This window comes from Mytilus edulis, chromosome 12, assembly GCF_963676685.1.
Source record: "Mytilus edulis chromosome 12, xbMytEdul2.2, whole genome shotgun sequence".
In the NCBI taxonomy this organism is placed as follows: Eukaryota; Metazoa; Mollusca; class Bivalvia; order Mytilida; family Mytilidae; genus Mytilus; species Mytilus edulis.
Window position 1 is genome coordinate 7,102,644 of NC_092355.1, and position 108,932 is coordinate 7,211,575.

General features: G+C 32.4%; 2 protein-coding genes across 2 annotated transcripts; both read right to left on the reverse strand.

The window, feature by feature from the left end:
• Positions 1-366: 366 nt before the first annotated feature.
• LOC139497384 (scavenger receptor cysteine-rich domain-containing protein DMBT1-like) lies at positions 367-69,635 on the reverse strand. The gene is made up of 22 exons (XM_071285596.1): positions 69,611-69,635; positions 68,819-68,969; positions 68,258-68,421; positions 65,825-65,972; positions 64,692-64,855; positions 62,000-62,147; positions 59,118-59,281; positions 50,811-50,958; positions 47,514-47,773; positions 45,084-45,231; positions 44,030-44,193; positions 40,300-40,447; positions 35,740-35,903; positions 35,261-35,408; positions 33,778-33,929; positions 12,248-12,395; positions 10,082-10,245; positions 7,854-8,001; positions 4,029-4,195; positions 3,165-3,318; positions 1,329-1,492; positions 367-521 (listed from the first exon to the last, which is right to left on the reverse strand). Exons 1-22 carry the CDS (start codon positions 69,633-69,635, stop codon positions 367-369), a joined length of 3,396 nt encoding a protein of 1,131 aa, XP_071141697.1.
• Positions 69,636-83,406: 13,771 nt separating this feature from the next.
• LOC139499603 (uncharacterized) lies at positions 83,407-101,067 on the reverse strand. The gene is made up of 6 exons (XM_071288355.1): positions 100,934-101,067; positions 97,905-98,219; positions 91,796-97,155; positions 89,983-90,116; positions 85,893-86,080; positions 83,407-84,794 (listed from the first exon to the last, which is right to left on the reverse strand). The coding sequence occupies exons 2-6, from the start codon at positions 98,104-98,106 to the stop codon at positions 84,307-84,309; spliced, it is 6,372 nt and encodes a 2,123-aa protein (XP_071144456.1). The 5' UTR covers positions 98,107-98,219; positions 100,934-101,067; the 3' UTR covers positions 83,407-84,306.
• Positions 101,068-108,932: the final 7,865 nt, after the last annotated feature.

Genomic DNA, 108,932 nt, shown 5'->3' on the forward strand with positions numbered 1-108,932 from the left:
CTAAAATAGCTCTAAAAGTAAGAGGAAGGGGAAATGAAACAGAACGACAAAAGAATTCAAATATTAAGAGTGTTTTTTCAAACATGTGAAATACTAAATTCTTTTAAGAACATTTTTAATTGATAAATATAAGGAGATTGTGTACATTTCCAACAAAACAAATATCCGCCAAGGACAAAATCACAAGTAGGTGATAAATAAATTATATATTGATGTATAGCATGCAACGATGAGTACAAATTCTCACCATCGTTTTTAGATTATTTTCGCTTTAAACACCTCAAAATAATGCTTTCTATGTTTTCATTTGAAGAAACGTTACAATTGATCTTTTCTACTTTAACAGTAAATAACTTATTATAATTCTTACTCAGGTGGAAATCCTAACATGCGACAGATCACTCTTGCATCTCTCTCGTCAAATGAATGACGGCAAATAGACCCCCATTTTCCCTTACGGGAGACTTCAACTCTGCCTACTGACGGCGATAAATCATAAATAAGACGCAATTCTGTTCTCGCTGCCAACAAAAAAATACACATGTGTATCTATAAAAAACTTCAAACTGATTTTTGTTTTATTTGTTTGTTGCCTACAAAACTTAAAAAAACACACATCGAACTAATACTCTTGAAAGATGGCTCATATGCAATTTAAAAATGTATGATTGTAATGCAGACTACGTGTTCATAGAAAATTACGAACGAACAGCTTTTGTAACCTTAAGAATTGAAAAAAAATATTCGTTCAATCCGAAACAGACAACACAAAAGTGAAAAACTCAGAATGTTAAATAATATGTTAGTCTCTTTGGTATCATTTTTTTCTTTGATTGCTGGCTTCTTGTGATAAACACCACAATATATTCTATTTAGCAATTGGTTTAGATGTTTGTAACCTCGGGTTATCTTCATCATTTTATATCTATAACGGATACGCTTTAAGTTATATCTGCACTGTACCAATGTTCTGTTTAACTTTCAATTATTTCTTTCGTCCAATTAATCGATCATTCCTGACATTGTTTCAGATAAAGGCGTCATAGCAAGAAATTTGAAAACTGGACCTAGTGACAAACTGGACAAACTGTATAAGTTAACTCATCATACAATTGTAATTTTGACAAAAGTAGGAATATTTAAGGTAATAATCATTATCTAGTGGAGTAGTTTTTTTTTGGTCAATCCAGCCAAAACTATTGTTGATACTAATCAACATTTATAGTATGTACCTCTGATTTGCAATTAATTGTCAAATAACCTGTCTTGGTATATTTCCCGTTACCGTACTTATCCCTGAAATATATACACAATTAAAGGACACTTACGGCATCGTACAGCAACATACTCGTTATTTGGGCAATGGCGTTGAAAAGTGACATTACACAGAGCTACATCCAGCTCCCCACCTGTGCACTGAACCTGGTATGCATGTGACGTAATGTTATATTCTCCAAATTCGTTTAATTCCATCACAGTTGGATCAACTTCGCTAGTACATTAATAAACAAAATCAGTTTCTCATAAATTTGCAAAATGAAATCATGCGGATGTCATATGTAGAGCATGATCTAACTACCCTGTCAGAGAACCTTAGATATTCCTGGTTCAATAGTGTTTGTTTTTCCTAGTGCTTAGTATTTAGAATATTTTTTTTAGACCGTTGTTTTTTTGCAATGGATTTCTTGGTTTTAGTTTAAATTATTCATTTTGTTTGTCCTTCAAGTATTTACGCCTCATTTTGTAATGAATAATGCACACTTCAAGTTCGAGACAAATGAAATAAATCATATGCTTGTATACTGTTCATATTGTGGAATTGCACAAGTTCGTGTGTTTCTTGGACTGTTTATGTCTTTACACTAAAACCGTTGTGTATAGTGCACATTGATATTTTAGTCAGGGAGAGCATGATTTATTGATTAGTTGTAATTGGCTTTGAACTGCCTTTCAGTAACTATGAATACTATATATCAGTGATTTGTGTCTATTTTATTTTAATTGTTTTTGAGCGTCGTACCAATCTTTTAAGTTGAGTAAATTGCAACTAATATTTTTTGTTCGTTCTTATGTTGTACTATTTCACCACTGTCCCAGATAAGGGGGATGGTTGAGCTCCGAAAAAATATAACGCTTTCCAAATTCGTTATGTTTCAGTCCAAAGTCAGAATTCTGTAGTTCATAAGTTGTCGATGGTTCATGTCTGTCATTTTTGTTTTGTTATAAATTAGGCCGTTAATATTCTCGTTTGAATATTTTCACATTGTGTCATGTCAAAACCTTTTATAGCCAACAATACGGCATGACTTTTTTCATTGTTGAAGGCCAAAGAGTGGCCTATAAATGCTTCTATCAACTTTTGTGAACTCTGGTGAATATATATTTCATTAGAAATCATACGTCATTTCCTTATTTTTTTATATTAGAATTAAAATCTAGGGTAAGGGCGTTCACCTTTGCAGACAAGAATAGAATTCAAATATATCTGACCAGATTTGTTCTTAGCGCTTTTGTTTTAGAGATATAAGCCAAAAACTGCCTCCCCAATGTTTTATTTTCAGTCATGGCGACCATATTGTTTGATGAGCGGGGTCGTTGGGTACATTTTTTTTTTAAACTAGATACACTAAGAATGATTTTTTTTATTGTTTTTTTTTGGCCTATCAGTTTTCAGAGAAGCAGATTTTTGTAAAAGTTAACGGACGACCACGACGGATGACGGACACCAAGTGATGAGAAAAGCTTAGCCATTTTGACTCAGGTGAGCTAAAAAGCTGCAGCAAAACTGTAGATATCTGTGTTTTCTGGCTTTGTTAAATCAGACTTCTTGTGGCTATAATTTGTCCTTTTCTCTCTCTCTCTCTTATAGATACTTTTCCACAGATTCACTTGAAGGTTAATTATTAGCTTTTGTAAGTTCTTTTGTCCTATACAATAAATAAAATAGCGTTTGTTCGCTGTGGAAATTATTCACTGGGACCTTTAAATTTCTTCTAAAAGAAATCCATTACTCACTGATTTTGCATTCATCAGTTAACGAAACAGTAAGTAGCACGACAATTTCACTTCTTTGCTCTTATGTTTTATCTTTTCAGATTCTATAAGTAATATGGGTCCGCACAAACTTTGCTAGATAAACTTACTATAAAACCAATATAGTTTACCTCGCAGGATACCCAAAATGCAGACAAACAACCTTTGCTGTGCTCATTGTAAAATCTTTTTTACATACTGGAAACCAGTCAGTGTCATTTGTTATTTCTATTTCTCCTTCAAAATCGCCTTTTCCTCCATTGATTGTAACCTTAATATCTGCTCCTAAATTACAAAAATAATTTTTGGTGTTTTAATAATTATAGATTAAATCGTAACGAACAATAGACGTTAGACTTGAAAATAAAATTTCATGAAAAACGGTAAGTATATTTTATAAAGTAATTGCAAAAGAAATATTTATGTGATATATGAAAGTCCTATAAATTTAGAGATACGCTAAATGAATGAAACATCATTTGATAAAAAACAAGAATGTGTCCATAGTACACGAATGCCCCACTCGCACTATCATTTTCTATGTTCAGTGGACCGTGAAATTGGGGTCAAAATTTTAATTTGGAATTAAAATTAGAAAGATCATATCATAAGGGAACATGTGTACTAAGTGTCAAGTTGATGTAACTTTAACTTCATCAAAAACTACCTTGACCAAAACTTTAACCTGAACTTCACACTATTATTTTCTATGTTCAGTGGACCATGAAATTGGCGGTCAAAACTATAATTTGGCATGTAAATTAGAAAGATCATATCATAGGGAACATGTGTACTAAGTTTCAAGCTGATTGGACTTCAACTTCTTCAAAAACTACCTTGACCAAAAACTTTAACCTGAAGCGGACGGACGAACGAACGGAGGCACAGACGGACGGACGAACGGAGGCACAGACCAGAAAACATAATGCCCCTCTACTATCGTAGGGGGGGGGCATAAAAACTTCAGAATTTAATTGAGATTATATAGTTAGTACCGCATGTTAAAGCAACGTCCTCTGTATGATTACATTGACCAACTTGTCCCCATCCTCTGAATTTGCACAAAGCTATATCAACCTCTTTTCCAGTACACATTAAGTTTTCCATCCAGATTGGTCCAAATCCTGATTTGAAGTTTGATATCGGTAAAACCGTAGGTATACTGGAACAAAAGTAAAGTTAAATATAAATCAATTGCTTTAAAAAAGCAATTTTAGGGGGTCTTTCCCCCTGTAAAATTAATTGAATTGGGGGGGGGGTGTTTGTTTGTTTGTTTGTTTGTTTGTTTGTTTCTGTATGGGGTCTATATTATTGTTACCGGAGAAGTTTCATGTTTAGTTTGGAAAGTTTTTCTTTTATTTTAGGTACAGCGCGCGCGCCACATCACGTGACACGGGTTTATAATAACGAAAAGATAGTCTTTTTATTTCTTTTTAGGTGGGGACGTTAAACAGACAACATCTATAGAGATGGAATGTACACAATGTAATTTCTTTTGTCATTGTAGGAAATTGACATTTTGATGACAGTTCACAAGTAGTGCATGTTTTGGATTTAATTGATCCGGTGTAACTTTAAAACACATTTATTGATTATTTTCTGATAATGTACATTTTTCAGCACCTGTTTGTAACACAGATTAGTATTTCAAACTCGGAGCGGACATTTTATTGTAGGTTTTTACTGAGATTTACGGACCTAGCAAGCTATTTTTACGGCATTGCCATTTCTTTTCTCTAGGAAAAGCTTTGAGAGATATCTGCACCAAGTTTTTTTATAAACGTTTAGTACATGTATGCCCTGCTGACTGCAAATTTTGAGGTCGATTGTACTTGTAGTTTCAGAGAACATGTGGATTTTTTTTCAGAAGTGACGTAAGAACAATATTAAATTTCAATTTTTCTTGAATAATTGAGAGTTTGTTCCTTCAATAAACTGTCATGATTAAACAGTCATACAGATTGATTGATTGATTGATTGATTGATTGATACGTTGGTTAGTTGGTTGGTTGGTTGGTTGGTTGGTTAAACACGTTGGATAGGGTCAATTGAAACACGGAAAAAGAAACAAAGAAGATCTTGGACCCTATATTAAACACATGAGACGGAAACATGATTGATTGATCATGATTGATTGATTGGTTGATTGATTGATTGATTAGTTGGTTGGTTGGTTGGTTGGTTGGTTGGTTAAACACGTTGGATAGGGTCAACACGGAAAAAGAAACAGAAGATCTTGGACCCTATATTAAACACATGAGACGGAAACATGATTGGTTGATCATGATCATGATTGATTGATTGATTGATTGATTGATTGGTTGGTTGGTTGGTTGGTTGAACCCTATAAGAAACACATGAGACGGAAACATGATTGATTGATCATGATCATGATTGATTGATTGGTTGATTGATTGATTGATTAGTTGGTTGGTTGGTTGGTTGGTTGGTTGGTTGGTTGGTTGGTTAAACACGTTGGATAGGGTCAATTGAAACACGGAAAAAGAAACAGAAGATCTTGGACCCTATATTAAACACATGAGACGGAAACATGATTGATTGATCATGATCATGATTGATTGATTGATTGATTGATTGATTGATTGATTGATTGATTGATTGATTGATTGATTGATTGATTGATCGATTGATTAGTTGGTTGGTTGGTTGGTTGGTTGGTTAAACACATTGGATAGGGTCAATTGAAACACGGAAAAAGACACAAAGAAGATCTTGGACCCTATATTAAACACATGAGACGGAAACATGATTGGTTGATCATGATCATGATTGATTGATTGATTGATTGATTGATTGATTGATTGGTTGGTTGGTTGGTTGGTTGGTTGAACCCTATAAGAAACACATGAGACGGAAACATGATTGATTGATTGATCAAGATCATTATTGGTTGATTGATCATGATCATGATTGATTGATTGATTGATTGATTGATTGATTGATTGATTGATTGATTGGTTGGTTGGTTGGTTGGTTGGTATGTTGGTTGGTTGGTTGAAATTCAAACACACATAAAACTGTTTAAATAGTGCCAAAACCACATAATTTGATGACCTTGACCTTTGACCTTGTAACCTTCGTCAAGGTCATTGCTCCACAAGGTCATTGCAAAAGACCCTATGGGTCAAGGACCTTTTGTTTAAGAGTTTTGCCTAAAAATGGCCTTTTAAAAACCATCGATGGGAGTTATGTCCCTTACATGATGGTAAAATCAATATAGTCATAATGTAAAAAAAGTTTGCCCTTGAAGTACCAAGCATTTTTCACTGCTTAATTCTTTTGTATCTATAACCGTTCAAGAGTTATAGGGAAATCAAAGACATATGAAAATCTAAAATATGAACTTGACCTTTGACCTTGACCTAATTTTCTAAGTTAGGAATCAGGGGACTCAAATAAAAACATTCCAGGGTTATACGGTTAACGGTTTATGAGTTAAAAAAACATACCGACAAATTTATTCCGAAAAGATAGATAACTCCTATAAAAATTTTTCGAATCGCTTCGATCCAAATACGCCAAAAATTACTGAGGATGTAACGAACAATTATGTAAAATAAATTTGTCATAATCTTTAACGGTTGCGAAGGAGATGCCATAACAAGGAAAACAGTGTTTGGGGAGATAACTCCTACAAAGAAAAGTATTCGTTTACGCAGGGTAAATTTCAAAAGCGCATAAACTGTTCGATATCATATACAAAATATCTAAGCGACATATTGCGAAACAAATGTTTATCGCAAGAACAAAATTAGGCGGAAGAAAAAAAAAAATAATCAGAAGAAAAACAATAGGTCTTTCCACAGAAAAGTGGAAAGACCTAATTATTGATTACAACAATTCCCCTATTTATTATTTTGCTTACCCATCCAGTTCAGAGAGTAAAAGAAGAGTCCGTTTTTTTCCCATCCCAATCAACTGGAATCTTAAATCAATTTACATGACGTTAAGGATGAAATGTAGCACTGTACAGCATATCAAGGTTTTATTGAAGTTGGCTGTTAAAATGATGACGGAAATCATTTATATTTCAGGAAAAGTATGTATCTTCCTCGTGCATTTTTCTGATTTACCGACAACTTTGTGCTGTACATGTGTTATGTTATAGAAGATGTTCTGTTAATAACCCATATTTCAATTACATTTCATATATTTCAGTGAACGTGCGATGTAGTGTATCTGCTGTACACATTGTCATTTTATCATCAAATACAATACAAGTGCAAATTTGATTAAGATAGGGAAGACAGATAGAATATAATAGATATTAAACAGGTGAAAGATCTGAAATTTCATAATCCATTATCACGTTTAAAAACCCCAAATTCACAACTTAGTGATCATACTTTTTTGGCAAAACATTTATATCAGGAGTTTTAATGAAATTGGTGATCTTTTTATCCAGATTAATGAATTCTTTATTGAGTTTCATTTAAGTTGGTTAATATCTAATCAAAAACCTGATTCTAACTGTAGATAATGAACACTATAACAGAACATACGAATAAACAATGGATTTACACATTATTGTCAATATAATTGAATTTCATCATGAAATGTTGTGTGACTGTCATGCAAGTGAGAAGTTCAGCTAGCTATAAAACAGGTTTAATCCACCAACTTTTAAATTCTGACATGTACCAAGTCAGGAATATGACAGTTGTTTCCACTCGATTTATGTGTTTGAGCTTTTGATTTTGCCATTGCATTTGGCACTTTCCGTTTTGAATTTTCATTAGAGTTCGGTATTTTACTTATTTCACTTTTAGTTTGTGTTTTATAATGTAAACACAAAATACCTCTCCTTGTATCCTAAAGCTTTACAAATAACCGTAGCACCATTTACATTGAATCCATGTTTACAAATTGTTCCCCAATTTCCATCATGGTAAACCTCTACTAAGCCTTCGAATGGACCATCTCCACCGGTTAATCGTATATTGGTTGCTGATATAACACGAAAAGGAGAAGGTATGAAAAACTAATAAAGATCTACAAGGTTATCCGTCAGATTTTCATAAAATATACATCTTTTCGACATCAGTATTTATGTTGTGGAGTTTTGTCTTACATATTGGCACAAGGGTTACAATATTGCATAAGATTTATTCGGACGTATAGCATCCGTAACGCATCCGATAGCAGAGTGTTGGGCAGAAGTTTTATGTCAAAATAAGTACTTTAACCAACGGTTAAGTTACATTTTTGCTACGGCATAATGAACAGTTAATGAATTTCCAAAGTCTGACATACCATTAAATAAAAATGAGTTATTAAGTACGTCCTGCACTATTTTCGGTATTTTCTTTCAAGAAACGCTGTAATCAAAATAATTGACATTAACAGGTTCAGTATATTTTCACAACCTTGCAAGCGTTCTATAGAAATAATAATTATAAGCATTCGAGCCTGATTAGCTAAGAGTCCAGAGATGGGGTAATTGAAAATGTAATGGTAATTAAGTGTAATGCATTACAATTTTCCATGTAATTGAATGTAATGTGTAATTGAGCATTTTTTTCATTACATGTAATGGTAATTTAATTAATTACATTGAAAAAAGCATGTAATGCTCAATTACTTTTGAATTACATTTCAATTACATGTACTTTTATTGTGTTAAAGATAAGGATTTCAATGTGTTTAATAACATAAATTGTTAAATTATATTTATTTTTAAAATATTGATATCACATACTTCTTTAATATATGAAGTCTATAATTTATTCTGAAGTTTTTATATTATTCATTTGACCTACAGAATTTTTTTTCTGAATAGTCTTATAATTAAAAAAAAATGTGAGGATATTTATATTTGTGTTGTTCAGTTTTATAGAAAGATCTTTGTTAACTAAATAGATTGATAAGTTATAATTAACCACCTTGTTAAACAAAACCAAAAAAAAATGTGTCACAGTGAATTTTTTTTCTTATACAGGTAATTAAAATTCAAAATCACTGCACACAATCATATTGTCAAATTAGTATACACAAAAGGATTATAGAAATAAAAATTAATAGCGGTAAAAACAAACAGCAATTAACCAGATTAAAATGTCAAGGGACAATGCCACTTTTACATGTATTTTTATCTAATTAGTGAAATTCATGTATTGCTAATACTTAGAAATTATATCATGTACATTGTTTGTACTAAAAAATATTTTCAATATTTTGATATGCACACTATTTAATATTTTTAAAGTAAAAAAAAACAAACTTGTAATTTATTTATAATTTCTTTATTTATATTATGTTTTATTTAAATGATTTTATTTCTGGGATGTCAAAATACCCCTTAATGTATTGGCAAGTAATTATGAACAAATTCCCTCTCCTATCAACACATCTTCTAATCATGGAACTTCCATGTTCTGATCAAGCAATATCTGCCACATAAGCTCCTGTCGAAATCTTTAGAATTGCTGTCAAAGTGTTCAGACCAGAGATATGCAGACTAAATGACAAAACATTAAAATTACTAATGATTATCAAATGCAACGCTTAAACTATGCTTATCGGTACGTCATGCATATTTTACACATGGATTCTATATACATGTACAATGTATAATATTGTTAAAATAATATTATGATAAAATGTAATGTGTAATTTAATTAATTACTTTAGTAAAGTAATTGTAATTTAATTAATTACATTTCAAAAACTGTGTAATTAGTGTAATTGATCATTTTTGCAATGTAATGTGTAATTTAATTAATTACATTCCAATGTAATTGACCCCAAGTCTGTAAGAGTCGACATATATTTAATAAATTCAGCTATGCATTGTGATGACAGATATATGTGTCTGGAATGTGTTTGATAGCATCTGAAGATAACAATTACAGAAAAAAACAGTTTAAATTATATTTCGAATAAACGCAGAGGTGTAAAATACTAAGGTACTAATATTTTTGTATTCGTTAAACCCTTGATATCACTTGTAAGAATTGATTGTATTAAATATGTTAAAAGAAAAGTGATCTAACCATGTTAACGTAATAGAAAAAGCAAACAAACTTACAACAATCAATAGCAACGTCCTCGGAATGTACACATCCACTAATTCCCCATCCCTTGTAATTACAGTCTGTTATGTCATGTTCTTTTCCTTTACATTCTACATCCTTCAGGAAAATATCTCCACTCCCACTCCCAAATTCAGGTGCGGACAGAATATTTGGGTGCCTGAAATATAAGCGTTTTATCAGAAGTAACCAGAGATCACAACGATATTTTAATTATGCCTTACTGTTCGTTTGTTAAGAAACATACAGTACAAACAAACATATTAATTTTGAGTGATCATATCAGGAGAATCAAACACACAGAACGGACAAATAAGCAACTAAAGCAACTAAAGTAAACCTTTCAATTAGTCATTACACATTATCTTGCAATGCGTTATATCCGCAGCCTTTTATGTGAAAAACAGTTATTGCTGGAACGGGTCGTCATAGGTTATATGGATTTTATATACGTAGAAAATATTTGCAAAAAATGAGAATGAAAATGAAGAACGTGTCAAATAGACAACAACACGATCAAAGAGCAGTAGGAATCCGTACAAAAGTATAGGACATTGAAAATGTTGACATTTCTACGAGTATGGAAACTTGTCTCTAAAATACAAATGATAATACTTATTAGCTTCATGTTTAACTTTTGTGCTCAGTCTTTGGTTTTCTATATCGTGTTTTGTGTGCTGTTGTTTGTCTGTTTTTTTTTTCTTTTTTAGCTATGGTTTTGTTAGTTTATTTTCGACTTATGAGTTTAAATGTCCCATCGGTATCTTTCGCCTCTCTTTAAGAAATGCGTTTTATTTATGACTTCAGTAAACAAAGAAACGAGATTTAGACTGTTTGATAATTAGTCTGATTCGTATGTTTCGGGAAAAATTTTAATCTGTATCACACAATTAAATAATAATTATTTTAAATGGACTCGGAGAGGAAGGACACGACGGCATATGCATTATATTATCTCCATTAATTCGAGATGAGTGTTTAATTGTTTCATATCTTCTAACATCTTCTGCTGAAACACCATTTACGACTTCTTTTAATTGAACTTAACCATAATATTCGACTTCTTTCATAGGAAACCCCTTCCTCATATTTAGTAAATAATCCGGTGTACCAAACCTCTTTTTGGTGTTGTAAACAAAGTTCCGAGAGGAATGCTACCGGAAAGAAGTCATGCACTCATGTGTGAGGCTGGAAAAAACCCAACGATTTTGGATTCATTATCACATATGTATTGAGTTTTATTCTGTTACCTCATTCCTCAATTCATATAGTTCGTTGGATTATATTCTTAATTTGTTTATGTGTTCCTGACCTAGGATTATTATTCATCTTTAAACCGTATAAGAACTTCAAAATATCGTTATCGTCGTTACCTCTTCCTTTTTCTTACACGTATTGCGAGTTGAACTGCAAGGTCATAACAGAACTGGAGAACATTTAAGGACAAAAGTCATCTTGAACACAATTTGTGGCTAACCGCAGAGTGAGTTACATTAACTTTGTAGTTGGTGCATTCAATCAGTTCATCACATAATTGAACTCTTTATCCTTGATATACTGGAAATTTTACCTATATAATTGCAGCTTATTCCGCGTTCAATGGACTGTGCTATTATCTATATTTATCATTTCATACATTATAACAATTAATTCAACACATTGTAAAATGGTATTTCGTTTTGCATTTTCAGCTTGTTCACATTGTTAGATTGAATCTTGATAAAAGCATCAGTACTTGGAAGTCATTTCTGCTTGAGCCCAATCGTCGGTTATACGTAATGGTCAGGCCATTACAAGTTTTGTTTTTATCGATTTTTGTTTTTGAATGTTATATTGACTTTTATTGAATTTCGTTTTTATTGATGTTTGTACTGTAAGTAAGAACTGTGCCAAATGCTTTTTTTCAAACATACTTAGTTCAGATATGTCAGTTCAGACGTTATAGGGTAATTTAGTTATTTCGATGCTTGAATAAGGCACAAAAACTGCGATATTAGTCATTTAGATTGCCGGAAACACCACATACAGAGACGCGTATCAGATATCTGAATGCAAGTTCTTATCATTGCAATACTAACATTATCGCATTCTTCGCATTAAATAATCATGATAATTTCTTAATTTACAGTATACAATACATTTTGAGGGGAAAAAAGACATACGAATTATTAAACCCAAGCATCGTGCAAATGACTGCAGCATCATCTATATCAAATCCGTCATTACAAATTGTTCCCCAGTTGCCTTTGTGAAACAATTCTACTCGTCCTTTAGATTCGTCTTTGCCACCAACCAGTCTCACCATAGTACCTGAACAATGAAGTAAGCTTATTAATTTATTACATTTTGAATATTAAGAAACATGATCTTATAGTTAGATCATAGTTTTTCTATATTCCTTTTTAATTCAATGAAAATCTTTCAATACCCTTATATGAAATAATAATCGCTTGATAAGGAAGGATGGTACAGCTGTTAAATATTGTCAATATTTGATAAAATAACTCATCATAGATACCAGGATCTCATAAAAAGAATAGTATGTTGAAACAGAAAATGCTGTGTGATGCTTTCGGTGTAAAGTCTTATAGAAAATTGTGTATAGTGTGGTTAGAATTGTTAATGTTACAGATAAGAATTGTGTATCGCGACATTTTATACAGTAAACAATGAGATTGGGACACATGAATATACTTTAAATCTTCGTTTTGTATTCCATTTGTTTTAGTTTAACAAATATTGTAATCTATAAGTGTGAGCTTTTCTTTTGAAAATAAGTATACGTAATTGCACGCCTCTGGTGGAATTAGGGATAAAAAAATATTCGTCGTCAGTACCGCGATTTATCTCTACTATATGTCCCGTTTTGATGCAATTGAAAATGAATGATTTATATATTTATGTGAAAAGTATAAAAAAAAAACCAATGCTGCATAACTGAGGAGTATCGACCACTGCGCAACATTTGTCGAAGAACAAGACCAACAGCAAAAAAACAACAACATTACACAGAAACTTAGAGTTGAGCACTCTAACAATTATCTCAGAATAAGTAAAATCTATGTAATCCTAATCTCAGTTCTCAATGTGTAGATAAATAACGATGTGTCTTCTATTCCGTTCGCAATTGTTGGGGAAATCTAAATTAAACACCGTGGTTGAAACTAAAACTACACTGGTATGATACAAATAGAACAAGTCATGTTGTTTTTCTATATCAAATTCCAATTTCGAACGGATAACGAAAATCGTATTCTTTTGTTGTGGTTTTGTATATCATTAGAAGTAGTGTATACTATTTTGAAGTAAATTGTGTCTTCTCAAGTTTCAATTGAAGACTATGATATGATAGAGTATAAGAGTATAAGGTAGGGAAAGAAGGGAAAGTAAGAAAAAAATGATAAAATGTCGGGGCCTTGTATTACCGAGTATACGGTATTGATTTATCTCATTGTTGAAGGCCGCATTGTTTGCATTTAATAATTGCTTACACCCAATTCATTTTGTAAGGTAGCTTGGGTATCTAAATGTTTGACGATAAATCATATTTGTAAACTTCTTAAAAGACTTCTGGGTCAATGTAGTTAAAAATGTCAACATAAAAACTTGATAACACGGACCTGGTTTTTTTCGAAATAATACTTTGAAACTAACGAAATGTTGGGTATTCTATTTTGTTTATATGGGGGAAGCTTAAGTTTTCCTAATTGAGGAAATATTAAACAATAAAATTGGTTAATACTCGACGAGAGAATTGCTTTTCATTAATACTTCTAAACTGTACAAATTAATAGGGGTCACAGGTCTTAATTTCTCTTAGAAAATCACACAACATTTTAAATATACTTTACGACACTTAATTTGTTGATAGTTCAATCTTCAAAGTTTATAATTTAGGTATTTTTTTGTTTATCAAACGATACCAGGTAAACAAAATTTAAATAATTTTTGTTGGGAAAAGTGACCTAATAATAAAACCCTACCTCAAACTGTGGCAGATAATTGTCTCATTTGCAATCATACCACCAGTACATTTGTAGCATAATACTATATACACGAAAGTTTTAAAATTACACTATACAATGCTATAATCTTTTAATTTACACAATGCTAAGGCATAACATTGGGAATGATATGTGCGAAGGTATAGAACAAAATCCGGTCTATTTTATATTGCTGAAATTCATATGCGGATTCTTTCTTTGACCTTATTACAGCCATACAATTCTTAAGATAATATGCAGATGCATATCTTGTTTTATTTTGGGAGTCGTACATGTGAATATTTAACAAATAATGGTACAAGACATTATTTCCTTTGATACTGAAATTCAAGTAAAGCTTATATCATGATTTCTCGTGTAGTTAAAAAAAAGGTTAAGCGATCGAGACAGGAAATTTCAAAAGTGAGTGGTGCCACGTTCATGTGTATGAACCTGTCAAATATAATTGGTTCGTTCGCAATACAACGAATAGTGCCGAAAATGGTTAGGATGAAAAGATGCAGAAAATTATATTTCCTTATTTTAAATACAGACACACAGAAATAAGATTAAAAAAAGACATGCAAACCCGATCCCAATATTAATTCTGAAAATATGGAGTTAAGTCTATAGATTAACTCTCTTTTACTTGCAGTATATTACTATATGTATTTGCCAATAACCATTTTTTGGCAGCAGAAATATCCTTAAAGATAAGTCAGTTTATTTTCTTATCAATCAAGTACGCTTGATCATTTGCTGTTATCAGATAAATGGGTTATACACACTCACGATTTTTGTTACGACATTGTATGGTATAATACGGTTATAGAGTAGTATTTGGGGTGACGTTACTGTAGACATTAAAAATATGAACAACAATAAAAAATATAATTATTTGTGTAACAGTCTTTTATAAATTTTCGGATTAAAATGATAATTTCCGATCCAAATTGATTCACTAGTACAAGAACAGTAGATAAACTAATCGTAGATACCAGGCTTTAAATTGTTAGCACCGGACGTGCGGTTTGTCTTTAAAAGACTTAACACGAAAGACTAATCGGTGGTGTTCCTACCAAAGTTACAAACGCCAAATATTTGTTTTGAAGTTGAAGAGCATTGAGGACCAACAATTCGACAAGGTTAATATATTTGGGTTGACTATCAGCAGAGTCTTCTTTTCTCATTGAAGTATTCTCAGTCAGAATATTGTATTGCATATAATGACAGTATACTTTCCTTGTATGAATGTGACATACCGATTTAGACTTATCACCTGGTGTGTGCTTACATGATCAACATTAGGTGCCCTTGTTGAGCTTACCCTTTAAGAGCACAAACGATCTTACCCAAATTTAATTTAGTTTGTCATCTTCAGTGACATCACATAATTTGACTTATAACCGACATTTTCTACAAGTGGCTTTGGTTAAGCAGGATCTGTTTGTACTTCCGTGGCGGTTGAATTTTACCGCTGATTTTAGTTTGGTCAGTATATTCAGTTTTTATTTTTTTAGTATTGTTGTATAGACTTTTTTGTCTTGTCGCTGTTTTTTTCCGGTTTTCAATGGCGTTGGTAGTTTTTCATTGACTTATAATATATATATATGAATTTTGAATGACCACCGAAAATGAGATAAAATTAATGATGAAATAATTTGCCCTACAAAAAAACAATTGAATACGAACCACATAATACAGAAACATCGTGATCATGAGTACAATCTGAATGTCCCCAACCATACGATTTACAGGTAGCAATGCCACTTTCCGTACCGTTGCAATCTACATTGTCCAACATGACCATTCCATTTGACCGCCCAAAATATGCATTTGGTACTGCATATGGAAACCTTTTGATAAATAATATGAATCAGAAGAAAACGTTTGGAATGGTGTGAGTATATTTTAACGGTAGACAATTACCTTCATGTTTTACAAAATACAAATGCAAAACAAGTGCCCTCGGGTGTAATAATTTTCAAAATATATCAATTTAAGTGCCAGTCTGTCCATGGATCATGGAAGTGACTAAAAACATGAAAATCTTAAACTATGATGAAAACTTAAATCATCTGAATAACAAGTTATAAAAATACTTTTCAGACCATAAAGATTTAGTTGCTATTAAAACAAGACTATTTGAGTTTTCAAAGGAAACAAGAAACAGAGGTCAACACCGTTTGTCTCTATTTCAGTCTTATGAAATCTGCTGTTTATATATTAAAATCTAGTACCTCTCTATTGTAAATTTTCAACTATCAAATATTCTTTACAAACCGAAATATTCGGGTACAATGAGTCTAATGGGACCACACTATACAACGAAAGCAAATGTGGCTTCAAATCAAGTTCAAATAGTTTTTATTACCTGAAAAGCACAAAAAAGGACAAAAGGATTGTCACAAATTTGATCAATTAAAAAAGCCAAATGGTTTTCATATTTTGAGTACAATGTTCAATGGATGAATAAGTTTTTTCCTCTGTAAAGAATGGGGAATAACCACACTCGAGCCTAGGTCTCTCAAAATAAAGTAGCAGGTTATGCCAGTGTTAATTATACTCTTACTCGTTTGACGCATTGATGTTTTGGTTGGAATATATACGAGTTTCGAAAAAGGAAAACACTATATATAAACTTGCTTAATAGTAGCCTTTTAAGCTGCCAATATTATCACAATGTCAAAACAAAAAACACTGAAAGAAGATTACAGATACATTTCACAGATTGAAGACGTTTTAACATATATATAATTTATATCGTACAGATTGATAATAGCAATAAATGACCATAAGAAGATCCAGGAAAAAACTTTTCACAGACAAATCGTAAGACAAAAAAAGGTGAAAATGTGGCAGAGTTTTAGACGACAGTGCGACCTATTGATACAATGTGCAAATTATTCACTTTAAAATAATTTTATCTTATTTATATTAAGTCATTATCAATTACATGCAACTTATTTACTCATACTTCGTTTTCAAACCAAGACTTCTGCATACTACTTCGGCGTCATTCTGGTCGAAATTCCTATCACAAACACTACCCCAAATATTGTTATGATACACTTCTAATCTTCCCAATGTCTTGCGAGTGCCATTAACGAGTCGTACAGGAGTTTTACCTACAAAAAAGGGATGCTTAAGGACGTCACATTTTTGCAAAATGGAATTTGATTTTAAACATATTTTATTCATAAAGATATGGAAAGGATAAAGCAACAGGCACAGCCTATAAAAGCTCTCTCCATATTACATGTACAAAGAATAAATAAAATTGTAACATCGGTATTTTAAATAATATAATACACTCTAGTGGAGAAAGCATGCACAAGCAAATATATATTTTCAGTTTTAATTACTTAATTTAGAGTATTTAAGATAACCTCATCATAGATAGATTATATCTAAGTATTCAGGCAATTAATCAACTATTTTTGCAAGTACCTTGAGGCATGTAAATATCTAGTATAATTCATTAGAAATATATATATATATATATATTTATTAAAACTGACGTGGAAAGGTAACAAACGGCCACCGAAAGCTTCATTTTTTTGAAGCGCAGGTGGTCGTGTGGTCTAGTGGGACGGCTACAGTGCAGGCGCTTTGGTGTCACGATATCTCAGTAGCCTGGGTTCGAATCCCGGCGAGGGAAGAACAAAAAAATTGCGAAAGCAAATTTACAGATCTAACATTGTTGGGTTGATGTTTAGACGAGTTGTATAAACATAATGTACACAGCCATGTATCACCATCACTGTTAGTGATCCGATGGATAAATCTGTTGTAGAGTTGTCACTGGCTCAGACGTACTTACAAATATAATTATTTTCTGTGACTGTATCTTACATTAATTTGTAGGATCCTTCACTATAGATAATTTAGCCGATCTGTAAGAATAACATCTTCATGCCCTATATAATATGTACTGTAATACGACGTTAGATTGAAACTGACATAGAAAGGTAACACCCGGCTACCAAAAACTTCATTTTTATGAAGCCCAGGTGGTTGTGTGGTCTAGCGGGACGGCTACAGTACAGGCGATTTGGTGTCACGATATCTCAGTAGCATGGGTTCGAATCCCGGCGAGGGAAGAACAAAACATTTGCGAAAGCAAATTTACAGATCTAACATAGTTGGGTTGATGTTTAGACGAGTTGTATATACATAATGTACATCGCCATGTATCACCATCACTGCTGTTGTTCCGATGGATAAATCTTAGGAGAGTTGTCACTGGCTCAGACGTACTTATAAATATAATTATTTTCTGTGACTGTATCTTACAATAATTTGTAGGATCCTTTACTATAGATAATTTAGCTGATCTGTAAGAATAACATCTTCATGCCTTATATATCATGTACTGTAGTACGACGCTAGATTAAAACTGACGTAAGGTAACACTAAGCCACAGAAAGCTTCATTTTATGAAGCCCAGGTGGTCGTGTGGTCTAGCGGGACGGCTACAGTGCAGGCGATTCTGTGTCACGATATCTCATTTGCCTGGGTTCGAATCCCGGCGACGGAAGAACAAAACATTTGCGAAAGCAAATTTACAGATCTAACATTGTTGGGTTGATGTTTAGACTAATTATATATATATATATATATATATATATATATATATATATATATATATATATATATATATATATATATAAGGTTTGGAAGAGACGCTAAGCTTATACTTAGTGGGATAAATTAATTAATGTAGATTCATATCTATAATAATCCGTTTCTAAAAAGAAATAAGTTGATATTTTATGTCAACATTATCAACAATTGATGAAATAGAATCAATTAAAATCTGTCATACATCATTGTACGTAGGACAAATAAAAAATGAAATTTTGGTAATCCTCAACAGGATGATTACAGTTTGCACAAATAGTGTTCACTGATAAGAATTGATTTAACAAATGAGATTTTAGGTTGCTATCATTATTTCTGAGTTGACAATGACGTACATTATGTTTCCTTATCCCACAATTGAAGGTGTAAACATTTCATCAGTTCTATAAAACTTGTTCAGTCCATCTCTAAATATACACAAACTTGGGTATTTTTGTACACCCAGAGAAAGACCATTCAACAGTCTTATAGTGGAAGGAATGAAACTATCAAAGTAAGAGGTAGTTCTAGCAAGAAGAGGGTGAAAAGTATTATTTTCATTTCTCAAAGTATAAGAAGTTTGTCTAGGAAAATATGGCTGGACTAACTTATATTTACACCACTGGGTTGATGCCACTGCTGGTGGACGTTTCTTCCGTTATGGTATCACCAGTCCAGTAGTCAGCATTTCGGTGTTGACATGCATATCAATCATATGGTCATTTTTAATAAATTTCCTGTTTACAAAACTTTATATTTTTTGAAAAACTTAGGATTTTCTAATCCAAGGAATAGATTACCTTAGCCGTATTTGGCACAACTTTTTGGAATTTCGGGGTCCTCAATGCTCTTCAACTTCGTACTTGTTTGGCTTTATAACTATTTTGATTTGAACGTCACTGATGATTCTTAGACGAAGCACACGTCTTGCGTATTAAATTATAATCCTGGTACCTTTGATAACTATAATCATATGAATATGCAGGTGTCAATCCTTTTAATATTTTATAAAACAGAATAAGTTTAGGTTTATTCCGTCTATTCTCCAGAGTTTCAAATACTAATTTGATATAAAATTTTAGTCTTGAGGAATTACGCCGTAGTCCAGTAATAATTCTAGCAGCTTCTATTTGAATATTTTTAAGAGGCTTTGTGCTGAGACCAATTTCCCCCAAATAACAGCACCATACTCTAGCATAGGCACAATAAAAGCATAATAAATACGTAAAAGTGAATTCTTGTCTAATAAACTTGTCGAAGGACAGATAAACGAGAGCGTGCTTTTTTATAAATATTATCAGTATGTGTGTTCCATGGAAATGTTTTCCAATTATGAAAGTGATTATTCCTTTTACCAACCTCTTCACCATTCATTCTAAAAAAAAAATACAGTTGGATGCACCCTTTCCATTCTCGTAAATACAATTTTTTTCTTTCAGTTAAATTAAACAGCCCATGATTTTGCCCAATTTGAGATTACATCTAAGTCATCAGTCAAAGAAGCAACTGCAAAAGCATGATGATCGTTTACTATTACAAATAAAGAGGTGTCATCTACAACAAGTCTTTTATCACTAACAATGTCATTTACTATATCATTAATATAATTGAGAAACAGAAAGGGTCCCAAAACTGATCCCTGAAGGACACATGCACTCGTTTTTTTTTTTATATAGATTAGACCTTTGGTTTCCCCGTTTGAATGGTTTTGCACTAGTAATTATGGAGCCCTTTATAGCTTGTTGTTCGGTGTGAGCCAATGCTCCGTGTTGAAGGCCGTACATTGACATATAATGGTTTACTTTTATAAATTATTATTTGGATGGAGAGTTGTCTCATTGGCACTCATACCACATCTTCATTTATCTATGTATACTTCATAAAATTGACGAAAAGCCTTCTGAGACAACATTTTTTGATGATCTGAAAGATAACTTTCTTTCCAAGATAAGAGCTGATAATTTAAACCAGATTGTTTAAGTTGAAATAAAAGTTATTTATGCCAACCTTTATCAAAAGCTCTGGATATAACGCAAAATGCAAACATTGCATCCCTCCCACTATCCATTTAACTAAAAGGTTTATGGTATATTTCAACTAACTGAACAGTAGATTCACCAGGCTGGAATCCAGATTGAAATTTGACAAAATAGATATAAGAAGAAGTGGTATGAGTGCCAATGAGTCAACTCTTTATCTAAGTCACAATTTGTCAAAGTACTTTAACACGAAGCCTTAGCTCAGACAGAACAGCAAGATATAAAGGGCCCCAAAAATGACTAGTGTAAAACCATTAAAATGGGAAAACCAACGGTCTAATCTATATAAAGACGAGAAACGAGACACACTTATGAACCACATCAACAAACGACAACTACTGAACATCAGATAAACGGTTATACATGTAACTCCTCATATAGTTATAAAAGTGAAGAAATTTCCCATAGTCTTACAAACAATACTAGAAATTGGACGATAGTTAAGAGCTGAATGTGGAGTCTTTTTCCTTTGAAAATAGGATGCACATGTGCAATTTCTCATAACAATGGCACCTTCTTAACTGAAAGAGACATACAAAATAATTGTGTTAATGGTTTAGAAATAAGGCTAGCAATCTTTATTTAAATTCAAGGACTGATTTATATTCCAAATTTCTAACTGATCTCACATTTCTTTCTCAGTGATTACAAATTTGTTTAAATGACATGGAGCAGGCTTGTTATTATCAGGTATTTCTGCTTCCGTATCAATATAAGCTATATTTGCGAAATAATTGTCAAATGGATGAATACAATTTTACTATCATCTTCTAAAAAAAGGGGGTGATTCGCCGAGTTTTTTTTAAATTTGACATGGACTTGGGACTGCACCACCATTTTCCAGGAGTACTATTATTCGGATGTCAGTTTGTACTTATAGTCATCTTTTGCCTTTCTAAATAAACTGATAGTTTCATTACGAATTTCTGGAAAAAAAATTCCAGTGATCTAGACTATTTGAAGTTTTTGAATTGTGGTGAATTCTTTTGCGATTTCTTATTTTGAATTTCTCATAAAGTTGTTCATAAATGGTTTAGCACAGTAAATTCTTCATTTTGGCAAAGTATAAGACAATTTTATCTCGGGGAAACTTATACCTATTATCAACCTTAACAAAACTGAATCCGAGGGGCATTTCTACAAATAATATTCATTCTGTGGATGCTTAAAGTCTGTTTTCTTAAAACTAAAAAAAAAAAAAAAAATGCAAACATGTAGGTGCTTATACAACTGAAAGGAACCTAGTAAGCACTGCAACAAACACACCGCTTGTGGTCAATTAAAATCTGTTCAGCATATTCTGAAAGTGTTCAATGGGCAATCGTTGTCTGCCTGTAAAGATTGACAAGTTTAATACCAGTCTGAAAAAGCCTTTTCAGGTTCGTACTTTAGGATGGTGTTAAGATCAAACTTGCCTTTCATATTAATCATATTAATTTACTGGAGATAGCTACGGACGCATTAAATCTATAAGTGTTTTTTTTTCATTATTGAACCCATTTAAATATTTTCAAATTTTGATAAAATCTGTTTAGCCATAAAACACAATGTATCTTGCAATTGAAAGGTTGGTCATCTGAAGTGTTGTTCGATTAAATGGTTCGATCGTCATCGATGAGTCTTTTTGTAGACAAAACGCACGTCTGACGTAAATACAGAATTTCAATCCTGGTATCTCTATTATGAGTTTATTTAGTATAGGTGTTGACATATTCAAAATATGTCGTTGCCTTGTTTAAGGATTTAAAAAAAAATAAAATTATCAAAAGTAAAAAGATAACAAATAGATGTATATCTAATTCAGAAACACAGGAGTGATTACATTTAATGAGGAATTCAAAGCATGGCCTTTTTTAAAATAATCAAATTAACAATACGTGTTTCTATTGAAAAGTACTTTTTCAAGTGTAGAGTCAAATAAATGAAAGGAAAACAATTACACTTACCACATGAAATACTAACATCCTGATTGTGCTGACAAACATAATTCTCCCATCCGCTAAATTTGCATGATGCAATATGACGTTCAGTACCCAGACATCGAAGGTTTTCCATCAAAATGGTAGCCGAACCACTACCAAACACAGGACTTTCATGAACAGTAATTTGTCTGAAAATAAAGCTATACTTGTCGAAAAGATCTTTAACTGAACTGAACATCGACAAATGTAAATGATTGCCTTATATATTCATGATTATGCATTTAATAAATAATCTTGTTGCAACAATTAAATGGAAAATGGAAATGGGGAATGTGTCAAAGCGACAACGACCCGACCATAGAGCAAACAACAGCCGAAGGCCACCAATGGGTCTTCAATGTAGCGAGAAACTCCCGCACCCGGAGGCGTCCTTCAACTGGCCCCTAAACAAATCTGTATACTAGTTCAGTGATAATGGACGTCATACTTAACTCCGAATTATACACAAGAAACTAAAATTAAAAAGCATACAAGACTAACAAAGGCCAGAGGCTCCTGACTTGGGACAGGCGCAAAATTGCGGTGGGGTTAAACAAACGCACAACAATACGCACAGTAAAACTCAGTTCAAAAGAAGTCCGAGTCCGATGTCAGAATATGAAACAAAAGAAAATAAACAAAATGACAATAATACATAAATAACGACAGACTATTAGCAGTTACTGACATGCCAGCTCCAGACCTCAATTAAACTGATTGAAAGATTATGTCTCCATCATATGAATATCAGGCACAATCCCTCCTGTTAGGGGTTTAGTATTATACCATCATGAAATATATGAGAATAACATAACCCGTGTCATGCCAACAACTGGTTTTAGAATAAATGTGTTCAACTCCGATGCAAAGACCATATAGTACGTGAATTAATATTTAAGCCAAAATATGCAATCTTTAATGACCTGACAACAGTATCGTAACTATATCCCTTCTTAATAAGTCTGTTAACAAGTTTTATTAGCTTTTGAGGTGAATACTGACATTTTTGTGCTTTGTAAAGAATAATACCATAAAAGATTGGATGTGAAGTACCTGAACGTATAAGATGTCTGCATGTTGAGTTATATTTACGAATGATTTCCTTATACCGATGATAAAATTTAGTAAATGTTTTGACTAGTTTGTGATATCGAAAACCCTGGTGTAATAATTTTTCAGTAATACATAAATTTCTCTCTCTAAAATCTAATACGTTGTAACATACACTAGCGAATCGTACAAATTGAGATATATAAACACCATAAGATGAATGCTCAGTTTTGAGTCAAATTGGATACATATCCATTCTTGATAAACTTATAATTGAATATAACATTTTAAGCTTAGAAAAACTTATACCTGGTTACAAAATAACAGATGAAAAGTATTATGAAATAATTGTTTTATAACAATAGTTTTATAAGGTATAATTAAAGCAAACTATCAAATTAAAAAGACAAAGAATAAATTTCTGTATAGAGTAAACCACCACAAAGCAAAAAAAAAAGGAAAATTTGTCGAGATTCAGGTTAAAGGTCACTGGGCGTTGGCTTCACCTTCTTGATCTTCATAAAATTAAGTACAGAATAAGCTAACATTTAGCATCACAGGATATCAATAGGCATTTTATGAGTATTGAAACATCAGGCTCCCGAAACTTTTTTTTTCTGATAGTAATGCGCACTTTAAGGCTTCTAAACATATAAAAAAGGGAAATTTTCAGAAACATCCTTTTAATGATACTCATATCTATGCCTAACCTTATAATAAACCTGAATTTAAAGATATGAATAGAAGGTTCAATGTCATTTTAAAAAAATCATCGTCAGTGTTCTGCAATTGATGCCAATTTGAATATCCCACTAGCACTTTGAGCCCAGCGTACATATTGAAGACAAACAGTTTTTTCAGTTTCTCTAAATATCATTTGAATTCACATATCAAATTAAGCATGACCATTGAAAAAACCTGGAGGTCCTTGTAGTACATCCGGACCTTTTTAGTTGGTTTTCGTTGATTATTTATAGAAATGTGACACTTGAAATTCCTCTTGCATATCGAAACTACAATGTTTTAGAAATATCCCTTTGAATTTAAAAAAGCTTTGAATGTTGACAATTATGGTCTTCCATAGTAAAAAGTTAGATATTTTGTACGCGTTATGTATTGTCAATGTTGTCACCTTTCATACGATACTGATTGGTTGCATTGATCAGCAAAGCTCCTAATTTTTGTAAAAATCATAAACGGAAAACAAAGATAACACACAATGAACAACGAAAACAAATCACCTACAATATCCTTACTTTGAAAAATTACATAAAGAATGTGGCATGGTTACGGGTAAACGTGTTTGTGGACACTCTACCCCGTACCCTTTGACAATGGTGTTACCTCACAACAAAAAAAACAACTGAAATCACTTGACATCAGATTGTGACGAAGCTCAAAAATATTAACTAAGACAAAGACAAAAGACACACAATTCCCATCTAAATAAACTCACAGTTTCTTCAAGCTAAGTTAAAATCAAGCATTGAATATTCCATTTTTTTCAACATTGATTATCACTCTGTACAAATTCAACGAATGTTATGTAAAAAAGCCCATTTAAGGTGCGATTGTGTTGCAAATTTAGCCATACTAATATACATACTGCGTTTCATAACCTAGCATCCTGCAAATTACATGTGCATCGTTTAAAGTAAATCCAAAACCACATAGTGTGCCCCATTGACCTTCATGATAAACTTCAACTCTTCCTTCGTATGGCTGTTTACCATTTACTAGACGTACACCAGTTTCTATAAAATCAATAAATTACATCTGCACTTTAAATTGCATATATTACTGTGACAACACTAGAGGGTCTATATGCATATGTATAAAAAGCTGAAGAATGTGTGGCACTGGAACAAATATCAACTTTGAACACAGGAAAAATATGCAAACAGCAATGATGAAGTTAAATCCAGAAAAGTGCAGCAAGCGCTCCAATAGAGGCGGTATGTTAAGAGCCATTATTTGGTCCTTACACAAGTATCAAATATGCAAGACTTGCATTGAAGACCTGTTGGTGACCTTCTGCTGTTGTCCTTTCTATTGTCGGGTTGTTGTCTTTTTGGCACATTCCCCATTTCCATTCTCAATTTTATTTCAAATGTTATTTTGTTGATAAATGAAAAGGTCAATATAATTTGGTACCTTCTTGTGCTGAAATTTCACTTGCGGTGTGACTATTGTCCGGCAATTTGCAATGTTGACCTTAGATTGATTTCGCTATTTACTTTTGGATCTTTTGATCATATAGGTCCTTACATTTGTAGGTATTTTTTTTTATATTAGACTCACATATATTGTGTCCCCGACACCGCGGTAAAGTAATGGTTTATGTCAATTCGGCCGAAACACATCAATAAGCGGCGACAGGAGGGTTGGTCATCCCGAATATCCTCAAAAATTAATCATTCTTTCTCTGACCCCGAAAAATCAATCATTCATTCTCGAGTCCAAATAAGTCCATACCCTGTCTTTCCGCAAAACAAAGTCAAAATAAGGGTACTTCAACTCTTTCAGTCTTGTTAGAACCATTATATTTGACAATAGAAAATCCAAGATATGCGATATCGAACAATGACACAAAATCAGTACATACACAGCCAAAAACAAACAAAAAGCAAATAAACAGCGCTTTTATTGCTGTTCTTCAACTCAAAGTCACAGTGAATATAGTGAGAGTAATGTGACTTTGACCATTTAGACAGGCGTTATAGGAGTTGATCATCTTTTATTATATATAAGTATTGAGACAATAAAATGTTTAATTCATGTGACAAAATGCCTCTTACTGGGAAAAAGTGTTTGCCATCATGTGTAGGTGACCATACTATTTCGTCATTTTGATTTTATCAATTTCATGATTTTTATCGTTTGTTCGAATGCTGTGCTATTACACCTCTTTTCCATGATAATGAATATATAAGCGCTCACACAAATGATTAACCCCGCATAATTCTTAATGTACCTGTCCTAAAGTCAGAAACACATGATGTATATTTTCGTTTTTCGATGTCTGTCAAATCTGTGTTTCATTAATTATTTTGTAATACTACAGTCATCAGGTGTTTTCTTGTTTGTATTATTTCGGTGTTTTAATTGGTGAATATACGGGGTTTGCTCATTGTCAAAAAACATGCGATGATGCTTAGTTGCCTAAACGTACGACATATGGTTTTTGGATCGTAGTTCTGACATAAGTAATCATATAACATAATTTGTTCACACAATATGTATAAAAGCTTTGAAAAAGTGCAAGTGGTCCAGAGTTTTAAACCTTTGTTGCATTAAAATTTTGAAACAAACCTACCACATGTAAGGCTGACATACATGGACGTCGAACATACATTTTCCCGCCATCCTGGGAAAGAACATGCAGCTAGATCGTCTTCGATCCCAAAGCAATTTAGTTGGCTCATCCAAATGTTTGGAACACTATTTGTTATCAAATGTTTTGCTACATTCGGATTTCTAAAATATATATGAAAGGAATGGTTTTTTTTCCTTAACAATATGTGTTCATTGCACGTTCATTGCACATCTAAAACGGATTTTAAAAGTGGTTGAGTATGAAAATAAAGGTCATAGATGATATATTGTATAAATGGTGCAGTATCTTATGAAATTTATAGGATAAGGAGATGTGTTATAATTGCAAATGACACAAATATCCACCAGGGACCAGAGTGTCGTAGATTAGTCACTAGTAGTAGTAGTGAGTAACTATATACCACCATACAGGCTTCAACGATAAGCAAATCCCATACGTAGCAAGCTATAAAAGACCCCGACATATCAATAAGTTCAACCACATACAAAACAAAATATAGCATACAGTTTCAAATGACAACCACCAACCAAACTATAGGTTCCTGTCTTGGGATATGCACATGACGTTCATTTCCAGACCCTCTTTGATGATGTTTCCGTTGTTCAACACCAAACATCCCGCTTATATGGCAATGTTCAAAATACCGCTAAAATGACAACACTACGTGGCAGGAATACAGTACAAATGAATGTAAGTACACTCAGGACAGAGACATACATAAAAAAATAATATAATAGTACATTACACAGGCAAAATTTGCTCACATGATTTTCACATAAATCTCACATGAAATTCACGTGAAAAATGTCACGTGAGATTCACCTCAAACGAACTTATACATGAAACTCACGTGAAATTCACATGAAAAATTTCACGTGAGTTTCATGTATAAGCTCAAACTGTTTTTGTAGCAAGACCCTAGTTCTTATTTCTTTTTTCTGAAAGCACATTATAACAATTATGAACTCATATCTTATCTAAACAAATTATTTTATTATAACTTTTCTTTGATTGGAAAAGGTTTATGTTTTAAATAAACAGGGAAGGGTTATAAGGAACGACAAAGGGATACATGGATTTGGTCAAGTATTTTTGATATGTGCAATTTATCTCTTTGTATTGAGATAATTTTATTTTAAGAGACGATTAGAAGAGATAAAAAAAAAAGTATAGCCTCTTTATTCTTGTCAACATAAGAAAATGCCTGTACCAAGTCAGGCATATGACAGTTGCTATCCATTCGTTTGATGTGTTTGAGCTTTTGATTTTGCCATTTGATAATGCGTTTTGAATTTTCCTCGGAGTTCAGTATTTTTGTAATTTTACTTTTTCTTACGAGCTATATTTTTGAATCCACCATGCCCCTTGTTTTCCTTGTCAGTACAATGTTAACTTCTGAAATCTAATTTGATACGCTATTTTAACTGGTAAAATTAAATGTTTTGTATGACAAGCAGTACAAGGGAGCTACTGATTAGTGGAGGCCGAACGGTTGACTATGATTGCATACATCAGCTTCATTTATACTTTCATTACTTTGGTGAATACTTGTCTCCATGTTAATTATACCACATCTCTTTTTTCTATATATGAAAAGACATACGTTGTATTATATCCAAGCATACTGCAGACTACCTTGCCATCCTTCGGATCAAAATCCTCACTGCATATTGTCCCCCATTGTTTGTTATGATATACCTCTATACGTCCAGATGAAGGATTATTTCCACCGCTTAAGCGCACTCGTGTTTCTAAAGTCGTAAAATCAAAATATATTTAATTTTTTAATACATGGAAGATAAAGTAATAAAAATCTTTCGTATGCCTTATATTAACTTTCAAGGCATACATTATTCAGACTGTACACGTGTATTGAAATACAACTATTAATTAAAAAAGGGATATCGACAAAGGATTTTTACACAAATATAAGATTAACTTCTGTAAAAATAAGTCAATCAGTAGCACCAGTTAGATAAAAACAATAAATAAAAGAAAAATCATAAAAGTAATACAATTCGCGTGTAGATAACGAATTAATTATGTGTTATTATTGGTAACGTGAAATTAGTAATAAAAAACTACTCATTTATAAACGTTTACGCTTCTGCACCTTGTCAATGCTTACAGTTCAGCTAGCACGAGGTCATTTTGACCTAGACGATTTATGGTGTGTTTGCGATAAATCCATTGAATTTGTACTTTTGGATATCTTGGATAAATTATGTTTTATAAGCTGTAATTGGCTTAGAACCAGCTTTCAATTACCGGAAGTTCTCTCAAATCGGTACTTTATGTCTTTATGTTTTAGTAAGTTATTAGTATTTTTATCGATCTAATGAATCAGACTATTTGTTTGTGTGCTATTACACCACTGTCCAAGTTTATGGGATGATTTGACACACGCAAATGTACATGTGTTTAGCCCCGCCACATACAGTCCAATTCAGTAGCCTGTAATACATTGATTGTCGTTTGTCAATTTACTGCATTTTCTTTTTTGATTTTGTTTTGTTACTTGTTTGGTACATAATTAAAACGGTTCGTTTTCTCGTGTGAAATTCACGTATTTATATGTTAAGGCTCTTTGTCTAACTTGACATGCGGTATGAGTTCGATTATTGTTGTAGGCCGTAATTAGGTGACCTGTTTTTGCTATCATCTACGTTATGTAGGGGATAGTTTTCTTTTTGGCAATCACATCACATCTATTTTTAATTTTCTTTCAAATGACTCCTTGTAATAATAGATACATTTCATAAACTGATAGTTCATGTTTGCATCTAAACAAAAATACTTTTAAAAAATGTCAAAGATTTTGAAACAGGAACAAAGACATTATATCTTATTATTTGACGTATTCAGTTATGTGCTGTAAAAGATTTGAACATTGCAATACTAGTTAAGAAATTAATTGTCTTCAATGTTACAACGTACGTACTCAAATTAAAATTATCCTCAGTAACACAACATAAATAAACAACCCAAATAGTGTTGCTCCTCAAACAAAATGAAAATTGCGTTCAATAACTTGAAATTACGACTTTATATCCTTAATATATATATTTTACACAAAACAAATGTATATCAAGTACATGAATAGAAATACTTTCTAAATACCTTAGATATATTTTTAAAAGTAAATTAAAATCCTCATTTAAAAAGTAGGTAACACAAAAGAATTAACTGGTCAACTTACTACAAATAACACCAATGTCTCCTTGGCTTACACATGTTCCAATTTGCCAGTGAGATGCGGAACAAGAACCAATGTCTATTTCACCACCTGTGCATGTTACCTTTGCTAGATGACTTCTGTTTGACGAACCAAAGCAGGAATCGCAAACTTCAGGATATCTTTAATATTTAACAATTATGAATTTAACATATTTAAAAAAAAATTAAAAAAAACACTTTCAAAATTTTATATCGATGTATCCAATGATTAGAAAATAAGTACTAAAACATAAACTGATTATGTTCTAATGAATAACGTATTATATTTCTGTTTTCTCTATAAACGCATTGAAAAAAAAGACTTTTGTGTCCCTAAACGGCTTTTTAAAAGATTAATGAGTCAAAATACAGTTGTGTTTCCGGTAATAATAAATAGGGAGGAAAACATTGAAAAATGCAACAGAAATAATATTGAGAATGGAAATGGAAAATGTGCCAAAGAGACAACAACCCGACCAAAGAGCAGATCAAATTGAACTTCCATATAAAGTTTCGAAAATATAAAAGAAACAAGAGGTTTTGTATATTAATACTTTCAGTTTCAATATATCAGCGTAGATGTGATGTTGAATAAGTATATATTAAGTTGTCAATGTTTAATTTAGAAATGTGCCATCGATTCCCTTTAAAAAAACATAATAATTAAAAGACATAAACAGTTTTCATTAGATAATGTCGACATATGAGAACTTAGGTATAAGACGGATATAATTTTTAACTGTGTTGATGATATTTTGATTAAGATTATAACACAATGTTGACTGCTGTACCCCTATTTTTGACATTTTTGCCTATGATGTCTGTTTGATTTGTTCACACATCGTTGAAAATATAATGGAACTGTATGCGACTGTCATACAAGTGAGAGGATTAGGTAGCTATATAACCAGGTTTCATCCACCATTTTCTACATAAGTAAATGCCTGTACCAAGTCAGGAATTTGACTGTTGTTATCCATTCGTTTGGTGTGATTGAGCTTTTTATTTTGCCATTTGCTTATGGACCGTATAGAATATTCATCGGAATTCGGTATTTTTGTTTTTTACTTTTATATTCAAAATAACAAGAGTGCACACGCTGAAATGTCTCGCCTTCTATACTAATCATTGATATTATGTAGAAAGTCCTAAGTATAAAGCTTTATTACAACTGTCTCATAAACTTAACATTAACCAAGATAACTAAACAAAGACCAATGAACCATGAAAATGAGGTCAAGGTCAGATGAACCATGCCAGGCAGACATGTACAGCTAACAATGCTTCTCTACAACATATATAGTTGACCTATTACTTATAGTTTAAGAAAAATAGACCAAAACACAAAAACTTAACACTGTGCAATGAACCGTGAAAATGAGGTCAGGGTCAAAAGAAAACTGCGCTACTGACATAAAGATCATAAAATATTTCCATACACCAAATATAGTTGACCTATGGCATATAGTATTAGATAAAAAGACCAAAACTCAAAAACTTAACTTTGACCACTGAACCATGAACATGAGGTCAAGGTCACATGACATCTGCCCGCTAGACATGTACACCTTACAATCATTCCATACAACAAATATAGTAGACCTATTGCATATAGTATGAAAAAAAACCAGACCAAAACACAAAAATTTAACTATAACCACTGAACCATGAAAATGAGGTCAAGGTTCCATGACATCTGACGGCTAGACATGTACACCATACAATCATTCCATATAACAAATATAGTAGACCTATTGCATATAGTACGAAAAAAACTGACCAAAACACAAAAATTAAACTATAACCACTGAACCATGAAAATGAGGTCAAGGTCAGATGACACCTGCCAGTTGGACATGTACACCTTACAGTCCTTCCATACACCGAATATACTAGTCCTATTACTTATAGTATCTGAGATATGGACTTGACCACCAAAACTTAACCTTGTTCACTGATCCATGAAATGAGGTCGATGTCAAGTGAAAACTGTCTGACAGACATGAGGACCTTGCAAGGTACGCACATATCAAATAAAGTTATCCTATTACTTATAATAAGAGAGAATTCAACATTACAAAAAATTTGAACTTTTTTTTCAAGTGGTCACTGAACCATGAAAATGAGGTCAAGGACATTGGACATGTGACTGACGGAAACTTCGTAACATGAGGCATCTATATACAAAGTATGAAGCATCCAGGTGTTCCACCTTCTAAAATATAAAGCTTTTAAGAAGTTAGCTAACACCGCCGCCGCCGCCGCCGCCGCCGTAGCCGCTGCCGCCGGATCAATATCCCTATGTCGAGCTTTCTGCAACAAAAGTTGCAGGCTCGACAAAAATGACATATTTAATAAAAGACTTTTGCATTAAGGATACATACGGATTATTGAAACCCAACAATGAACAAACAACCATTCCACCAATAACATTAAAATCCGATGCGCAAACAGCAGAAAAATCGCCATTGTGTTTAATCTCCAGTCGTCCTTCATTAGGGCTAGTCCCATTTACTAATCGTATTTCAGTAGCTAATTTATATTAAAAAAACATTATTGACGATTTATATAAATATTTATTATCACGTCGGGCCTTTTTATAGTAGATGATAATATATCATAATTAGGAAACTATCTATTATTTCTGAAAATTGGAAACGTGGAGGAGTCCTATTGGAATAATGAATAATGTCATATTACTTTGTTTCAAAAACGGATAATAATGTTAGTATTACATTGTAGGATATTTGAGTTACGACTTGTTTCTAGTTTAAGTACAGTTTTTCTAGTAGGATTCTCTTTTTATTGTTTCAGTTTGAGGAACTTTTGTCCATTATCTCTTTTAAAAAGGAAAATTATGAGCTTTAAATTGGTCTCTGAGGCATTTGTATGTATACCGCATAATGTGTTTAATTCACAGATAACATGTAATAAAATTGAGAATGGAAATATGTAAGCATGTATTAATAACATATTGTATTTAACAGATTTCAATGAAGATTGTTTTTCTCGTAAAATATTATTTCCCAGAGGAAGGATTGTATCAAAGAAGAAATTTGCTGAGTTTTATACATTTTTTACTTCTTGTTCCTTATTTGTTCATTTTCGTTGAACATGTTGAAATTTTCAAGGTATTAGTATTAGACTTGCAAGTTTGCATTTCCATGATTTATTTTCTTCAACTTGCGTTTTCATATTCGATTTACCAGGTAGAAGTTGTGTAATTATATATTTTTGAAATCGATGAGAACGTTTTTCAAGCAACATTATCTGTGAATCGTATTCTATTATCTGATAACTCGAATATTTGTGTTTTCAACGTTTAAAATGGTTATTTCATAATCTTTAAATAGAACTGTACAATGTACATATTCCTCGAGCAGATCAGTTAATCTCTTTCATATTTATATATTAATTGATAAATCAAAGAAGGATCGACTTTAGCTAATACGATGTACGTTTATGGAAGATTATATTGCTTACTGCAGATGACTTCCACGTGACTCTTGCAAGTATGTGTTCCAATCCAATCAAAAGGACAGTCACTAAATGATGTCTCGGCACCGGTACATCTTAAATTAGTTATAAAGACATTGCTGTCTCCTTTTCCAAATTTGGTTACAATCTGTGGTTGTCTGTTAAAATATTCAAAAATACAATTACTTGATTATGGGTTAAGTATTGATATCATTTATGAAAACAGAAGCTGAATTAATTTAAGTTATCGAATTTTGTTAAAACTCCATTGGAATATTATAATTTCATGGTTGTATAATTGAGAATGGAAATGTGGAACGTGTTGAAAAGACAACAACCTGACCAACGAGCAGAAAACAGCCATAATCCACCAATGGTGCTTTAACACAGCGAAAATCCCACACCCGGATATTCAGCTGGTCCCTGAACAAAAATTGTACTAGTTCAGTGAAGATGGGCGTCATATTAAACTCCAAAACGTGTAAATGAATTAAAATTAAGAAATATACAAGATTAACAAAAAAAAACAAACCCAGAGGCTCCTGACTTTGGACAGGCGCAACAATGCGGCGGGGTTAAACATGTTTTGTGAGATTTCAACTCTTTCCTTATACATAGCCAATGTAGAATTAACAAACTAACAGCAATACGCACAGGTAAACTCAGTTTGAATGAAGTCCGAGTCTGATGTCAGAAAAGGTAACAAAAGAAACTTAGCAAAATGATAATGAGACATCAATAACAAAGGACTACTAGCAATTACTGACATGCTATATCCAGAACTCAATTTCACTGATGGAAAGATTATTACTTCATCATATGAAAATTAGGCCCAACCCCTCCCTTTAGCGGTTTAGTATCATACCATCATAAAATATATCATGCCAACAACTGTTTTAAAGATAAATATGTTTATTTCCAATACAAAGACTGTATTATTTAATCAATACTAATACCAATATATATCAACTTATATGACTTTGAAAACAGTATCGTAACTATATCCCTTCTGCATAAGTCTGTTCAAAGGTTTGGTTAGTTTTTAATATACCTTGCCTTCAAACAAGGATTTTGAATGCCATGAGTTACAATAGACTATTTTCACATTACCGGATTTTACTCCGGATTATGTAATTTGTCGACTGGAAACCTTGGACATCATGGTACTCTGTCCAGTAAGAGCAACCAAAATAAGTAATATCCAACATATAATCGGTGTAATTTGAGAGGAAAGGTTTCTGTTTTCCGGTAATTTTGTAGTGATCAAAAATATTAAGCAGATAATTTATCCCAAAAATTGTACCGATTAAAAGCTTAGTTTTACTTCTTCAGCCTGCTCTTACCTGACTTGGTTCCATAATGTCCAAGGTAAACAGTCGAAAATTTATATAATCCGAGGTCAAAAGTCGGAAATATGAAAAACGTTTATTTGAATTGGTAAATACTAATAAAAAGTTATCAATTACGTGTTTGAACTTTCTATACTTACGAAATGTTGTATCCGAAAGTTCTACATATTACACGAGCATCATCTAAGTCAAAACTGTCAGAACAAATGGAGCCCCACTCATCATTAAAACGAACCTCAATTGTGCCTTCGGTTAATGATGTACCACCGGATAGACGAATTGGAATGTCTATTAAGTAAACAGAAAAAAACATGATTTTGTTTTTCATTTCAGTTCCAAATCGGAAACGTCTGTTTCGACCTGCAGAATTATGACATATTTTTGACAAATGACAATTATCTGTGGAGACAGAATGGTCAATGCACTAAGAAAATTAGTTGCCACGATGTTATGCTTTTTCATGCTTTTTGCCTTTCATTCATATCCATATGTTTATTTAAACCTTTACTTTTGATAATTGGTTTAGTATTGGTTAAAACGATATTAAGTATTGAACTTTTGATAAAGCCATGATCGCCATTAAATATACGCATTAAGAACACATTTAAAATATATTTACGGCATGCAACACCTGCATTCTGTCCATGGGCACAACTGCTTTTTCCCCAACCTCGGAAACTGCAGTCTGATAAATCCGTCTCTGTCCCAAAACACAGAAGGTCATCCATGATAACTGGATAAGATCCCTGTCCAAAATGAGCACCAGTATAGACTTTAACATTTCTGGAAGGAAATGTTTGAATAATATGTTATTGCATCTTATATATGTAGGTGACATGAACTAATTTTCATTTAAAAATTTGATAATTTTGAATTAGCATTAGATATTTTACTATTCATTATTTAAATATACATGATATTTTAAAAATTTAATGGTCAACAGACCATTTCCAAACTACATAGTTATGTTATTCCTGGCAAATCAAGATTCAAAGTGATTGCAAATGAGAACTAGTCAAATATTATCTGGCTGTTAAATGCTTATGTCCCTGTAAAAGTTAAGCGAATGATAACAAATGAACATGAAAACTCAAAAGTCAAATATAAACTAACAACGTTATGACAAAAAAAAAAAAACAGACAAAACACAACACAGAAAATCAATGGTTAAGCAACACGAACCCAACCAAAGATTGGAGGTGATCTCAGGTGCTCCGGGTTTGTTTCTGCTCAATCTAATAACGTATTTCGAGATTTGAACATCGAGTAAATACTCAAAATGTCTATTGTCTTAATTAATGCCAATAATCCCGTTGAGACAAAGACCTTGATTCAATATGTTTTACCCTTTCAATGATAGTTCATATCACAGCATGAGTGCGTTCTGCTTGGTTTAAAATATCCACATGGACGAAATGACCATGAGAATAGGAATCGTCCCAATTCTTGTACTAATAAACTACAGGCTTTTAATGTTGCTACGCTTAATACATTTTACTATTATTTTTATAGTTAATATGTTTATATTGTTTCTTCATCATTATTAGGTCTTTCAACCTTTCTGTTGAAAGACCTATTGTATTTGTTCTGATTATTATTATTAGGTCTTTCAACCTTTCAGGTGAAAGACCTATTGTATTTGTTCTGATTATTATTAGGTCTTTCCACTTTTCTGTGGAAAGACCTATTGTTTTTCTTCTGATTATTTTTTTTTTTTTTTTTTTTTTCTTCCGCCTAATTTTGTTCTTGCGATAAACATTTGTTTCGCAATATGTCGCTTAGATATTTGGTATATGATATCGAACAGTTTATGCGCTTTTGAAATTTACCCTGCGTAAACGAATACTTTTCTTTGTAGGAGTTATCTCCCCAAACACTGTTTTCCTTGTTAGCGCATCTCCTTCGCAACCGTAAAAGATTATGACAAATTTATTTTACAAAATTGCTCGTTATATCCTTCGCATGATTTGTCCTATTTTGACCGAAGCGATATGACCGCTCCATATGAGAGTTATTTCCCCTTATGCATCTGATATAAGTGATATGAATTTCTATCTTATAAATCATAAGTGATAGAGACCTAGGATTTTTTGATTTGAGGTCCTTGGTCCCAAAAAATGAAAATTAGGTCAAGGTCAAAGGTCAAGGTCATATTCTAATATTTGAATTTGGCTTATTTTCACTTATATCCAAAGACTGTATAAGATATCAACAAATTATTTTTACTAAATTGTTAGTTGCGACATGTCGTAAGATGTAAATTTTGATTGCAAGCGTACGTTGAATGTAAAAGGGAGTTTTCTCCCCTCTTGTATTTAAAAATACGCGTTTGGTGATATAACTCATTAACTAAATATAATAAAGACCTATGGTCTTTTGATTTGAGGTCCTTGGTTTATGACCTTGAAATTGATCTCAAGGTCATAGCTTAATTTGACGTTCTAGATTTTGACCTTTGCTTTTATTCTATATGTATACATGATAAAGATATACAACTTTTAGAAAAAGGTATCAAACCATTTAACCTTGTAAAAAACAACCGGAAGTGACCTTTTGTAAACCGGAAATAGCAAATTTTTTGTACTTTATTAATATAAAAGTATATAGAACCAGATATTTTTGGAATCAGTGTCAAGTAAATATTCAAATATAATCGGAAGTAACATTTTTCAAACCGGAAGTAACAAATTATCTCCCTTATTTAAAAAAAAATGTATGGAAACAATATATTTTTGGAATCAGCTTACCAGGAGCTATCATTTGACGATTGAAATGACATTTTAAACTTAGTTTCACAACTTTTCATATCAAAATACATTGTTTTGATGGAAAGACCTTCAATTGTTCTCTGAACAATTGGTTTTTAATTATTATTATTATTATTATTATTATTTTTTTTTTTTTTTTTCTTCCGCCAACTTTTTTTTCCTTCGCTGTTTTTTTGTTTCACAAGATACCGCTTAGATATTTGGTATATGATATCGAACAGTTAATGCGCTTCTGAAACTGACACCGCGTAACAAAAACCTTTACCATGTAAGAGTTATCTCCCCAAACACTGTTTTTCTTGTGGCCACTACTACTTCGCAACCGTATAAGAAACCGACAAATTTATTTTTCCAAATTGCTCGTTATATCCTTAGGATGTTCTGTTTCATTTCAACGGAAGCTATCCGGAGACTCCATATGAGAGTTATCCCCCCTTTTATATATGATATCAGTGATATGCATTTCTAACTGGTAAACTATAAGTGATAGAGACCTAGGGTCTTTTGATTTAAGATCCTTGGTCCATAAAAATGAAAATTAGGTCAAGGTCAAAGGTCAAGGTCAAATTCTTAATTTTGATTTTGGCTTATTTTCACCTTTTTTCATTAACCTTATAAGATATCGACAATTTTTTTTTACTAAATTGTTAGTTGCGACATGTCGTTACTTATAAATTTTGGTTGCGAGGGTGCGTAAACAATAAAAGGGAGTTTTCGCCCCTCTTATATTAAGAATTATGCGTAAAGTGATTTTACTCATGAACCATACATATTAAGGAACTAGTGTCTTTTTATTTGAGATGTTTAGTCTATGACCTTGAAATTGAGGTCAAGGTCATAGGTTAATTGGACGTTCTAGATTTTGACCTTTGCTTAAAATTCATATTTATACATCATTAAGCCATAAGAACTGACATTTTCAACTGAATTTTAATATTTTCATATCTAAATAGATCCTTATTGGTTGAAAGACCTTCAATTGTTCTTTGAACAATTGGTTTTTAATTATTATTATTATTATTATTATTTTTTTTTTTTTTTTTCTTCTGCCAACTTTTTTTTCCTTCGCTGTTTTTTTGTTTCACAAGATGTCGCTTAGATATTTGATATATGATATCAAACAGTTAATGCGCTTCTGAAACTGACACCGTGTAACAAAAACCTTTACCTTGTAAGAGTTATCTCCCCAAACACTGTTTTTCTTGTGGCCACTACTACTTCGCAACCGTATAAGAAACCGACAAATTTATTTTTCCAAATTGCTCGTTATATCCTTAGGATGTTCTGTTTCATTTCAACGGAAGCTATCCGGAGACTCCATATGAGAGTTATCCCCCCTTTTATATATGATATCAGTGATATGCATTTCTAACTGGTAAACTATAAGTGATAGAGACCTAGGGTCTTTTGATTTAAAATCCTTGGTCCAAAAAAATGAAAATTAGGTCAAGGTCAAAGGTCAAGGTCAAATTCTTAATTTTGATTTTGGCTTATTTTCACCTTTTTTCATTAACCTTATAAGATATCGACAATTTTTTTTTACTAAATTGTTAGTTGCGACATGCCGTAACTTATAAATTTTGGTTGTGAGGTGCGTAAACAATAAAAGGGAGATTTCGCCCCTCTTATATTAAGAATTATGCGTAAAGTGATTTTACTCATGAACCATACATATTAAGGAACTAGGGTCTTTTTATTTGAGATGTTTAGTCTATGACCTTGAAATTGAGGTCAACGTCATAGGTTAATTGGACGTTCTAGATTTTGACCTTTGCTTAAAATTCATATTTATACATCATTAAGCCATAGGAACTGACATTTTCAACTGAATTTTAATATTTTCATATCTAAATAGATCCTTATTGGTTGAAAGACCTTCAATTGTTCTTTGAACAATTGGTTTTTAATTATTTCTATTATTATTTCTACTACTATTATTATTAATAATTTTATTGTTTTAATTATAATTAAGAAGTAAAGGATATCCCGGTGTGTATATTTGATTGTTTTCTCTGTTGAATGTAAAACTGATATTCAGATGCATTTTGCTGATAAAAAGAACCCATCGTTAAGCAGGGTGCAAATTTGCTGTAACAATTTCCCAAGTTGACAGCTTTTAACTCAGTATCCCTCATGTAAGTTTACCTTATTGTTAAAGGAAGCACTATTTGGTAAGCTATTACTTCTTAATAATATATTAATATTTATAGTATAATTCATTCCAGAATATTTTGTTAAATCATTGGAAATACACATATATATCTTTCTTATTTATTGTTATCTATATATATAAATATTGTCTTAGTGTACCGGAATCAACTCCGATATCGATGGGATCCATTTGATTTGGGTACAGTTCTGCTTTTGCAACATATGTGCTATCGGATAAAGATTAGATGTGCCATACTTACAAAATATCAAAACCTAGCACTTCACATATAACTTTTCCTTCCCAGACGTCAAATCTATCATCACAAATTGTTCCCCAATTACCGCCATGGTAAATTTCTACCCTTCCTTGTGCATCGTTTTTTCCATTTACAAGTCTTATCTTGGCACCTAAAGGAAAAATGCAAGCAGTTTATGGTATAAATGTATAACAAATATCGTGCGTGACAAACGTAGAAGAATAATTAAATAATAATTAAAAAAATGTATTATGTATTCACTGCTGTTACCATTTCAAATGGTAAGGTGATTTATCTGTCTATCTGCCATTCTTTCATCATTCTTTCATTTACCTGGATAATGGACTTCTAAAGGGATTAAGTTTCAAACACGTCTTAAAATAACAGACCGTAACAGCTGGTCAAATCCCAATTGAGTAAAATATTTAATTTGTAATATAATCCCGTTTTTTATTTGAAGTCGCCATCTTAAATCGGGCCACTGGTACAGACAGATTTTATTGCCATTCTTAATATTGATTGATTTTTTTTTTACTTATTTTAGTATCAACATAAATTGCCATACATTTGTTTACACTGGCCAATCTTATGAAAATTCCAACTCAAACGAGCTTTTACGTAAAAGTTATCTGAACTTATTTCACATGAGTTTCACGTGAATTTCATGTCAAACTCCCATGAATTTCAAGTTAAAATATTTTCAAAATAAAATTATTCTATTTATGTCTCTAAATAACCAAATTAAATTAAAATCATGAAACATACCATTTTTGTTTTTGGAAAGATCACGTGAAAATAAAATTCTAAAATTCATGTGATCTCAATTTACCTGGATGGCATTTTTGCGTCAGTTTCATGTATAAGGTGAATTTTACATGGAATTGTTCACGTGAATTTCACGTCAGCAAAGTTTGTCTATGAATATGTTAATCATTTTTATACGTATGAATACGGCGATACCTTCGTAATATTTGTCGCAGAGTTTTATATAGACTTCAGTATGCAACGTTATAAGGCTGATACCTTTGATGAGTGTGCAATCGCAGAAGTTTTGGTAATTTCATGTAATATTTGCTTCAATGGTGATTTTCCAAATTGAGCATGAACTAGAAGATATCGAATTTTTAATAGACCTTTTAATTTGGTAACTTGATTTGTTTTTGTACATATATTTTATTGTCTGTGTCATATTGATTTTTCCATCATGTAATTAAAACTGTCTTATCTTTTGTTGATAATTCATTTGTGTAAAGAATAATATGAAAAATGTTGTATGTGGTTTTTTCATTATCATTATTTTTTTCTAAACGTTTTGCTTTGAGCTTTTTGGGTAATAATTTACCTCTTTTTCTAGTCGAGTAGAAAAAGAACTTATGAAGTCATGAGCCTATGTTATTGACGTTGCTTAGGAAAACAGTGCTCAACATATAACCAATAATGGTCTTTTAAACGCTATGATTTATATCTTGGCTACATCGCATATCAATGCTGAAGCCCTTTAAGGAGAGAGTAGCTTATAAAAACCCCTTTGATTGAAATACCATCGAAAATTCATATTTATCTTAAATTTACTAATATTGTTGACTTGGGCTCTTTAAAACTAATGTATTTTTATAATCATTATCTTCATATCGTTTTACGTAAGGTATGGAGTCTTGGTAGGAATGATCTTTGATAGTAACACTATAATACCGATTAACCTCGTTCTTAATAATAATGGTACAAATTGGGATATATCCTTCCTGCTTAAAGTGTTTGGATTGAAAAAGAGATGTCTTGATGTATTGCCTTTCGTCTAAAGATTACAATATGACATTAAGTTTTGCCATCTTATATGCTTACTTAAGTCTATATGACAATCCAAGACAAATCGTACGAAGGTATCGGCATATTCATACGTATAAAAATGATTTATATATTCATAGGCAAACTTTGCTGACGTGAAACTCACGTGAACAATTCCATGTAAAATTCACCTTATACGAGCGTATACATGAAACTGACGCGAAAAACATCCACGTAAATTGAGATTCACGTGAATCTTACGTGAAATTTTACAAGTTGATTTCACGTGATCTTTCCAAAAAACAAAATAGTATATTTCATGATTTTAATTTGATTTGGTTATTCAGAGATATTAATAAGATAATTTTATTTAAAAAATGTTTTTACTTGAAATTCATGCGGGTTTGACATGAAATTCACGTGAAACTCATGTGAAATAAGTTCAGATAACTTTGACGTAAAAGCTCGTTTGGGTAAATAGTTTCATAAGATTGACCTGAGTGTAACGAAATGTATGGCATAAAACTTTTTAGAGCATCTTTATCAGTATAAACGACTGAAATTAATAATTGGCAATAGTTCCACGAAACCTTTTTCAAGGTAATAACAAATTTGCTATCATTAATCTAATCTGGTGATTCATTTTTTAACTCCATTTTTATATGTTTAAACCAGATGCGAAAATAAACCCAACCGGAAGATTTGATTAAATGCATGTAATCAACGAAACCATTAACTCTCACAAAAAAGAAACGTGTTACATCTGAATAGTGAAAGATGTTTTCATATTAATAATAATCTAATATCATTTTACGTTTGATCCGTGAGTCGTGTAATCAATGTTTATCAAAGTGTCTTTTCAAAATGAATTAAATTAGAATGTTTGAATAATTCTGTATTTTTGTATACGACTGACTTTTTCGAGTTGACAATTTCTGACAACAGACCTTGATAACACTTGCAACTGTTCAAAATATATTTCTTTACAGATTTACTGTCTACCAGACATCCTGGCATGTTGTTTTGCCTAAATATCCGCTTTTATGACAGATATTTCAAAAGAAGCATGTACAAAAACCAAATGACTGTACCAGTGTTGTTTTTATGTTACTATTGAATACAATTCTGCCAATGGTTTACGCATGATCTTGACACTTTGGTGTCGTTATAATAATTATCAAAGGTACCAGGATTATAATGTAGTACGCCAGACGCGCGTTTCGTCTACATAAGACTCACCAGTGAAGCTCATATCAAAATATTTATAAAGCCAAACAAGGTCAAAGTTGAAGAGCATTGAGGATCCAAAATTCCAAAAAGTTGTGTATAAAATATATGTTATAGTGATGAATACAGTCCCTTTTGTCGGTTTAGTTCCTCTCAGTATGTTTTACATAAAGCAACTAACTCTATATGTTTGACTGGTTTTTAAGAACTAAATTAGAATAATATGCTTACTCTTCGAATAAGATGCATATTACGGTCAGTTTTTAATCAATTTTGTGTAGCTTCATCTGTAGTTTTCTGTTGAGTGTTTAACAAAACTTTATTTATCATTTTGTAAATTTTGATTAGAAATTGCTTGCCCTTTGTCTCCCTTGGTACTTCTTTTTCTTTTGTCTCCATAAAATTAGAATAAATACAATGTAATTAATGAAATGAAACAGTGTTAACGTGTTCTAATGTGCAACATGAATGTATGCATTGATAAGAATTTATGCAAAATAAGAATATGAAAATAAACGGTACCAAACAAAGCTATTGTGTCACTATCAGAACAATCCGAATGAAACACATATTCCAGAAGTGAAAGTGGGATTATTCCACCAGATCAAGATCGTTTTACTTGATTTATACTTCTTCTGTCCTATGTTTTGCATAGATTGATAGCCCTGTTGACTTTGCTTTTGATATCTGTTTTTCATCTTGGTACATTACTCTCACTCACCACAAGACACACCAACATCATTTGAATGCGAACAAACACTTGTCCTCCATCCACTGAAATTACAGTCTCCGATATCTTTTTCATCGCCTGTACAAGCAACATTGTCCATCATAATTCTACCAGTTCCCTGACCATAAACAGAACCGCCAAACGCTTCTGTAAAACTTTCATTAAAATGAGAAATTTGTTGAATACCTTACAATTTTATCAATTAAATGTCTGAAACATGTATAGTGACACTGGATTACAGTAATATCACAACTGCAAAAGTAAGTATAGTATTAAGTCAGCAACATCAGTCTCTTCCCAATTTTTTCGTAAAAAAAACCAACAAATGCATTGCCAATCATGCTGACAATGTTGCTATAGTCTTGAAAACATGCATAGAAAATTCCTTTTTTAATACGCTTATTCTTTTTCTTAAAAACAAACTTCATTTGACTTTCCCTCTCATCCAGGGTCTGTTATTTCTATTGCGTTTGCCTGTATACAAACTATATTCAATCAAATATCACTTTGTCATTTTTTTAGCGACAATAGCCATCTGTACTGATGTAGTTATGAATGGAACTTGCAACAAGTACTTTCTTTAAAGAAAGAGAGCAAAAACGAGAATCTAATATGGAGAGGAAACAAACAGGGAAGCAAAAGTAGCAAAAAATGATATATGAATAGGTATAGAGGTTTTTAGTTCATTCATTTTTTTTAAACTAATTAGTTATTGATGCACTTATTTACCATGGAAGGATTCGATTTACGATACATACTTGTTCCATTGAACTCAATTTACTGTAACGGTTTCTTGGAGAGCATATACACAACATAATTGATGTGTATAATTACTGATGTTAAGTAATACTGTACTACATCAGTCATGTGGATGATCTTAAATTCCGTGAATCTTTCCTGATTATTTCCATAAATATATATGTATTTGATGGCCAGGATTCGTATCTTGTAACGTCAAATTGAAATTGCCTTTTGAAAAATGTATACACAGAATTAAAAACAAAATAAGCGCTAAACTCACTTATACTGTTTAATATAAACTTACGAAGTGTCATATCCAAGCATTCTACAAACAACTTTCGCATCATCGGAATCAAATGAGGTATCACAAATGGTCCCCCATTCGTTGTTGTGATACACCTCCACTCTTCCTTCAGTAGCCTTTTTGCCATTAGCAAGTCTTATTGGTGTTTCTGTTTCGAATTAAAGGGAATAAGTATCAATATTTACTACGTTATGATTCGTTGTTGTCATATACCTCGACTCTTCCTTCTGTAGCCTTTTTGCCATTATCAAGTCTTATAGGTGTTTCTGTTTCGAATAACATGGGAATAAGTTTCAATATTTACTACGTTATGATTTAACGACATAATTTATCAGCGTATTGCCTTCTTATAATCTGTCATCAACTGTTTGTGTCGTTTTTTTTCTCTACCACAGACCCTATTTTATTTACTACAACTCATGTATATTGAACATACAAACGCTATTAAAAAAAAGAATACTGCTTAATTGATACAACTGAAAACACATTAAACATTTGAGAGAAAACAAATCCGGGTTGCAAACAAAAACTGAGGGAAATACATCAACAATTACAGGAAAACAAAGGAACAACAGAAACATTGAGATGCACAATTCAAACGGAAACATGCATAGAAACGAACTATTTTGGTAACAACTGCCATATTCGTGACTTGGTATAGAACATTTTAAGAAAAAATGGTGTAAGACGAGATTTGGTTATTTAAAAACATTTGAATTTCACTTCTTTTTTATTTGAACGTTCCTGATGAAGGTTACTTATGAAAATCGATTCAGACATCAAGTACTATTCTAATTTAAAAGCGAACGGTCCATGCCATTGCTGATGGACTGTTAGTATCTTGTGTATTATGAACGGTTGTCCGTGCATTGGTACTTACATGATTTTAACATACTTTTCTAAAAACTCTACGTTAATTAATTTAAAAAAAAGACAATAAAAAGAATAAGACTTCAACTCCCTCAGACAAAAAAAGGTCGTTGGTAAACTGTAATTGTTTTTGTTTTCATTTTTGTCTTGCCTGACGGAGTCAAAAAGCGAGGCAAATGTATGCTGTTTCCTGCGTCGGCGGCGACGACGGCGACGGTGGTGGCGGCGTCAACAATGTATTAGTTTGTGATTAGGTCTAATTTATGGTGAACCACTCCTTGTAAGTCAATGATATTTGGTATGCAGTTGTATTAGTATTGCCACATCTTTGTCACAAAGAGATTATTTGGCTCTGCCCATTCAATTATGGTCTATTGACTTTGAAACTTTTGCTTAGTTTTCATGTATTAGTTTGTGATTAGGTCAGTTTAAGGGAAACCACTTGTAGTAAGTTAATGACAATTGGTATACAATTGTATAACCATTGGCATATGTCATTTCCATGGATATAATTTTACCCCGCTCCCTCAATCATAGCCTATTTACTTTGAAATGTTTGCTTAGTTTTCATGTATAAGTTTGTGATTATGTCAGTTGATTGGGAACTACCTGTGGTAAGTTGATGATAATTGGTATGCGATTGTATAAGCATTTGCATATCTCATTTCCATGGAGATTACGTTACCCCGCCCCCTTAGTCATGGTCTATTGACTTTGAAACTTTTGCTTAGTTTTCATGTATTAGTTTGTGATTAGGTCAGTTGATGGGGAACGACTTATGGTAAGTTAATGATAATTGGTATGCAGTTGTATAAGCATTTGCATATCTCATTTCCATGGAGACTATTTGGCCCCGCTCCCTCAGTCATAGCCTATTGACTTTGACACTTTTGCTTAGTTTTCATGTATTAGTTTGTGATTATGTTGGTTATGGGGAACCAGTAGTGGTAGGTTAATGATATTTCGTATGCAGTTGTATTAGCATTGGCACATCAAATTACCATGGAGATTATTTGACCCAGCGCCCTCAGATATGGTTTTTTGACTTTGACATTTTACTTGGTTAACAGGTATTAGTTTGTGTTTAGGTTTGTTTAGGGAACTTCTTATGCTAAGTCAATGGTATTTGGTATGCAGTGTTTAGCATTGGCACATATCATTTCCATGGATATTGTTTTGTCGTGTACCTTCAGTCATGGTTCATTGACTTTGAATGTTGGAAAACTTACATGTCAAAGTATTGCTATTTTAATTTCAACATTACTAAATTACTAAAAAGCGAGACATATCTCTGTGATAACAGTTTATTAAGAAATAAAGCTCCGCACGTATTTATTTATTTATACATCATTGAATTTTAAATGTTCCTTATAAAAATGAATTAAGCACGAAATCAAACGTGTGTACCGTGTGTACTGAATGATAATCTTGTATATATCTATATTCCTTTTTTTACCGGACGGCTAAAATTGGCATAATGTTTCGCTTTCTTGGTTTGTTAGTTACTAAAACTTATAAATTTTGGTTTTCTTGAAGAGAAGGGCATTGGAGATTACTCACTACATGATATCGAAACGTCTTCATTGTGTCCGCAATTATGATGTCCCCATGCACTGTGTCGATGAAAACTTTGGCGATAGTTTGTTCGTCTCCACCATCCAAATAAACCAGATTCCGCTGAATAACGTGTAGCGTAGTAAGTATTGTATGTTCCTACACAATGTTCAAAGTTTGTCTCGCTTCCAACACAGTTGACACTTTCAACCAAAATTGCACCTGATCCAGGCCCAAAGTAGGCATTGCCATACACAAGTGGTAATCTTTTAAAAAAGAAATTAAACCAACACTCCTTACAAATAGTAACTCAAGAAACTGTTTTAAACTGTTTTAAATTGCGGGAATCATAAACTCAGGAGGGAGCCTTGCCCATGCATATTATTTTTCTTTTCTAATCACAACAATATACAGAGTTGACCCTAACATTTAAAACATATATGAAAAATGTGATTCAAACAAGCTTTTAAATTATCAATATAGAAAAAAAATGATACTGTCAGCTTGGGCCATTAGATGTTGCTATTTCGAGAAAAATAAACAAAATTATAATCCATCGTTAGAGATATAATGTTAAAGAATATTTGAATGAAATATTTTACACTAGAAATAAAAGAGAAATACCAACGGGATATTCAACTCATTTGTCGATAACAAGCTAACAACGCTATTGCAAAACACGAAAAATGTTTTTTTCGAAAAACAACATAGAAAAAAACAAAACTTAAGGAACACCAACTCCATCGTAAATCGGTAGTGATCTCATGTAATCCGGAAGTTCAAGTATAAGAGCAATATTGAAATCTTTACAATGACACATTAAAGATGGTTGTCAGCTGTTTTTAAAAGTGAAAAACCACTCAGATATATGTGATTTATGTTACAATTATGTTAAAGAAAATACATTATTTCAATTAATTCCCTTATGATTTAAAAAAGTCAATACTCTACAACTAATGATCAAATATGATGCGAGAAGGGGAATGTCTCTATCAAACTTTCTTAAATTGTCCGTTTATAAACTTTGAAATTTTAAAGAAACTGAGATATCATGTCTGTACGTATTTTGAAACGAAGATTTTGATATCTTGAATGTGTAAGGAGAAAGTAAAAAAACAAAACTATCGAACTCCGAGGAAAATTTTAAACGGAAAATCCCTAAGCAAATGGGAAAATCAAAAGCTCATACACATCAAACGAATGGATAGCAACTGTTATATAAGGAAGTCATTCTGGTACAATAAATAATATTATTACCACTGGCTCGATACCTCTCCTGGAGGACTGATGCAGTATCCAACACCGAAGTACTGGCAAGAAAAAAGCGGATATTGCTTTATTAATATTTGCTGTTACAAACTTTTGGAAAGAATTTAGGAATCTACCTCCCGCAGGCGACGCTCTAATTTCTTGACCCGCTTTGGCTATACCTTTGTCCCTTGCGGTTTATAAGTATTTCATTTGTTTAGGATTTTAAATAATTTTGGCCTTTATGTTGAAGATGAATGTAACAGAACCTAAGGAAAAATAAACAAATCCAACAAAAAACAAGATTGACATTTTCAGTTCATAAGACCTATTTTGTAAAAATCTGAATTTCATTATATTTCGCAAATTTCCAAACGGACAATCGTTTTAATAAAAATGAGAAGTGATGATATCAGTTTTAGCATTAATCTTGAAATTTACACAATTCTAAACAATGCATATTTCAATTGCTTCAACGCTATTACTATAAATAAGAAGATGTGGTATGAGTGCCAATGCGACAACTTTCAATCTAAGTCACAATTTATGAAAAGCCTTGGCTGACACCGAACAGTAAGCTATGAAGGGTCCCAAGATGACTTGTGTAAAACCATTCAAACAAACCAAACGGTTTAATCTAAAACGAAAACTGAGAAACACCGTTGAACCACACAAACAAACGACAAATACTGAACAACATGTTCCTGAATAAGGAGAGGTCCATAAAAATGCAAAAATTTAAATATCAGTTTGTTATAATAAAACACTCATGCAACCACGCATCCAATATTGCTGATAGGACCCGACACAAATATCAATTTCGTGTTTCGGTAGTTAAGCTTGGGATGGTCATTTTAAGATGCATTATTTGAATATAATCAAATATGAAAATTATTCATTTTATATTGATATATTTATATTTTAATTCTTCTTCAATATATCTAGTTATTATGACAGATCTACCATCATCAGGGGTCCAACTGTCAATTTAAGGTTAAAGTCTTTAACTTTGATCTATTCAGCATATCTCCAATACTTTTATGTTTGCTATACGCAACTATTGGTGCTGTATTGAATATTTGTACACAGTCTTCGTCGAACTGTAATCACCAGAAGAAACGAACAATGTTCAAAACGATAGTGAAAGAGCATAATTGCAGTTTTATTGACGAGTTACAAACACCTCATTTAATATTTTCAATTAATTTTCATTTGCCAAGAGTGAAGTATCATAATGTGTAAGGTTTATAATAAAAATGACGAAACAATTTTATTATTTGTAAATGGAGTTTTCGCATAATTTGTATAACATATTTGATACTAATTTTGTCATACTGATTTGGTAAAAGAGCCATATTCAGTAAACATTGTATAGATGAGGATGCAAATTATTTCTACGTTCAAATATAAGTTTTAACTGTGTCATTCGGATTGCATTACTTTATTATCTTTTTTTCCGTTTATCAATTATTAAACTCTTTCTGAAAATGGGCAATTAGTACTAGTTTGTTTTAATCAAAATTATATGTAGTTCCTTTAGTCGAAAGACTGTACTAATTAGGAAATTTATATTAAATAATATCATGTGGTTAGGTTGTATTTATAATTTCAGTCATTTTGATTTCAAGGGATACAATGTGACACATGTAATGACAATACTTCTTGTAAAATTTAAAACAATTTGAACACTCAGGACATATTTATATAAAAACAAACTACATGGCCATTATACCACATCTCCTTATTCTTATATACGTAAAACAGATACGAAGGATAAGTACAATCACGGTTCAAAAATATAATAATTCGTTATAATCATACGTAAGAATATTTCGACATTCGCTTGCATGTATTTCAATTTCAACTATTGTTAGGAGCCTAGGGTATAACTAAGGAGATGCTAACTGTCTAAATGTCTACATGAAAAATGAATTGTTGTTCCTTCTTTTGTGTGGAATATTTTAACGCATATATGAATGAGGAGATTTGGTATGATTACCAATGAGAAAACTTTACCTGATTAATGTTTTGCCTAATCTGTAAATACTCTCTTACCGGCGTTCGTATCCTAAAATTCTGCAAACAACTCTTGCCTCTTCTACGTCAAATTCGTTATCACAGATTGTCCCCCAATTGCCATTGTGAAATACTTCTACTCTACCTTCAAAGGCATGGTTTCCGTTTTTCAGTCTGAAGGCAGTTCCTATTATAACACACATTCATACTAAAGGTATTATATTAGAATACGCGTATAATAAAATCACATCACTATAGGATGATCCATTGGTTTAAAAACCTAAATATCATTAAATGGATTATTAGAAATTACATTTACAGATGTATCAATTTAACAAACTTATTCAGGAGCCTGTAATTCAGTGGTTGTCGTTTGTTTATGTGTTACATATTTGTTTTTCGTTAAAAAACAAGAGTGCACACACTGAAATGTCTCGCCTTCTATACTAATCATTGATATTATGTTGATAGTCCAAAGTATAAAGCTAAGCTTTATTACCACTTTCACATAAACTTAACATTAACCAAGATAACTAAACAAAGACCAATGAACCTTGAAAATTAGGTCAAGGTCAGATAAACCATGCCAGGCAGACATGTACAGCTAACAATGCTTCTATACAACATATATAGTTGACACATTACTTATAGTCTAAGAAAAATAGACCAAAACACAAAAACTTAACACTGTGCAATGAACCGTTAAAATGAGGTCACGGTCAAATAAAACCTGCGCGACTGACATTAAGATCATAAAATATTTCCATACACCAAATATAGTTGACCTATGGCATATAGTATTAGATAAAAAGACCAAAACTCAAAAACTTAACTTTGACCACTGAACCATGAATATAAGGTCAAGGTCACATGACATCTGCCCGCTAGACATGTACACCTTACAATCATTCCAAACAACAAATATAGTAGACCTATTGCATATAGTATGAGAAAAACAGACCAAAACACAAAAATTTAACTAAAACCACTGAACCATGAAAATGAGGTCAAGGTCAGATGACACCTGCCAGTTGGACATGTACACCTTACAGTCCTTCCATACACTGAATATACTAGCCCTACTGCTTATAGTATCTGAGATATGGACTTGACCACCAAAACTTAACCTTGTTCACTGATCCATGAAATGAGGTCGAGGTCAAGTGAAAACTGTCTGACAGACATGAGGACCTTGCAAGGTACGCACATATCAAATATAGTTATCCTATTACTTATAATAAGAGAGAATTCAACATTAAAAAAAATTGAACTTTTTTTTCAAGTGGTCACTGAACCATGAAAATGAGGTCAAGGACATTGGACATGTGACTGACGGAAACTTCGTAACATGAAGCATCTATATACAAAGTATGAAGCATCCAGGTCTTCTACCTTCTAAAATATAAAGCTTTTAAGAAGTGAGCTAACACCGCCGCCGCCGCCGCCGTAGCCGCCGCCGCCGGATCACTATCCCTATGTCGAGCTTTCTGCAACAAAAGTTGCAGGCTCGACAAAAAACTATATAAATAAGGCCGTTAGTTTTCTCGTTTGAATTGTTTTACATTATCATATCGGGGCCGTTTATAGCTGACTATGCGGTTTGGGCTTTGCTCATTGTTGAAGGCCGTACGGTGACCTATAATTGTTAATGTCTGTGTCATTTTGGTCTCGTGTGGACAGTTGTCTCATTGGCAATCTAGCACATTTTCTTTTGTATATTATCTGAATCTTTCAAAATGTGTCACATCCCCCTTTTATGATATAGATCGCCGATAATTTTATGTATGTTTTATAAATGCAGAAGTTTGACTGTTAATTATACATCAGTTACATTAAACGTCGGAGAAGACAAAAAAACTTTAACATGTGTGAAACATCGAAGTTAAGATATGAGCTTTAAGTCTTTTATATTGACATCTTTTCTGAAGTTATAAAAAAGAAGATGTGGCATAATTTCCAATGAGACAACTTTCCGCATTAGTTTTAGTTTTTTTTATCTTTTAAATTAAAATTTGACAGCAATATACCAAATGACCTACAACCTAGCATTCTGTAAGATCAATGTATAATTGAGATACCTGTAGAGTTTAATAAAGTCCAAGTTTATTTGGAAAAGTTCCAAAAAAATTAAAGGTGACTTCCTATCGTTTTTTAGCTATTATTAAAATCCTATCTGAATTTACAAAAAAAATGTGAAAATTCTAGCTATTATTACCTATTGGATAAATCCTTTAATTTGACAGCAATAAACCAAACTATCAAATTACCTTGCAATTGTAAGATCAATATATGATTTGATTAGATGGACTGATTCAGACCTGTCTAAAAAAAAATTAAAGGTCAAGACTTGTACAGACAGGTCGAGACTGAGTCGAGTCTAGTCAACCTGGTCAGCATTTGTCAAGACCATTTACGAATATATCAGGATTATCAAGTACTAAATTAGATTTTTTTTAGTAAAGTCAAGACCAAAGTCGAGTACAGTTAAGTACAGTTAACTGCTGTCGAGATTGTCCTATTAAGTAATACTGTGCTAAAAAATATGGTCTGTTCAGACTTTGAGCAGTCTGTTGTGTATATGTAGAGTAGTTGTAATAAATCAGTAGTATTATTCTATTTTTTTTTGTTTTACCTATACGTGATGCCTGCTTAAAAGTGTAACATCAAACTTTTAACAAACATTAATTAAAATGTACGTCCATGCATTCGTACCACAGTTAACACCAACATCCTCCGCATGACCGCAGTTGTGTCTGCCCAATCCGCTGTTTGAACACGATCCAATGTCACTTTCCTTTCCACTACATTTAACATCATCCATCCATATCGGCCCGCTAAGACTCCCGAAATGAGCCCCTCTGAATACTGTAGGGTTCCTTAATATAAAATGCAAGGTTATGAAACGAAATGGCGTTCAACATTTTAATATTAGTATACATTATAAGTTTATTATGAAAGGTTTAAATGTATCATTGTAAAATGGTTGGTCAAACATTATTATATTATTGGTATCAAGGTGTTTATATATCTCAACTTATTCGATTCGCTCGTGTATTTAACGAAAAACATTCTGAACAAATACTGAAAAATTATTCCACCTGGTTTTTGCAATATCACAACAAGTCAAAACATTTACTAAATTTCATAATCGGTAAAAGGACATCAATTATAAATATAAATCAACATGCAAACATCTGTTACGTTCAGGTATTTCACATCCAATCTTTGATAGTAATATTCTATACAAAGCACAAAAATGTCGTCATTCACCTAAAAAATTAACCAAACCTTTAAACAGCCTTATTCAGAATGAATATATTTACGATACTGTGTCATTAAAGATAAAGCATATTTTGGAATTAATATTGATTCACCTATAGAATCTTTGCATCTTAAATAAAAACATAAAGGCAACAGTAGTATACCGTTGTTCAAAACTCATAAATCCATGGACAAAAAACAAAATCGGGATATCAAACTAAAATTGAGGGAAACGCATTAAATATGAGAGGAGAACAACGACACAACATTAAAATGTAACACACACAGAAACGGACTAAGCATTAGACAAAATCCTACGAGATCAACAAACACAACATCAAAACCTAATACATGAATTTGGGATAGATAAGTACCGTTAAACGTCTTATAATAATGTGAATTCACACTAAAAAATTAGAGAAAACAAACGACACAACGGAAACACAACGTTAAAATGTAACACACACAGAAACGAACTATAATATAACAATGGTCATATTCCTGACTTGGTACAGGACATTTTTAAAGGAAAAAATGGTGGGTTGAACGTGGTTTTGTGGCATGTCATACCTCCCTCTTTAATGGCCATGTGAAATATAACATTACAATGACAACACAACATTACAGGACCACAACACAAACAAACAGGAGAACACAATTGACAAAGAAACACATGAATAACAGCTAACAAAAAGCAACAAGTTTAAAATTTTAATACGCCAGAAGTGCATTTTGTCCACACAAGACTTACTAGTGACGCCCAGATACAAAAGTTTGGGCGCCGAAACAAGTACAAAGTTGAACAGCATAGAGGACCAAAAGTTAAAAAATGGCCAGGGTTTTCTGTTAGGTACCAGAACATCCCTATTATTTAGAATAATTTATACTTTTGCAAACAGTAAATTTTATAAAATGACTATACAAAAGATATACATGATAAAACTGAAGTATTAACTAATTACAGGAAACAACCGAAATACATTACACAGCCCGACAAAATGCAACACAAAGAATAGACACATCCGAATAAGTCAAAACCTCAACGCCAACTGACGTCATATTTGAAATTGTAAAAATGACAAAAAAATGACGTCACGTTTGAATTTGTAAAACAGATCATCAAAAAATGAAAAATTACGTCACATTAGAATGAATAAGATAGAATTAGGATTGATTTAAGATTGTATTTGAACTAAATACTGATATCTATACTATTAAACGAGAAGACCTCATTATGTGTGTCGCTTCTCTTCCTTCCACAATAAATTAATCATCATGCCTCTGTGTTCTTTAGGTAACATGCACAGTCGCATTTGTCATCTATTCTTATGATTTTTCAGATTGAGTTATTTTTGGAGAAAAACGACGAAATAGGTGTCCGGAAATTGTTTCCGTTTTCAGACTGACTTTTAGTCATAGATAAGACTTCCGGTTTTAAACATGCACAAGAACAACCAATCGTATGATAGATTACAAAAATGAAAAATAAATAAGCCAATCAGAGCGTTATCCATATCATTGTTTTTAGATCGCAAGAACCACAACTATTATACCTCCTTAGACACAATTATGTTTTCGCGTTTATCCAGCTGTAAACTACGATTATACTACTATAATAAACAGAGACTCTCTGTATTCTGTCTACTTTTTTCTGAAATATTTACTGTCTAGGGGGTCATACCAGTTGCATATATATTGAAATAAGTAAAACATGTGGAAACAAGAATGTGTCCATAGTATACGGATGCCACATCGGCTCTATCATTTGCTATGTTTAGTGGACCGTGAAATGGGGTAAAATCTCTAATTTGGCATTAGAATTAGAAAAATCATATCATAGGGAACATATTTACTAAGTTTCGAGTTGGTTAGGCTTCATCAAAAACTACCTCGACAAAAACTTTAACCTGAAGCGGGCAGACGGACGGACGAACGAACAGACTAGAAAACATAATTCCCATTAATGGAACATAACAAATTATTGTTGAAAGTGAAAACTTTAACCTGAAGAAAGACGGACGAAAGAACGAACGGACGAACAGACTAGAAAACATAATTCCCATAAATGGAGCCTAAAGATTTATTGTTGAAAGTGAAAGTAGTGATTTGGCCAAAATGAAAGTAGGGTAGAGATCAGAGGGATGTAGGACTTGTTCGGGACATCCGGATCGAGTGTTTTTAAGCTCGGGATTTCGGGATTGATCTTTACGGGATGCGGAATTTTCTTTTTTAATTTCGGGATGTCGGGATATGAATTTCGTTAAAATACGCACCTCAGGATTTCATGTTTTTAAGCCCGGGATTTTGGGATCAGGGCCCCTGAGACCACCCCTCAAATGAGCCTAAGCCATTTATACGAGATTCAAATCCTAGCATTGGCAAGTTAATAGGGTTCTCAAAAGGAACACCACTGATGGATTGTCCTAGAGCAACATTTTATTAGAATAATAATGGTTTATAAGCAATTTCATTTATTTCATGTTTGAAGCTGTCCAAATTTTTAATTTAATTTGACTTTTACCAAAAAAGGCATTGTAGCAAAGGGGAAGAATAATTGTGGTATCAGGCCAGAAACACGAACAATAATTGAATTTAACAGAAAGGAAACACATAACGGACTTTGGAAAAAAAAGGAGAGGGCTTTTGATACCTTATATGAAATTCTCCAATCATAATATCTTTTACAAAATTTCATTCTACAACAGTTTACAAGCTGTATATGCCCGCGATTTCGCGGGTGTGTTCTAGTTACATTTAATAACAATGCACATTTCAATACTTATAAATACCAAACTAAGGTAGCAAATAACTATATTATATAGCTATGTCCGGTTTGTTTTGAATCTAACAACACCTCAACTAAAATTAATTTGGCTCGTTTAATTTTCTTAAAATTTTGACAAAGTATTAACTTTGACCTTTTCACAAAAATATTACAATTTCAAAAAATTTGAACCAACTGTTTAATCAGAAAAATCACACTGGTTATATAGCAGTTTGACAAACACTTATTTTGATCATTGGGAAGCTTAATATTCTCTTAACAACACAAAGTAATTAAAACGTTTTTCTGATTTTACAGAGTTATCTCCCTGAAGTGTTAGGTACCACCTTAATAAGTCGATTCTTTTTCGAATTTAGTGATTAATTATTTACTTTTGTCATACATGTAAGTTTTGAAAACGCTATCAATAGATAATAAAAGTCTGTCATTTTACCAACAAAATTCATGAAAATAATTGATGGTCAAACAAATTCATCAAAGCTACAAAGGTTAATGAATCTCGGCCTAATAGACTAGTATATGTACTAATAATCATCATTTGTCTCCCTGCACATAAATTCAAAATATAGAATGAACCTGGATGGCAGGTATGAATGGAGATGCCGGATAAATATTTTCAAACTTTAAATATAATTTAATATCTTGAGTTATTCAAACGTGTCATTGTTTTCATTACAGCATTCGAAATTATAATTGTTGGACGTACTGAATATAATATACTTACAGGGTATGGTGGCCTATCGTAGCACAAATAACTTGTGCGTTTTCTGTAGTAAAATAATCATCACATACTGAACCCCATATGCTTTCGTGATAAATAGATACTGTACCCTGTCCTTCGATGCTGCTATACATCAAATTCACTCTGGTATCTGTCATACGAAAAATTAAGGCAAAATGAAACTGGAAAACTATCAGTATGTCACAGACAAGGACTACTTCTATGCTTACCGAAAAAAGGAAAAGAAGACAAATATTTATTATAGATTTACCTCTACTTGCAAAAATATTGTAATAGGAGTATTTTTTGTATACAAGATCTAATTCCAGGGGGAAAAAAACAACAAATTGACATATACAGATGCGAATTTTATAAAAAGTTGAATTTTCTTTGACAGAAACATGCAAGCGGTAATTCTTATACTTTGTTGAAATTTTTTTATCCATATAATACAGTTCAATATATAATGTTAATTTTTCAATATTATAGTTATACCGTAACAATTAAGGAGAACCTATTCAGTGAAAAGTTAAACCAAATTGCTTAACAAATTCATTCGAAGAGAACGTACTGTTATTTATTTAAATGGACAAAAATAATAGCAAAATTACTTAATTCAAAGGCCAATTCAAAAAGGGCAAGTCCAGAAAAACTGATACATCAAACGTTATTAATAAATGGAACGAATGGAAAACAATTGAGAATTCTGACTTGGTACAGGCATTTTACGGAAAAAATAGTGGATTAATCCTGATTGTATAGCTAGCTAAACTTCCAACTTGAACGACAGTATATAATAGTTCCGTTATATTGACAAAATTGGTTGAGTAATCCAAACAGACATAATAGGTTAATGATAATGACAACTCTCCACCAGAGACCAAATGACGTTTTAGATGGTAAATTTAGGTCACCGTAAGGCCTAGGTCTTTTTAGACTGATAACATTCATAATTCAATGCATGTTTTAAGTCTTCAATTGTTTTACGCTTGACTAAATATTGATTTGATTTCAGATCAGTGCAAATATGATAAGTTAAGGGTTTAATCGCGCTGAATATAAAGGGAAAAAAGAATCCAAAGGAGCATCATAAATCCTTTAAAAAAGCAGACAATCCATGCAATTTGGAACTCGTGTGTTTTGGAAGAGTCAGCTGTCCAAGATCAACTAGGAATACCTAAACCGTTACTGTCTTAAAAACAATTGGGGTCATATACTGTGATTGAGCATCACAAACCAACCGAATGGTAAGTGTCTCTTATATTATCATAAGACAGCATCACATTTATATACCCTCATATTTGTGATTATTTAACCACATTTTACAAAAATTACATGATTTTTCATAACAAAGGATGAAGAGAAATCAACCATGATAAACAAAATAGCAAACACAGATTGAACAAATTGACAACATACAACACTGAACCTGAACGCAACATCAACAGAAACCTCTTTAAAACATACTAGGGGTGAATGCTGGTACTTGGGAAACATAAGTCGGTCCATCTCAACTAGTGCCACCCATAGTGTCGCTCATTGCAAGTAATGCATTCTGTAATGTCATTTACCAACTTACCACAGTCCACGGAAACGTCTGCATGATGTCCACAGTCATGTTGACCCCATCCTGCAAATTTGCACTCAACAATGTCTTTTTCAGAGCCATCACACGACACGTCATCCATCCATATTTTGCCAACACCTTCATTGTAATGAGCAGATCCATATACACGATAATTCCTTTGAAGAGAATACCTTACGATTATAAATGTCAAGGTTATCTTAAAACACAAAATGAGTGGAAATTGCTATGTTTGAGGAGAAGATGACGGTATTTTGGGTATTGGGCTGATGGATTTTGTATTGTTATGTATTTGTTAATCTTGTATAGTGAATCATTTGAGATTCAGGGATTCCTTCTCCTGGCTAGCTTTTTAAAAAAATTAAAAAGGTAAAATCACGTGGCAGGGCAACTTCTCATATGAGTTGGATGACGAATTCGATCATTTGGCTTAATTGTTGATCATATAAGTCACAAATTTATCTATAAGTCCCTTATTTTAAATATTTGGACCTGAGCATTTTTGTTGGTGGTAGATCCGTTCGAACTTCTGAAATGCTTTAAGAGTTTTATCATTAAATTTGTAATCACTGTGACAGTACCACTTTCGGTTGACTGTGAGTCCCAGATAGTATGATCAGCATAGTACTCAGTGTTTTGGGACTAATTATTGTACAATGTGGAACCGTTGTACAGGACATCATTTTTGTAACGTTTTTTTTAGCCTTTTAAAGTATAGTAACTTTTGTTCACAAATTGATAGGTTGATCTGGGCGAGAAATAAACATGTCATTTTGAAGAAAAAATAATATTTTAAGATAAAGACATTATTAAATACCTTGATTTACCAAGATCTTTCATACTTAGGAAAAATGACAGTCATAACGTCTTTAGCACTGCCAATTCTCATTCAGTCATTAACAATATTACAAAATCCCTCTTTTCAAAATTAAAGTTTCTATGGAATGGTAAACCAGATAAAATTAAAAAAAATGTTCTAATGGAATTACATGATACTGGTGGACTAACGATGCCTCATATTGACATGGTTCCATAAACTATCAGACCCTTTCCATCTTTCTCCTTGGAAAATTCTTTTCAATGATAAATATATGGTGCAGATAAAATGTGGGTGATGAATGAGGATAATATTAAACACATTTCGATATATTATAATAGATTTTGGAAGGACATCCTTCTAAATTGGGCTAAACTGAAATTGCACCAGTGACAAAAATGATTTCATGATCAGTCTATTTGGTTTGATTCACGTTTAAACTTTATTTTATATGAAAAATGGCGTAAAGGCAGGAATATTTTTTTTGCAATAATTTACTAAATGAGAACAGTAAATTTCTCTATTTTTATCAAATTAAAGAAATATATGATTTTGAAACAAATTTCCTAACTTTCAAGGTATAAATCATTATCATGATCCCAAATAGTTGAAAGGACAACATCAAAATAGTGAAAAGAAAATCAACATGACTTGTGATAATTTAGACTTTGAAATCATGCCTTTATTTTTATTATCAAAGCCCCATAAAATCAAAAAATATTACATATGGAAATAGACCACTGGGAAAATTCTCTTTATGCATCCTTTAAAGTGTACTTTAAATGTAATAATCTGATCATTATCAACACTAAATTCTGCACAATATTTTAAGCACAAACGATCTGTTATATAAGTGAAACTTATAGAGACACATCTATGCATTTTTGCAATGAAGCGCAAGAGATAATAAAAAATATTTTTGGAAATGTTACATAGTCAAAACTTTTTTGGCTTCAACATGTTGATATATTACAATCAGATTGGAATTATGAACCTTTGATATCAACACAAAACACCCTCTTGGAATCAGATATTATAGATAGCTCTGGAAATTTTTTCAAAGTTCTCACGAAGTACTATTTTAATTCTTTTATATTGAGCTCACTGTTACATAGTGTTAAAAAATTATCACATTATTGAAAAATATCTTCCACAGTGATCCTGCAATAGGGGAAAAATAGATAAAAAATGGGAAACATTTCAACAAATAATTACATAATACAAGAAAGATAACTTTTATTAACTGTAACATAAATGTGTGACACAACTGGATGTACATCACACATGGACAGTGGCAAGTGTACATCATGTAGATATGTGTATGTATGGCATACATATGTGTTATTATGTTATGATAATTGGAGTTGAGATAATTTTTTATAAGATGTTATGTCTTTGATAGAAATATATACTTAATAATGTATTTGTCTACATTTGTAGAGAAAATAACAACAAAATATTTCACTACGTGTATGTTATGGGTATATGGACAATTTTGTTTTTTGTTATTTTTGTTTTGTTTTGTTTTGTTTTTTGGGGTTTGTTTTGATAATATTAATATAATATAAGCGCTGACACTGACAGGTCATTATTATTAAACATGTATTGTATTCTTCCTTAATAGAAAAAAATAATATAATTCTTTATTGTATGAGATGAAGAAATACAAAATAAAGATTTATAAAAAAAAACATGAAAGGTTATCAACACACACGTCCGGAGTAAATGAAATCATCTCTGGTTATATCAAATTATAGATTTAAGTGATAGGGTGTGCTCCTTACACTAAACTCCTCAAACAGAGTTACAATGTATAAAGAAAAACGACTGAAATCGACGCTACGTAGGTTTTATGGTCACCATCATGTTATCAGGTTTTGACATTTTTCACAGGTACAACCTTGAAAAAGTAAAAGAACAAAAATACCAAACTCAAAGGAAAATTCCAAAACGGAAAGCCCCTAATCAAATCAGATTTCCTCGAGACAAATGTTCGGGAAAAAAATGTTATATTAATTTATAAGATATCCGGAATAAGAAAGTTACATTTTTAACTTACGTATTGTGATAACCAAGCATGCGACAAACAACTGTGGCTTCTTCATCTCCAAATGAGTCGTCACAAATTGTGCCCCATTCACCACGGTACTTTATTTCAACTCTACCTCTAGAAAGCGTTGGCCCATCGGCTAATCTTATTCTTGTTTCTGTTTGAATAATGAATACGAAACTATCTACATGTGGAACAACAATTAGTTCTTGGATATCCATGCAAATCAAGTACGAATATAAAAAGGGGAATATGAAAATGATATAAAAAAGAGCAGGTTTCTCCGTTAGGAAAAGCAGAATTATATTGATTCAAAACGAAAACAAGATGATTTAGATTTAATGATAGAGAAATGCAAATGGAATATATGAAATAAGATCAGGGTGTACCTAGTACTCGGACACTGGTAGCAGACAAAATAGATTTTGATTTAAAAAAACACGAAAAGTTTGTTTAAATTATACAGAACAAAGAGGTTTAGGAATATTGTTAAAATTTTGACAAAAGAAAGTTAAAAGTTTGAAATTGTTCAAAAAGTCAAGTTAATTATTCTAGCAAAATACTCTCATTCAGAAACATGACAAAAGCTTAATAAATGTGCAGTAGTAATTTTTATTTAATTATCTCTTCAGCCAAACAAAATGATGCTAAATGGTTCTATAGAACCTGTAGAACATGGAAGGTAGAGAGAACCAGAAAGTTTCATTAGCGCATCTACATCCGAAAACAACCATTAAATGGACCTTTTAGCAGAGTGATGGTACGCTGTGCAGAAATATTACCAAGTGCAAAATCTTGCCTCTTACATACATAGGATGATTCGCTTTTTGAAGTTCATTGTAATGCCTACTTTTATTTCTGATACCATAATTTGCATCTTCTGAATCGATTTTTGAGATAAGGACATCGTAAGATTTTAAAATGAAAACCAACTCCTATTTCAAGCAACATAGCGAACTTTTTTATTAGTTGAGGACTACCATATGCTTAGTTTTCTTCTGAAAACTGCCTTAAAAACAGGTTTATCTACTACTGACTTCCGGTAATTGTTTTATATATGTTCCGGACCATAAGAGTATTTGGACCATAAGCGTATGCTCATGACCATATGCGTATACTCATATGGTCGGACCATATGAGTATATACTCTTTTGGTTATTAACGGGCCGGACCATATGAGAGTTCGGACCATATAAGTATTTTTTTCAAATATGCATTACAACTTTTTCAATAATACAATAAACCTTACATTTCAAAGCCTACATAAACTTATAATATTGATGCCAGTATTTTTGCATCACTACCTATATACTTGTACGTATGCGTAGGGTGAAATTTATTTCCACACGGTACTAGTCGCCGTACCATAATTTTGTTTGCATTACCTCGTCTTGGTTGTGCACGATCCTTCATCATTACACTTTTTGCTTTTGAGTGAAAAGTTAACCTTCTTAGCAGCTTCGTGTAATGATGAAAAGGTCTACATAATTCCATAACGGTTCTTTTTATAAACATTGGAAAATATCTTCCAAGGTCGACATGTTGCCATATAAGCGTATTAAATAATCAATAATTAGGTATAAAATGTGTAAATTCAAATCTGTGAAACTGCTTATTTTTATTTAGTTAATATTTTTATCATTTTAATATAATAAAATGACATTTGGTATCGTCTTTTTAATGTCGTGACAACTAGAAGAGTCATACCTTATGAAGAGTTAGAGTATTAACTGTAAACTTATTAATTACCCCGACCATACGCAAACGGTCGGACCATATGTGTATATACCCATACGGTCACAACCATACGCGTATGGTTCAAATACTCATATGGTCCGAAACATATACATCATATTGAACATGTATCAGAACAGACATTGTTCTGTGTTTGAATACCGGATGCTACGTTTGCATGTTTCATTACTAAAAAACTTGACAATTCTGTATTTAGTTGTGTCCGATATTTTAACTCAACGTAGGTCAGAATCCTATGTATGTGTTTTACATTTGTTGAGATGATTAATTCCCAAAAACCATTTGTTAAAACTAATTCTTTTAATTACAAAAGGACATTAAATTCTTTTTTTCTATAATCTATATACCGTGGATTTAATATTATTCGAGGGAAACTTTTTCTTTTTGTGTCGGTGAACCACGAATTTCAATGTTCGACTACCTATAATTTTTTTATGGGCTTGTATGCAGACTTTGGCAAATAAAGGCAACAATAGTATACCGCTGTTCAAAACTCATAAATCCATGGACAAAAACCAAATCAGGATAACAAACTAAAACTGAGAGAAACACATTAAATGTATGAGGAGAACAACGACACAACACTACAATGTAACACACACAGAAACGGACCAAGCATCAGACAAAACCCCACGAGAATGAAAAATATAACATCAAAACCAAATACATGAATTTGGGATAGACAAGTACCGTGACACGTATTATCGCAATGTGAATTTACACTAAAAAATAAGAGAAAACAAACGACGCAACGTTAAAATATAACACACACAGAAACGAACTATAATATAACAATGGCCATATTCCTGATTTGGTACAGGACATTTTTAAAGGCAAAACAGTAAAATCAAATATCCAGGAAAACACAATTTTCCTCAATCCACGAAAATTGGTACTCATGAAAATAAAATAATCAACAGTACAATCAATTATTATATGTACTTACGGCATTGGATACCAACATCTTTCGAATGATTACAGTCATTTTTATCCCAGCCTTTAAATCTGCATGCAGATATGTTATTTTCTGTGCCATAACAGTTTAATTCGTCCATTTTAATTGGAAGGTTACTCTTTCCAAAGTGTGCACCCGGATAAACGATCGGTTGGCTTAAAAAAATATGTAAAACATCAGCTTGAATTGTTAATTAAACTTTATTTTATGTTATACTTTAAAACATGCCACCATGAAGCATTGTGTCTATATAAGATGGTGATTTTTTAAGAGATCATGTAGTAGACTTTAACTGTAAATAAAAGTTAATAAAAAGGTTAAGCAAAATACTTGAATAACATGTTTAATAAATAAACTCAGCATAACTACCAGGATTAAAATTTTATATTTTATACATGCGTTTCGATAACAAATGACTCACCAGGACTCTCGAATAAAAAAATGTTTAAAAGGCTAAAAAAGTACGAAGTTGGAAAGCATTGAGGACCAAAAGTGTTTTACGTATAAAGCAGTTTTTGCCATTAAATTGACAAATACCTGCGTAAGATTCCCCATATTGAAACCATGTTACCATGAATTAGAGTGTTCCTGTTAGATCATCATGTTGATTTATTTTAACACTTAACAAATTTGTAGGTTTGAAGGGTTTACTATTTCAGTGGTCAATAATCATATGCTAATATCATACCTCATGTCACAGGTTCCAGTTGTTAACCGATTTTCAATACAAATCAAGTTACAATGGGAAATTGCATGCACTACGAAAGAACATTGACGTCCTTGCTGAGTCGACAGAAAAGGTATTTTATCGATTTTCAAATTTATTAATCGATAAGGATATAGATCAAGGCAACAAACAAAAAAGGCGGATATCGCATTAACTCCAAAGAGGGCGAAACTGGATCGTCAACATGGAAAGCATTTTCTGTTATTCGTGCATAACTTGCCATGTTATTCCACAGTGAATCGAAATGATAAGTTAATGAATGGGACACTCGATCGGTAAAAACGATCAGACTGGAATTCTGTTATCTTTTGATCTTAGATCGTGAGATGAGATATTCACAAATCGTATCTTTCAACATATTTGTGATGACGCGAAATAAGATATCAGTTATCGGTACCTTGTCAAAAATCCAAGAGTCCTACATACAACTATAGCATCTTTCTGGTCAAAACTGTTATCACAAACAGATCCCCACCCGTTTTCATGATACACTTCCAATCTGCCTTGCGATGGAATATGTCCACCGACAAGTCTCACCGGTGTTGCTAAAAGTTCAAAGTATGATTTATCATGATTAACAAAATTATACTGTTAGTGCAGAATAAAATTGTACGATCCATTTAACAATACTTTCGAGTCTTGTTTACTACTCTGTAACTATGAAGAAATACAAAAAAGTTATGTGTTTTTCATCGATAGCATTAACGTTATTATCATCATCATAATCATTCATTTTCGTCCACATATAAATTATTTTCTACTTATTCTTCTTCTCGTCATACTTATCATTATTGTCATGCATGTAATCATTATTGTTATGATTAGTTTTCTGTTTCGAACGTGTTAAAAGAGGTACTAAAGATACCAAAGGAAGGGTCAAACTCATAGATTGAAAATAAATTGACAACGCCATGGCAAAAAAAAAACAGACAAATAAAAGTACAGAAGACACAACATACAAAACTTAAGACTAAACAACACGAACCCCGACAATAACTGAGGGTGATCTCAGGTGCTCCGGATGAGTAAGCAGATCCTGCTCGCAATATGGCACCCTTCGTGTTGCTTATGCTATTAACAATTCGGTATACAACCCAACTCGGTAAGTCACACTCGTGAAAAGGCAAGGGTATTGCAGTAACGCCATAAGGAACATATCCTATATCATCTGTGAAACAGTTATTCCATAACAGTCAATCAACTCGTAATGTCGTCCGTAAATTTTATGAAGGGGTGATTTGAACTTCACCATTTGGAACTCTTATTTCAATAGCGTCCGTGTGAGCAGTAATCCTCTTGCAAGGAAATCATGATAGGAAATACAAACCCGGGAATCTCGTATGAATTGAGAGATATATACTCCGTATGCTGGCGCTGCTGGAATGTTTCTAAATAGAAATGGAAAATTCACAATAGGGAAGCTGAATTCATCTCTTTTGTCGTAAAGTTTTGTTCAACCGACTCTCATTGTCAAATTCTAGATGTAAGTCAAGTTATGAGGCAGACTTAACTGTATCTGTATTATCGTTTCATTCAGCCAACAAAACTTTGCGTTTAACTCATATTACTATAAAAACGACGGTTTGTAAACGAAAGTGCATTTTTTAAATTGGTGAAGCAAAATTAAGACAAATGTGTTTCAAAATAGAATAGATTCTAATGTTATTCATAATTCTAGTATTGATCAAGGCGGAAGTATCATATGATTCATTTACCTTTTATGATTTGTTAAACTTTTTTCTAGACTTTTAAAATATAGTAACTTTTTACACAAATTGATAGGTTGATCTGGTCGAGAAATAAAGGAAATAGTCAGTGTTTGTTTTAAATCGGAATTGTTTCACTTGGTCATGTTGGTAGCTGTCTTGCGATAGAAAAAATTAAACCGTGTGTATTTATTCGTATGGTTAAACTATTTCAAACACTCTTTTCTAAGGACAGAAACAATTATTCGCTAATCTAAATAATTATATAACTGTTACTTTATATGATAATCTTTAATTATAATTAAAAAGAAGATGAAGTCAATTCCTTCAATCTGTGAAAAAAAATTGTAAATAATCAAAACACATGTTCATGACAAGTTTTATACCAATAGTAGTAAGGAATAAAGTAGTATTACATTTTCCCGTCATTTTGTGTATCCAAGGCAGTTACAGGATCGAATTCAACTAAGGAGCGCTGTGATTGGATGTATGGGTACAAATATCTTTCATTTATCTATGAATAACTGCATTGTGTATATTTGCAATATAAATATTGAAACTCTTTAGAAATCTTATCCCAGACAGAAAACCCTAGCCGTATTGGGCACAATTTTTTTGAACTTTTGGTTCTCAATGCTCTTCAACTTTGTACTTGTTTGGCTTTCGAGCGTCACTGGTAAGTCTTGTATGGACAAAACGCGCGTCTGGCGTATTAAATTTTAAACCTGGTACCTTTGTTACCTATTATTCGTGTGTATATCTGTCACAATTGTATTAGCGGGATCATTACAAACGTCAAATTATTCATATCCGTTTACGTAATCGTATCGTTTATATAAACATGGTAATTTAGCACCGAAAGGGTACATGTGATATGTCGGTAACATGTCAATGTTATACTAACAAAGATATTTTACAGACCTTTTGTAGCACAATATATAACTTTTTAAAGCAGATCTTAATACTAATAGTTACAGGCTATGTTGGCAGTTTTTGTTTACAGTTTTGCAATAAATGGAAAGGCTAATACAATATAACAGGCCTATAATTTCCCATATATTTCAAGCCCACCCATTTAGATATAGACAACAATTAGAATTTATATTTGTGATATTCAAACTTACCACACGAAACACCAACGTCTTTACTATGAACACAGTTATTTTTTTCCCATCCAGGAAACGAACATTCATTCACGTCTCTTTCTCTGCCCGAACAGTTAAGATTGTTCATCATAACTTTACCAAGTCCTTTTCCGAAATAACCATTCCGATGTACAGTTGGATTGCTACAGAATATAAAAAACAAATTACGATATGTACAAAGTAATTGGGCTGAGTTTGAAATTGCTTAAAATACCGGACAGTCAAAACAATTTTTCCTACATAAATGTTAAGCTAAAGTATACCAGCAATATGCGTGTACAGTAACTGAAATGATTCGCAGCATTGGTATTGAAAATCGTCAGCTTTAGTACAGGAGATAAAAAGTATTGAAAAACTTGTGAACAAAGCACGTCTCCACATTATCTCCTTCTATTGAAAGAAAAGTAGTTTCTAATAATCTTTCAATAAATTAGGGTTTATGGTTTAAAAAAGGTTTACACATGTATTTTAGCGGAATGCACCGATTACCACACACATCTTTCAATATTTGCTACATTGCAGATACACGAGAAAACTTACGTTTTTATGAACCCTAACATTTTGCATATAACTTTGGCATCAAAGTTGTCAAAATTGTCGTCACATATAGTACCCCATTCACCATTATGTTGAACCTCAACACGTCCCTCTCCCGCAAATGAACCATTTACGAGTCTAACAACTGTAACATCTAAAAAATGATATATGATCTATTAGTGAAAAAATCTCTTTATTCAATTGGATTTTATGCTTTAAAGTCAGCACATATTGTATATATTGTCAAATAACGACGACTTTGTACTTGGTTTGGCTTTAGAACTTTTTTTATCTTGAGTCACTGGTTAGTTTTGTGAAGACGAAACGTGCGTCTTGCGTGTTAAATTATTAACCTGCTACCTTGTGATAGCTATTATTCTTGTGTTTCTCTGTTCTATGTGCTCTCCCATTTTTTTGCATTGTAGTCTTGTCATGTAATCTTGTCACTTTAATATTATATTTAACATTGCCATAAAAGCGGGAGGTTTGGCATGCCACAAAACCAGGTTCAATCCCTATTTTTTTCCTTAAATATCCTTTACGAAGTCACTAAAATGGTTATTGTTATATTATAGTTCGGTTCTGTGTGTGTTACATTTCCCTCAGTTTTAGTTTGTAACCCGGATTTTTTTTCTCAATCGATTTATTAATTTCTTACAGCGTTATACTTATGTTGCCTTTATTGTGCATTTTGCAGACCTAAATGTTTTAGGAAACCCTTGGCCACAACCAAGGATCCAGAATGTTATGTAACCAAAAGTTGCTAATGATAAAATTGGATCCCTACACACGAACTGTCTGGATCAGGGCTGGCAGCCATAGTAAATTATGTTACAAATTGTGAAGAACTAATGATAGTATAACCAAAACGGACGTTAAAAACAACTTATGCATTCTTGAGGGGTCATTTCCGCGTAACTTTTAATGGAAATGCCAAAAATATGATAGTTTGCATTAATAGGCATATCACAGCTATGTCTATGTAAAATTTGTAGAATTTTGGCCCAATTAATAAAACATCAAATTTGTAGGGCCAATTTTATCCCTTCGTGAACTTAGTCTACCGTCCGACATCTTAAGAACATGTTTTTTTAAATGTTCACATCAGTTAGTCAGTAAATCGCATGAAGGTTGCGCAGTTGACACAGTCTTTTCTAGAATACAATAAGTTTGAAAATAACTAGCGATAATTTGCAAAACATTGTTGAATTTATGTCCTTAAATAATACAACCACGAAAAGATATTACATAATGCAAAATGGCGAACGTGCCAAAATGTTTGTCTTTTTAACTCCACGTTAGTTAGAAATAATATAGAGCACGCGACTCCATCATGATAATGATGTTTACATAATACTTAATTTGTGTTTATCTACTTTCTGACAATAAAATCAGTATAGGCTAAGCTGGTGCTCTACAATTAGCTTATATTGGATATATATCCGCTACAACATAACTTGAATAACATCATATATACTCATGTTGCCTATTCAAGTTCATTTCCCTAAAAGTTTAACTAATTATGTATGTTAGCTATAACTGTATATTCCAAATAAAGGCAACAGTAGTATACTGTTTCGATTGAGAAAAAAACCAAATCCGGGTTACAAACTAAAACTGAGGGAAACGCATCAAATATAAGAGGACACCGTTGAACAAAATTTATGTTTGGTAAATTGAAAATAAACTCATCATAGATACCAGGATTAAAATTTGATATTTACGCCAGACTCATCAGTGACGCTCGAATCAAACATTGTTAAAAGGCCAAATAAAGTAGGAAGTTTAAGAGCATTGAGGACCAAAATTTCCTAAAAGTTTTGCCAAATACAGCTACGGTAATCTATTCCTGAGGTGAAAAAGCCTGAGTATTTCAAAAAATTTAAATTTTGTTAACAGTAAATTTATAATTATGAGCATATCAATGATAACTCAAGTCAACACAGAAGTGCTGACTACTGAAAGGGTCAATTAAGCCCGAAATCCTGTCTTGTTCTCTACCATTGTCTATAACTGCTTGATAAGTACTGTGTATACTTCTCGCTTAGCCATACTACTCTGTTGTATCATGTCTCGGTAAACAATTCTAAATAACGCAGAGATAATTTATCTTATTTATATTTACAAATTTATCATCTATGAAAACTATCAAATGATTTTATTAATCTTCTGTTTTATATTTTACTAACCACAGTTTACACTAATATCTTCAGAATGTTCACAGTTATTATTAGACCATCCGGGAAATATACAGCCTGATAAATCAAGTTCTTCTCCATTGCAGTCTAAGTTATTCATCCAAATTTTTCCAGTACCTGACTGACCAGCCCAAAAGACCGGATGTCTGTAATATACAAGGTAACCATACTAATTGTGTGCGATATCCAGTTTTGATTAAAATTAAACAACAGTTTGAAAAATGTGAAAAGGTAAATAAATATGTGATACTGTGAAAGTGATATCGTCGTTAGGCTTCCAAAATGTTGTAAATATTAAATTTTTCAAAAATAATTATCTCACGAACAGGCTTTGAAAATTTTGACAAAAATACATGTTTCCAAAATGTCTTATGTGAACTTGAACATTATTGTAAATAGCAGTGAAATAAACACTTTGACATTTCTGGATTATCCCAGAACTTAAATTAATTTCATAGAAATATAGAAATGTACAATTCTTTTATTCCCAAAACCATTATACAACGATTTTCAAGTTTTCATACAACATTTTGGAGGCAAACTTTACAAACAACTGACATTGGCAATTTTGTAATATGTCTTATTTCAAACGTTTTAATTGGTCTAACTGCATGCTATTTTGTAAACGTAAGATTTCCTCCCGCACAGACCATTGGTGTCAAAGTGCATTTTTAGCAAAAAAAAGTCATATACGACATTTTGGAAGCCCAGGAGGACATGCTGAAACATTTGACTTGCGTTGAATTTCGATTTCAATTTTGGGTAATCAGATATCTAAATAGTGCATCAAAAGCCGATGGCCAGTTAGGGTTTTTGTTCTAAATATTAATTTCATGCTGTTGAAATAGCACAGGTTTCTACGTTGTATATCAAGGATTCGTGTATTGTTTTGTAATCAAATAAACACTTTTTGTGTAATTTATCTATTTCTTATAGTAAAGGGGAAAACGGGGATAAGGATTGAAACATTCGTTAAAAATTAATATCAAATAGCAAGATATTTTCCTATAAAATGTACGGCTTTTAATGTTTGTAAATATTCAGGTAAAGGTTATGCACATAATTATTGTGTCCAATTGTCCAAAAACTATGAATAAAATGACTCGTGTGTTATGAGATCATCTCTAGTTTTTGGTGGTGTTCGTGTTGTTTATTCTTTAGTTTTCTATGTTGTGTCATGTGTACTATTGTTTTGCCAAACTAAAGAATAAACAACACGAACCCCACCAAAAACTAGGGCTGATCTCATGTGCTCCGGAAGGGTAAGCAGATCCTGCTCCACATGTGGCACCCGTCGTGTTGTTCATGTGATAACAAATCCGGTAAATAGTCTTATTCTGTAGATCACATTCATGAAAGGGAAGGGGATTGTAGTTACGACGTAAGGAACATATCCGATATCATTTGTGAAACGGTTATTCCATGAAAGTTGACTTTAATAATACTTTAAAAAAAAAAGATACAACAAATGACCATTGGGCTATTGTAAGCAGTATGAAATTTCGGGAACGTCATGTTACACGACAGGACATTAAACATGGGTTTTAAAACTGGATGGATAAATAATTCAGGATATATATTAAATTAAGGAGACGTGGAATGATTGCTAGTCAGACAACATTCCAAATAACTTCAAATGAAGTGGATGTAAGCAATTATAGTCAACCATACGCATTCAACAATGATAAATCAATCGATACTGTTTAATCGGGTATTAAGGCCAGACATGACAAACATGAAAAAATCAAATGAGAGAACTTGAGGCTTAATCTAGCTAAACAAGTTACGAAAAACTAATGAACCAACGACAACCATAGAACTACAGGATACCAGAATATACATGGTTTCTATGAAGCTAAACTGTAGAAAAATATTATAAGAGCTGTGAATATATAGGGATTTTAAATTGGTGCTGATACACGTTAACTGGAGCTAGTAGTGTAACAAACAAAGTCAGAAAACATCATCTCTTGAAATGCAGAAAGTCACAGTTTACAATATTTTGTTTGTCAAAAAAGTATTTTTCAACTGATTTTTATAGTTCGTTCTTATGTTGTACTGTTATACCACTGTCCCAGGTTAGGGGAAGGGTTGGGATCCCGCTAACATGTTTAACCCCGCCACATTATTTATGTATGTGTCTGTCCCAAGTCGGGAGCTTGTAATTCAGTGCTTGTCGTTTGTTTATGTGTTACATCATTTTTTTACATAAATAAGGCCGTTTGAATTGTTTTACATTGTCTTATCGGGGCCTTTTATAGCTGAATATGCGGTATGGCTTTGCTCATTGTTGAAGGCCCTAGGTGACCTATAATTGTTAATGTTTGTGTCATTTTGGTCTTTTGTGGATAGTTGTCTCATTGGCAATCATACCACATCTTCTTTTTTATATGTTACTTTAAATCTGGATGTGAGCTATTTCTGCCCGAAAAGTCACATCTTGCCAGACTGAGTTTGCGACTCTTAATCTGGGTTTGAGCTACCTAGCTTTTTCCGGCCTTAGAACTTGTTCATGAAAAATCTAGAATTGTGAAATATCAATAGTATCAAGAACATACACTTTTCCGAGCACTTAGTTATTATGCAAAATATTAAAAATTAATTGTCAATTACAATGATTTCAATTTTTTTTATCGTGAATTAGACTACATTGCCGTAGTTTTTTCATTTCTTTTACCCAAAGCAAAATTATCATCTTTTCAGAATGGAAACCAACCAAACTAATTAAAATATAAAACTTTACGGGAATTTTTATTTCTGTATAATAAAAATTTATTATGAAGTAAACATATTCAAACATAGTTTTGATGAGCTGCTTTAGTGGAGTACATGTTTATTTGGTTTCTGTACTAAATAAATGAGCCATTTTATTGTTTTCACATCGACATATACGTCCCACATCTAATTGTCATGATGATTTGTTTTAACATTATGATTATATAAATAACACATAGCGGATCGGGTGATGGAGCAGATTGTTTACACCAAAAAACATTGTGAACCGAAGAGAAGGAAAGGGGTGTTGTTTAAATCATTATACTGAATGTTCTGTTATTAATATCTATTAAATTTCAAATGTTTTGACTTTTTGGTGATTAAGTGTTTCCGTGAACTGCAATAAATTATTTGCCATGCAATAGAGTAAATTACTACAATCTTATTAACCAATCAAAATGTTGCATTTTGACATGAAGTAGAATGGAGAAACTGCCTATTAGAAAACTCTAAACTACTTCACTTCAGTATTGGTTCTTACATAACTTCTAGTCCAAGCATACGACAAACAACACGGGCATCATTTTCATCGAATTTATCATCGCAAATTGTTCCCCATTGTCCACTGTGAAATACTTCAACTCTTCCTTGCAGTATATTTTTACCTCCTCGTAATTGTATAACCGCTGCAATTACCAAAACAAAGCTATAATGTATTTATAAACAAGCTCTCGATTTGGAGATCATTACAAATGTCCAGAACAAAGTATTTTACCAAAACATATGATTATCATTTATAGTGCAAAACCTAATAAAAATGAAAACAGCACATTATAATCATAGACGGATCAAGGGGAGGCGCCCCCCCCCCCCCTTTTTAGGTCAGTCAGCGGGACCCTCCTTATGAAAAGTTCTGGATCCGCCACTGATAATATTTGTTTATGCATTCGGAGCGCTTTTCTATATATACCTTCATTAGGAACGCTCAAAGTCGAATGTTTCAATGTATAATAACCTAAACAGTTGAAAAGCTAAATGACCAAAAATGACCTAAAATATAACCAAATTTATCTAAGGTCAAATATGCCTGATACAAGATACAAGGAATCAACTTAACATACCAGACGAATATATCAACATTAAAAAACTTATTAATGGCGCTTGAATTGAAATGGTGGAAGGCAGATTCAAACACAAATTTGTATAGTATTGAAAAACACCAAATGAGGCCAAGGTTAGAAAAAATATAACTATTTTGAATAATTGAACATTATATAAACGGTCAAGTACGGACAATTTACTTTATTCGTGCTTGTTTCTCTCTCTCTGAAATCATTATACTTTATATCAGAAATTAATATATGTCTAAAAAAAAAAAAACGTCTAATGAATAATAAGTACTGTAAAGAAATGTAGCTAATGGTAACATATCTAGAATTAAATACTGTTTTCCTATTTACAAATGTTTCTAAAAAAAATGTGAATTGGATAAATTAAATCGATTAAGAAAACAAATATGAAACAAACAAAACATGTGACATGAGAAAATAACCAGAATAATATAATTGTTAGCATTTTTAAATGTTTTAACATCAATCGATGAATTTCGTTCCATATTAAGTCCTACATTATGTCAAAATCATATCGTCTGATTAAAGATGTCGTTTCAATACTTTTAAAACACTGCGAATTCCTCATTAAATAAATTCTAATAATACAAACATGTATTCACCGTAGTGGGTATTTGTATATTGTAAGACATCGTTTCGGTGATAGATACTAATTGGTGTTAAGTGAAAATAAATACGTTTTGTCAATTTCAAAATGATCAGTTAGCAATTAAACCAGTTGTAGTTTGAAATCTTTTAAGTTTAAACAAATTGACACAGTTAATGTGAATAGTTTACATTCCTTACTGTGTTGATGTGTAAGTTCCAGTTTCAATATAATACAAATTACCTACAAAGAAGAAAAGAAACAGTAAATTCGGAGATTAATGTGTACAATTTTCTTGCAATCACATATGGACATTAGAATAACGACCGTGGAAATGAGATATAGTGGAGTTTAGTGGTCCTGTGACATTTTGAACATATTGACTGCGTTTACATTTGAGTAATGATTTGACGGGCACTTTACATTAAAATAGTTGCTCAGAATGCCGCATTACAAAATGCGGCAGATATTAAACAGCGGTATACTACTGTTGCCTTTATATACCAAGGGGACATTCACAGTCGAGAAGAAACTAAACAACAGTATGGCAAATTGAACTAGAGGCTCTAAAGAGCCTGTTTCGCGCACCTTGGTTTATGTGCATATTAAACAAAGGACACGAAACAATTTTAGTTTGGTGATGGTGATGTGTTTGTAGATCGTACTGTACTGAACATTCTTTATCAATTATCTCTATCTATAATGAATTTTGCCCAATAGTTTCAGAGGGAAATATTTTGTAAACATTTACAAAAATTTACAAAATTTACAAAAATTGTTAAAATACTACTACAAAGGGCAATAACTCCTCAAGGAGTCAATTGACCATTTTGGTCATGTTTACCTATTATTTTATATCTTAATTTGCTGTATATTATTGCTGTTTACAGTTTATCTCCATGCATCTATAATAATATTGAAGATAATAACCCAAAACTGCAAAATTCCCTTAAAATTACCCATTAAGGATAGGAACCCAACAACGTGTTGCCTGATTTGTCTGAAATTTCCAGGGTATATAGTTCTTGACGTAATGAACAATTTTACTCTGTCGGATTTGCTCTAAATGCTTTTGTTTTAGAAATATGAGCCAAAAAAAATGAACTTTACTCCTATGTACTATTTTGAGCCATGTCGACCATCTTAGTAAGCGTCCACTGGCACATTTTTTCAACTATTTACCCTTTCACAACTATTTCTTTTCATTTTACTTCAGTTACATAGGAAGGACATCAGTATAGAAAATAATACTCCTTAAACACGAGACCATGAAGCATTGAAGTTTTATTAGTATTCCTATGGCCATGTTATAACAGGGGACCTAAAATTCAGTCAAAAACTTCTAGAAAAAAATGTTGTCAGTTCTTAAGAGATGCTCTTTCAACCTATTGTAAAAGAGATGTCAACTTGAGTCATTAATTCGTACGTGGTACAAAAAAACAACAACAAACAAAAACACTAAAGGTTCAAAGTACTGATCTTAGAGTACTGGCTTTACTGAAAGCTAGTTCATAGCCAGTAACGACTTTAAAAAACAAGGATATATTACAAATTGTGAAAAAAATCAACATATATTGTTACTTTAACGATGGATTGCTTGATTGTGTATGCGTGGCATATATACCATGCATAGTCAGGATGAACAAATGAACAATGAATACGTAGGTACGTCCTGCAGAAGAGGATGAAGGGCGGGAAACATTTACTGCCACTGGACAAGAAGGTGTTTTAAATAGGGACAGAAATTTAGCCTTGCATCCGTCAGACCGCCAAAGTTTGACTTTGTTGGAAATGCAAACAAATGTTTTGGACATATACTCATTAATGGAAAATGGAAATTTAACTGGAGGGACATCTTTAGTAAAAGCGTTGTCAGCATATCCACTTCCTATATTATCAAAGGACTAAGGAATTTTTAAACTAGGGTTTTTAGTATTTTATTCCTACAAAACATTACCGCTATTCACGCTCCTATAAACGATCTGAATAAATCAACAAGACAAATACTTTACTTTATTAAAGTCTCGCCTTATAAAACCAGAAAAATAAGTTAAACTGAACTAGATGTATAATTATAAAGGCCTGACTAGAAAACTCCTCTTTCAGAAGCAATTATTGTTTCAACTGAAAAATTAATCTTAAATATTCAGATATGAAAAGCAAATACTCGAATCAATTTTCTCAATAATGGTTAAGTAAGTAAAAAATAATACAAGCTTAATTTTTACACTGAATATCAAAAACCAAAAATCGTTTACTTACTGCACAAATTGCATTGTTTCGCCTTAGAATCATTGTAAGCGTAGATAATATCTGTTCATTCGTGCAAATTTGCACTTATTATGATTTCTTATCATTGATTTATGTCTGGTATTGCATAACTTTAATACATACGTCATTTGTTTTTGAAGACTATTGTTTTCTTTTTAAAATAAGACATTGCAAAAATAAAGCTACGTATGCCTGTAGCATTTGTTAAAAACCCGACGACCAAAGATGATAGTAAGTTAAACGGATAAGTTTATGACGAGTGCGGTTAATTTTTCTTTATCGTAAGATGTTTTGTATAACCAGTTACTGTACATGCTGTAGTATCTGTAATAAAAAAAAATAATGCTGCCAATGAAAGACATGAAAGTGTTTCTTTGGAGATATTATGATGATGTATCCTCTTATACGCCTTATAAAAAATCATACTAATTTTGCTATATGTGTTTCAGCGTAAAATTTGTAAGAATAAGGTCGTATTAAGGAGAAAATCGACATGCGTAAACATTTACTTACATTGTCATTTCGTACCTTTTATAGCTGACTATGCGGTAATTGTTGAAGGCCGTACGGTGACCTATAATTGTTAATTTCTATGTCATTTTGGTCTCTTGTGATGAGTTGTCTCATTGGCAATCATACCACATCTTCTTTTTTTATATTAATTAGAAAACATACAAGAAGGGAATCCCCAAACAATAATGATTAAGACGTCATATTTTGGCTTTTCAAGTTGATTGACTTGTTTACTGATAACGTAACAAACTATAATTTGGACCATTTGAAGGTTTTTGATATCGTGTGAATTTTCAACAGGTGCCCTATTGTCTTTTAAAATGATTTAAGGACATTTTACAAAGTGATTCTTATATATGTGGGTGCAATGGTCACAATGAAGTGCGACAATCCGTTCGCTGATGTGCGATTATATATATATATAGCTATATGAAACGTGAACTGGTGGCTAGTTTACATTTATTACGAAAAGTATATTTGTATAGCTACTAGAACACACCCGTGATATCGCGGGTCAGTGACTGAATGAAAGTATATAACTATGCGTAAGCCTTTTTTTAGTATTGGTATTGTGGTCTGATAAAGTCATGCCGATTATAAGATACACACTTTTTTCTGCTTTCAAACTCTTTCTGTGTGAACCCGCCGACCTGGAACTTATTAATTATTGGTAATATTAATTATTTGGAGAAGAAAAGGTCCTGGAATGGAGTATTATATTTTAATCAACATCATTGCCCTATATTAGTTATAAGTAAAGTTGAATTCTTCGATTCGCTGTTTTACGTCATGCCCGCTAACAAATTGAAAACTGTAACTATACGCCTTATTTTAAGTCCAGATTTTTAGTATTCGTATTGTTATCTTAGAAAGTCTTACAGATTAAAATACTACAATAAGGAACAATTTGACAATGATTGAATTAAGTAGTGTCAACCCTGTGATTATGACCCGTGTATATAGCAAAATCCTAAATACACTCTTTGGTGGTGCGCCTGTCAGATGCGGAAGGTACAGATAAGATAATAGGTAACAGGTGAATATAGTTTTTGTATCCGTATCGGATTCGACCCGGAACTTGTTTTATTGGCAATATTAATTATGTGAAAAAACAAAAGGGTCTGGAGTGGTGTAATTTTTAATCTACCCCATTGTCCTATATTAGCTATATATAAAGTTGAATTCTTTAATTTGTCGTTTTTGCCCGATGACGGCTGACAAATTGGACCTCGTTATTTTAGTTTTATAGATAGTATATTATTTTTCAGTCATTATTGTCTATGTATGTCATTTGTTACAGTTGCATACTAAATATTATTCCTCTTCATTTTATGCATGTGGACAGAATTCTGCGTTATCATTAATCTTTACTTTGTTCCTGTCATAAGATCCTCGTTTACCGTTATAATAAAATAAGGAGTATGTGGCTCCGTATGTAATTAAAGAATGCCACGCTCCATATCGTACGTAAAAAAAGTTGAAATAAAAAAAATCGGGTGTAAAATTAAGTCTAGTAGCCCGTTACTAACTTTTAACCCCGAAAAACTGCTACTAACTAACAAATTGACTTTCAGATCGACAAGAAAAGCATGGAAATATAGTTTATGTAGTCGATCGCACTTCAGCGTTCATACCATCGGACTTCGACAATGCTATCAAGAAGATAGCGTCACATTGCAACCATCGCACTTTAGCGTCTAAGCATCGTTTATCTTCTATTTTTCTAAATGAAAGATTTGTTAGTAGCAGTTTTTCGGGATTTTAAGTCAATAAGGGGCTAATAGACTTTTAAATATACATACGGACTCACATCGGAGTTTTGAAGTTTTAATTTTTTTATTTATATGTTTCCACATCTGATTGTGAGTCCAGTATTTACAAGAATAGACGATATGTGCGTATGCACTAAGCTTTCACTCTTCAAACTTTATATCTCATTTATCAAGAAAAATTAAGTACTAGAATACCGTCTGTCACGATTGTAATGCACTTTGACATGATAACTGATTGTATTATACTGTGAAATCTTAACTGTGTATACGTAACTGTTACAGCTGAAAAGGAAGATCGTAGTTTTGTCTGAAATAAGCATACGTGCAAATGATATGTAAGAATCTATACATTTCGATTTGCGGTTTACAACTGAAAAACAATTTCCGAGATGATCGCAGTTAAATTAACAAATTGATTGGGTAAAAAGTGACATACTGTAATTTAGTTCTAAGATCGAGTTGTTCTGTAATAATTGTTATATGGGCTTATCTCTATTTAGCGTCTTCATGTGCCTATATGTTTTGCTTGAACTGTAGTGTCTCCTGGATCCCTTCTAAGCTTTGGCCATAAAGGTCGTTCATGAATCTTTTTATGATTTTCTTGTACAAGTCCAAATCTTTTTGTACCCATGCAAATATTAAGTGCTCTTGACTTAGGACAGACACAAATAGAATGTGGCCGGGTTAATAATGTTTGTAAGCGGTTAAGCCTTCCCTTTACCTTGGGACAGTGGCGCAACAGCAACAAATAAGAACTAACTGTAACAAGAGTGCAAACAAAAGGCTGTATTTCTCAAGACATCATTTTAAATAAACTAAAAAATAAATCAAACTGGATAGAGTGGGGTGCTCATTTTCGCCGTATCTTTCAATGTTTTCTGCAGTTTATGTTCAGGTCTATATGTTTTTGAAGTATACTGATATTTCTATATGAAGATAACTTTAAATGCAAAACATTCCTAAGCTTGAAAACATGTTTGTTTGAAAATAGTCACCTGTAAAGTTAGATTAAAGGGTGCTTGAAATTTCCTGATGTTTTGTCAATGGGGGACACATATTCGCCGTTTTTACACATCTATTTAAAACCAAATAATTGCAGCTTTATGTAATATTTATCAAATAAATTTCATTATAGATGAACAGCAGACATTTCAAAGATGTAAAAAACAGAAATTTAGGCCAATCAGTCATAAAATTACTACGAAAAACTTTCTTTGAAAATCGTGTTTTTCATTCAGGAAATTGACCGAAAATCGTTAGTCTGTTTTTCGGTCCTTTGCAGTAAGTGCCGCAATTCTGTTTAAGTTTAAAAAAACAATCATATTTGTTATAAAGTTATAATTTATCGGCATATTTCTTCCATTTCAGCCTTCCTTTGAAGTGTTTACACCTCAAAATCATAAAACGGCGAAATTGTGTTCCCGGCGAATATGTGCCCCCCACTCTAGCTGAAATTAATTCAGTAAAGAAATCAATACCAAACGACTGGGCAGCAATTTTAAAATCGGAAAATTCTGTAAAAAGTATTGTTTATTAATACAAAAAGAAACCAATTTATATTGGAAGGTTTACTTATAAAATTAGAAGCATTATCAAATAAACTTTTATATAAGTCTCTGATAAATAAAAAATATTGAACCAGCTATTGGACCCAAAAATGGCTGTGTATATTTGGTATAGATAATGTGTTAAATCAAAACTATTTATATAAAATAGTAGGGGCAATAAGGCCCTTATTTGGCCCAAAAATTACTGCAAATTTAAAAGTTATCATATGTATTCTTAAATAACTGAAAACCATACAACAGTACAAGGTACTCAGAGGAACAAAACAAATTTGACATTGAAGTTTCCATGGCAACAAATCATGATTTATTTTGCATATTTTGTAAAACTTCATGATTTCCCTTGTTTTTCATCAAATTTTATGTACATTTTAGATTAAAAAAGTATGTGCACACCCAAGACACAACTTTATATTTGGTGGGATCATGTCAATAGTAATAATAAAGCTTCTGATAAATTATTTTGTTGTTTCTTGCCTGTCACAATGTTTCCTAAGCAGAAATAAAGATAGAAAACTGAATAAAATCTGTATTTTTCATCGTTTTTTTGAAAATAGTACATACATAATAATGACGTCATCAGGTAAAATTCTTTATGTTTTTTTTTTTATATTTCTTGAACCTATGCATTTCTAAACATTATGCGCCAATTTGAAATAGATATCAAACATTTATTTTTTTTGGCCCAATTAATTATTAATTTTTTTGGTGGTGTCCATTTGACATGGCTCGGTCCCAGTACATCCGGTCATTGTGTTATTGTGATGTGGTAAATTCTGGTATTCATGTCTTTCTTTTTTGCTTTGTCTATATGCCTTTCTGTTTTTCTTTGTTGACATATTTGTTTGTTTTTATAGTGATTGGGATAATACAAAAATGTTGACTGCTGTACCCCTATTTTTGACATTTTTACCTAATATGTTTGTTTGTTTTGTTCACACATCGTTGCCAATATAATGGAATTTATGTGACTATTATATAAGTGAGAGGTTAAACTAGCTATAAAACGAGTTGTTTAATATATATTCGTTTGATGTGTTTGAGCCCTTGATTTTGACATTTGCTGAGGGAATTTCCATTTTGTCACAGTTCAGTATTTTTATGAATTTACTTTTTACTAGGTGTACACCAATTAGCATGGTTAGCAGAAACAATTGTAATCAAACAATATGGTAAACAAACTAAACTAATATACTTTTCTACATTGGCTAGAGGTATAGGGGGAGGGTTGAGATCTCACAAACATGTTTAACCCCGCCGCATTTTTGCGCCTGTCCCAAGTCAGGAGCCTCTGGCCTTTGTTAGTCTTGTATTATTTTAATTTTATTTTCTTGTGTACAATTTGGAAATTAGTATGGCGTTCATTATCACTGAACTAGTATATATTTGTTTAGGGGCCAGTTGAAGGACGCCTCCGGGTGCGGGAATTTCTCGCTACATTGAAGACCTATTGGTGACCTTCTGCTGTTGTTTTTTTCTATGGTCGGGTTGTTGTCTCTTTGGCACATTCCCTATTTCCATTCTCAATTTTATAATATACAATATGGCAATTATGGGTTAGCTGCAGAACCGTAGCTCTTAGGGCCTTATGCTATTTTTTGACTATTTGCGGACCAAAAATAGCATAAGGACCTAAGAGCTACGGTTCCGCAGCTAATTATGGGTAATCTTTTGCAGTTATATAAATATGACATTGGTATTATAGTCCATATGGTAATCCTGGTTAATTGTTAATGTATGGATTTGGAAATGGCATCCCGAACTTGGTTGATCTGGTTTGAATATATTCAAAATAAAATCACAATTTTGTTGTGTTACCTCTTATTCTAAAGCATGCTATATTGTTTTCAAACCTTTATTATGACATAATATGGTGACATCTATTTGTATGCTCTATGTAATATTATGGTTTCGAATCTTGTCAAATATGTTATTACTATTTAGCCACCTCTGTTTGAAATTTTCAGTAATTTTATGTTTGTACAAAAATAAGAAGATGCGGTATGATTGCCAATGAGATGAACTTAATCAGGGACCAAATGACATAGAAGTTAACACCTATAGGTCAATGTACAGCCTTAAGCAATGGGCAAATTCCAAATGGCATTGTCAGTTATTACAGACCTCGAAATGGCAAATCTAAAACAATTCAAACACAAAGAATAACCATCTGATTTATGTACAATACAAAGATTTTGCATTTTTTATAACTGTGTTCATTATTGAGACCTTCTTCTTCTTCTTTATATACAGAAAAACATCAACTGGTTGATGATTACTTTCCGGCGCATGCCTGGTTTAACAATATTGTTAATGATTAAAAATATATATGTTTGGTTTCTTATTATACATTGTGAATAGGATGTCTCATGAGGATTCATACGACATCTTCTTATTTATAATATCTATATACATTGTATATGATTGAGTGGTTAAACACATATGCTACATTGACATAAACCCAACAAAAAAAGTGTTCTCCACACTTAACTGGATGTGTTAAAACTTATTTAAATAATTTCTGCTTTCTGAATTTCAATCAGTTTTAAAAAGATAAAACATGTCAGACTTATTTCTAAAATTATTGGACATTTGGAGCTAGTCAAAATTTGGGAGAATCTATACATTGTTTCTTGAGTGTTCATCCTGATTTAAGAACAATTACATGTTCTAATGGCCAGTCTCTGAAACAGTAACATTTGCAGTCTTACATGTCTAAGGATCAGTGACTAAAACACAGTCTACTCAAACAACTGATTAGTGTTTCCAGCCTTCCTTTCATTTCTGGCCTTTTCCAAATATTTCTTGTCACAGGTATAATGTACTGGTGAACCTTTATGCTTGCCCATGATATGTTTACGACAGTTGCCACTAGTGGCACACCTGAAATCACAATAGTCACATTTATATGGCTTTATTCCTTTGAGTTGATGCTGAACTCGTATATGCAGGTTAAGAGAATTCTTAGTTTTTGCTCTATAACCACATTGACTACAGACTTTATGTTGGTCCTTGGTAGAATGTTTGAACTTCATATGAGTAATTAATACCTTCATGGTCACAAACCTGGCGTCACATTGATCACAGATGTAATTCCTGACGTTATTGTGACTGTTCATATGATTGGCAAATATTTTTCTGTTTGGAGTCTGATAAGTACATTGGTCACATTGGAAGTACTGACGCTCATCACCGGCCATCTTGACCTTATGTTGATGCCATAAGTGATCTGTAAGAACATTAATTTTATACAGTTAATGGCTATAGGAATAAATGAAAGTTAAATGTATTGTGTACTTTAAATGGGTTTTTTATACAGTTAATAGCGATAGGAATAAATGTAAGTTAAATGCATTGTGTACTTGCAATGTGTTTTTTTTTTATACAGTTAATGGCTATAGGAATAAATGAAAGTTAAATGTATTGTTATTGTACTTTAAATTTTTTTTTATACAGTTAGTAGCTACAGGAATATTACAGTGTTCTCCCCAGAAATTTTGGATAGCATCACATTTTGTGTAAACAAAAAAAAAACTTTTTTTTTTTTTTTAATGTCATTTGTCTGCTTATTTATGAATAAAATCCCATATCTCAGAAAATGTATAAAATTGGACAAGGGACATATATATATAAACATTTTACAAAGTTTCATAAAAATTGATGAAAGCGTAACACATACTGATGAAGGAGTGACAAACAGACAAATGGATGGACGGACAAGGGGTTATCATATTACATCCTGTAAAAGGCCATACAAATAGGTAGAGAAAAAACAAGAATGTGGCCACAGTACACGGATGCGCCACTCGCACTATCATTTTCTATGTTTACTGGACCGTGAAATTGGAATAAATTCTCTAATTTGGCATTAAAATTAGAATGATCTTATCAAAGGGAACATGTATACTGAGTTTCAAGTTGATTGGACTTCAACTTCATAAAAAAATACCTTGACCAAAATCTTTAACCTGAAGTGTAACAGACGGACGGACGAACGAACAGACGGACGGACGAACGAACAGACGGACAGACGAACGGACACACAGACCAGAAAACATAATGCCCCTCTACTATCGTAGGTGGGGCATAATTAATAAGGGCATTGTGAAAAATTGACCAAATAATTATAGATTAGAAAAAACTGGTCTAAAAAATAAAGAAATAGTATAAAAAAAGACCTCCAAATCAAGACCCTCCTTAACAATTTCTTCAATGAGCCAGCATTAATCTCTGTGATGGATTTAAATGTTTAAAGTGACCATTGCCACACCATAGGGTTAAATATATTTAGAGTTTCTTTTACTGTGAATTAAGGGAGACAACTTACTCTGAAGACTATTCTTTGTTGTAGTCTGGGTAGGACAATATTCACACTGGAACTTGTGGCTGTCTCTTGTATGAGTGTTTGCTATGTGGTGAATTAGATCTTTCTTGGCTGAGTAAGCCTTGCCACAACTCTCACATAAGTGTGGTCTCAACCGTCTGTGTACGCTCCTTACATGTCTCAATAACTGACTGGAAAAAATACTGCTTGTTTAATAAAAAAAATCAATAATAATGATACGGGAACAACCATTTAAAAAATATTCTTGTCAAGCAGATGAGAAAAAAATATTCTAAATCCTAATTTCCCCCATACCTTAAAGTTGAATATTGAAGGAAAAAAAAAAGATTGATAGTGTAGAAAAACAAAATAAATTGATCGCACTTTGAACAAACAAAATTTCAGACTCTGAAAAAACAATATCCCCCTTAAAGCCTTTAATGTAAATGGTAGCTTCCCTTAATCTATGAACCTTGTAAATAAGCTCAAGATCATGTATTTCCTGCAAGATAGAAGGCATGCCTTTAACTGTTTAATAATTCTATTTATTAAATGATATGAGCAAATAAGCCCTAATACGGATAAATCAGCATGTGCAATACTAAAAACGTTCCACTGTCGATATAAATCAAGATTAAATATTGTTCTTCGAACAGGGAAAAAAACAGTACCAATAAAAAACCAGATGCTTCGCAGGGCGTAGCTTTATACGACCCCAGAGGTTGAACCCTGAACGGTTGGGGCAAGTATGGACACAACATTCAAGCTGGATTCAGCTCTAAATTTGGATTGTGATTAAATAGTTGACACAGCATAGGTTTCTGACACAGAATGAATGTGTTCTAATGAACTTAAAATTTTTGTTTTCTCTTAGAGCAATTCACTATGCTGTTCAATATTAATCCTCTCAAAAAAATGTTTGAACAAATTTTCTTTTTATTTATGAAATTTCAAATGAGAAAAATTGAACCCAATTTTTTAATCACATCCCCCTTTCCCTTATTCCAAAACTAATCTCAATTAAAATATTCTAATGGAGTTTGCAACAATAACTACTCATTTAAATACATCATAAAATATTAAGATGTAAAATAAACTGCTTGTTATCACTGAATGGTAAAGATTATTTAAATTTATCAGTTGGTAGTAAAAAGTGAATATACATTGTATATTGTATATAACAAAGATTTAAGTTGATTCTGGAAAAAGAAAGATAACTCCAATTAAAAAAAATTCTTGCAATAAGATATTTCTTGCTTACTATTTTGGACAAAGAAAGATAACTCTAATTAAAATTTTTTTTTGCTATTTCACAATATTGTGAAATTAGATATTTCTTGCCATTGCACAATACTGTGCAATTGAAAAGACTTGCTATTGCACAATACGTAATATAATAATTTTAGATCCTGATTTGGACCAACTTGAAAACTGGGCCCATAATCAAAAATCTAAGTACATGTTTAGATTCAGCATATCAAAGAGGCCCAAGAATTTAATTTTTGTTAAAATCAAACTTAGTTTAATTTTGGACCCTTTGGACCTTAATGTAGGCCAATTTGAAAACGGGACCAAAAATGAAGAATCTACATACACAGTTAGATTTGGCATATCAAAGAACCCAATTTATTCAATTTTTGATGAAATCAAAAAAGTTTAATTTTGGACCCAGATTTGGACCAACTTGAAAACTGGGCCAATAATCAAGAATCTAAGTACATTTTTAGATTCAACATATCAAAGAACCCAACCGATTCATTTTTTGTCAAAATCAAACTAAGTTTAATTTTGGACCCTTTGGACCTTAATGTAGACCAATTTGAAAACATGACCAAAAGTTAAGAATCTACATACACAGTTAGATTCGGCATATCAAAGAACCCCAATTATTCAATTTTGATGAAATCAAACAAAGTTTAATTTTGGACCCTTTGGGCCCCTTTTTCCTAAACTGTTGGGGCCAAAACTCCCAAAAATCAATACCAACCTTCCTTTTATGGTCATTAACCTTGTGATTAAATTTCATAGATTTCTATTTACTTATACTAACGTTATGGTGCGAAAACCAAGAAAAATGCTTATTTGGGTCCCTTTTTGGCCCCTTATTCCTAAACTGTTGGGACCTAAACTCCCAAAATCAATACCAATCTTCCTTTTGTGGTCATAAACATTATGTTTAAATTTCATTGATTTCTATTTACTTAAACTAAAGTTATTGTGCAAAAACCAAGAATAATGCTTATTTGGGCCCTTTTTTGGCCCCTAATTCCTAAACTGTTGAAACCAAAACTCCCAAAATCAATCCCAACCTTTCTTTTGTGGTCATCAACCTTGTGTCAAAATTTCATAGATTTCTATTCACTTAAACTAAAGTTATAGTGCGAAAACCAAGAAAATGCTTATTTGGGCCCTTTTTGGCCCCTAATTCCTAAAATGTTGGGACCAAAACTCCCAAAATCAATACCAACCTTCCTTTTATGGTCATAAACCTTGTGTTAAAATTTCATAGATTTCTATTCACTTTTACTAAAGTTAGAGTGCGAAAACTAAAAGTATTCGGACGCTGACGACGACAACGCAGACGACGACGACGCCAACGTGATAGCAATATACAACAAACAAAATTTCAAAATTTGCGGTCCTATAAAAAGCGGGAAAAAGCCGTATTAGTCCTAGGGCTAATACAGGACGTACACTTCTGGTTTTCAATTTTCGTACTTTACTTAACTTTGGCAGTATCGTTATGCATAAAAACATTTGTATAATATTTTTTGAATTAAAGTCATAAAATAAACAGGTTAAATGATGTGCAATGTTTTGTAACGTCTTAAAGTTTTGTAACGTCTTAAAGTTTTGAAACGGAAAAAACAGGGCCAATACAGAAAAAAGCGGGAAAAAAGCTGTATTGGCCCATGGGCTAATACGGGATGTTCACTTCTAGTTTTTAATTCTCTTATAATCATTTAATAAAAGTGTTATGAACTGGCTGTTTCTGTATTGGCACTGGTATAGATTCTTGGTCAGCTGCATTGGCCATCGACCCTACGGGTCTCGAGGCCAATACAGCAAACCTTGAATCTATACCAGTGCCAATACAGAAACAGCCAGTTAATAACACTATAGTATTAATTAAAGTTATTCAGCTATTGGTTAATCTGTAGGAAAAAAAATTATCAGTCACAAACAAAACACAATGCCTGGACTGGGGGAAAGATAATACATGTACGATATGTACCTAAGTATAACTTTTTAACAAAAACTTAAAGGCTACTGATCACAGATTAGTATAAAAGAGTCAAACCTGCTTAAGAAACCACGTGTCTTAAGCAAAATCCTGTGTTAAAAGACCACCGATTTTAGATCGCTCTGTAATACATTTCATATAGATTGAACCTGTATTAATGACCACCTGTGACTGTCGTTAGTCACCATTGTTTTGCTCTCCCATAAGTGGTCTCTTAAAACAGGTTTGACAGTATATTATTTTGAGAAAGGGTGCCCCTGAACCCAAAGTTGTTTTGGTTTAAGAAATAAAAGCTATACTTTATTGTAGTTTTAACATGGGTAGGCATTATATATTTGTGATAATTTATGCCCAAGCGATAGTGAAGGCTAAAATAACACAAATATAATGCCTATGGTGTCAATTAAGGTAATTTCTATGTACGATAAGTATAAGTGTAAAAGCGTTTATGTAGGCTCTTCCATGAACCTCACTTTTTTGTTTGTAAAGAAGCAAACGGCTGGTACTGTGATTTTTCAGAGGGAGGAGTTTAGACAGCCAGCATGAAGGGTCATCATATCTAGGTCAAATATGTCAATTTCAGAATGCAACACATTACAGTCATAATAAATGAATTATTAACATCATGTGCACCATTATAAAGTTTGAAAGTGGGTTTTTTTAAGTTAAGGAAATATATTAAGTGCAGGTAATTTGATAAAATTCATTATTCTAAATAGGTCAATACACAAATGTATACGCATGTGAAAACAAAATTCTATTGGATTTAGACATGTTAGAGCATGTTTTTTTTTATAAAGGTAAGAAGTGCGTCATATTAGAATCTAGTATAATTAACACTGAACTCACCTATATTGTGAACTCATAAACTGACACTCGTCACAAGAATATTTCTTCTCTCTTGTATGCATTTTTTTATGGTGATTAAAATTGGCTAATGTGTAAGTGATGGTTTTGCAGCCATCAACATCACATTTATATTTCTGAAATGATATAGTTAAAAATTCATTTAGGGCTGTAGATTTATAATTATTAGTGTAAGTGTTAATTCTCATTAATTTCAAACATGTAAATATATACATAAACATTAAACATAAAATCTTATGTGTTAGACAATACAAATTTGCATTTTATTGTCTACAGATTTTGTTAAACCAGGAACCCTGCCACATTCTGTATGTACAATGGTCTATATGCCTGTCCAAAGTCAGGAGCCTGTTATTCCGTGGTTGTCGTTTGTTGCTGTGTTCCATATTTGTTTTTCTTTCATTTACTGTAAATTCAGAAATTATTGCAAGGTTTTTATTAAATGGGAAACATGCAACAGAGTTGTAAAAGCAATAATTTAAACTTCTGTATTGGAATATTTTATATGACCAAAACAGGATTTTTCTCAAAATCTTAAAATAAAATCGCATTTAAGTCTAAAATTACAATATTGCAATAATAAATGCATGCAATAATTTCTGAATTTACAGTATTTGTACATAAACTAGGCTGTTATTTTTCTCATTTAAATTGTTTAATATCTGTCCTTTTATAGCTTGCTAAGCAGTATGATCTTTGTTAAAGTTCATTGTGAAAGGCTGTGAAGCAGAGTTCGTGAAATTTTTTTCCCCTTGGTGGTCTTTGAAAAAAATCAGCTGGTCCTCTCTTTTAATCTATTGAAAAATACTAAAATTGTGTCAGTCCTATGCAAAATTTTGGTGGTGAAATCGTTTGGACTGACACTTTTCGCTAACTCTGGTGTAGTCACCTTTAGTTGAAATTTCTTTGACAATTGGTATCCTGTGAAGAGTTGTCTCATTAACAATTAGTCGACAGGTTACCTAATCATGTCTAACATGCCACATTCTGTATGTATGTGTCTGTCCCAAGTCAGGAGCCAGTTATTCAGTGGTTGTTGTTTCTTTAAGTATTACATATTTGTTTTTCATTCATTTTTTGTACATAAACATGATAAATAAGGCCTTTAGTTTTATCGTTGGAATTGTTTTACATTTACAGTTTTCCTTAGAATTGTTTGTGTATCGAAAACATAAAAAAATAAAAATCCCTATACATGCTTTATGGATCAGATTGTAAGCTTTATTCAACTTTCAATAGAGGATAACCTGAAGAAAATAAAAAATTCTGGAGTCAAAAGTCATATTAGTCTTTTTCTGTTGATTCATTCATTTTTCCTAGGTACCTATTTTAATAAATTAATGAAATCTTTCATTTCATGGATATTAATTTTCGTGTTTCTGCCGAAGTCTGCATACAAGCCTAAAGAATATTTGTTATTCATTGAAAATTTAGTTTTGTTGTTGACTTGTATTAAACCAAGAAATCCACAATAAAAAGAACTGTTCATCATTTTTGAAAAGAACTATACATGTAAATCAATATGTTTATCTCCCCTTCATAATAGATTGATTTGGAAATGAACCAAAGTTATCTAATACTAATCACAGACAGGGACTAGCAAGCAATTTTTAAATGTATTTAAATTTTTAAAAGCTTATTTGATGTTAAAACAAGTTTCCACTTTAAACGAATGTTACTGTATGCAAATATAAGGACTTTGTACATTTGTTGTAAGCTAAATCTACAAATTTTATTTGAAATTATGAATTTTTATTACAATAGATTCATATGCTACTATATATACCATACGTACCTTAACATTTGGATGCTGTATTCCATGTTCCTTGAACTGATGTATCTGCAAACTTGATCTTTTATAAAACTTTTTATTACAAACACTGCATTTTTCTTGATACGTCTTTGTTTTACGGTTGCATTCGTTCATGTGTAACTCCACATCGTCTTGGCTACTGTATACATATCCACAGACAGAACAGCACGGTTTGACCTCTGGGTGACTTTCTAGGATGTGTGACGACAACACATTTAATTCTCTAGTTGTAAAATCACAATTGTCACATTTAAACATTTGTTCAGTTTCTATTCTATTCTCTTCTTCTTCAGCGATCCTGGTTAAAGATGTAGTTTTCATTTCTTCAAGGTCATGAACATTTTCTGGATGTTTTTTAATCCAATGCCTTTTTAAAAGCCATGAATTTGAAAACTTCTCCCAACAAATTTTACATGGAATACTATGGACCAGCATTTCATGACCTTTGTACTCTTTCAAGGTGGGAAAAATCACAGAACATTTCAGACATTTTGTAGGCTTTTTTGTGTAAACTTTTTTTTTCCTGAATGAAGGGTATCCAGTGACTTCCATTGCCTGTTCAACAGTATAATGATGAACAATCTGAAGATGGGCGGCATGGGTACGGGGATATTTCAATGATTTCCTGCAATGTACACACCTAATTCTCTGCTTGCCCAAGTTACTAGATGTTCGCCTTGCCGGTTTAGTCATATTAGTGGGGTCCATGTTACTTGATGCTTGCATTGCCCGTTTGGTCATGTTAGTGTGATAGTGTACTAAATGATGGGCAAGAGTATCAACACATGAAAATGTCCTGTCACATATATCACATTTTGTTTGCCTTTTTTCATCTGACAATATATTGGAAGTATTTGTTTCTATTGTGTCTCTGGAAAATAGAACTCTACGTAAACTGACATGTTTTTTCATTCTTGAGAAAATGACTCTTTGTCTGAGCTGATGCCTTCCATGTTTCTTCTTTAAATGCAATGAAGCCATGCTGTAATAAGGGAAAGACAACCCACATTTCAAACAAGTAAACTGGTTTCTCTTGCACTTTTTCTGTTTTTCATTAATAATACTTGAATTATTCAAGGAACCAGAAGAGTCATTATCTATTGTATCCAATGGGTTATTTTGATCAATCAAGGCTGAATTTTCCATCAGAGTTAATTGATCACCTATGTTTGACTTCGTGTCTGATAATGGTTCAATGGAATTATTTTCATCTTTAAAATAATGTGTTAGACCTATCATATTAGCTGATTTTTCCTTTACCACTACAACTTTTGGTTCCTGTGTTAAACCTGCTACATCAGCTGACATTTCATTTAGGGCTATAACTTTTGGTTCCTGTCCAACTTTTGGTCCTGAAATCTTTTCAATGTCCTCTATTTCTGACTTAGAGGTCAAATTTAGGTTGTTATTGGTAACTGATTTGATCAATGAGCGATTTTTACACATGTTTTTCTTTAGAACAAGTTGGCTAGCAAACAACTTTGAAACAAGAATTTTCTTATGCCTTATTTCTCTATGATTTTTATGTATTAACTTATTTCTACAGACCGATGACTTGGGACATCTATTACATCTGTATTTCTTTGATGGTAATATAACTTTGTACTTGATTTTCTTCTTCTGATATGTTGAACTTTGACTTTCACTAACTGTACTAGCCTTGGAGATGTTTTCACCGTCACACGCTTGACTTTCACTAACCATACTATCATTGGAGATGTGTTCACCGTCACATGCTTGACTTTCACTAACCGTACTATCATTGGAGATGTTTTCTCCATCACATGCTTGACTTTCGCTAGCCATTCTAGCCTTGGGGATAATTTCTCCATCACATGCTTCATTCATCTCTTTATCAAATGTATATGTAATCATTTGGAATTCCTTAATATGTTCTCTGTGTTTCCGAAACCCATGTCTTTTTAATGAAAAGGGACTTGAAAATGTTTGATCACAGAATTTACATGGAATACCATGTACTGCAACTGTATGAGCTTTCAAATCTTTCATTGTCGGAAATAGGACAGAACATTTCTGACATTTTGACACCTTCGTTGTATAATCTATTATTTTAATATGTGATGGATAGCCAGTTGCCTCCCTTGCCTGTTCAAATGTGTACATGTGTACACTACTCTGTAGATGGTTTGCAAGGCCACGTAATGCCGTGAAACTTCTTTTGCAATCTACACATGTTTTTGTCTGCTTTCTTATGTCAACTTTACGTGTGTAGCCTGTCTGCTCTAATGGTAAGTAATCAGTATGACATCTAGTGCTTTTCAAATGGCGGGAGAACTTTCGCTTAGATGAAAAGGTCTTTCGACATTTGTAACACGTTCTATTTTTTTCATTGAATTCTACCTGTACCTTAGGTAAACATAACTCTCTAGAAAACATTGAAGAACGCATGTCCACATGCTTTTTTATTCTGGAAGAAATGGCTCGTTGTCGTAACTGAAGATTCCCATGTTTTTTCTTGAAGTGTAATGATGCACTGCTGTAGTATTGGAAAGATAATCCACATTTCAAACAAGTAAACTGGTTTCCTTTGCACCTTTTCTGATTTCCAATACTTTGATTCAGCAAGGTGCCAGGAGAGTCACTATTGTTTGAATCCAACGTACTAATTACTGAACCTTGTTGGAATGGCTTTTTGGAAAGATGTTTTATACATGAAAAGCTCTGACAGATATGTTTCTTTAAAACTAGTTGGCTAGCAAACAATTTTGAAACAAGTATTTTCTTATGTATTATTTCTCTATGATTTTTATGTATTAACTTATTTCTACTGACCGATGACTTCGGACATCTATTACATGTGTATTTCTTTGATGGTAATATTACTTTGTACTTGATTGCTTTCTTTGGATATGATGACATTTGACTCTCAATAGCCTTGGTAAAATTTTCTAATGCATTTTCAGAACTTTCTTTCCCAGAAGTGTCTTTTATTTTAACAAAAGATGGATAACCAGTTGCCTCCCTAGCTTGTTCAAATGTGTATTTATGTATACTACTCTGGAGATGATTTGCGAGGTTACGTAGATTCGTGAAATTTCTTTCACAATCCACACATGTCATTGTCTGTTTTATCACATCAACTTTCTGTGAGTAACCTGTCGATGTTTTCTGTTGTTTTTTTTCTTTTTCTATTACCTTATGTGTACAAATTGACGACTTGGGACATTCAACGCATCTGTCCTTCTCTGATGGTAATAAAACATTACTGATTTTCTTCTTCTGATTCAAAGAAATTTGTCTTGAGGTAGGCGTTGGTAACTTTTCATTTGCAGGACTTTCTTTATCAGGTGTGTCTTGTGTCATTTCTAATTCTTTAAGATTTCCTGTGTGTTTCTGAAATTTCTGATTTTTCGATACCTTCTTCGTGTGTATTCTTTTATTAAAGAAAGATGGATACCCAGTTACTTCCCTTGCCTGTTCAAATGTGTACATATGAATACTTTGTAAATGATTTGAGAGGTTACGTAGATTCGTGAACTTTCTTTCGCAATCTACGCATGTCATTGTCTGTTTTATCACATCAACTTTATGCGAGAAACCAGTCAATATTTTCTGATGTTTTGCTTCTTTTTCCGGTCTAGAGAGATCATATCTGTCAACAGACTCAGCACCATGTGAAACTTTGACCTCACCTCTCCTTAAGGTCATATGCTCAACACTTTTTTTTGCATGAGTTTTATGAAATTCAACTATGTGTTCAAGAAGTTCTGATTCAAGTAGAAATTTTTCTGAACAATTTTCATATGAACAAGCTATATCAGGATCTAAACGTTTTTTCTTGTGAACACTTCGACAATGTGCTCTAAAGTCACTCAATGAATCAAAGCTTATATTACATTCTTTGCAATTCTGATTCGAAAATTTCTTATACTTGAAGTATTTTGGATAGCCGGTCAATTTCTGCACCCTGTCGGATCTTATTTTATGTTTTTCAATCAGATGAGATGCTAATGCACGAATACCCGAGTAACTTTTGTCACATCTAAAACATTCAAAATTTTTAATTTTTTGTTCAATTTTCTTCATTATCTTCTTTCTTTTTTCAAGCATATGTTTACTTCTTTTCTTAGATATACATTTTCTTCCTTTTTGGCTTGTAGATTTTAACTTTCTTGGTTTTATGTTTCTGTGTTTCAAATTTATGTGAAGTTTGATGCGAGAAACATTTTTATCCCAAACCCGACAGATTTTACAGGAATATCCGATCTTTTGTACTAGTATGTCTTTATACTGTTTTGAGTACAGTTTCTTCAATTTACAAACAAACATTTCAGCAAAACTCTTCTTTTTAAACTTTTTCATGGTAGGTTTCAATTTTCTAAATGAATTTTGTGAGTGATTCATTAAATGTCTATGTCTATCATGTCTGATAGTTTTCTTCTTTCTGTTTGTCAAATGTTCTGCATCCAATGTATATTTATTTTTTCCATCTTTCACTAGAATAGATGATGCTATGACACTATGACCAGATTTAGCGGTATCATGGGTATTGCTATGATCTATTTTTCCTGAAGTCTTGTTACAGTCTCTAGGTTGGACAAGACTATCAATTCTTTCTAGCAGTACATATGACTCTTTGATCAGACTATCTTGTTTTCCTTGCTTTGGCATATTACTTGTCCTTGGGGATTCATCCATGACCTCTATCTCACCTTCCCATGATGCAACATTGTCATTCACATCAGCAGAAGTGTCATCATCTTCTTCCCCTACATCGTCACACATTTCAAAACTTTGACTGTCAAATGATTCATTCATTTCTAAATTTCTTCCATTTTTCACTTTTCCACTGACAAAACAACAGTCTCCATTTACACCATTTGTTTTCACAGTAATCTCCCTTCCTTCATTTGACTGATCAATATTCTTCTTTTCAGATATATCTAAATTATTTCTCTTCTCTTCCTCTTGAAAGACAGTTATTTCCTGTTTCTCTTCTGTTGTAATGACATTTAGCTCCCTTTCATTTGACTCTTCAATGATTGTGTTTTCAGATATATCTGAATTAGTCACTTTCTCTTCCTTTGTAATGACATTTAGCTCTCTTACTTCATTTAACTCTTCAATGCTCGTTTGTTCTGATATGTCTGAAATAGTTTCTCCATATTCATTTTTTATATCAGTTACTTCCCCTTTTTGTGCATAATCTCCATTACTTGGCCTTGTTAAACTTGTCTGATATTCTTCCAAGTATTTTTGAAGTGATGGAATCTGTAAACCATGACTTACATTCTGTAGCAGGGGAAATAACTCTTCACTAAGATGTAGATTTCCAGTGTACATATAATCTAAAAACTCCATTAAGACTGCTACTTCACAATCTATTGATAGAAAAAAGAAACTTTGTAAACATGACAAAATTATATTTATTTATACCAGTTTACAAATTCAATTTATTAACACCAGAACAACACTCACTAGACTTTTTATGTATACATGATGTGTATGATTTTAATAAAACTGACTGTCTAAAAAAAGTGTGAAAAACATAAGACAGACATAAAGACCAGAAAGAAACTTTGCCTCCATGTTGATACCTTTGATAACTTTTTTTTAATAAACCATGGAAATATGGCAACCATGGAAATATAGCAATAATAAGAACCTGCATTTTGATTTTTTCTGAAGTCTCAATTATAATCTCTTGAAATTTAAGAAACATTTAAAATAATGCAGACAGACTAGTTTATTATTTCGTACATAAATCAGGTCATTACTTTTTTCGTTTGAATTGTTATACATGTTATACATTTGTCCTTTTGGTGCCTTATAAAGCTGAATATGCGCTGTTATGGCTTAACTCATGGTTGAAAGCTGTGCAGTGACCTTAAGTTATTAATTTCTGTGTCATTTTGGTCTCTTGTGAACAGTTGTTTCATTTGCAATCATACCACATCTTCTTTTTAAAGGGTAGTCAGGCTGTACTAAGAATAATGTGTTGTGGTGTAGTGACCTTAACTAAGGACCTGTATTCTACTTTAACTTTGTCTCATATCTGCAGCCATGTTAAATTTTTTTTTGTACTTTGAATTTCTAAGATCTTTAACCTCTATCAATAATTACAGCTTACCTACAACAATGGACACTTGGGGTAAATCTTTCCATTTCTCCACCTCTGTTCTAACTGCTCCAGAGAAAGCTGCCACCACTAGTTTGTGAGCCAGGACTGTTGTACCAGTTCTAGTTATGATTGACAGGTCACATAGAACCTGACTTTTGTACAGTTGATATAGATAATCTCCTAAGGGAGATAAGTGATCACAGTTTACCATCTTGATGTTATTCCTCCTTACTCTGTCACTAATTAAGCCATCTAAGAAATGAAAAGTTCTGGATTAGTGTATACAGCTGCCAGCAAACTTTTGATTGATTCTTTAGCATGAACCTGAAATTATTAAATGAATAATTACTATTACATGTAAGTACAATGTATACTATAAGTTATACAGTGTGCAATTGTCCTAATACAAGAATTTAAAAAGAGTAACTTAAAACCATTTTTTTTAATAGGGAGATAATTCCAATTGATGTAACAGAAAATCGTACTGAAATTTATTAAAACAATATATTAGCCAAACAAATTGCAAGAAATTACTCAGGATTCAGGATAAAATACATGCAAGCAGTGCCAACAATAACAATCTCATTTTTCTGGGATTTCAACATGCTAATGCAACATGATGTGCGATATTCAAATTTTATGTTTAACTTTATTATTTCTCCTTAGACTAAATTTTTATAAATTTTTGAAATAAAATTGAGAATGTAAATGGATAATATATCAAAGAGACAATATTCCAATCAACAAGTAGATAACAGCCGAAGGCAATCGATTGGTTTTCAATGCAGCAAGAAAATGGTGTAGACTTAATAGGATAACGAATAGTGAATAATATTTTCTTTTTTACTTGTATACTGAACTTTGAGACGTGTAATTTTCTTTAAACTGCCCACATTTATTCAGGGTTAGGTCTCAATAATTATCATTACTGTTATTTTGGGAAAAATTAACAAGATTCGTTAAAATTGACAAGTTGATTTTTTTATTGTCATATTATCATAATGCACCAAAAACTACTATTTACATCATTTGGCTAGTTTTTTTTATAATTATTTGTCATGAAGGTAGCCCCAATACTACCCTCAAATAAGGTCAAATTAGATATATAATTATTGCCCTAATCAGGTCAGGAATAACCACCAATTGGTGGATTATACCTCAACTGACGTATAATCCACCAATTGAGGTATATTGGTATAGACCAATTGACGTATAATGCAATTTTTTTGTAATAAAATGCTAGTGTGAGATAGGAGCCTGATTTTGCAACTTGCAACCTACTTCATGACCCTTATGGAGTCCTCCGAAAGTTTCAGTTTTGTCAAAGCCTGCTGTATCTCTTGAAAATGTATGTGTGCAGTTGTTGGCATGACACGAGTTATGTTCTTCTCATATATGTTATGATGGTATGATACTAAACCCCTAACGAGAAGGATTGTGCCTGATGTTCATATGATGAAATCATAATCTTTCAGTCAGTTTAATTGAAGTCTGGAGCTGGCATGTCAGTTAACTGCTAGTAGTCTTTTGTTATTTATGTATTATTGTCATTTTGTTTATTTTCTTTGGTTACATCTCCTGACATCAGACTCGGACTTCTCTTGAACTGAATTTTAATGTGAGTATTTTTATGCGTTTACTTTTCTACATTGGTTAGAGGTATAGGGGGAGGGTTGAGATCTCACAAACATGTTTAACCCCGCCGCATTTTTGCGCCTGTCCCAAGTCAGGAGCCTCTGGCCTTTGTTAGTCTTGTATTATTTTTAATTTTAGTTTCTTGTGTACAATTTGGAAATTAGTATGGCGTTCATTATCACTGGACTAGTATATATTTGTTTAGAGGCCAGCTGTAGAACGCCTCCGGGTGCGGGAATATCTCGCTACATTGAAGACCTGTTGGTGACCTTCTGCTGTTGTTTTTTATTTGGTCGGGTTGTTGTCTCTTTGACACATTCCCCATTTCCATTCTCAATTTTATATCAATTCTTTTGTTGAAACATTTGTACTATTGACCATGATTGACTTTTGATAATGAAAGTCAAGTATTAACAAAGAGCTCCATTCACCTGTGGAGTTGTACTCATGATCACAGAGGGGGGATAGGAGGGGTCCTGATCCGAAATCCCAGACTTAAAAAACAAAAACCTAAGGTCCTGAATTTAAATAAAGTAGATCTCGACGTCCCGAAATCCAAAAAAAAGGATTCCCGGATCCTTAAAGGGTCAATCCCGAAATCCTGAGCTTAAAAACACCCGAACCCCGGAGTCCTGATAAAGGTCCTATCCACCCTCATCACATGACTGCAGAGAGTAATGATGTCCATTGACAGGTGATTACAGGTAAATTTGCAAATCAAGAATTGACAAGATAACAATAGAAGAAACTTCAAATAAAATTATTGCTTAAATGCAATATGTTATGTTACTATACTAAACTAGGAATGTTTGACAAGTTTTCATACCATAATATGGTTTTAAGAAAACAATATGACAATATATGCTCCATTTTGGTGGAATAATTTGTTTTGAAAAACAATGAATTATACACCAATTTGTCTATACCATTATATGTCTATCATGTCTATTGGTGGATTATACGTCAATTGAGGTATAATCCACCAATTGGTGGTTATTCCTGACCTGCTCATTTCCCACTTTTCATTTCCACCACATACCTGCCAACTTTTCAAAATGCCCATGGAGGTTTTGCGTGCAAGATGGCTGTCATAAGTCATAAACAACCTTCAAGGGGGCCTGCAAATACATTTTAATGTTGTTTTTTTGGCTTCTGCACAAATTATTCTATAAGCATAAAGTCAAAATTAATTGTTTGTTTAAATTGTGGACAAAATTGCTCTTTCAAAATTTCAATTAGGGAGCCTCCATGGGGGAAATCCCCCACAAATAGTGATAGTTGGCGGGTATGCCACCATCCAGGGTTGTGTTCCTAAATTATAGAAGGAAGATACAGATCTAGATCATGCATAAAGCGAATACATAAGAAAACATTTCTATCATTTGTGAAAGAAACTTGCATACATTCTCAATCCTGTTTTAAATAATTCAGGTAGCTATGCAAAGGTTTTTTTTCTCAAGAAACATGCTTAGCCTGGGTTCTTTATGCAGTGTTCATAGTGCGAGCTGGCTACGCGAGAATAAACCAGGCCGGAAACGAGGATAATGTTGTTTACAAAATGAGTCAAACTCGACCCTTAATTAAAGTTGCCCCAATTATAGACAGAGGTTGCACGAGAGAGGACTCATATATATTTTAATTAACTTATACAAGTAATTCCATGTGGATAGTATCAGCATCACCTAAACATTTTATTAAAAGTGTTAAAAATAACCGGCAGTAGATGTTTATTCGGTTATAATTATCAATTGTTTAATTTTAATCAATTGTATTAAATTGAACTGAAGCCGCCGTCCGTAATTAGTCTCCTCCCACAAGGTGATTGATGTACCCAAAAAACCTGTGTTTTAAGCCAAATCCATGGTTTTTATGCAATCAATTTCTTGGTTCAAAGCAGTCAAACTAGGTTCAACTTGTCTGGCAGTTTTACAGTGCTAGATGATTCAATCAAGTTACTCCACCCACCACTGAACCCCATCTAAACACCTCCAATAATGCTCATCTCAGCTTTACCAAGGATAGATATATTTTTTTATTTTATTACTTTTTTCCCTTGATGGAATTTTATCACTGGTCCTTTCTAAAATTTCATCCATTCCCAAGCATTTCGGTGAAAATGTTATCAAATTTATTCCAGCGCCAGATTGTTAGACCCTGCTACTTACTACTTGTAATAGCACCACATGGATTATCCACCATATGCAGACCTCGTATATACCCGGCCTGCAGATGAGGAACCAATAACAAAATTTATCATGGGAAATTTATTTATGATATGGCTTTTGACATACATTGCTTTATTTTTCAAGAATAGAATATGGAACTCCGGCCGAGGGTGTGAATGGGGTCCTTCGTTTCTGTATTCTGCATTTTGTATTCCATTTCTCTATCATTTATTTTTTGTCCCTTTATTCTTCACTTTTTTGCCCAATATTCTCCATTCTATATTTTAAGCCCATTTATTCTTCTCTCTTTGTCCATTTTTAGCTCCTTTATTCTTCACTTAATCTTTAACTATTCTTCTTTATTTTTATAACTTGTTTTGCCCCTTTTTTGCACTTTTTGTCCATTTTTTTATACATTCTGTAAATAAATCTCATTCCTACCCTCAAGAATAATAAACTAACATGAAACTGTGCCATCTATAATACGCTCACTATAGAACTCGATTTGAAAATGTATTAAATGTATCTTAATTAATTGGAAAAGGAAAGTTCTGTTTTAACTGATTTGTTTAAATTTAACATGCATAGACTCATTGCTAACAAATCCTCATAGTCTAACATAGAAGATACGATAGCTGGTTCAAGTATTAACTTCTGCAAGCATCATGAGCATATAGTAAGAACTATTTTAAATAAACAGCTGCTGCTTTATAATTGAACGATCTGTCCGCCTGATAGATAGATAGATTTTGTTGCGGCCAGTTATAGATATTTTAGTCATGAAGTTAAAAAGATTGTAATAGAGCTACCATTTACTATTAAGGGGGTCGGAAGGCTAGTATGAAAAAAAAATCTTCTGCATATTTTTTAGTTGTAATCTCTTTCCTGCCTTTTTTATTAGTTTATTCTGACTTTTTTACAGACATTGTCATATCCTACCTTTTTTCGCCAAGTCAGTGCTAATCCTGCTTTATTTACTCAAAACTCCTGTCCTGCCTTTTTAAACACTTGACCCAAATCAATACTTAAGTGCAATACAATTATCGGAGTTGTCATGACTCAATGTTTTCATAGAATGACATACATGATCAAAATGTTTTCGTTTGTATAATAATTATATAGAACTGTAAAAAAAATAAACAAATGTCCAAGTTTTTGACTCCGAAAATTAAAAATTCAGATTCAGAAAATTCTGCTTTTTTTTAAAGTATGATCCATTTTGCAAAATCTGATCTAAAGCATTTGATTTTTTTTTCAATTGACATTTTGTATTTAGTTTGGTGAATACGTTTTTCAACAGCCGGATAGTAAACTGTTTGCATTTCTATTTGTCAATGAATTAATGATCCAAAAGTCATACGATGATCTCCCACATAAACAAGGCAATGAAGCTAGCATCATTCATTTATTTCAGCAATGAACTCCTGATGATATAGATAGTAATGTGTAGAGGGTCCATACCCGCAGCCCGACCCCCCCTTTGAAACCAAAATAAGCACTGTTAAAGTCGACGTTCTGTTCAAATTTTTACAGATAAAGTCGAGTTCATGAGTTCAAATACCCCCACCCCCTTTTAGAAATTCCTAGCAACGGGTCTGGAGGATCAAACCTTAGTTACTAGTCCTGTGATATACAGGACTTCGTAGGTCCATATCGTTTGCTTTCTACATAAGAAAATGCCTGTACCAAGCCAGGAATAATCTAATAGTTTGATGGGGTCGAACTTTTGACTTTACCATTTAAATTGATTTCGGATTTTTGTATAGAATTTTCCTTGGAGTCCGGTATTTTTGTTATTTGCAATGACCTTACAACCAGGGTTTTTTTTTGTTATCAGAAACTTCATTTTACTATCAATGAAGAATGGTAAAAACATTTAAGGCACACGGTACGAACATACGAAGTCTAATATTTTATATGGTTGACTACAATGTTTCAAATGTCAGAAATGGTAAAGAGCTAGATGAGTATGACAAGTGATGATTTAAAATTTCCTAAAGTGAATTTCTCATTTGTCGGTAGCAGTTAAAATGTAGAAAGCTCTTGTTCTTATGTGACTCTTGTTGTCAGAGTATATTGTCTATTCAAATTGACCATTTATATTATATTAACTCCAGAGATAACAAAGTCGACTATTTATAAGTTTACTGACACCATCTGCAAGAGTCTGTGACGAAAAAAGAACACTTAACATGTAGAGTCTAGCTTATATACCTCAAATAAACAAAACTATCATCTTTTCATGTAAAGATGTAATTAGAGAATAATGATGTGATCCATTACTGGATGCTTGCTGCATGTGTAAATAACTAATTTATTTTAAAAGTTAACTAATATTTCTATAAAAATGCACAGGTATGATGTTAATTAGTTAACCAACTTTTTTACAAAGGCTTTCAATATATAGTTTTCTTCTATCATGTCTGTGTACTTGGCAACTCTATACGAAGTAGTCAATAATCATGCCAAGTTTTATCCAAGTTTCAATTTGGAAATACATTTTGTACGTGTGTGTGCACACGAAAAACTAAATTTAAGTTTGAATACTAGTAGCTTATCTGAACTTAGTTTTTTGACATGACTGTTCAAGGTTTCACGTTTCATAATTACCGTGACTGGATGCATGTTCATCAAGAATGTTTAGCTTTTCATGATAACAAATACCCATGATCACTAGTTCCAGTATGTTGAACAAAGATGAATTTGAGCGTTACTATTCTTGTTAAAAGAGTCAGAACACTCCAGATGGATGACGGAATTGGTGTTTAATCGTCCAGTGGCAGTTATTACAAGCAATGTGGATATGATCTCCTGTTTTCTACTTAAAAGACCATGTGAACAAGATTTTTAACAAGCTAGTTCACAATGTAGTTCACAATGTAGCAGTCCACAATAAGACATGTCACCTTACCTTAAGGTGGTACCAATCAGTCTTTACTCCTAATCCGAAATACTGTATGCTTAGGCCATAAAAAAGAATAGGTTTGTTTTCCCAAACCCGACCTACCCAGCTGCCTACTCAAATTCTTTTATTGTCCTTATTTGAAGATTTTTTTTATAATCAGATAGGCATGAGGACTTATAAACACCCAATACTTCAATTTCTTATTTCATACCAACCTAACCACTGTCTCAACCTTTGGGTAGGGTTTGGGAAAACCAAAATATTTTTAATTGTGGCCTTAACAGGGAAGCAGCAAAGACCAATGTTCAAGTCTTTGGTGGTTTATAGACCTGGACAGGTCTCCTAACTTGAAGGCAAGTAAGCTACAACCAAGGCCATAAAGGTTGTTCAGAGCAATTGATTTCTGCACAAACATTTTGGTTGTAATTTTGCTTTACAACATAGAGAAGGTTGAAAATAGGTATCTAGTGTAAAAGTATCAATATACTCCTGTTTTTTCAAGTCAAAGATGCAATTAGATGGATGCACAGGTTACCAGCTTAACTTGAGAGGCAGTTTTAGGGGGTGCAGGCCCCTTTTTGTTGTTGAAATATTTTGGTTAGCTAGCTTATATAGGGAATCACTGAAGGGTGACTGGTCCTTTCTTAGGCAGTTAGTGCATGGGCCACACTTATGAAAATTTCTGAACCCTCCCTTAAAGGTTGATGTATAGATGTTTCAAATCTCCAACTCCAAACATTTCCCAGTTAGGGGCTGCTGGCCCCTCCATTTTCAAAATCCTTGATCCACATATATAACCTGAACTATTATGGTAAAATAAATCAAAAGGACAAACCTTTGATATATAAACCAAATAGAAATTCGGATCATCTCTATAAACTACGATTATTACAAGCAATATAAATATGATTAACTTGGTAGTTTATAATAAGGTTACAGTACACAAGAATAAATGTTTTCCTTCACTCACACAAGTGAAAGTTTAACTAGCTATAAAACCAGGTTCAATCCACCATTTTCTACATTAGAAAATGCCTGTACCAAGTCAGGAATATCACAGTTGTTGTCCATTCGTTTGATGTCTTTGAGCTTTTAACTTCGCCATTTGATCAAGATTTTCCTTTTTGAATTTTCCTAAGAGTTATATTTGTGATCTTTTGATACATTATTATGACTCAGTGTCAACTAATCTTTGCTTTTTATTCAGATTACGGCTTGCTATTAAAGCACAGAAGTTGAATATCATAGGTAAAACTTAACCAGGAATTTCAAAGTTCAATGAATTTCACATTTTCTATAGACATTTATACAGAAATGTATGACAAAACCAGGAAATCAAATCCATGAAAAATTGTTGAGCATGCTTAAAACAAATTTTATTAGGCAGTACATAACAAGATCAGAATAACTAGAGGCTCTTAAAAGCCTGTGTCACTCACCTGGGTCTATGTACATATTCAATAAAGGCCACTTTCTTACATTATAGAGAATAGAATTCATAAAAAAATCTCTGGTTTTGCTGATTTTGTAATACTGATCATTTGGGCTTTATATAGTTTCTCTCTATCTTCTTCAGATTTTACTCACAACACAAAAGAGCGTCAACGATATCCACATTTAAGGGAGATCACTCATATAAGGAGTGACAGTCTACTAACTTTATCAGCAAAAATTTTCTTGTTGGTAGATCTCAATTTGCTGATCATTCAATTTAAAGTGTACAGGGCCGTAACTACATTGAGGCAAATGAGTCAAATGCCTCATGTTAGAAATTTAAAAAAAATAAAATGAAACAATAGATTCTCTTACTATCAAATTGTTTTCACGGAAAGTGTCTAGCGAGAAGCAAGTTCTCTTCACTCCCTGGTGTCGCCCCTGCATGTTTTTCGTGATCCATGTTTCTATTTTCCTTTTAGTTTTCAGAGTTGATGATCTATGGTTTGTATTTCTGTGTCCCAGGTTTGTCTTTTGTTCATTTATTGTCCGACTTTATGGCTATAGTCTGAATGTTGATTTTCATTTGTAAACGTGTGGTTTTGCAATGTTGCATGCCCACCAATGTCCAGATATTGTGCGAGAAAATATTTTAAGAATTTACGATGCTACAAGACACAGGAAAAAATGGTCGTTTCTGCATAGAGCATTGAACTTGATATCAAAGAATACAAAACTGGCTTTTTTTTTGGTAGATAAAACTAGAGAGCTGACATGGTTTAAATTAAAGTAAGGTCACCAATTTCCCGGTATCAAATAATTTGAAAAAAAAAACCAATAATGTATTGCCATATGACCTTTTACATTGAAGGGTTAAACTTGCATTAAGTCATGTTCAGACCCTTTAACAAAAAATAAAGGAATATCGAGTAAATGGGCACAAAATCTAATCGCGCACAAAGTCAATGCATAGAAAAAAAATACTAATGATCAATGGTCAATGTTGCTGGAGGGTCTACAACAAATTAATTAAAAAGAATCATTAAAACCGTAAGACAGAGTTAAGATGGTCCCTAGTAGTGTCAACTTGAGCAGTACTAGTGCTTAAACTATAAAACTGCACTGTCACTATATTTAAATTTGGTCATAAAAAAAATCACCAAAGTCTAAGCACAATACAAGACAAGAACAGACAGGCAGACATATCCGGTATTAATGATTGTGAGAATTACGATTTTTCCTTTATCCTACATATCGGTCTTTTAATGTTGTCAATAAAACCCAAAAGTCTTAAGTTACAATGAATCTATGTTTTTGCTTTGAGACCAGAATATTGTCGAAAACATAGCTAAACATTAATTGCGTTTCTAAGTCCATGACCCCTCGCATAATTTTTTTCGCCTGCCTCCGCTCGGCGAATATGTTTTGCCTCACTATTAGAAGAGGCTAGTTACGGCCCTGGTGTATATATAGATCTTTTATAACCTGTAATGAAACTCAAAATATAAAACAAATGGTGAAAATTGTCATTATGCATTGGGCAATAACTCCAAGAAAGAGTCATTGGACTATTGCCTGTATATTGTCTTAATAGTAGTTCATGACTTGCGAAGGGTTCTCACTAAGGATTTTTGAAGGCCAGTCCAGGGACTCGTCATTTTTAGCCATGATGAGTCCAACAGAAAGAAGAAAATATTTTATTGCAATATAATGTAACATTTTAGTCTCCATTTCCTAACAGAGCAATGAAATGACATTAAATTCAGATCACTTTTAAACTTTTGCTATAAAATGATGATATTTGTGTTACTTGTGTGTTCAGTTTATACAAAATATTTCAATCTTGATGCATCTGTGGACTCACCAGTTTTGAAAATCGTGAGTCCAGACAGATTTTGATGAGTCCAGGACTCATAGACTCGCCTAAGTGAGAACCCTGTCTTGTGGATCATTTTTGCTTGTTTAAGTTTAAATCTATCTTAAATGATTATATTAACTTTCAAGGTATAAGGGGAAAAAACTAATTGGTAGAAATCATCATTAAAGGGCAATAATTCTAATAAGGTGTTGACATTGAATGCAAACTTTTTATAGATGACTATCCAGAATGAGCTGACTATGTGATATAGACTTTTTATAGCTGATTATGCGGTATGGGCTTTGCTCATTGTTGAAGGCCAAACAGTGACCTATAGTTGTTAATTTCTGTGTCATTTTGCTCACTTGTGGAGAGTTATCTCATTGGCAATCTGACATCATAGCACATCTTTTTTTATATTATTTGAAGAAATTGTCTTGCTCCTCATTTTAGCATTTTAATGTTGTTCTCTATCTATTATAGTTTTCAAAGTAATAGGCAAATGAAAATAAAAGGTGAAACTCCTTATTCAAGGGCAATTAATCTCACAAGAAATCAGGCCATTGGGCCAGGTGAGCTAAAAATCAAAACTTACACTCATATAAAATGTGACAGAGAGTCAGAATTTTTTTAAAAAGTTCCAATTCAAAATCAAGTTTCACTTGGTACAGGGAAACATTTTTTGGTATATTAATAAGTGTCACTTGTTGACTAAGACAGTACTGTCCTTACTCCAACTTTAACATTAATTCACATAAGGTATACCTTTGCATTAACAAACGAGACCAAGTAGCCATTTTAAGGGGGCTCACAAGTCTAAATATTTTTTTTAATTTAATATAGGATTTCGCTATATTTTTCTAAAAATGAACTTTATCTTATACTTAAAAGAAAAATGAAATAAAAAAATGGGGTCACCGTCCATTTAGGCTCACAATCTGCCTTCAAAAGAAGCATTCATTTTTGTAAAAGTACTTATTTTCTGTTGAACTGATAGGAGAAAAAGAGGTAATATTGAAATAAAAAAAGAAAGAAATTAC

Bases quoted from the DNA above. Each gene is read 5' to 3' on its own strand.
- LOC139499603 (XM_071288355.1), bottom strand. From the start codon at position 98,106: ATGGTAAACTGTGATCACTTATCTCCCTTAGGAGATTATCTATATCAA. The intron at 97,156-97,904 runs GTAAGCTGTAAT...TTCTATCAATAG, and splicing joins CCAAGTGTCCATTGTTGTAG to ATTGTGAAGTAGCAGTCTTA. The intron at 84,795-85,892 runs GTAAGTTGTCTC...ATGTTCTTACAG, and splicing joins AACAAAGAATAGTCTTCAGA to ATCACTTATGGCATCAACAT.
- LOC139497384 (XM_071285596.1), bottom strand. From the start codon at position 69,635: ATGGCTGCCAGCCCTGATCCAGACA. The intron at 44,194-45,083 runs GTAAGTTTATAT...TTTTAATGAAAG, and splicing joins ATGCTTGGATATGACACTTC to TTTTACAGAAGCGTTTGGCG. The intron at 8,002-10,081 runs GTAAGTTTGTTT...GTGTTATATCAG, and splicing joins GGACGTTGCTATTGATTGTT to CAACCAATATACGATTAACC.